Genomic DNA, 138,896 nt, shown 5'->3' on the forward strand with positions numbered 1-138,896 from the left:
AACTCAGCCAGGGAGTGTCTCCCAAGTTAAGTGCAGAAGGATCATGATCCTCCAATGTACTCTGTCCCCTTCCAAGCACCTTTCTTGTCTCCAGGGTGACCCAGGCCACTCCCTACTTGAGCTTCCGTTCAAAAGAGCAAGGATTTCAAAGTATGACATTTCCTTGGTGTCCTTTCCCACAGCAGAAGGGTTGGAATGCAATGATCTCTAAGATTCCTTCCAACTCAAACCATTCCATGATGATTCCTCATGTCATCCAGAATCCTCTCCAGGCAGGAGTTCCCCTGCTGCACACAGCACCAGGCTCACAGAGATCAAGGAGTTTTTGGACAATGCTCTCAGGCACCGGATGGGACTGTTGGGATGTCCTGTGCAGGGCCAGGAGCTGAACTCCATGATCCTTGTGGGTCCCTTCCAACTCTGGATATTATATGGATAGATTTTACAATTACTCCTTTTAGGCTGGAGAAAAGGAGTCTCAGAGGTGACCTTATCACCCTCTACAACTTCCTGAAAGCTTCTACAACTTCCTGTGCTCAGGTGGGGTTGGTCTCCTTCACCAGGCAGCACCAACAGAACCAGAGGACACAGACTCAAGCGGCACCAGGGGAAATTCAGGTTGGATATTAGGAAAAAGTTTTTTTACTAAAAGAATAAAAAAGTATTGAAATGCTTTTCCTGGGTAGGAGGTGGTGTCACCATCCCTGGATGTATTTGAAAAAAGACTGGCTGTGGCTCTTGGTGCCATTGTTTAGTTACGGCGTGGGTTGGACTTGATGATCGTGGAGGTCTCTTCCAACCAAGTTATGCTGTGATACTGTGACTCTGTTTCATGACGATCCCATTGATGATGATTGCACAGTGTTGTCCCTTCTCCCTGGCTCTGGCACATCCTCTAAAGCCCTCTGGAAGGCAACACCAACAGAGAGGGGGAATTCCTCTGCACAGCTCCCAGCCAGGAAGTCAATCAGAGGGTGGGCACTGCTGTTGGCACAGGTGAGTGGGAGAGAGGTGCTGAGGGCAAAGACAGAGAAGTCAAACGCCCTCAGCAAGAGCCAGTACCCAAAATGAGGGGAGAACAAACAGAGCTGTCCCAGCACTGAAGGCTGTCACAGAGTAGATACCAGCAGGGAAAGCCAAGAGGATGGAGACGTTCAGCCCCGCTGTCACAGCCCTGTCACGGGCCCAGCTGGTGGCAGAAGCTCTCAGGGACAGAAAATCCCCCCAGGGCAATGGGGATGGAGAGCAGGAAGGTGAAGTCAGCCATGGCCAGGGTGAGGACACAGAGGTGAGGTGATCTAATTGACCTAAAGCCTTTGCTGTGGTGATCTAATTGACCAAAAGCCTTTGCTGTGGCCACCCAGGGCAGTAAAAGGGAGGCAACTCCTCTTTTGTCTTTCTCCAATATGTGACATCATCATTGCAACTAGATTCAAAGTAATGTGTAGATCTTTTTTCTCTATTCTTTTTGCTATGGATCACTTTTATGTTGGTTGCCTCCTGAGTAAACAAACCAGTGCTGCCTCCCTTGCATTAAGTGCTTGCTCTCAGATGTGGATGCCATCAGGCATGCCACCTTGAAACCACGGCAGCAATAGAATTTCTACTCTCAGCACATGGGCAGAGCTGCGAGGACTTTGGTGACATGTGTTGTGTGAACCTTGCTGATCACAGAGACGCCATTCATCACAGCATTCAGATTCTCAAAGAAAGATTCCAGAAGCTACAAAAAGAAAATGACTGGTTCAACGGACTGTTCAGAAATTGAAACTTGTCTAGTTGGGCTCTATTTTTAATCAAAACAGTTTTAGTAATTTTTGTAATTCTTGGTATTGTGTTTCTGTTGTTACCCTGTTTGTTAAATTGTGTGTCAAGGGTTTTTCAAAATTCTTTACCAAACGCTTTTGTAATTGAGAAAAAAGGTGCAGATGTGGTAATTGAATCAGTTGAAATTGGAGACATAAACCTAAGACCCTGGCAAACCAGGCACTGTGAAGATGTTACTTATCAGATTCCAAAGGAAATTTTATTCCTAGAGTCTTAATTCTCAATTGGTTTGGGACCTTTGGCCATAAAAGATCAAATGTCCTTTGGGATTTGACCACCGCCCTCAGGTATTCCCTATATATTGTGAACTCAAACCCCTGAACCTGTGTTTGGTTCCTGCCTATCCTTGGATAACACAGCATTTGGAAAGGGCTTCAAACACTATGTGGATTAAAGGATAGCCTAGCAGACATCCCATTGTTGTTTTACAGCTATGCTGTCACCCGGCTAAATTTATCACAAGGGGCAGAATCTCCCAGAGACACCACACGGCTGCTGGAGCCAGCCCAGTGGGAAGGCATCCAAGGGGAGCTGGAATGAGGAGAACCACTCCAGCCGGACCCACTGTGACCACAGCCACTGGAGCAAAGTCCCTGTCACGCTGCTGCTGCTGTGCCTGTGTGGAATGGTGGGAACGGGGCTGTGCTCTGGCTCCTTGGCTTCCACAGCCGCAGGAACCCCATCCCCATCTGTGTCCTCACCCTGGCCATGGCTGAGTTCACCTTCCTGCTCTCCATCCCCATCGCCCTGGGGGGATTTTCTGTCCCTGAGAGCTTCTGCCACCAGCTGGGCCCGTGACAGGGCTGTGACAGCTGGGCTGAACGTCTCCATCCTCTTGGCTTTCCCTGCTGGTATCTGCTCTGTTACAGCCTTCAGTGCTGGGACAGCTCTGTTTGTTCTCCCCTCATTTTGGGTACTGGCTCTTGCTGAGGGCGTTTGACTTCTCTGCCTTTGCCCTCAGCACCTCTCTCCCACTCGCCTGTGCCCACAGCAGTGCCCACCCTCTGATTGACTTCCTGGCTGGGAGCTGTGCAGAGGAATTCACCCTCTCTGTTGGTGCTGTCTTCCAGAGGGCTTTTGAGGATATGCCGGAGTCAGGTAATAGGGACAATACAGTGGAATCATCATGAAATAGAGTCATTATAAAATCTAACCATAAAATATCCAGAGTTGGAAGCGACCCAGGAGGATCATGGGGTTCATCTCCTTGCCCTGCACAGGACATCCCAACAATCCCACCCTGTGCCTAAGAGTACTGTCCAAAATCAGCTGGATCTGTCTCTCAGGCTGGTGCTGTGTGAGCAAGGGAACTCCTGTCTGGAGAGGATTCTGGATGACAGGGGGAATCATCATGGAATGGTCTATTTGGAAGGAACCTTAGAGATCATAGCACAGCAACCCTTCTGCCATGGGAAGGGACAACCAGGAAACATCTTGGTTTGAAATCTTTTATCTTTTTTTTGAAAGAAAACTCATGTGGGGAATGGCCTGGGTCACCCTGGAGACAAGGAAGGTACTAGTAAGTAGGAAAAGTACATTGGAGGATCATGATCCTTCAGCACTTGTCCTGGGAGACACTCCCTGACGGGGTTGTCCTTTCCTGAACAAGGTTGTACCGTGGAAAGTCACTGCATTCCAAGATAATGGGGACAGGAAAACATGACAGAAAAACCCTGTCAGGTGTGGAAGTTGCTCTGCTCTGTTAATTATTAACAACTCTGTTAATAAATGCATTTTAGATATTTTATCCCACGTGTTTCTCCAAAGCCTGACTCACCACCAACGCCTTTCACTCTCCCTTCCCTTTTCAGAAGCAGTGGCACCTTGGTTTCCCCTGGATTTAAGGCAGTGGGAAAAGGAGGGACAACTTCCCCCTGGATAAGAGATGTGGTTGCTGCCCAGGTCTCTCCAGGAGGAATGAGGAGATCTTGGCACTGCCAACATCATCCCAGCCACTGCAGGTACTGCCTTAGAAAGAGCTCTGGTATGAGACAGGTACCTGCCCTCCTCAGAGACAAGCCAGGATCTTTAGAATGGGATAAAATAAGGAAATGAGGCATTTTAGACACTGTTCACAAGGGACAAGCTCTGCAGAGAAGCTGGGAAGTTGTTTATTCAACAAATTCTGAGGTCAGAGTTATCACACAGGAAACAAACCAAAAAAATAAACACAAATCTGATGTAGGGGTAGTAATAAAATGACAAAGATCAGTACAAGATGGATTTTGGGTGAAGCTGCTGTGCAGAGTCCCTGTTCAGCTCCTCCTGAGGGTGGCCAGGTTCAGGATGGAGGTGGTCAAGGGATTCCTTGGACTCTGATGCTGGGGAAGCAGAGGATGGGCCCACAGCAGCATAACCCCTAATTTTTGTGCAATTAAATGGTCCAAACATCTGGTGATGTGAATTTCCATGTTGAAAGCTTTTTTTGGTCACAGGCACCAGGGTTCAGTGCAGGGCACCTTTGAGCCTGCACTTTACTCAGAATGATTTACAGTAATTTCACTACTATAAGGCGCACCAGATTATAAGGTACACTTTTTTTTTTTGCAGAGAGGAGCTCCGCCGAACGCAACAAAGTAACAAATTAGTAACGGAATCGCACGATCGCATGGTTTACTGGCAGGTGCTCAATTTGCAAACATTTTTCACAGATTGGTGTAGCCTTTAAACGCAGCCCCGGGCACCCTCCCCGTGCCACAGGCCTCGGCAGTCCCGCCCACCCCTGGCATCGCCTGGCGAGGCGCAGCTCGGGGCAGCCACGGCTCACGGCAGTTCGGGATGGCTTAGGGCTGCCCCCCGTCCAGGGCTGCCCGGGGCTGCCTGGGGCTGCCATGGCGCGGCCACAGCTCACACTTCCGGGTTGGCGCAGGGGAGCCATGGCTTGCGGCTTCTGCGGCCACCAGCTCCCTCCATCCCCGTACAGCTCCTGCTGGGTCGGGGCTGCTGGCTCCCTCCCTCCCCGCACGGCTCTTGCCAGTCGTGGTTGCCTGCCCCCGCTCCCCCTTCAGCTCAGCGCTCCCACGGCGCAGCCCCCCACTCATGGCTCACCCTTCCAGGTTAGCACATTTTGCAATTTTGTCCATTATGTAAGGCGCACCAGACTATAAGGCGCACTTCCAGGTTCGGGCCAAAATTTTGGTCAAAAGAGGGCGCCTTATAGTCGTGAAATTACTGTAATTCTGGAATTAGAGAATGTGAGACATTCCCACTGAAAGTACAAGGGAATGTTGCTGTCCCTGTCCAGCTCTGCAGCCCTACCTGGTGTTGTTGCTATTGGGGCTGGGAGACCAGCAAAAAGAATATAGCAACATTACTATCTTCATGCAGAAGAGAAGTAAAACACCCATTATTTAAAGAAACACAACACTTTTATAGAGTAGTTCATGGTAGCAAGGATAGAAATAATTCCATTGATGCAAGGTAGGCGACACCCCTGGTAAACGTGCTTTCATGAAAACAATCATGTCTCTCATGCACTCTGCAGGTGCATAATCATTGTTATAATTCTTTTCTCTTATGTTTTCCTTGAGCAGTGTAAGAAAATCCAAGGCTGCTTCAAGGCTGCTTTTTCCCTGGCTTTCACCAGTATCCCACATGGTGTCTCTTCCCATCAGCTGGCAATGCAGGGCCAGCTCTGCCAGACAGAAGGGGAAGGAGGCTCCGTGTGATCCCAACCCCACTCCTGCCATCCAGAGGCAGCAGCCCTGCAGGCATTTGGGAAATCACTGCCACCCCATGCTGGGTGTGTCCCCAGGCCTTAATGTGTGTCGTTCTTTGGAGGCAGGAGATCCCTCAATCCACCATGAAACTCATGTGGGTAGCCAAAGGAGATGGAGTTCATTCCCTGGGGCCCAGGCAATGAGGGTCATTCCATGGGGAATAGAGCTGGGGAACAGCACTGAGCCCAGCTGCACTGCCTGGAGCCATGTGGGCAGGGCAGGGAGGAGGAAAGCCATGCTCCAATGTGCTCCATGGCAAAGCATCCCTCCCACATTGCCCCTGGCAATGCCCCTGCTCCCTTCTCCTGCAGGAGTGCACCAGCACAGGGAGGGTGATGCTGTGGATATTTATTCATCAGGTGACTCCAGGAAAGCTGTGCCGAGGTCCTTCAGCAGAGCAGTGGAAGGGATCAACAGGCTCAGAGCACAGCTTCCATGGATGGACCATTGATGCAGGCAGTGTTTTCTTTCCCATCATTAAAGACCCTGTGGAGGGAGCGCTGAAGAGACTCCACGGAGCAGGGACTTGAGCACTTCCCTGCCAAGAAGTAGATGAAGGGTTTGATGCTGCTGTGGATGCAGGTGAGCAGGAAAAAAACCTCTGAGGACACAGCGAAATATCCGAGCTGCTGCAGGAAATTGCAGAGGCCGAGAAGGATAGTGAAGAGCACAATGAGGGAGATAATGTGGTCTCGTCTCTGCGGTTGTCGCTGTTTCTTGGAGCCCCTTCTGGCCCTGATGATGTCGATTGCACTGGAAGTGAGCACAGGTGCAGCAAAGAGGAGCAGGATGACGATGTACATGGAGATAAGAGCTGCTCGGCAGTGCCCCTGCTCGTGGGATGGGCACAGGGAAATCAGCGTGGGAATCACAGTGAAGAGAGAGAAAAATGCCCAATATTGGGTGCCCCACACCAACAACCTCAGGCGGTGGTGTAGTTGACAGCAGCCGCAGAGCTTACAGAGTAAGGTCATGTCCTTTCCTAAGCTGAAGGCTGTCAGCAAGAACACCCCCCAGTAGTAGGAGAACACTGACAGCTGGAAAAGGAAGGTCACGTACATCATGGGCATGATAGGAGAACAGGACATGTCCTCCACCAGGAAGACAAGGGTGGAGGGGACTGTTAAGATTAGGAAGAGGAAGTCGGCGACAGCCAGGTCAAAGATGCCATAGTTATGCTTTTTCGGGCTGAGGAGCCAGAGGACAGCCCCGTTCCCAGCCAGCCCACAGAGGCAGATGAGCAGTGCCACACTGTGTATGGCCACGTTGGTGACGTCTATGTCACAGAGATCTTCCCCTACCATGGGTGAGGCAGGAGACGGGGACACGGTGGTCACCTCCATGGATGGACTCTGGGCAGGCAGTGGGATGTGCTCCCTGGCTGTGGTCAGAGTGGATGGGAGTCAGTGCTTGGAGAATCCAGGGATGGACCATGCAGCTCCTCAGCAGCTCCCTGCAGTGGGAAGGATTCAGTGGGGAGGAGTGAGATGTGCAGGGGAGGAGGGCAGAGGAAATTATGGTTTCAGAGAGGGAAATGGGAGGGTTGGACTGTTCAGGTGGGGATTGCAGACAGCAAGCACAGGGCAGAGAAGGGGGGACCTGGGGAGGGCACTGCGGTCGCCAGGAGAGGGTGGCAGGAACAGAGCAGCTGCTGGAGGAGAGGAAGGTGGGGCAGGGAGGAAGGAAAACATTGCACTGACCTGTTCACTGTGGGGCAGCAGCAGGCACAGGGGGTCTGAGCAGATCAGCGGTGCTTCCTGGTACCTCTGGCTCCTTTGGGATCCATGTCCTAAAGTGGATCCTCCCAGGTCAGTAACATGAAGGAGAAAGTGCCCAGATCACCAGGAGCTCCCATTCCCATCCTGGCTCCTTTCAGTGCCCTGTCCTGCTGTATTTCCCCAATGTTCAGTGGGGTCACAGGGCACGCGGAAGTCGTTTTACAACTTTAGATATGTCAGAGCTCCATTCGCTGAGAGTTCTTTATCTAGAATTTCTTTTTTTCTTTGCCAAAAAAGAATTGGCTTGTGTCTAAAGGTCCCCATTAAGTATGTAGCAAATGGATCCAAAGTCCTTCTGATTAGAAACATTTCTTCCCTGGACAATGTCCCATTCTCCAGCTTCCTTGTCTCACCAGACAGGTTTCTACCATTCCTTGTTTTGCTTCCCTGAGGGCTCATTGTCCCTCCAGCAGCAGAGGGATGCTGGTGGTGCTGGGGGCACTGGAATGCTGGAAGTGCTGGTGAAGCATGTGTCTGCTTGTCAGAAACAACTCCCATTCTGGGAAGAGCTCCAGAATCATTGCCAAATCCTCCCCTGGGCTCATGGGAGCACCTCTGGGCCATAGACTCCCATTTCCATCATTCCAGTCCAGGCTCACACAGCCCAAGGGAAGGACAGCAATCAGCTGTTTGCAGCCAGGTTATCAGCACTTGGAGCACACCTTATTTACAGCCAATCCCCTTGATGATGCAGTGGATGCTGTTGGAGATCAGGGTGCTGTGAACTCCCAGCCCTTCCCCAGAGCTCCTGCTTCTCCTCAGTCCTGGGAACACTTGTGGTTGTTTATACCTGATCCCAAACTGTCCCTTTGCCAGCAGGGACACCTTCCACTAGGCCAGGTTGCTCCAAACACCATCCAACCTTGTCACTTCCAGGGATGGGGCAGCCACAGCCTCTCTGGGCAACCTGTGCCAGGGCCTCAGCACCCTCACAGGGAAGGATTTCTTCCCAATATCCAGTCTGAACCCACCCTCTGGCAGTGGGAAGCCATTCCCCCTTGTCCTGTCACTCCATGCCCTTGTCCAAAGTCCCTCTCCAACTCTCCAGAAGCCCCTTTAGCTCATGGATCATGATGTGTTTGCACTTGCAAGGATTGTCCTGGTGAGGGGAAGTGAGATTCCATAGCTGGGGACACAAATGCGGTGTCAGCAGGGAAGAGAGGTGACAGTTCTGGTCCCAGGGCCACCACAGGTGCCAGTTTCCAGCAGGAGCATCCCAGATGCCTGAGGCATGTCAGCCAGGTTTCCAGGAATTCCTTGGAATTCACTGTAGGCTGCTGTCTGACTCCCAGGGGCGTGTAGAAGATGACTCAGATGAAACCTGCAACTTTCTAAGGGTCATAGCCAAGAGAGCAGCATTGATTCACCTCTTGCAAGAACAAACGACGTTGCTGAAATCCTAAATCATCCCTCTGCATTATGCCTGTGCTCCAGCACACACACAGAATTTTGATGCCCTGAATCCTCTTGCAATCTGTGTGGTGAACGTGAAGTACCACTGCAGTTGTGGTATACAAGTGGCAAAACTAGAATGGAACTGGAAATCAAAGTTTAGCAGCACATTTGTAATGCAGGATCTTAAGGACCGTAGGACAGAGATAGGGCAAGTTCAGGCAGTTCAAAAGACAAGATTTTGGGATTGGGGTTGCTTTAAAATGAAAGGGGATGTTTCACATGGAGACAAACTGCTTTTGCCATAGGTCTCCTTGCTGAGGCTCTGTGCTGTTCCTCATTTCCTGGAGAAAGTCAGGAGCAGATTAGAAGCAGAGCCCTGATCCCGTCACAGGCTCTGCAATAGTTCCCTGTCTGTGAGAGCCCTGGAGAACAGGAGCCAGCACGGAGAACAGGGGTTGTGGCAGGAGCTGGGACAGACCCCGCGCCGGACGCTGCTCGGGCTCACCCCGAGGGCTTTGCTCCCCTTTCCCAAGTGACCATTTCAGGGAACCTCTGAAGATCCTGACCCAGGGACAGCAGCTGGTGCGGTGAAGTTTCCCACATCCTGCTTGCCATCTCTCCTGTCCCTTACCTTTCCCTGTACTGCTCCACATGGAAGCGGTTGGGAAAAGTCACATTTGGGGGACTGAAAGTGTTTCTAGGGTGTCTCTGTTTGCAACACCTCCAGCCCCCACGGCAGCTCTGTGCCCTGCTCCTGCTGCCTGTCGTCTCCTTGCCCTTCTTCACCGCTCATTTTGGGTTCTGACTTTTGCTGAGGGCGTTTGACTTCTCTGCCTTTGCCCTCAGCACCTCTCTCCCACTCACCTGTGCCCACAGCAGAGCCCATCCTCTGATTGACTTCCTGGCTGGGAGTTGTGCAGAGGAATTCACCCTCTCTGTTGGCGTTGCCTTCCAGAGGGCTTTTGAGGATGTGCCAGAGCCAGGGAATAGGGTCAACAGCATAGAATCTTCATCAAGTGGAATCATCATGAAACAGAGTCACCATAAAATTCAACAATAAAATATCCAGAGTTGGAAGGGACTCACAAGGATCATGGAGTTCAGCTCCTGGCGCTGCACAGCACATCCCAACAATCCCACCCTGTGCTTTAGAGCATTGTCCAAAAGCTCCTTGAGCTCTGTCAGGCTGGTGCTGTGTGCAGCAGGGAACTCCTGCCTGGAGAGGATTCTGGATGACCTGAGGAATCATCATGGAATTGTTTGGGTTGGAAGGAGCCTTAGAGATCATCACATTCCAACCCTTCTGCCATGGGAAGGGACACCCAGGAAACCTCTTGCTTTGAAATCCTTGCTTTGAGTCTTTCCTGTTCAACAGGTCTGAGCTTTCTGTGTATCAGAAATGAGCTTCCCTACCCTGTGGAATATTAAAACTGAGTCACCAGGGCTGAGAGCTTTTCTCAATGGATTTTCTTGGTGTGTTTGCTTAAAAACAGCATGCAAGTGGATAAGAGATCTCGGCACAGCAGAGCAGAACAATTCCTGGGCAAATCCCTTCCATCTCCTGCAGGTCCTGACACATGGGAAGACCCTGAGGAGCCTTCAGAATGAGCTTTATTGTGCAGTGGCATGTGCAGCTATTTGGGATAGTCCCTAGAAGGCTTTGCCCAAAATGCACACTGAGGTTGGGGATGTGGGCTGGCTTGTGAGTTGGAGAAGGATGGCCTTTAACAATCCTTCCAACCCAAAACTTTCTAGGATTCCATGGGAAACAGGAAGCTCAGGTAGAGCATCACCTGGGTCACACTGGAGACAAGGAATGCGCTTGGAAGGGGAAAAAGTGCATTGCAGTATCATAATCCTTCTGCACATGCCTTGGGAGGGACTCCCTGGCTGAGTTGTTCTCTCCTTGACAAGATGTTGTGCCGTGGAAAGTTTCTGCTTTGCAAGAAAGAGGGAGACAGGAAAACAGGGGACAGGGAGAGAAAAACCCAGTCAGGTGTGGAAGTTGCTCTGCCCTGTTAATTATTAACAACCCTGCTACTAAATGCTTTGTAGATATTTTACCTCACATGTGTGTCTCCAAAGCCTGACTCACCACCAACAAGTTTCACTCTCCCTTCCCTTTCCAGAAGCAGTGGCACCTTGGTTTCCCCTGGATTTAAGGCAGTGGAAAAGGAGGGACAACTTCCCCCTGGGTAAGAGATGTGGCTGCTGCCCAGGTCTGTCCCAGGAGGAATGAGGAGATCTTGGCACTGCCAACATCATCCCAACCATTGCAGGCACTGCCTTAGGAAGAGCTCTGGTATGAGACAGGTACCTGCCCTCCTCAGAGACAAGTCAGGATCTTTAGAATGGGATAAAATAAGGAAATGAGCAATTTTGGACATTGTTCACCAGGGACAACCTATGCAGAGAAGCCTGGATGTTGTTTATTCAATAAATTCTGAGGTCAGATTTATCACAATGGAAACAAACAAAAACAATTAAACCAAATCAGAAGCAGGGGTAATAATAAAATGACAAAGATCAGTACAAGACGGATTTTGGGTGCAGCTGCTGTGCAGAGTCCCTGTTCAGCTCCTCCTGAGGGTGGCCAGGATCAGGATGGAGGTAGTCAAGGGATTTCTTGGACTTTGATGCTGGAATAACAGAGGCTGACCCCATTCTGCAGAACATCAGCTTAACCCCAAATTTCTGTGCAATTAAATGGTCCAAGCATCTGGTGATGTGAATTTCCGTGTTGAAAGCTCTTTTTGGTCACACGCACAAGGGTTCATTGGAAGTCACCTTTGACCCAGCCCTTTGATCAGAAAAATTTATTTGCAGAAATTAAGAATGTGACAGATTCCCACTGAAAGTACAAGGGAATGTTGCTGTCCCTGCCCAGCTCTGCAGCCCTACCTGGTGTCTCTTCCCATCAGCTGGGAATGCAGGGCTGGCTCTGCTGGACAGAAGGGGAAGGAGGCTCCGTGTGATCCCAACCCCTCTCCTGCCATCCACAGGCACCAGCCCTGCAGGCATTTGGGAAATCACTGCCACCCAATGCTTAGTGTCACACTGTTTGCAGCCAGGAGATCCCTCAAAACACCATGAAACTCATGTGGGTAGCCAAAGGAGATGGAGTTCATTCCCTGGGGCGCAGGCAATGAGGGTCATTCCATGGGGAATAGAGCTGGGGAACAGCACTGAGCCCAGCTGCACTGCCTGGAGCCATGTGGGCAGGGCAGGGAGGAGGAAAGCCATGCTCCAATGTGCTCCATGGCAAAGCATCCCTCCCACATTGCCCCTGGCAATGCCCCTGCTCCCTTCTCCTGCAGGAGTGCACCAGCACAGGGAGGGTGATGCTGTGGATATTTATTCATCAGGTGACTCCAGGAAAGCTGTGCCGAGGTCCTTCAGCAGAGCAGTGCAAGGGATCAACAGGCTCAGATCACTGTGTCTGTGTTGACATCATTGCTGCACACAGTTTAATCTTTTTGCTGCTCAAAAACCTTATGGAGGGAGAGCTGGAGAGACTCCACGGAGCAGGGACTTGAGCACTTCCCTGCCAAGAAGTAGATGAAGGGTTTGATTCTGCTGTGGATGCAGGTGAGCAGGAAAAAAACCTCGGAGGACACAGGGAAATATCCGAGCTGCTGTAGGAAATTGCAGAAGATGAGGAGGAGAGTGAAGAGCACAATGATGAAGATAACGATGTGTCGCCTCTTGAGTTGCTGCTTCCTGGAGCCACGTTTGGCCCTGATGATGTCGATTGTGTGGGAAATGACTGCGGGTGCAAGAAACAGGAGCAGGATGACGATGTACATGGAGATGAGAGATGCCCTGCACTGCTCCTGCTGGTATGATGGGCACAGGGAAGTCACCAAGGGAATGACAGTGAAGAGAGTAAAGAAGGTCCAGCCTTGGACACTGGCAACCACCATCAACAGACGCAGAGGAAGGTTATTGCGGCAGCAGAACTGTAATACCTTGTACAAACTGGCAACATTGCTGATGAGGATCAGCTGGAACAGCCCCCACAGGTAGGAGACCACTGACAGCTGGAAAAGGAAGCTCAGGTACATCAAAGGCACAATAGGAGAGCAGGACATGTCCTCCACCAGGAAGAGGAGAGCACAGGGGACCATGAACAGAAGGAAGAGGAAGTCGGCAACAGCCAGGTTAAAGATGCCGGTGTAACGGATTTTCAGGCTGAGGAAGTAGATGACAGTTCCGTTCCCAGCCAGCCCACAGAGGCAGAAGAGCAGTGCCACACTGCGTATGTCACATTGGTGACATCTGTCTCACAGAGATCGTCCCCTTCAGTGGGTGAGGCAGGAGATGGGGACACGGTGGTCACCTCCATGGATGGACACTGGGCAGGCAGTGGAATGTGGTCCCTGGCTGTGGTCAGAGTGGACGGGAGTCAGTGCTTGGAGAATCCACGGATGGACCATGCAGCATCTCAGCAGCTCCCTGCAGTGGGAAAGATTTAGTGGGGAGGAGTGAGATGTGCAGGGAAGTAGGGCAGTGGAAATTCCGGTGTGAGAGTGGGAAATGGGAGGGTTGGGATGTTAAGCAGGGGATGTGGAAGGCAAGCACAGGGCAGAGGAGGGGGGACCTGGGGATGGCACTGCGGTCACCAGGAGAGGGTGGCAGGAACAGAGCAGCTGCTGGAGGAGAGGAAGGTGGGGCAGGGAGGAAGGAAAACATTGCACTGACCTGTTCACTGTGGGGCAGCAGCAGGCACAGGGGGTCTGTGCAGATCAGCGGTGCTTCCTGGTACCTCTTGCTCCTTTGGGATCCATGTCCTGAAGTGGATCCTCCCAGGTCAGTAACATGAAGGAGAAAGTGCCCAGGTCACCAGGAGCTCCCCATTCCCGGCCTGCTGGTTCGTCTCCATGCCCTGTTCCGCAGTTGTTTTCCAGAGACTCAGTGGAGTAACGGGGAGTCGGAAATTGCATCTTTGGCTACGTCAGAGTTCCACTTCCTCAGAGGTATTCATCTTGGGTTTTTCTACTGCAGAGGAAGTGACTTTTGTCAAAATCTCCACATGAAATATTTTGGAAATGGTTCTCGTTTTCTTCTGATGGGAAACGTTCCTTTCCTGCACAATGTCCCATTCTCCGACTGCCTTTACTCTTCTGACAGGTTTCTAACATTCCTTAGTTCTATTCCTTGGGGGGTCATTGTCCCTCCAGCAGCAGAGGGATGCTGGTGGTGCTGGTGGCATTGGAGTGCTGGCAGTGCTGGTGAGGCAGCTGGCTGCTTGTCAGAAGTAACTCCCATTCCGGGAACACCTCTGGGATCATTGTGAAAACCTGCCCTGGGCCCAAGGAAGCACAACTGAGCAGCTCCCTCTCCCTCTCCCTCTCCCTCTCCCTCTCCCTAATCCTGACCTGCCCCTAACCCCACTCCATCCTATCACACCCCACAGGTTTCCCATATCACAGCCTCTCCCCCACTCTGAGCATGGCCTGTCAGGCTCTGCTCTCCTCTGGCTTTCCCAGCATCCAGACCCCTTCCAACCCCCTCTGACCCTCTCCTGACCCCCCAGCCTGCTCTGACACCCCAGAACCCACCCAGGGCTGCTTGTTTTCCCCTGACAGCCCCACTGCTCCCTGCTCCACCTGGGACCCCGGCAGTGTCTCTGCTCCTCCTGGCCAGGGGGTTCTGGGACACAGGAGGGAGGAGGAAAGCCCAGCTCCAGTGTGCTCACAGGATGATAAATGTGGCTGGAGCCAGGGCACAAACGCATAAGGAGGCCTGCAGGGGTTTTGGGGCAAGTTCTGTAACAAGAAGCAAGAGCACATGGCCAAAGGAAAAGATCAAGGCAGGGTCACCTTTAATATTGCAGCACTCAGTGAATATGACCACCAGAGACCCCTCTGGATGAACCTTCAGGATCATAAAAGTACAGTAATTTCACGAATACAAGCCGCACCATTTTGAGTAAGATTTTGCTCCCAAACCGGAAATGCGGCTTATACTCAGGAACGGCTAATATAGAAATAATTTTCTGACATTTACAACCTCAGAAGTACCAGCCAGGGTGCCCAGCTGAGCACCTGCCAGTAAAAGCCGGCGTTTCATGATGGTTACAAATTGTTACTGTGTTGTGCCGCGGGTGGAGCCTGGCTCCCTGCAGGCAGCACGGGGGGCGGGGAGAGAGGCGGGAGAGCTCTCTCCTTCCCTCCTGTGCTGCAGCCCGGGGTAGAGACGGAGGGGCCCCGTGCCGCCATTGCTGCGGCCCGGGGAGGCGGCGGGGGGCTCCATCCCCGCCTGCCACCTCCGCCGCCGCGGGAGCAGGGGGGGCTCCATCCCTGCCTGCCATCACAGGGCAGCGCCGGGCCAGGGTGAGTGAGCCCAGAGGCGGCAGCTGGCCCCGAGCAGCCCCACCGAGCGGCAGCGCCGACCTGGGCCACCTAGCCCAGTCGGCAGCTCCGAGCAGGCTGAGCCTGCACAGCCTGAGCCGAGCCAGTAAACCCCGCCCTGCCGCGGTTCTGTTACTAATTGGCAATTTTGTTGCACGCGGGTCCTCGCTGCGAATGACAGAGCGGCTTATACTCAGTTGCGGCTTATTTATGGACAAAGAACGAAATATTTGCCAACACCCAGAGATGTGGCTTATACTCAGTGCGGCTTCTATTAGTGAAATTACTGTACTTCCAGTAAGAGGCTGACACATGAAAATAAATTCCAGGGAAATGATGTTTATGTGTTACAGAAAAACTTTTTAATGTCGGTGTGTGGTTATAACGGATAAAACTCCTGTGGCAATGTCTCAGCACAAACAGATGGGGGAGAGATCCTTCTATGTGTCCTGTGCAGGTAAAGAATTCCTGCTTCTGAATGCTTCCCATTGTGTTAGAATGCTTATTTCAGCCAATTTCAACATCAAGATACAGACGGGAAGCACAGGGCAGAGGAGGGGGGACCTGGGGAGGGCACTGCACTCACCAGGAGAGGGTGGCAGGAACAGAGCAGCTGCTGGAGGAGAGGAAGGTGGGGCAGGGAGGAAGGAAAACATTGCACTGACCTGTTCACTGTGGGGCAGCAGCAGGCACAGGGGGTCTGTGCAGATCAGCGGTGCTTCCTGGTACCTCTTGCTCCTTTGGGATCCATGTCCTAAAGTGGATCCTCCCAGGTCAGTAACATGAAGGAGAAAGTGCCCAGATCACCAGGAGCTCCCATTCCCGTCCTGCTGGCTCCTCTTCATGCCCTTTCCTGCTGTTGCTCCTCAAGTCTCGGTGGGGTCATCGGGCAGGCAAAGGTGGTTGTATAATTTTGACTACATCAGTGCTTCACTCTGTATATATGTATATTTATTTATTTATTTATTTATTTAATGCAAAGGGAGTAGTTTTATCTTTGTGAATGATTCATGATACCCCCCTAATTGGAAACACTCCTTCCCAGTAGAGTGTCCCATTCTTCAACATCCTCCCCTCACCTGACAGGCTTTTACCATTCATCATTTCCCTTCCCTGAGGGTCACTATTCCTCCAGCAGCAGAGGGATGCTGGTGGTGCTGGTGGCACTGGAATGCTGGCACTGCTGTCAAAGCATCTGGCTGCTTGTCAGAAACAACTCCCTATCTGGCAAGAGCTCCAGAATCATTGCCAAAACCTCCCCGGGGTTCATGGGAGCACAGCTGAGCGCAGAACTGCCATTTTTGTAATTCTACTGCAGGCTCACACAGCCCATGAGAAGGACAGCAACCAGCTGTTTGCAGCCAGGTTATCAGCACTTGGAGCCCACCCTAATTACTGCCAATAACCTTAATGATGCAATGAAAGCTGTTGGAGACCAGATTTTGGGGTGCTGTGATCCTCTTTCCACCCTTTCATTATAGCTCATCCTCCTCAGTTCTGCGAACACACTTGTGGTTGTGTACTGGGTTTAATTCACCAATTTCAATAAACTTATTTCCTGCTGTGAGATAGGATTAGGACCAAAAGCAAGTCAAATTTAAAACTTAAAGGGTGTAAAGAAAACTTTTATTAACAACATAAAAGAATAATAGAATTCAGAACAAAACCTTCAGACCCCTCTTTTCTTAATGAAAAAATACAGAAACCCCTCTGTCAGTTACGAGCTTGAGAATAGTGCTTTTCAGTTCACTCTAGGGAGAGGAGTCTGCCCTTGTCAGGCTATAGGGACTTTCTCACAAGAGGAAAAAACAATTCTTTCATGGATTCACTTTTCACAAATAGCAGCCACCTGGGAATCTGCAATTGTGAAACTCCTCCCATCTTCACAGCCTGCCCAGAGCTCTGCTTATGGAACCTCATGTCAAACTCATGGGGTATTACTTTTAAGGATGAGATGTTCAAAAGCAAAGGTTCTCTTCATCAATCTCAGAACTCTCTTCTTGATCCTTCATCTCTAGGAACAGAGATCCCCTTCTTCCCTTGGGGCAAAACACAAATGCCTTCGCTCATGATCTACAAGTTGAACGCTCCAACTCTTCCATGTCTTTTTCCATGGTTTATAGGAATCTTCAGTGTATTATAGTCCATCCCTGTAGCTTAGAAAAGGATTTTCAGCCTAAATTCATGGCACCTCCTCATTCTCCTTCCGTCTCGAACCTGACTCCTGCTTCTCCGACCTTGGTGTCTTCTCTCTGTTCTTTTTCCCTCTCACTCGAGGGAGGATGAAAGGTCTGCAAGTTTTACCTGAGCATTGAGAGTTCAGATCTCACACGGGGATTGCAGAGGCCGTGCCAGGCCATGCTGGAGCTGTGCCAGGATCTCAGGACACTCAGCCCACGCTGGAGGGGCTGTCCCGGGCCAGAAACAGCAGCGTTTGCTGGCTTCAAAACGGGAATTCACAGAGGCGAAAGATATCCTCCAATTGGTTTCCCAGGTTGTCAACCAAACCAGAATCAAACCAGTCTCCGACTCGTCCCACCAAGTCACAGAGGAAGTTCTCAGGGAGGAAACTTCAGTGGATGTGTAAAACCCAAATCTTCTAAGTGCCAGTTAATGCAAAACTAGCACAGGTTCTTTTTACCTGACCCCATTCCTCTGGACAACCTGTGCCAGGGTCTCAGCACCCTCACAGGAAAGGATTTCTTCCCAATATCCAACCTGAACCCACCCTCTGGCATTGGGAAGTCACTCCATGCCCTTGTCCAAAGTCCCTCTCCAACTCTCCAGAAGCCCTTTTAGTTCATGGATCATGAAGTGTCTTGCAAATGTCAGGAAAATTAATCCACAAACACCAGAGCTTTATGTCCAAAAAGAAGACAGAGCAGTCCCTTTTGCTTTATTCAAATAAAGGGAGAGGCCATGGGGCATTCCCCTGGGGTCTCTCAGATTTTTGGAGGACGCAGTCTCCTTTTTATCCTATTTTCCTGGCCGCATTTGCCTCTCTCATTCCCCATTCACTGAGGTATTTGAGAGGCACAGACTTCCCAGACAGCCTGAGATTCCCCTCTAATGTATAACCCTCCCTTGTAATTTTTAATTCTTATGGAATTCATAATTTTCCCTGCATTTTTTCTTTAATCTTCCAATACAGAGTTTCATTTATCAGCAAACCTGCAGTTTGTTTGTAAAGGCAAATCTCATTTCCCATTCATCAATCAGTGTAATCAATCCCATTGTTTCCTTTATCTCTCAGTGCTACTCTAATCTACCAGCAGACCCACAGTTTGTTTGTAAAGACAAATCCAACATTCCTCTCAATCCCTCCTCTTTTATTCTTAATAATTGTCTTTACAAACTTTAGCTATCATTGACTTAATTTCTTGTTCCTGGGTCTTTTTTGGTTTTGCAATTATTTGCAGAGACATCAGTTTCTGTCCTCCTGCAGCCATCTCTGGATCTGTTGGCATGGCTATTACCTGCATCCCTTTGATTACATGTTGAATGAGTTGTACTAAGCAAGGGATCATGCATGGTAAAAAGATTCGAGTTGCTACAACACGTAAGAGGAAGAAAAGCAGTTGTTTAACCCACAGTCCACCAGGTAGCCATGAATACATGTCCCATTCCCATCCTTTCCATGTTGGGACTGGCACATGAGTTAACTTTCTTATTCCTTTTGCTATTTCTTTCACCACCTTTCCATTGTCATCTATTTGCAAACAGCAGTTTGAGTCATTAAATTTGCCATACACTCTCCTTTCTTCTGCTAACAAATAGGTGTTGGAATATTGCATTTCTCATCTGGGTGGATTGGTCAGCAAGAAGGTCAAGAGCTGTAGCTGTCTGGCTGCTTACTATTTCAAAGACAGCTTGTAACCTAATTATTTGATTTAAATTATAAATGGGTTCTCTGACTCCTGATATTAATTCATTAGGATTCCAAGTGGCTGGTCCATAGTGTATGATTCATTTGGGTGGCCATTCATCATCACCCCAATTTTGGGTGCTCCCTCCAGCCAGGGATACATCAATTGACCACTTTTCTCTAATTAGATCATCATATACATTGATTCCTAAGTGATTTCCCTGAACTTGTGGTAGCAGAAAGAACAGTGGTCTGATATACCCCACATAACGTATCCCTGACCAGTTTGGGGGTAACCTGCAGTAAGCATATTGGCCACAAATCCAGTAATGCACCTTTAAAGCCCAGGTCCCATTGGCAAAGGGACCATTCAGATTTTCATGATTAGTTGGGGGGTCAAAATACGGCTTGCTTCCTGGGCCTAGTGGTCCCCCAACAATATTTGCCTGTCCATGAGAATTACAGTATTTGCATTTCCATGCTCCTACATGAGGTTTCCAGCTGCAGTTACATCCCAGATATTTTTTGTTAGATTTGGACCAGAACCTACTAAATAGGGTTCGAGTTCCATTCCGGTGTTGCCACTTCCACTGATAGTCACAGACAACATGTGTCCTACTTGTGGAATTATCTCAGGGGCAGCTTAAAAATAAGTGGTCAAAAACTTATCCTTCCCCACTGCTTTATAGCCTTCAAAATCCTTCTGGTAATTATGGAAGGAACACTTTACTCAGCTACCATTAGTGAGCTTAAAATATGTTTAATTTCATCTGCCTTGATATGTGGAGCAATCATAAGGAGGGCAGTTGGAGATCCAAAAATCTAAACCCAAAGACAAAGTCCAGTCACAAACACTTTTTCCCACGTATGTGCTTCCTGTTCTATTTAGACAGTAAGTGCTACTTTCAGAAGAATGAAGCCTCCATGGACTTCCTTCTTCATCCCAAAATCCTGTTCCATTACGGACCTCATTCAGGGTGCTAACCCACCATTTAGGCTCGACTGAGCTGGCCACCCATGGCCAGTTTTCAGATCCCCCTGACCCTCCACAGACCCAACAATTGCTAAGGTTAAAGGTTTGTGCTACTTCCTCTCCTAAGGTTAAAAAGTTATTTTCCCATTTTTGGCCCCAATCTATCTGACAATATAAAGGTAAGATTATTAAGAGAAACATTCTAATGGTGTTATCTAATCTCCTAACTTAATTTTCACTTTCACGTTGTCCTCCACCCAACCCGTGGCGAGTGAAGGCACAGAAACAGCTGAGCATAAAGAAAACAATGACAATGAGGATTGGGAGATCCAAGAGGAGGGATGTCCACACAAACTATTTCAGCAGGCAGTCTGTGGGTAGGCACACGAGGCTTCCCCCGATGTCGATGCACTGGCTGCTGCTCCAGTCCACTCCTGTGGAGTGTCAGTCACAGCTTCCCATCCTTCTCCTCCAGCTGAGATGTCCAGATCTCTGGGGCTGCAGAGACCTTGACCTGAGTGTGATGGGTCCATGCGTGTTCAGCTGTCTTGATGGCTGTTTCTGTGGTCAGCAACACCTGGAAAGGTCCACACCACTTCACCACCAGTGGTGCTTCTTTCCACTCCTTGACTAGGACCCAATCTCCTGGCTGGATGTTGTGAACAGCAAAGTGCAAAGGCAGGGTCTGTGCCAGCTGAGCTTCCTGTGGAAGAGATTTCACAAGAGACAGTATCCGAGCCACAGGTTGTTTCAAATATACATCACTTATCTCTACCCCACCACTAGGCTGGGAATTACAAGGGTAAGGAATTCCAAACATCAGTTCAAAGGGAGATAACTGAATATCTCCCCTGGGTCTGGCCCTTATTCTTGCCAAAGCCAGGGGCAGGAGCCCTACCCACGGCATCTTAGTTTCTATCACCAGCCTCAGAAAGTGTTTATTTCTCCATTCATCCTTTCAGCCCAGCCTGAACTCTGGGGTGCTGGGGTTATGGAGGTTCCACTGTATTCCTAAAGCAGTCATAACTCCTTGAAGAATTTTTCCTGTAAAATGAGTTCCCCTATCTGAGTCTACTGCTGCCATAATCACGTCTTGGATTTATTTGTCCCAGAAATACTTTAACAACTGATCCTGTAGTTGTGGAAATGACTGGAAATGCCTCTGGCCAGCCTGTTAACTGACATACTATTACTAGAAGATATTTAAATCTTGCCAAGTGGGGCATTTCAGTAAAATCCACCGGGCATCTCTGGAAGGGACGTACAGCCCAAGGCCTCCCTCCCCTGGCAAATTTCTTTGTAACTCTGTTATTTGTTTCAGCACAAATCAAACAACCCTCAACAGCCCGTTTTGCCAGAGTAAAAAGACTCAAAGCAGCATACATTTCGGGAAAGGCTTCTGCTGGTCCTCAGGAGCCCCAGTGGCTTCCTTCATGAAGTTGTTTTAACAACTGTAAGGCCAGAGCTTTTGGTATCCACTGTTTACCATCCCTTGTAAACCAATTATTTCCTCTGTCCTCTGCCCCACTCTTTTTAATTATCTCAAGTTCCTCTGGTGGAAAAGACAGCTTCTCTAGCAAAGATGCAATTACTGGGAACAGGGGGAGGATCTTGGAGACTACAATGCAGCTTTCCGAGCTGCTTCATCAGCCAGTCGGTTTCCTATTGCCTCCTCCGAGCACCCTACCTGGTGCCCCTTAATGTGGATTATTGCCTCCCTTTTTGGTAAATTCATCACCTCCAATAGGTGAGAGATTAAGTTCTCATGAGCTAACATCCTTCCCCTGCAGGTTAATAAACCTCTTTCTTCCCACAGTTTCCCAAATGCAAGTATCACCCCACATGCATATTTAGAAACAGTAAAAACATTCACTGTCTTGTCCCAGTATAACTCACAGGCTCTCACAAGCGCATACAGCTCTGCTGTCTGAGCTGACCAGGCAGGCAGTAACCTCCCCCCTTCCTTCAATTGTCTCCCATTCACAATAGAGTATCCTGTAAATAATTTCCTGTCGCTGTTGGGGCGGACACGACATACGAAAGGACGTACTACATCTCAGAAGGCTAAAATCTGTTTATTACATCAGCCGGTTATCTTTTATACACTCTACGAAGTTTGCACTTTATTCATTGGTTACAACAGATAAACATAATGTTCATTGGTGCAAAACCATCTCCACCTCTGTTTTTCACAAAACTTTTCTAAAAATACTTTTCTCCAGCTGCAGGTTTTTTCTTGCTTATCTTCTCCTTCTTCTCTTCTTGGTCTCCATACCAACGGCCTTTGTAAAATTCCTTTCAGAAGTAAACCTTATCAATTAAATCTCTCTGGCTCACAGACCAGCTGTAAGCCCTCTCCACAGTTTCCCTTTTTATTTTCTCCCTCAGGCCAGGAAGTATCTCATAAATCTTCCCTAGCCCGGGTCTGGAGATCTATCACCTGAGTGCAGTCATGGGTTTCTTCCTGGCCCCCTCTTAAGGGCTGTTCAAACAGGACACTGGGTCAAACCCTTCCCCACTTTTAAATTCTAAATCCTCCTGCTCCATTAAACAAGATTCATACTGTAATAATTGAACCTTCATCATCCACCTAGAGGCTCTCTCAGTTAACAAAGCTTTAATCTGATGTGAAACTTCAACAATCAGATACCCTCCCCTTGTCAGCTTTCGGGCCTCAGCCACCGTCAGAGCTGTGGCTGCGCAGTTCTGCAGGCAATGGGGCCAGCCTCTGGGTCTAACAGCTTAGAAAAATAGGCAACAGGCCCCCATGTCCCCCCATGCTCTTGCACCAAAATTCCTTTAGCATGACCCAGTTTAACATCCACATATAGTTCAAATTCCTTTTCTGAGTCTGGAAGGGCTAAGACTGGTGCATTTAACAATTTGTCTTTTAATTTTCTAAAGCTTTGCTCTCCTTCCGGTGTCCATACCACGACATTAGGACTGTCTTGTGTTAAAAAGTCATATAAAGTTCTGGCCACAACAGAAAATCCTCAATCCATGCTCTGCAGTACCCCACAAACCCCAGAAACTGTCACAACTCTTTTTATTTTTTTTGTGTGGGGTAATGGTACTTCTAAAGTTCCTTATATTCTTTCTGGAACAATACACTGCAACCCTCCAGTCAGACTGTGTCCCAAATATTTGACCTTCCTTTCTACCAACTGTGCCTTGTTTTCGGACACTCTAAGTCCCTTTTTTTTTAAGAAAATTAAGCAGCTTTACAGTAGCCTCTTCAACCACATTTCCTGCTCCCCTGATAAGAGCAAATCATCCACATACTGCAACAACTTAACTCCTGAGGGTGGAGTAAACTCTCTTGATATTTTCTGCAAAGCTTGTGCAAACAAAACCAGCGACTCAGTATATCCCTGAGGGAGTACTGTCCATGTCAATTGTTGTTTTATCATTTTCCCTCCTTCCTCCTGTTCCCACTCAAAGGCAGAATACTGTTTACTATCTTCTGTAATCGGACTCCCCCAGAAAGCATCCTTGAAATCCAGTACAGAATAATTCTGATGTGAAGAAGGGATCTGATTCAAGATTGTATAGGGATCTGGAACTGTGGGATGCCTTGGTTTGAGAATTTCATTTATTATTCTTAAATCCTGCACCATTCTCTAGGTTCCATCTGGTTTCTTAACCAGCTGGAGAGGGGTGTTGTAGGAAGACATACACAGCTCCAAAAGATCTGCCTTTAATAGGGACTCAATAACAGGCTGTAACCCCTTCTTTCCCTCCCTTGAAAGAGGGTATTGCTTTTTAGACACCACTTGTCCTGGTTGCTTCAAAGTGACTTGGAGAGGCTCTATGTCTAATTTTCTGTATTTTCCTTGGGGCTGCCATCGCTTCCAGATTTATTTCAGCATAAGCCTTCTCAGACATTTTACACAAAGATATCACAGTGTTGGTCTCTGTGTCATTTTTTTCACTACTAATTTGCATTCCCACCTTAGCCATCAAATCCCTTCCCAGGAAATTACAATCACAATTAGAAACAAATAGGAATTCATGCATTTTAAACCTGCCCCCCACATCTACTAATAGTGATTGAATAAAATGCACTTGCTCCTCCTTTCCGCTCACTCCTTAAAATACCAGTGATCTTTTTGATAATTTCCCCCCTTTAGGTATGAAATTTAATGTGGATCAAGAGGCCCCTGTGTCTGCCAGAAAACACACCTCCTCTCAATCTGGACCCACTTTAAAAGTTATCAAGGGCTCCAGGCTCTTGGGTCCTTGATATAATGGGAGCCCCTGACATCCCTAACAATCCATTTCCAATTCTCCTCTAAATACCTGCACAAAATTCAACTCAAACAAATTCTATCTGTTCCATCAGGTGGCCATATAAACCTCTTTGGCAAATTACACACTGGCCACACAAAATAACAATATTTTACCATTATATCCATAGTTACCTCTGGATGAATGCATAATCTATGCCAAGACTTCAGCATTCTCCACAAGGCACTCTCCAGGGATATTATGGGACCATCATTCCTTTTGCCGGGGCCCCTTCCTGGCTTTACCCCTGCAACCCTCCCTGGGTGTCCTGTTTTACCTGTGCTACCCTACCTGGGTGTCCTGATTTACTTGTGCTACCCTCCATGGGTGTCCTGTTTTACCCGTGCTACCCTACCTGGGTGTCCTGATTTACTTGTGCTACCCTCCATGGGTGTCCTGATTTACCTGTGTTACCCTCCATGGGTGCCCTGTTTTACCTGTGCTACCCTCCCTGGGTGCCCTGTTTTACCTCTGCTACCCTCCCTGGGTGTCCTGTTTTACCTGTGCTACCCTCCCTGGGTGTCCTGATTTACCTGTGCTACCCTCCCTGGGTGTCCTGTTTTACCTGTGCTACCCTCCACTGGTGCTTTCTCAGGTTTGCTCTCTGAAGATCCCATTTTACTCACTGCTGAGATTTTCAGTTCTTCCTGGCAGACTCTCCACAGACCCCTCTGGTCCGCCACTCGTCTCTCTCCTGGACAGTCTCGAGAACCCAATCGATCACCCAGTACCAGCCGGCACCAAGGGGAGCTGATCACCCAAACTGGTGAGGCGCCGTCAGCTCTGCTTGCTGCCCACCGCCCCGGATGGCGGAAATATCCCAGACATGAGTTCCCAGTTGGTCAGGAAAGCCAATCCACAAACACCAGAGGTTTACGTCCAAAAAGGAGACAGTGTCATTTTATTTTACTTGAATAAAGGGAGAGGCCATGGGGCATTCCCCTGGGCTCTCTCAGATTTTTGGAGGACACAGCCTCCCTTTTTATCCTAATTTCTCAGCCACATTTCCCTCTTTCTTTCCCTATTGACTGTGGTACTTCAGAGGTACAGAATTCCCAGAACCTAATATCAGACTAATCAGATGTTCTGAACCTAATCACACTTCCCTGATACCTATGACTCTCCACTAATATATATCCCTGCCTTTTAATTCTTAATCCTTATGGAATTTATGGGTTTTCCCCATGGTTTCTTTCATCTTTCAATATCCAATTTCATTGATCAGCAAATCTACAGTTTGTTTGTAAGAGCTTTTTTTCATTCATCAATCAGTGGAATCCTTCCCACTGCTTCTTTTATATCTCAAGTGCTAGTTTTATTTACAAGCAGACCCACAGCTTGTTTTGTAAACACAAACACATTATTCTTCTCAATCCCAACCCCTATCCTGCCATCCAGAGGCACCAGCCCTGCAGGGATTTGGAAAATCATCGCCACCCCATGATGGGTGTTACATACTTTGCAGCCAGGAGATCCCTCAAATCACCATGAAACTCATCTGGGTAGCCAAAGGAGATGGAGTTCATTCCCTGGGGCCCAGGCAATGAGGGTCATTCCATGGGGAATAGAGCTGGGGAACAGCACTGAGCCCAGCTGCACTGCCTGGAGCCATGTGGGCAGGGTAGGGAGGAGGAAAGCCATGCTCCAATGTGCTCCATGGCAAAGCATCCCTCCCACATTGCCCCTGGCAATGCCCCTGCTCCCTTCTCCTGCAGGAGTGCACCAGCACAGGGAGGGTGATGCTGTGGATATTTATTCATCAGGTGACTCCAGGAAAGCTGTGCCAAGCTCCTTCAGCAGAGCAGTGGAAGGGATCAACAGGCTCAGACCCCTGTGTCCCTGGGGGCATCATTTCTGCGGGCAGCTTTTTTTTCCTTCTTCTCCTCAAAGACCCTCTGGAGGGAGAGCCGGAGGGACCGTATGGAGCAGGGACTCCAGCACCTCCCCACCAAGAAGTAGATGAAGGGTTTGATGCTACTGTGGATGCAGTTGATCAGGAAAAAAACCTGGGTGGGCACAGAGATGTAACCAAGGTCCTGCAGAAAATTGAAAAGGACGAGGAGGAGAGTGAAGAGCACAATGATGAAGATAACATTGTCTCGTGTCTCGTGTTGCTGCTGCTGGGAGCCACGTTTGGCCTTGATGAAGTCGATTGTGCGGGAAATGACCACAGGAGCAGCAAAGAGGAGCAGGATGGTGGCATATATGGAGATGAGAGCTGCCCGGCACTGCTCCTGTTCGTGTGATGGGCACAGGGAAGTCAGCGTGGGAATGAGAGTGAAGAGAGCAAAGAAGGCCCAGAATTGGACAGTGTCCAACACCCACCACAGACGCATAGGAAGTTTACAGCAGCAGTAGAGTTTGCAGAGGTCGTACATATTGACCACAATGCTGCTGTGTGTCATCCTGTACAGCCCCCAGAAGTAGGAGAGCGCTGACAGCTGGAAAAGGAAGTTCACATATGTCAGGGGCATGATAGGTGTGCAGGACACATCCTCCACCAGGAAAAGAATGGTGGAGGGCACCGTGAAGAGAAGGAAGAGGAACTCGATGAAAGCCAGGTCGAAGATGATAGCGTTACGCGCTTTCAGGCTGAGGAGGCAGATGACAGCCCCGTTCCCAAACAGCCCACAGAGGCAGATGAGCAGTGTCACACTGTGTATGGCCACGCTGGTGCCATCTGTCTCACAGAGATCGTCCCCTTCAGTGGATGAGGCAGGAGATGGGGACACGGTGGTCACCTCCATGGATGGACACTGGGCAGGCAGTGGGATGTGGTCCCTGGCTGTGGTCAGAGTGGATGGGAGTCAGTGCTTGGAGAATCCAGGGATGGACCATGCAGCTCCTCAGCAGCTCCCTGCAGTGGGAAGGATTCAGTGGGAAGGAGTGAGATGTTCAGGGAAGAAGGGCAGTGGAAATTGTGGCGTGAGAGTGGGAAATGGGAGGGCTGGGATGTTCTGCAGGGGATGTGGAAGGGAAGCACAGGGCAGAAGAGGGGAGACCTGGGGAGGGCATTTCAGTCACCAGGAGAGGGTGGCAGGAACAGAGCAGCTGCTGGAGGAGAGGAAGGTGGGGCAGGGAGGAAGGAAAACATTGCACTGACCTGTTCACTGTGGGGCAGCAGCAGGCACAGGGGGTCTGTGCAGATCAGCGGTGCTTCCTGGTACCTCTTGCTCCTTTGGGATCCATGTCCTAAAGCGGCTCCTCCCAGGTCAGTAACATGAAGGAGAAAGTGCCCAGATCACCAGGAGCTCCCCATTCCCGTCCTGCTGGCTCCTCTCTGTACCCTGTCCCGCTGTTGTTTCCCAAAGACTCAGAGTGGTCACAGGGAAGTAAGGAGTGGTTTTACAACTTCGGATCCATCAGAATTCCACAGCCTCAGTTTATTGATCTTGATTTGTTTTCCCTCTACAAACCAAGTGCTCTTTTTTTTTTACATAAGAAATGACGCCTCATTTCTAAAAATTTTTAAAAGTGTATTAAACTACAACAAGGGTCAAAATAAGGTAAAGGGAACAGCTCTGGGTGCTCACCCCCAGACAGAGGCACAGCCACGGGCACACTGCCCACACCAGTATCAATCCTTATACACTCTGGGTAAGCCAACCCCTGGTAAGCCAAGCCCCACGCTCAAACATTTTCCACTCCTCCGACACAGCTCCTCCTTCGTCCCGGAGCTTGTGCATTCCTTGTGGCTTCAGCTCCTCACAATGGTCAGAGATCAGCGTTACAACATTCAGCATGAACAAAACACTCACATTAGAAAAACTCCACATCTGAACAGAGCTGCTTTTATCATTATAACACATAATATTCATTCAACATTTGTGAGAGCCAATCACCATAGCACCTGTTTATAACATCTGTGAATGGCTCCTCATTTCCCCCTAACTAGGAACATTCCTTCCTAGGAGTGTGTCCCACACATCACTTATCTCAACCCCACCACTAGGCTGGGAATTACAAGGGTAAGGAATTCCAAACATCAATTCAAACGGAGATAACTGAATATCTCCCCTGGGTCTGGCCCTTATTCTTGCCAAGCCAGGAGCAGGAGCCCTATCCACAGCATTTTAATTTCTATCACCAGCCTCAGAAAGTGTTTCTTTATTTCTCTGTTCATCCCTTCAACCCGACCCAAAATCTGGGTGTGCCAGGGGTTATGGAGGTTCCAATGTATTCCTAAAGCAGTCATAACTCCTTGAAGAATTTTTCCTGTAAAATGAGTTCCCCTATCTGAGTCTACTGCTGCCACAATCCCACGTCTTGGATTTATTTTTCCCAGAAATACTTTAACAACTGATCCTGTAGTTGCTGAAACGGCTGGAAATGCCTCTGGCCAGCCTGTTAACTGACATACTATTACCAGAAGATATTTAAATCTTGCCAATCAGGGCATTTCAGTAAAATCCACCTGGCATCTCTGGAAGGGACGTACAGCCCAAGGCCTCCCTCCCCTGGCAAATTTCTTTGTAACTCTGTTATTTGTTTTAGCACAAATCAAACAACCCTCAACAGCCCGTTTTGCCAGTGTAAAAAGACTCAAAGCAGCATACATTTTGAGGAAGGCTTCTGCCAGTCCTCAGGAGCCCCAGTGGTTTCCTTCATGAAGTTGTTTTAACAACTAAGGCCAGAGCTTTTGGTACCCTCTGTTTACCATCCCTTGTAAACCAATTATTTCCTCTGTCCTCTGCCCCACTCTTTTTAATTATCTCAAGTTCCTCTGGTGGAAAAGACAGCTTCTCTAGCAAAGATGCAATTACTGGGAACAGAGGGAGGATCTTGGAGACTACAGTGCAGCTTTCCGAGCTGCTTCATCAGCCAGTCGGTTTCCTATTGCCTCCTCCGAGCACCCTGCCTGGTGCCCCTTAATGTGGATTATTGCCACCCTTTTTGGTAAGTTCATCACCTCCAATAGGTGAGAGATTAAGTTCTCATGAGCTAACATCCTTCCCCTGCAGGTTAATAAACCTCTTTCTTCCCACAGTTTCCCAAATGCATGTATCACCCCACATGCATATTTAGAATCAGTAAAAACATTCACTCTCTTGTCCCAGTATAACTCACAGGCTCTCACAAGCGCATACAGCTCTGCTGTCTGAGCTGACCAGGCAGGCAGTAACCTCCCTCCTTCCTTCAATTGTCTCCCATTCACAATAGAGCATCCTGTAAATAATTTCCTGTTGCTGTTGGGGCGGACACGACATACGAAAGGACGTACTACATCTCAGAAGGCTAAAATCTGTTTATTACATCAGCCGGTTATCTTTTATACACTCTACGAAGTTTGCACTTTATTCATTGGTTACAACAGATAAACATAATGTTCATTGGTGCAAAACCATCTCCACCTCTGTTTTTCACAAAACTTTTCAAAAAATACTTTTCTCCAGCTGCAGGTTTTTTCTTGCTTATCTTCTCCTTCTTCTCTTCTTGGTCTCCATACCAACGGCCTTTGTAAAATTCCTTTCAGAAGTAAACCTTATCAATTAAGTCTCTCTGGCTCACAGACCAGCTGTAAGCCCTCTCCACAGTTTCCCTTTTTATTTTCTCCCTCAGGCCAGGAAGTATCTCATAAATCTTCCCTAGCCCGGGTCTGGAGATCTATCACCTGAGTGCACTCATGGGTTCCTTCCTGGCCCCCTCTTAAGGGCTGTTCAAACAGGACGCTGGGTCAAACCCTTCCCCACTTTCAAATTCTAAATCCTCCTGCTCCATTAAACAAGATTCATACTGTAATAATTGAACCCTCATCATCCACCTAGAGGCTCTCTCAGTTAACAAAGCTTTAATCTGATGTGAAACTTCAACAATCAGATACCCTCCCCTTGTCAGCTTTCGGGCCTCAGCCACCATCAGAGCTGTGGCTGCGCAGTTCTGCAGGCAATGGGGCCAGCCTCTGGGTCTAACAGCTTAGAAAAATAGGCAACAGGTCTTGGTGTCCCCCCATGCTCTTGCACCAAAATTCCTTTAGCATGACTCTGTTTAACATCCACATATAGTTCAAATTCCTTTTCTGAGTCTGGAAGGGCTAAAACTGGTGCATTTACCAATTTGTCTTAATTTTCTAAAGCTTTGCTCTCCTTCCGGTGTCCATACCACGACATTAGGACTGTCTTGGGTTAAAAAGTCATATAAAGTTCTGGCCACAACAGAAAATCCTCAATCCATACTCTGCAGTACCCCACAAACCCTAAAAACTGTCACAACTCTTTTTTTTGTGTGTGTGTGCGGTAATGGTACTTCTAAAGTTCCTTATATTCTTTCTGGAACAATACACTGCAACCCTCCAGTCAGACTGTGTCCCAAATATTTGACCTTCCTTTCTACCAACTGTGCCTTGTTTTGGACACTCTAAGTCCTTTTTTTTTTTTTTTCAAGAAAATTAAGCAGCTTTACAGTAGCCTCTTCAACCACATTTCCTGTTCCCCTGGATAAGACCAAATCATCCACATACTGCAACAACTTAACTCCTGAGGGTGGAGTAAACTCTCTTGATATTTTCTGCAAAGCTTGCACAAACAAAACCAGCGACTCAGTATATCCCTGAGGGAGTACTGTCCATGTCAATTGTTGTTTTATCATTTTCCCTCCTTCCTCCTGTTCCCACTCAAAGGCAGAATACTGTTTACTATCTTCTGTAATCGGACACCCCCAGAACGCATCCTTGAAATCCAGTACAGAATAATTCTGATGTGAAGAAGGGATCTGATTCAAGATTGTATAGGGATCTGGAATTGTGGGATGCCTTGGTTTGAGAATTTCATTTATTATTCTTAAATCCTGCACCATTCTCTAGGTTCCATCTGGTTTCTTAACCAGCTGGAGAGGGGTGTTATAGGAAGACATACACAGCTCCAAAAGATCTGCCTTTAGTAGGGACTCAATAACAGGCTGTAACCCCTTCTTTCCCTCCCTTGAAAGAGGGTATTGCTTTTTAGACACCACTTGTCCTGGTTGCTTCAAAGTAACTTGGAGAGGCTCTATGTCTGATTTTCTGTATTTCCCTGGGGCTGCCATCGCTTCCAGATTTATTTCAGCATAAGCCTTCTCAGACATTTTACACAAAGATATCACAGTGTTGGTCTCTGTGTCATTTTTTTCACTACTAATTTGCATTCCCACCTTAGCCATCAAATCCCTTCCCAGGAAATTACAATCACAATTAGAAACAAATAGGAATTCATGCATTTTAAACCTGCCCCCCACATCTACTAATAGTGATTGAATAAAATGCACTTGCTCCTCCTTTCCGCTCACTCCTTAAAATACCAGTGATCTTTTTGATAATTTCCCCCCTTTAGGTATGAAATTTAATGTGGATCAAGAGGCCCCTGTGTCTGCCAGAAAACACACCTCCTCTCAATCTGGACCCACTTTAAAAGTTATCAAGGGCTCCAGGCTCTTGGGTCCTTGATATAATGGGAGCCCCTGACATCCCTAACAATCCATTTCCAATTCTCCTCTAAATACCTGCACAAAATTCAACTCAAACAAATTCTATCTGTTCCATCAGGTGGCCATATAAACCTCTTTGGCAAATTACACACTGGCCACACAAAATAACAATATTTTACCATTATATCCATAGTTACCTCTGGATGAATGCATAATCTATGCCAAGACTTCAGCATTCTCCACAAGGCACTCTCCAGGGATATTATGGGACCATCATTCCTTTTGCCGGGGCCCCTTCCTGGCTTTACCCCTGCAACCCTCCCTGGGTGTCCTGTTTTACCTGTGCTGCCCTCCCTGGGTGTCCTGTTTTACCCGTGCTACCCTCCCTGGGTGTCCTGTTTTACCTGTGCTACCCTACCTGGGTGTCCTGATTTACTTGTGCTACCCTCCATGGGTGTCCTGATTTACCTGTGTTACCCTCCATGGGTGCCCTGTTTTACCTGTGCTACCCTCCCTGGGTGCCCTGTTTTACCTCTGCTACCCTCCCTGGGTGTCCTGTTTTACCTGTGCTACCCTCCCTGGGTGTCCTGATTTACCTGTGCTACCCTCCCTGGGTGTCCTGTTTTACCTGTGCTACCCTCCACTGGTGCTTTCTCAGGTTTGCTCTCTGAAGATCCCATTTTACTCACTGCTGAGATTTTCAGTTCTTCCTGGCAGACTCTCCACAGACCCCTCTGGTCCGCCACTCGTCTCTCTCCTGGACAGTCTCGAGAACCCAATCGATCACCCAGTACCAGCCGGCACCAAGGGGAGCTGATCACCCAAACTGGTGAGGCGCCGTCAGCTCTGCTTGCTGCCCACCGCCCCGGATGGCGGAAATATCCCAGACATGAGTTCCCAGTTGGTCAGGAAAGCCAATCCACAAACACCAGAGGTTTACGTCCAAAAAGGAGACAGTGTCATTTTATTTTACTTGAATAAAGGGAGAGGCCATGGGGCATTCTCCTGGGCTCTCTCAGATTTTTGGAGGACACAGCCTCTCTTTTTATCCTAATTTCTCAGCCACAGTTCCCTCTCTCTTTCCCTATTGACTGTGGTACTTCAGAGGTACAGAATTCCCAGAACCTAATATCAGACTAATCAGATGTTCTGAACCTAATCAGACTTCCCTGATACCTACGACTCTCCACTAATATATATCCCTGCCTTTTAATTCTTAATCCTTATGGAATTTATGGGTTTTCCCCATGGTTTCTTTCATCTTTCAATATCCAATTTCATTGATCAGCAAATCTACAGTTTGTTTGTAAGAGCTTTTTTTCATTCATCAATCAGTGGAATCCTTCCCACTGCTTCTTTTATATCTCAAGTGCTAGTTTTATTTACAAGCAGACCCACAGCTTGTTTTGTAAACACAAACACATTATTCTTCTCAATCCCAACCCCTATCCTGCCATCCAGAGGCACCAGCCCTGCAGGGATTTGGAAAATCATCGCCACCCCATGATGGGTGTTACATACTTTGCAGCCAGGAGATCCCTCAAATCACCATGAAACTCATCTGGGTAGCCAAAGGAGATGGAGTTCATTCCCTGGGGCCCAGGCAATGAGGGTCATTCCATGGGGAATAGAGCTGGGGAACAGCACTGAGCCCAGCTGCACTGCCTGGAGCCATGTGGGCAGGGCAGGGAGGAGGAAAGCCATGCTCCAATGTGCTCCATGGCAAAGCATCCCTCCCACATTGCCCCTGGCAATGCCCCTGCTCCCTTCTCCTGCAGGAGTGCACCAGCACAGGGAGGGTGATGCTGTGGATATTTATTCATCAGGTGACTCAAGGAAAGACGTGCCAAGGTCCTTTAGCAGAGCAGTGGAAGGGATCAACAGGCTCAGACCTCCGTATCCCTGGGGGCATCATCACTGTCAGCAGTGTTTGCTTCCTTCTCCTGAAAATACTCGGGCGGGAGACCCAGAGGAACTCCCTGGACCACGGACTCCAGCACCTCCCTGCCACGAAGTAGATGAAGGGTTTGATGCTGCTGTAGATGCAGTTGAGCAGGGAAACAACCTGGGTGGGCACAAGGATGTAATCGAGTTGCTGCAGGAAATTGAAGAGGACAAGGAGGAGAGTGAAGAGCACAATGATGAAGACAACGATGTCTCGCGTCTCGAGTTGCTGCTTCCTGGAGCCACGTTTGGCCTTGATGATGTCGATTGCACGGGAAACGACCATGGGGGCAACAAAGAGGAGCAGGATGACGGCGTACATGGAGATGAGAGCTGCCCTGCAGTGTCCCTGCTCGTCTGATGGGCACAGGGAAGTCAGTGTTGGCATGAGAGTGAAGAGAGCAAAGAAGGCCCAGTATTGGACACCATCCACCAGCCACCACAGGCGATTGAAGATGCTGGACATGAAGTAGCGTTCACACAGGTCGAAAATATTGACCACATAGCTGGAGAGCATCAGCCGGAACAGCCCCCAGAAGCAGGAGAGCTGTGACAGCTGGTAAAGGAAGTTCAGGTACATCAAGGGCATGATAATGGAGCAGGACAGGTCCTCCACCAGGAAAAGGAGGGCGGAGGGGACCGTGAAAAGAAGGATGAGGAAGTCGGCAAGAGCCAGGTGTAAGATGTCGTGGTTACCAACATCCAGGCTGTAGAACCAGAGGACAGCCCCGTTCCCAGCCAGCCCACAGAGGGAGATGAGCAGTGTCACACTGTGTATGGCCACGTTGCTGACATTTATCTCACAGAGATCGTCCCCTTCAGTGGGTGAGGCAGGAGATGGGCACACGGTGGTCACCTCCATGGATGGACTCTGGGCAGGCAGTGGGATGTGGTCCCTGGCTGTGGTCAGAGTGGAAGGGAGTCAGTGCTTGGAGAATCCAGGGATGGACCATGCAGCTCCTCAGCAGCTCCCTGCAGTGGGAAGGATTCAGTGGGGAGAAGTGAGATGTGTAGGGGGAAAGGGTGGGAGTTGGGAGGGATGTGGAAGGGAAGCACAGGGCAGAGAAGGGGGGACCTGGGGAGGGCACTGCGGTCACCGGGAGAGGGTGGCAGGAACAGAGCAGCTGCTGGAGGAGAGGAAGGTGGGGCAGGGAGGAAGGAAAACATTGCACTGACCTGTTCACTGTGGGGCAGCAGCAGGCACAGGGGGTCTGTGCAGATCAGCGGTGCTTCCTGGTACCTCTTGCTCCTTTGGGATCCATGTCCTAAAGTGGATCTTCCCAGGTCAGTAACATGAAGGAGAAAGCGCCCAGATCACCAGGAGCTCCCCATTCCCGTCCTGCTGGCTCCTCTCTCTGCCCTGTTCTGCTGTTGTTTCCCAAAGAATCGGGTGGGGTCACGTAGGAGTCGGAAATTGCATTTTTGGCTACGTCAGTATTCCACTTCCTCAGAGGTATTTATCTTGGGTATTTCGGCTGCAGAGGAAGTGACTTTTGTCAAAAGTTCCAAATGAAATATTTTGCAAATGTCTCCTCATTTCCTTCTGATGAGAAACTTCCTTCCCCGCACTATGTCCCATTCTCTACTCCTTCCCTCTCCTGACAGGTTTCTAACATTCCTTGTTTCTATTCCTTCAGGGGTCACTGTCCCTCCAGCAGCAGAGGGATGCTGATGGTGCGGGTGGCACTGGAATGCTGGCACTGCTGGTCAGGCAGCTGGGAGCTTGTCAGAAGTAACTCTCGTTCTGGGAAGAGCTTTGGGATCATTGCCAAAATCTGCCCTGGGCCCAAGGACGCTCAACTGAGCTGGTCCCTCTCCCTCTTCCTGACCTAACCTCACCCCCACCCCATCCCACCCAACAGATTCCCCAGACAGCAGCTGCTCCCCCACTGTGAGTGTGGCCTGTCAGGCTCTGCTCTCCTCTGGATTTCCCAGCATCCAGACCCCTTCCAACCCCCTCTGACCCTCTCCTGACCCCCCCAGCCTGCTCTGACACCCCAGAACCCACCCAGGGCTGCTTGTTTTCCCCTGACAGCCCCACTGCTCCCTGCTCCACCTGGGACCCCAGCAGTGTCTCTGCTCCTCCTGGCCAGGGGGTTCTGGGACCCAGGAGGGAGGAGGAAAGCCCAGCTCCAGGGTGCTCACAGGATGATAAATGTGGCTGGAGCCAGTGCACAAACACATAAGGAGGCCTGCAGGGGTTTTGGGGGAAGTTCTGTAACAAGGAGCAAGGGCACATGGCCAAGGGAAAAGTTCAAGGCAAGGTCACCTTTAATATTGCAGCACTCAGTGAATATGACCACCAGAGACCCCTCTGGATGATCCTCCAGGATCATAAAAGTACTTCCAGTGGGAAGCTGATACATAAAAATAAATTCTAGGAAAAAAGATATTTATGTGATTGCTAAGAAAAACTTTTTAATGCCTATGTGTGGTTATAATGGATAAACCCCTGCTGTGAAGTCTCACCACACACAGATCAAGGAGAGATCCTGCTGTGTGTCCTGTGCAGTTAAAGAATTCCTGCTTCTGAATGCTTCCCATGGTGTTAGAAATTTTATTTCAGCCAATTTCAATGTCAAGTTACAGAAGGGAACCACAGGGCAGAGGAGGGGGGACCTGGGTCACCAGGAGAGGGTGGCAGGAACAGAGCAGCTGCTGGAGGAGAGGAAGGTGGGGCAGGGAGGAAGGAAAACATTGCACTGACCTGTTCACTGTGGGGAGCAGCAGGCACAGGGGGTCTGTGCAGATCAGCGGTGCTTCCTGGTACCTCTGGCTCCTTTGGGATCCATGTCCTAAAGCGGATCCTCCCAGGTCAGTAACATGAAGGAGAAAGTGCCCAGATCACCAGGAGCTCCCCATTCCCATCCTGCTGGCTCTCTCCGTGCCCTGGCCCGCTGTTTCCCAAATAATCGATGGAATCACAGGGCAGTCAGAAGGGGTTTTTCAACTTCGGATCGATCAGAATTCCACAGCCTCGCGCTTATTGACCGTGATTTTTTCCCCCTACAAAGCAGGGGTCTTTTTCTTTGTTGAGAGAAACGACGCCACACTTCTTAAACATTTAAAAGTTTATTAAACTACACCAACAGAGATAATAATGTAAAAGGAACAGCGTTGAGTGCTCAGCCACAGGCACACTGCCCACCCCAGTATCAGGCCTTATATACTCTGGGTAAGCCAACCCCTGGTAAGCCAAGCCCCACACTCAAACATTTTCCACTCCTCCGACACAGCTCCTCCTTCGTCCCGGAGCTTGTGCATTCCTTGTGGCTTCAGCTCCCCACAACGGTCAGAGATCAGCATTACAGCATTCAGCATGAACACAACACTCACATTAGAAAAACTCCATATCTGAAAAGAGCTTCTTTTAACATTATAACACACACAATATTCATTCAACATTTGTGAGAGCCAATCACCATAGCACCTGTTTATAACATCTGTAAATGGCTCCTCATTTTCCCCTAATTAGAAAGAATTGTGCCCAGGACAGTGTCCCATTTTTCAACTGCCTTCCCTCTCCTGACAGGCTTCAACCATTCCTTGTTTCTATTCCTTCAGGGTTCATTGTCCCTCCAGCAGCAGAGGGATGCTGGTAGTGCTGGTGGCACTGGAATGCTGGCAGTGCTGTGAAGTCTCAGGCTGCAACTTCCACCCTGGGAAGAGCTCCAGAATCATTGCCAAAAGCTCCCCTGGGCTCATGGGAGCACCCCTGGGCCATGAACTCCCATTTCCATCATTCCAGTTCAGGCTCACACAGCCCAAGGGAAGGACAGCAATCAGCTGCTTGCAGCCAGGTTATCAGCACTTGGAGCCCACCTTAATTACAGCCAATCCCCTTGGTGATGCAGTGGAAGCAGGGCTCCCCCTCAGTCCTGGGAACACTTGTGGTTGTTTTTACCTGATCCCAAACTGTCCCTTTGCCAGCAGGGACACCTTTCACTAGGCCAGGCTGCTCCAAACGTCATCCAAACTGTCCTTGTCACTTCCAGGGATGGAGTAGTCACAGCCTCTCTGGGCAACCTGTGCCAGGGCCTCAGCACCCTCACAGGGAAGGATTTCTTCCCAATATCCAATCTGAACCCACCCTCTGGCAGTGGGAAGCCATTCCCCCTTGTCCTGTCACTCCATGCCCTTGTCCAAAGTCCCTCTCCAACTCTCCAGAAGCCCCTTTAGCTCATGGATCATGGAGTGTTTGCACTTGCAAGGATTGTCCTGGTGAGGGGATGTGAGAATCCATAGCTGGGGACACAAACGCGGTGTCAGCAGGGAAGAGAGGGGACAGTTCTGGTCCCAGGGCCACCACAGGTGCCAGTTTCCAGCAGGAGCATCCCAGATCTCTGAGGCATGTCAGCCTGGTTAGGAATCATGTCACCTCAGGTTTCCAGGAATTCCTTGGAATTCTCTGTAGGCTGCAGTCTGACTCCCAGGGGAGTGTAGAAGATGACTCAGATCAAACCTGCAACTTTCTAAGGGTTGTATCCTTGAGAGCAGCTTTGATTCACCTCCTCCCAGAAGAAATGGCATTGCTGAAATCCTAAATCATCCCTCTGCTCTGTGCCTGGGCTGCACAAGTCAAACAGGTGCTGATGATGTTCTTCTCACAGGCATTCCCCAGAGGGTAAAATCACACATCTTCAGAGATCAATGTCATGGCTGGATGGCAATTAAGTAATTTTTCTTTCCTCTGAGCCTTATTCCTTTTGCTCAGACGAGGAGGTAATTGCAGACCTGTTGGTGATAAAACACTTGCATACCTTCTCCCTAGGTTAGTAAATCAGCTAGGCTTCATCACTGTACACTCAGGTAAAGATCTTCACCTAGAAACTTTTAGAAATTCCCTCTGCACTTGTAAATCTTCAAAGCAGTATCACTCTACCTGGGATTAAATTTGATTGCATTTCATTTCAAAATTCTTAGTATAAATATTGCATTATTTAAACATTCTTGAGGAGCCATATCCCCCTTCTTTTGTTTTTTAACAACATGTGTCTCTCATCATTGAATGTGAAGGCAACATAAAAAGCAAAAAAAACATGTGGCAAAACAATAAATTCACACCAAGCAACAATAAATTAGATTGTACAGGCGATTACTAATACACAAAAGATAGTATGGTGATTTAAAACTGCATTATCAATTCCCTAAATACTGTACCATCACCCAGAGTCTGCATTAATTGCAGTAACCAAGTGACACATCCAGTCTTTTTTTAAACACATCCAGGGATGGTGACTCCACCACCTTCCTGGGCAGACCATTCCTGTACTTTATCACTCCTTCTGTGAAAAACTTTTTCCTTATATCCAACCTGTATCTCCCTTGGTGCAGCTTGAGACTGTCCAGTCTGGTTCTGTCAGTGCTGCCTGGTGAAAGATCCAACCCCAGCTGAGCACAGCCACCTTTCAGGGAGCTGTAGGGAGTGATAAGGCCACCCCTGAGTCTCCTCTTCTCCAGGCTGAACAAGCCCAGCTCCCTCAGCCGTTCCTCGCAGGGTTTGTGTTCCCAGCCCCTCCCCAGCCTCGGTGCCTCCTCTGGATGTGCTCAAGTGACTCAAGGTCCTCCCTGAGCTGAGGGGCCAGAACTGGACACAGCACTCGAGGTGTGGCCTCACCAGTGCTGAGTAGAGGGGCAGAGTGACCTCCCTGCTCCGGCTGACCACACCATTCCTGACACAGGCCAGGGGCCATTGGCCTTCTTGGCCCCCAGGGCACACTGCTGGCTCATGTCCATCCTGCTGCTGACCAGCACCCCCAGGTCCCTTTCTGCCTGGGCACTGTCCAGCCACACATCCCCAGCCTGTAACACTGCAGGGGTTATTGTGGCCAAAATGCAGGACTAAGCATCATTAAACTTCATTCCACTGGACTCTGCCCATCCATCCAACCATTCCAGGTCTCTCTGCAGAGCCCTCCTACCTTCCAACAGATTGACTCTCCCAGCTTAGTGTTGTCTACAAATTTAGTAATGAAGGACTCAGTACCCTCATCCATGTCATCAATGAAAATATTGAACAGAACAGGGACCACACAGACCCCTAAGCGACACCACTGGTGACAGATTCCCAGCTGGATGCAGCACCATTCACCACCACTCTCTGGGCATCCAGCCAGTTCTTAACCCAGCACAGAGTGCTCCTGTCCAAGCCAGGGCTGCAGCTTTTCCAGGAGTTTGCTGTGGGAGACAGTGCCAAAGGCCTTGCTGAAGTCCAGGCACACAACACCCACAGCCTTTCCTGCATCCACCAGGCAGGTGAGCTGGTCATAAAAGGAGATCAGGTTGGTCACACATGACCTACCCTCCTAAAACCACACTGGCTGGGTCTGATACCCTGGCCATCCTGAAAGTGCTGTGTGATGGCACTCACTATAAACTGCTCCATAACCTTACCTGGTACTGAGGTCAGGCTCACTGGTCTATAATTACCAGGATCCTCCTTCCCACCCTTTTTACAAATGGGTGTCACACTGGCCAGCTTCCAGTCATCTGGAACTTCCCCAGTGAGCCAGGACTGCTGGTAAATGATGGAGAGGGGCTTTGCAAGCTCATCTGCCAGCTCCCTCATCAGCCTGGGGTGGATCCCATCTGGGCCCATGGATTTATGAACATCCAAGCTGCTCAGCAGTTCTCTGACTGCTTCCTCCTGGATAACAGGGGGACCATTCTGCTCCCTGACACCATCCCAGAAGGAGAGGTGTCCTGAGGACAAGCTCTCTTCCTACTAAAGACTGAGGCAAAGAAGGCATTACGCACTTCCACCTTCTCCTCACCTGCAGTTACTAAGTTCCCTCCCTCATCCAATTAAGAATAAAGGCTGGACTTACCCTTACTTTTGCCATTAATGTATTTGTAAAAATATTTTTTATTTTTTTTTACTGAACATTTTTTGGCCATTTTTTTGTTCAGAGCTTTGGCCTCCATAATTTTTATCCTACATGCTCTAGCAGCTCCCTTAAATACTTCTTGAGGGACCTGACCCTCCTTCCTAAGATGATACATCCTTTTTATTCCCAAGTTCCTCCAAAACCTCATTGCCCATCCAGGCTGGATGTTTGCCTCATTCACTCATTTTTCAGCACACAGAGACAGTCTGTTCCTGTGCCCTCAAGATCTCTGTTTTGAAGAACACCCACCTTTCCTGAACTCCTTTGTTTCTAAGGGATGCTTTCCAAGGAACTCTCTGATTAAGTCTTCTAAATAGGGCAAAGTCTGCCCTCTGGAAGTCCAATGTAAAAATCTCATTGATGTTCCTCCTGATATCCCCAGATATCAAGAACTCTATAATTTAATGATCACTGTGCCCCAAGCAGCCTCCAACCACCACATCTCCCACCAGCCCATCTCTATTTGCAAACAACAGGTCTAATAAAGGCCCTCCCTCACCAGCTGTGACAAAAAGTTGTCCTCCACACACTAAAAACTTCCTGGACTGCCGCTTTTCTGCTGAATTAAGTTCCCAGCAGATTCTGGCAGGTTGAAGTCACCTCCAAGAACAAGGGTGGCGATCCTGAAACATTCTCCAGATGCTCATAGAATAAATTGCCCACCTCTTCTTCCTGGCTGGGTGGATGGTAACAGACTCCCAGCAGGATGTCAGCCTGGTTGGCCTTGCCCTTAATTCTTACCCATTAGTATTCAACCCCATATAAAGGGCCACCCCTCCACCTCCTCTCCCTTTCCTGTCTCTTCTAAAGGGCTTGTGGCCACCCAGTGCAGTGCTCCAGCTGTGTGAGTCATCCCACCACATTTCTGTGATGGCAGCTACATCACAGCTCTGCTGTGGCCCCATGGCTTCCAGCTCTTCTTGTTTGTTACCCCTGCTGTGTGCATTGGTGTACAGGCACCTCAGCTGGGCTACTGATTTCACCCCTAACTCAGGTTTATCACCCTTGGGCCTGCTTTCAGAGAGCCCAACTGCATCCCCTTCCCCCTTCAAACCTAGTTCAAAGCCCTCTCAACAAATTCTGCCAGTTCATGAGCTAAAAACCTTCTGTCCTTGACTGAGAGATGGATCCCATCTGGTTCCAGCAGGGCAGGTGCCATAAAAGTTGCCCCATGATCAAAAAATGCTAAATTTTGCTGATGACACCAACCCTTGAGCCACTGGTTAATGATGTGAGTTCTCCCATTCCTTTCACTGTTTTTCTCAGCCACCAAAGGGACTGAGGAAAAGACTTCCTGTGCCCCTGTCCTATTGACCACTTGGCCCAGTTCCTTAAAGTCCCTTTTAATTGCCCTGACATTCCTCTTCTCAATCTCATCACTGCCAGCCTGCAGTATCAGCAGTGGACAATAATCAGAGGGCTGGATAAGTCTGGGGAGTCTCTCAGTGATATCCTGGGCCCAGGCCCAGGGAGGCAGCAGACCTCCCTGTGGGATAGATCCAGTCCACATATGGGACTCTCTGTTCCCCTCAGAAGCAGTCACCCACTATTATTGCCCTTCTTTTATTTTTAGTGTTAGAGGTGTTGATCTGTCTTACAGATGGGGAGGCTCACTGGGCAGAGAATTGTCTTCTAAATCATCTAAATCATCTGTCTGACTCTCCAGATCCAGGGCCTCACACCTATTCTGAAGTGGCACCTGGCTAGGGGGTTGGGAGGAATTTTTATTATTACCTCCCTGAGCAGGGACCCATTTCCACTCCCCTTCATCCCCCAGGTGCCCTCCTGTTGCCTGGCAGTGGGAGGCTGGGGAGTCCTCTGGCTCTTGTTGGATCTCCCTCAAGGATGGAAGGGCAGAACTCCACCAGTCTATTTCCCTTTCACTTTCCCTGATACTCCTTAGTCTTTCAATTCCTCCCTAAGCTCAGCCACCAGTGAAAGCAGATCATTCACCTGTTCACACCGCAGGGAGGCTTCCTCCACAACGTCCCCTGAAACCACTGATAACTCAAACACTCCAGGCAGGAATGGGTCAGGATAGACACATCCTTTCTGGAGGGTTCCACTCGGTTACACTTGTGCTAACCAAAGTTTTTGGTTGTGTAAAAACCATTACTAACAGACACCCCAAAGCCAACCAGCCAACAGAAACACTGCAAACAACACACAGCAAATCCTCCTAGTGAGAAAACTGCAACCCTGCCTGCAGGCCTGCCTGCAGCCCTGCCTAGCACGCCCCAGAGATGTGCCACCCCGTTTGCCCACTCCTGTTCACCACGCTCCCCAGAGGCCTCTTACAATCAGCCACTCAACAAGGAAGGAAGCCCCACCCTGTTCCTGCCTGACTCACAAAACTAATTGGTTTTGTTTTATCTCTGCAATAAAATAACTGCATAGTGTAGCTCAAATAAACAGGTACCTGCTTGCTTGCAGGCTGGCTGGGTGTTGGGATTGGGTTTTCCCTTCTCTCTGTGGAATTTTCCCCATTGTGATATTAAGAAAACTTATTTGGTACACTCTAGCACAGGTGGCTAGAGACAAAAAGGGGGAGGGGTGTGAGGGGGAACACCTCGAGACTGGGGGGGATGGAGGGAGGAAAGGAGGAGGGGGTAGCTGGGCTGTCTCTCTGTCTCACACCTGTGGTCACTGGAGGAACAAGTCTGGTGCTGCCACCACCCCCTGCCATCCCAATGCCAGGAGCCACGTTCACTGCTGGGGACAGCCACCGACCTGCTGCAGAACTCTGTTACACTTCCCCAATTTTCTCAGTTTTCCTACAGATTGTTCCATCAAATAGGACTCCAAGAGCACTCCTGCTCACTTCTGCCATCCTGATCAGCTCCATGCTCCTTGTAAACACCTGGGCAGTCCCACAGCCAAAACAAAACTGTGGATAACTCTGGCAAAAGCCATAAAAAAGGACACTCTGTGCTTGTCTTGTTTACCCTGATGACCCCTTTTCCACCTGGCTGGCAGGGCTGCCTACAGATGTATGGCAAATAACCAATAATGTCACCTGTATGAAAGATAACAATCCTAATGGCTTATGGAAGCACAGCCCTGTGGATGCCTGGGATCTCTGGAACCAGGAGCTCCCACATGCATCACTGGAACCCTGAGAGCTAGAAATTCTTGGCTCTGTAAAATGGGATTTTTGTGTAAGGTTTTCATATAAACCAAAGTGGGAAACAACAGAAAGGCCCACAATTATAAAAGAAAGAAAATTGTTAGGAAAGACATTTCCCCATACCACCCAGCTTGCAAAATCAGAGCTACTGGTGTAATTCCACCTCCCCTGTCACTTCACAGTCCAGTAATCACCCACTCCAGTTTCCACAAGTTATGTTTCTTATTTGTGGGGACAGAGCATGGCCCAGAATACCATCATATATTAAGGGTGGGCCTGGTAGCTTGGAGAGACTTCCTTTGCTGTTACCCAACATAAAAATGATCCATAGCACAAAGAAGAGAGTAAAAAAAATTTACACATTACTTTGAATCTAATTGCAATGATGATGTCACATATTGGAGTAAAGAACAAAAGAATATTGCCTCCCTTTTACTGCCCTGGGTGGCCACAGCAAAGACTTTAGGTCAATTAGATCACCTCAGCAAAGACTTTAGGTCAATTAGATCACCTTGGGTGCCTCCTGAGTAAACAAACCAGTGCCACCTCCCTTGCATTAAGTGCTTGCTCTCAGATGTGGATGCCATCACGCATGCCACCTTGAAACCAGGGCAGCAATAGACTTTCCACTCTCAGCACATGGGCAGAGCTGTGAGGACTGTGATGACATGTGTTGTATGAACCCTTCTGATCACAGTGAGTCCATTCATCACAGCATTCAGATTCTCAAAGAAAGATTCCAGAAGCTACAAAAGGAAGATGACTGGTTCAACGGACTGTTCAAGAATTGGAACTTGCCTAGTTGGGCTCTATCTGTAATCAAAACAATTTTAGTAATTTTTGTAATTCTTGTTATTGTGTTTGTGTTGTTACCCTGTTTGTTAAATTGTGTGTCAAGGGTTTTCCAAAATTTTTTACCAAATGTTTTTGCAATTGAGAAAAAAGGAGCAGATGTGGTAATTGGATCAACTGAAATTACAGACATAGACTTGAGACCCTGGCAAACCAGGCACTGTGAACATGTTAATTAGCACATTCCAAAGGCAATCTTATTCCTAGAGCCTTAATTCTCGATTGGTTTCAGACCTTTGGCCATAAAAGTTCAAATGTCCTTTGGGATTGGACCTTTGCCCTCAGGTATTCCCTATGTATTGTTAACTCAAACCCCTGGCCCTGTGTTTGGTTCCTGCCTATCCTTGGATAACAGAGCTTTTGGAAACTGCTTCACGGACCATGTGCATTAAAGGATATCTTGGCAGACCGTCACACCCAGCCCTTTACTATTTTACAGTCATGCTATCACCCAGCTAAACCGGTGAGGTTGTTGCATGGGGGTGAATTCCCCTGGGATATGACTTGCCTGCTGGACCCAACCCAGTGGGAAGGCATCCTAGGGGAGCTGGAATGAGGAGAACCACTCCAGCTGGACCCACTGTGCCCACAGCCACTGGAGCAGAGTCCCTGTCACGCTGCTGCTGCTGTGCCTGTGTGGAATGGTGGGAACAGGGCTGTGCTCTGGCTCCTCGGCTTCTGCAGCCACAGGAACCCCATCCCCATCTGTGTCCTCACCCTGGCCATGGCTGACTTCACCTTCCTGCTCTCCATGCCCATCGCCCTGGGGGGATTTTCTGTCCCTGAGAGCTTCTGCCACCAGCTGGGCCCGTGACAGGGCTGTGACAGCTGGGCTGAACGTCTCCATCCTCTTGGCTTTCCCTGCTGGTATCTACTCTGTGACAGCCTTCAGTGCTGGGACAGCTCTGTTTGCCCTCCCCTCATTTTGGGTACTGGCTCTTGCTGAGGGCGTTTGACTTCTCTGCCTTTGCCCTCAGCACCTCTCTCCCACTCACCTGTGCCAACAGCAGTGCCCACCTCTGATTGACTTCCTGGCTGGGAGCTGTGCAGAGGAATTCACTCTCTCTGTTGGTGTTGCCTTCCAGAGGGCTTTTGAGGATGTGCCAGAGCCAGGGAATAGGGACAACACTGTGGAATCATCATCAATGGAATCATCATGATATAGAGTCACAGTATCACAGTATAATTTGGTTGGAAGACACCTCCATGATCATCAAGTCTAACCCACGCCGTAACTAAACAATGGTTCCAAGAGTCACATGCAGTCTTTTTTTTCAAATACATCCAGGGATGGTGACACCACCTCCTACCCAGGCAAAGCATTTCAATACTTTTTTATTCTTTCAGTAAAAAACTTTTTCCTAATATCCAACCTGAATTTCCCCTGGTGCCGCTTGAGACTGTGTCCTCTGGATCTGTCAGTGCTGCCTGGTGCAAGAGACCAACCCCACCTGAGCACAGAAAGTTGTAGAAGCTTTCAGGAAGTTGTAGAGAGTGATAAGGTCACCTCTGAGTCTCCTTTTCTCCAGGCTAAAAGCAGTCATCGTAAAATATAGCCATAAAATATCCAGAGGTGGAAGGGACCCACAAGGATCATGGAGTTCAGCTCCTGGCCCTGCACAGGACATCCAACAATCCCACCCGGTGCCTGAGAGCATTGTCCAAAACTTCTTTGAGCTCTGTCAGGCTGGCACTGTGTGCAGTAGGGGAACTCCTGCCTGGAGAGGATTCTGGATGACACGAGGAATCATCATGGAATGGATTGGGTTGGAAGGAATCTTAGAGATCATTGCATTCCAACCCTTCTGCCATGGGAAGGGACACCCAGGAAACCCGGAACAACTCCCATTCTGCAAAGAGTTTCAGAATCATTGCCAAAACCTGCTCTGGGCTCATGGGAGCATCCCTGGGCCATGGACTCCCATTTCCATCATTGCACTGCAGGCTCACACAGCCCAAGGGAAGGACAGCAATCAGCTGCTTGCAGCCAGGTTATCAGCACTTGGAGCCCACATTAATTACAGCCAATCCCCTTGGTGATGCAGTGAAAGCTGTTGGAGACCAGGGAGCTCTGAAACGCCTTCCAGCCCTTCACCTGTTCCTCCTCAGTCCTGGGAACACTTGTGGTTGTTTTTACCTGATCCCAAAGTGTCCCTTTGCCAGCAGGGACACCTTCCACTATGTCAGGTTGCTCCAAACCCACTCTGAGCTGGCCTTGTCTCTTCCAGGGATGCAGCAGCCCCGGCCTCCCAGGGCAACCTGTTCCAGGGCCTCAGGACCCTCACAGGGAAGGATTTCTTCCCAATATCCAATCTGAACCCACCCTCTGGCAGTGGGAAGCCATTCCCCTTGTCCTGTCACTCCATGCCCGTGTCCAAAGTCCCTCTCCAACTCTCCAGAAGCCCCTTTAGCTCATGGATCATGAAGTGTTTGCACTTGCAAGGATTGGCCTGGTGAGGGGTTGTGTGATTCTGCTGGAATATTCTGAGTCTCCTCTCTGTTTCCTAGGCTAGCTCAGTACCAGGAGGAAGCTTAGAATCCTGCAAGAACAAGATGAAAGATTCAAAAGAGGCTGTTCTTTCCAGCATAATCTGAGTCTTTATTCCCAAAGAGACCAGGGAAAAGAGTGAGTGAAGCATGGGAAACTGGAGTTATTTCAAACCTTGGCAAGGGGCAGAGGAACTCTGGGACACAGCCATCATGTGTGGTCAGGGGAAAGGGGAGGGGGAAGGTTTAACTGTATAACAGACAGCAGGGAACCACAGGAGAAAGCATTTCAGTACAAAATATAAATCAAAACGGTGAATTACAACATCTCTCCATTTTTTCTTTAAAGTTAAAACAAAAGCATCGGATTCATTCTGATTCAGAATGTGGATTTACCCACCACTTGCAGTCTGTGGGCAAGTTAGACTGCTTTTGCTTTGCCAACTCTATGTGGTTGACTAATGTGGTCAAAGGGATGGGACCATTAATGTCTTTGAAAATTAAGCAATGTAGGATCCCAAATGCCATTATTACAAGGAAAAGAACAACAAAAAATGACAAAATTCTTTTAACTATGGAAGTCCACCACCCTGTCCCCAGCCTTGGAACAGTTCATTGAACCAATCCTCGGATACTTGCTACACTTGTCCGATCAAGCTGTTCATGTCTCGCAGGGCTGCATAGATGTTGGGAGCTTTCAAGATCAGGTTCATGCAACAAAGTCCTTCAAATTCCTGATGCTCATGTCCATGTAGCAGCAGGAGGAAATCTATGGCAGCACGGTGTTGGATTGTGGCCTGCCTGGTAATTTCCTCGTTTCCCAGGAGGGAGCTGGTGGCGGTAGATGTTAAGTTTGCCTGGTTGAACACCCAGCGCTCTAGGTGGCCAAATTCACCCAGAGCTTTGGGTGCTGCAACCCATGGAAAGAACAGGGACACAGCAATTCTTTTTGACTTGGCCTAATGAAAAATTTCAGAATCACAGTTTGGGTCCAAATTGTCAGCACTCCTCTTTTGGATTTTGTTGGCCGAATTGTTTTTGTGAGTCCATTCGCCAATTAAGGTTTGGTTGGGTGCCAACAGGGACAACCACCCAAAGGTGCATGGCCCTCCTAATAGCAGAGAAGGGATCCCTGCCCATGCCCAATGTCCACAAATCAAGAATAATCCCTTAGGGAGGCTTTTGGGACTTGAATGAGATGGGGAGTCTGCTGCAACATGGCTCAGAATATTACACCACCTTTTGGCGGTGAACTCCTCCTGATATTGCAGGATGTTGTGGAAGGCTTTGGTGCTAGAAGGTTTTGGGCTGAAGGTAAAGTGAATGCAGTATGACGCTGGGGAGGAACCCACTAGCTCTAATTCTTGGGGTTCCTGAGCTTCTTTGGGCAAATTTGGCAGCCCCTCCTCTACGGGGTTCTTAATCATTACAGCTCACTGCCAACAATTTTTGTGTGGTCGGATGCTGTGTGAGTCAGGAATTTGGTTGGGCATATGTGTGTCAAAGCTGGCTGGATGTTCTGCAGCCTGCAATGGGATCCCTACCTGGCAGGTGGACATAGGGTCTCTTGCTGCTGCAGTGGACAGGCATATGTTTTCCTGTTGGAGCATCTGTGCCAGGGTCACCCAGATGTTTTGGCGTGGCTGAGGGATGATCCAGGCAGTTGGCAGGCTGCTCAGTGCAAACAGGATGACAACTTTGAAGGGGTTCATTGTGAGGTTGAGTGGGTGGTAGGTTTTTTCTGAAAAGAAAAACAAACATTTTTAAAGCATATTAAAGGTTCTGTGAGTCTGCCAGAAGGTGACCAGATCTTAGGTAGGTTTTCTCTCCTCTTTCTGGCAGCATCTTTTTGAAGCCATGGCTACTTGTTTCTCATCTTCTTCTACTGGAGCTGGATTGTTGAGGATTAAAGATTTTACCCACGTTTGGGGTACCTATTGAGGGCCTGGGGTGGTGCATACACACCCTTAGCCAGGCCCCCAGGTAACAAGTTCATAAGGGCCCTTTGTTTCCCAAGTTTCTGAGTCCTTGATTTAGACAAGCAGATGCTGAGGCAACTTAAACTGATCACTGCTCTTAAAGTGATGTACCACCAGAGGACTCATATTTTCAAACGAACAATTTATAAAATTAATCGTAAACGTGGCTTTGCAGAGCTTTTGTGGTGGTGACATCCACACTGTTGAACTACTCTGTCTAGCCAGGACCTGCTTGAGCATCTGATGGGCATGCTCAATCACAGCTTGGCCTGTGGGGGAGTGGGGGATGCCAGTTTTATGTTCCACTCCCCACTGCTGGATGAACTCTAGGAATTTCTTGGCTGTATACACTGGGCTATTATCGGTCCTGATTTCCCTAGGGATCCCCAGCACTGAAAAGGCTTGCACCAGGTATTGTTTGGCGTGCACAACCCTTTCTCCTGCGTGGTCAGAGGCATAAACTGCATATCAATGCTTACATGAACATATTTGAGACGACCGAAACTGGGAATGTGTGTGATGTCTGTCTCCCATACCTCACAGCTGCCAAGGCCTCGGGGGTTGACCCCAATACCCAGCGATGGCATGGCCTGGAGCTGGCAGCTGGGACAGGTAGACAAGGCTTGAGTCTGACTCCATGTAAGCTGGAAGCGATGGATCAGACCTGGCACATTCTGATGGTATTGCTGGTGGCTCAGGTTTACCTGTTGGAAGGTGTCTGGGAGGCCTGCTTTTTTGACTGGGGAGCAAGGGAGTCTGCTTTATGATTCCCTTCTGCAATTTTGCCTTGCAAATCTCTTCCATGTGGCCCTTTGCCAATTGCTCCTCCACGAGCTCCTTGAGTACCTTAAACTTCTCCTTACTCAATGGCCATTGTCCTACCCAAACTGGGGTGTCATCCAGCCACATTAACTTGTGGGTAGGGCGCTCTGCAGTGGCTGTCTCTAAAAATCCTGGGGAGTCTTATGGATAACTAATTTGACTCCCTGTTGGGACATGGTGTCTCTCCCCCATAGGGGGCACTTGTAGTTGGTGACAAACGGATGGCCAATTTTCCATCTGCCCCTTCAATTTGCACAATGCTTTTTGAGATCTCTTCCATTTTGATCCCTCCTACACCTTGGATTTTGCCAGCCACGAGATGCAACTCCCAATGCGACGGCCACATCCTCTCGGGTATGATCGTCACATCTGCCCCCATTTCAAGCAACCCTTCCATATGGAGATAGTCTGATCCACAGGTAAGGTTGCATGCCAAAGAGGGTTTGTCCTCACCAACCACTTCTGCCCAGTAGACTTCAGGTGGTTTTCCATCTACTGGGACCTCCACTGCAATGGGAATGGTCTGGGCGAGCATTTGCCCCTTGGCTAAATTGAAGGGTGGCTGAGGGCAGCGCACCAGGAGAATGAGGTGAGTTGTGCCTCCCTTGATGGTCATGGTAACCGCCTCAATCTCCAGGGGTGTGTGTGTGGTGTCCCCAATAACAAAATACTCACTGTCCAATTCCACGTAGTTTATCATCATGTCCAGTGAGTTTTCCGGCAGGTCCACTCCAATGATTGTCCAATCAGCAGACCTGAAATAAAAGGCTTTGGTAATCACGAGCCTGAAACACCCATGAGGCTGCCAAACTTTGTTAAACATTTGTCATTTTTATTTTCCAGCTGTCCTGAACCCTGCTTCCGTTTTTCCCCCTTTTTTGTTAAGAGAGAGGCTTTCACCACTGTGGAGCCCGCTGTATTTATATCATGGCACGTATTTATGTTAGATGCAGGTGTGCACTCACATCTCAGTTTTTGTGTTTGTTGGTTGCTCCTTCTTTCTGGTTCTTCTGCTGCTGCTGCTGGCTCTGAGGACAGTCTCTGCCAAAGTGTCCTGGCTTCTTGCACTGATGCAGATGAGCTGTTGAAGCTGCTCTGGTGACATCAGTTGCCTGTTCACTCCTGATGTTACAGCTGCCACAGTCTCTGGGTTTGGCAGTCCCAGATTCCTCTCTGGTGCACAGAACAGCTCTGCTTTCTTGGCACAGGCCTCTGTCATCTGTGCTAGTGTAGGTGCAGGGTCAATGGGCAATCCTAGGATTACACTGCGGCAGGCTTCATTGGCATTCCTCTGAACCATTTCCTTAATTAACACTGCCTGTGCCACTGGATCTTTGACTTGCCTCTCAATATGCCTTCAAAGATGGTCAACAAACTGCAAGAAATTCTCTGAGGCATACTGTTTAATATTAATATAACTACCCTTGATTTTGACTATTGGTAACTGGTTAAAAGTCTCTTCTGCAACTCTACAGATCGTCTTTAGAACAAATTTTGTTAGCACCTGAGTTTGGTTCTCGGGACTAGTAATGTCCCCTTCACCACATAAATGTTCAAAGTGATATCATTCCCATCAGCATCATCCTCTCCCTTGGAGCTTTGCTGAAGCTCCACTAGGAGTCCCTTCAGAGATCTTTTCCACGTGCTTTCCCACAGATCACATTCTGAGGGGGTTAAGAGACACCAGAAAAAGTCTCAGAGGTCGGCTAGGACCAACTCACATGAATTTAAGGCAGCTGCATCATCCCTTTGAAGATCTCACTGTCTCAGCCAAATTCCATTTGTGTCTTATAAATTTCCTTTTTATTTTGGTATGAGAAAGGCTGATCACTCCTGTTTCATTTCTCCTACCAGAATATATGACAGGAGCAACTGAGGGTAAGGCTTCTTGTTCCTGGTTCTGACACCTGTGTTCCTGATCCCCAGGGACCTCCATGGGGGCTGGGAGGTGGGCTGCCCCTTCCCATGCAGGGGCTGGCAGTGGGGACACCCCCCTTGTCACCTGCCCCATGGGAACCAGTGGGCAACCACCCCTCCCACCCCCACACCCGTGGGAACTGGTGACCACTCTCCCCCCCCTGGGGACCTGGAAGGGCTTCATCTCTTCCCACCATGGGGACCAGCAGGGGAGGCATCGCCCCCCTGGTCCCACAACAACTTAGAGGGGATTCACTTGCCCCTCCCATCCCCACAGCCGTGGCAACCCAGAGGGAAGCCACCTTCCCTCCCGTGTCACAATCTGCTCAACCTGAGCGGGACTCGTGAAGGTTTGTTTGACCTCAGGGTGCAAAAGACAAACAGCAAGGGACTCAGATTTTATTCATCAGCAAAGAGCAATGCACTTTATTGAGTGCCAGCTTCCCAGTTTTTGCTATAGAGGGGAGAGATATAAAGGAAACAAAGTAAAGAGAGAGAGAGAGAGAGAAAGAGAGGGATGGAGAATAGCTACCAACAGATAGGACGACATCCTTGTGGTCTTCAGCCAGTAGGTGTGTCTTCCATCCATGAGGAGATCTCAAAAGTCTCTTCAGAAAGTCGTCTGTTTATAGTCTTTTTCCAAGGCGAGGGCCTCTGGCCAAAAGGTGAGAAGATTTATGGACTGTTGTGTGCAGAGTCCCGTTGCTCTGAGGAGCAGGTGCAGAAACACGGCGCTCCCAGCTACGGCCTGTTCGACAGCCGCGTACCATGGCAGGCACAGCTGTGACCAGTCCCTTGGCGAGCATCCACCTCGGCCAGGCCAGGACTCCTGCCCAATGTGGGATGCTCAGGGTCATAGTCTCTGATCTTGGACGGTTGTGAGACAAATCAGGGAAACTTCGGACCAACCCTTACACCACCCTGTGACTCACGATTGTTGTCAGGAGCGCTCCTTCGTAGTGCTGTTGCAAAGTCTTCAGGACTCGTCCGAGTTGGTAGCATAATCCGGAAAACAGAAAGTCAAACAGAATAGAAAAGTAGGAAAATAATTTTCAATTAAAATATACATTCAATTTCTGGTTTCAAAGAAAATAAACAATTTCAATTCAAAATATAACACAACTAAAGCAATTTTAATTAATACCATGTTTTATCTTATTTCAAATCACATGACTCGTCTTGTCTCAATAACCTTAGAGGTGTCAACAGTGACCGATTTGTGTATATTCAATATAGATGTCAAATGTGTTAACCACTTCATCATTCTCCAGTCCATGATGTAGAGGATTGTTGATAAAACAAAGCCAATCAAAACCAAAGTGAAGAGAACAATGATGGGATGACACAATTTGTCCAGGACACCTGTAGCAGTAAGTGACCACCTATAAAGAGTATCCCACCACCTGTGTTTGGCATCTCTTTACTCTTTCCAGAGCATGATGTATTTCTTTCACATTGTGATGAACATTTATTAAGGTTTCTTCGTCCATTTTTCTTGATCTTTTCCAAAATTTCAATTAAGTCTTGGTGAAGCAACAATTGCTTTACCAGAGTGAGGTTCATCCCAATGGGAGCAGTCAATAGATGGGGGATCAGTGTGTAATTGGACTGTAGAAGGTGATGAGAGGTAACTGGGGCTTCAAAAGAAAAATCACACCCTGCAATTTTAGTAAAGCTACAGACACAAAGATTTGAATGATTTTTAGTACTCACTACTAAATCTTCTATGAGAACACTATCACAGGCAGTTCTTAAGCAGGCACACTGATTGCCTATATACACCAGTACTGTTTCAAGAATCTCATTTGGATGAATTTCAAAGTTACAAACATTTTATTCTGTGTCTAAACAAATATCTTGAGCTCTGATTGCATTACTTTCACAGATAAACCCTTGTTATTCCCGGACAATACAAATTTCCAAATTAACAATTTGCTCACCAATTTGATGGGTCCATTCTCTATGCTTGAAAGGACAGAGAACAGCTCCATCGTGATTCAGACCTAAAGCAATGACAGGGAATACTGAATGCACTGAAGCATTGCCTATCGTCAGTACAAAGGCTGTGGCTGAGTTTGTGCTGGGGTCGTAGGTGAAGTTTACTGAGTTCCACCAGGATTGGAATTCTATTTCAAAATCAGTGGCACTATCCCAGATTATTCTCTGAATTTTAGCAGGAAAAGTGCCTTCCTCGCCTTCTCTTATAACTGAGGCAGCAACTGACTGCATCCACAATTGAGCCTGGATACAGCTGAGAGCTAAAGAGATGTTATTTTATGTAGCGCTGAGTGCACCAACATCAATTTGTGGTCATTTACATTTACCTTTTCCCAATTTGGTAATATGTTTGATAACAACCACTGCTGGGTTCCCAAGGCTGTTAAGGATGACTGCAGTGGTTGCTGTAATTTGGTTAAATCTGCAGTTGTGGTAGCCAATTTATTCATTAATACTTCTGAATCAATACTACTCAAAATTCCCAATCCTGTTCCCACAACACCGGTTATGTGTCTTGCTGTTCATTTCTTAAAAGGATCCTGCTTTCACAACCAGGTTGTCCACCCCTCAAAAGAGGTTTGCAGAAAAGGTGAACAAGCTGGCTGAACTTCTGAGACATTGTTTTGCAATGACAATTTCACTTGTTTAAGAGACCATGCCAGATTAAACAATATTTGTTGTTGGCCAGTTTTCCTAATTATGTATGGTCCAACTTCAAAAATTTTTGGTTGTGAGGCAGATCAGGGAAACTTTGGACTGTCTCTCACAGGAACGTGTCATAAAGTACCACATTCCTGATCATGCACCAGCAGCTGGGAAAGTTGAACGGTGCAATGGCCTGCTTAAAACCACCTTGAAGGCACTGGGCAGGGGGACAATCAAAAACCGGGAGATTAATTTACCAAAGGCCACATGAACAGTGAACACCCGAGGTTCCACTAACCCAGTAGGCCTTACCCAATCTAGCCCCTTAGAAACACCAAATACAAATAAAGTTCCAATAGTATGACATAAACATAAAGCATATGATATGACATAAAAAGAATGCTAAAAACCTGTTTGAATTAATGCTGCCTCCATTAAAGACAATCCCACCTTGGGGTTGTCTTCACTCAGGGACCAGGTTGTACCTGATGGGTGATGCAAAAGAATTTTAAAAACCAATACATACCTCATAGAAACCTTGTTTTAGGGTAAACTACCCATGACTGTATCTGTATCAGTAGATATTTGCATGTATATATGTATATAATTAAGGTACTGCATGTATGTATATGATTTAAAAGTTTAAACTGAATGTAACCTGTTAGTATTGGAAAAAATTTGGGTGGATAATGTTGGGGGTTAGTTTTTCCATTCCTCTTTGCCTATGGAATTTTTTCCCATTGACATGCTAAAAAGTACAGATGGCAAGGTCCTTGAGACAGGGAGAGGGGAACATCCCTGGTTTCTTGGCAGTTTCTCTTAGAGGGAGGGGGAACTGGGGGGACATCGAGAGACTAGAAGCAGGTAAAGGAAGGTAGAGGGCATTTGCTGTCTCTCACTCGCTCTTGGCTTTGGAGGAGGAAGGTTGGTGCTAACATCACCATCCCAACGCTAGGAGCTGCTCCTCTGCTGTTAAACACTGCACCTGTGCCCTTCTAGGATGCCCTCCCACTTTCAGATTGCTGTTTTAAGGTGTCCTGCCTCTCCTCCATCCCTTCCCATCTGGGACACAGCCACCACCACCCCAGTGCCCCTGCAGCCCCAGGGATCATTGCACCTGCCCATCAGGAGCCTGACAGTGCTCACTGCCAGCTGTGACAGTAACTGCACCAAAGGGGAAATGTGCCCGTGGCCAAGAGGACTGGAACTGGGTTCCAGTTCTGTTTGTTGTTAACTCCATAGTTGTTTTGTTGCCCTTGTTATATATTCTAGCTGTTATTCCTATCCCCATGTCTCTGCCTGAAAGGCATCTTAATTTCCAAACTGTACAAATTCAGAGGGATAGGATTTGTTTCCTCCATTTCAAGGGCAAGTTCTGCTTTCCCTAACAGACACCTGTACTTCAAACTGGCTGAGTTATTCTTTCCTCAACAAGATGTTGTACTGTGGGACATTTCTGCTTTCCAGTGAACAGGAACACAGCAGACAGGAAGAAAAAACCCTCTAACATGCCAAAGTCTCTCTCTTCTGTTAATTATAAACAACTCTGTTAATAAATGCTATCTGCATGTTTACTGCAATGTGTATCTTGGGTTTCCAAAGCCTGACTCACCACCCACAGCTTTCACTCTCCCTTCCTTTTCCAGGAGCAGTGGCACCTTGGTTTCCCCTGGATTTAAGGCAATGAGAAAAGGAGGGACAACTTCCCCCTGGGTAAGGGATGTTGCTGCTGCCCAGGTCTGTCCCAGGAGGAATGAGGAGATCTTGGCACTGTCAACATCATCCCAACCATTGCAGGCACGTGCCTTAGGAAGAGTTCTGGTATGAGACAGGTACCTGCCCTCCTCACAGACCAGAAAGAATCTTTAGAATGGAATAAAATAAGGAAATGAGGCATTTTGGACACTGTTCACAAGAGACAACCTCTGCAGAGGAGCCTGGATGTTGTTTATTCAAATTCTGAGGTCACAGTTATCACATTGGAAACAAACAAAAAAAACCCCAAATCTAATGGACTGGTAATAACAAAATGACAAAGATCAAAGATGGATTTTGGGTGCAGCTGCTGTGCAGACTCCCTGTTCAGCTCCTCCTGAGGATGGCCAGGTTCAGGATGGAGGTGGTCAAGGGATTCCTTGGACACTGATGCTGGGGAACCAGAGGACGGCCCCATTCTGCACAACAGCAGTATAACCCCTAATTTCTGTGCAATTAAAGGGTCTAAGCACCTGGTGATGTGAATTTCCATGTTGAAAGCTGTTTTGGTTAGTAGGCACAAGGGTTCAGTGGAGGTCACTTTGACCCTGCACTTTACTCAGGACGATTTATTTCTGGAATTAGAGAATGTGACAAATTCCCACTGAAAGTACAAGGGAATGTTGCTGTCCCTGCCCAGCTCTGCAGCCCTACCTGGTGTCTCTTCCCATCAGCTGGGAATGCAGGGCTGGCTCTGCTGGACAGAAGGGAAAGGAGGCTCCGTGTGATCCCAACCCCTCTCCTGCCATCCACAGACACCAGCCCCTCAGGGATTTGGGAAATCACTCCCTTGTGCTGGGTGTGTCCCCAGGCCGTCAGATGTCTCATTCTTTGCAGGCAGGAGATCCCTCAAAACACCAAGAAACTCTTCTGGGTAGCCAAAGGAGATGGAGTTCATTCCCTGGGGCCCAGGCAATGAGGGTCATTCCATGGGGAATAGAGCTGGGGAACAGCACTGAGCCCAGCTGCAGTGCCTGGAGCCATGTGGGCAGGGCAGGCAGGAGGAAAGCCATGCTCCAATGTGCTCCATGGCAAAGCATCCCTCCCACATTGCCCCTGGCAATGCCCCTGCTCCCTTCTCCTGCAGGAGTGCACCAGCACAGGGAGGGTGATGCTGTGGATATTTATTCATCTGGTGACTCCAGGAAAGCTGTGCCGAGGTCCTTCAGCAGAGCAGTGGAAGGGATCAGCAGGCTCAGAGCACTGAGTCTGTGTTTGCACCATTGCTGACGGCAGGGTTTTCTTTCTTCTCCACAAAGACCCTCTGGAGGGAGAGCCGGAGGGACTCCATCGAGCAGGGACTCCAGCACCTCCCTGCCAAGAAGTAGATGAAGGGTTTGATGCTGTTGTGGATGCAGTTGAGCAGGAAAACGACCTCGGTGGACACAAGAATGTAATCGAGCTGCTGCAGGAAATTGCAGATGCCAAGTAGGAGAATGAAGAGCACAGTGATGAAGACAACTATGTGTCGCCTCTGGGGTTGCTGGTTCTTGGAGCCACACTTGGCCTTGATGATGTTGATTGTGCTGGAAATGGCCACGGGTGCAGCAAAGAGGAGCAGCAAGATGGTGTACACGGAGATGAGAGCTGACCTGCACTGCCCCTGCTCGTGGGATTGGCAGAGGGAATTCAGCGTGGGAATGACAGTGAAGACAGCAAAGAAGGCCCAGTACTGGACACCATTCACCACCCACCACAGGCGCAGAGGAACGTTGCAGCCGAAGCAGAGTTCGCAGAGGTCGACCATATTCGCCGCACCTCTGCTGCGTGTCAGCTGGTACAGCCCCCAGTAGTAGGAGAGCTCTGACAGCTGGAAAAGGAAGCTCATGTACATAAAGGGCAAGACAGGAGAGCAGGACAGGTCCTCCACCAGGAAGAGGAGGGCAGAGGGGACTGTGAAGAGAAGGACGAGGAAGTCGGAGACACCCAGGTAAAAGATGCCAGAGTTATGGTTGTTTAGCCTGAGGAACCAAAGGACAGCCCCGTTCCCAGCCAGCCCACAGAGGCAGATGAGCAGTGTCACACTGTGTATGGCCACGTTGGTGACATCTGTCTCACAGAGATCGTGCCCTTCAGTGGGTGAGGCAGGAGATGGGGACACGGTGGTCACCTCCATGGATGGACTCTGGGCAGGCAGTGGGATGTGGTCCCTGGCTGTGGTCAGAGTGGATGGGAGTCAGTGCTTGGAGAATCCAGGGATGGACCATGCAGCTCCTCAGCAGCTCCCTGCAGTGGGGAGGATTCAGTGGGGAGGAGTGAGATGTGCAGGGCCGGAAGGCGATGGAAATTGTGGGGTGAGAGGGAAATGGGATGGACTGGATGTTCAGCAGGCAATGCAAAAGGAAAGCACAGGGTAGAGGAGGGGGGGCCTGGGGAGGGCACTGGGGTCACCAGGAGAGGGTGGCAGGAACAGAGCAGCTGCTGGAGGAGAGGAAGGTGGGGCAGGGAGGAAGGAAAACATTGCACTGACCTGTTCACTGTGGGGCAGCAGCAGGCACAGGGGGTCTGTGCAGATCAGCGGTGCTTCCTGGTACCTCTTGCTCCTTTGGGATCCATGTCCTAAAGCGGCTCCTCCCAGGTCAGTAACATGAAGGAGAAAGTGCCCAGATCACCAGGAGCTCCCATTCCCGTCCTGCTGGCTCTCTCTGTGCCCTGTCACACTGTTGTTTCCCAAGGCTGAGGGTGGTCACAGGGAAGTAAGGAGTGGTTTTAGAACTGTGGATCTATCAGAGTTCCACAGCCTCAGGGTTAATGACCTTGATTTTTTTCTTCTCTAGAAAGCAAGTGGTCAATTTCTTTGTTGTGAAAAACAACGCCGCACTTCTTAAAATTTAAAAAATTTTACTCAACTACAGCACGGGAGTTAATAATGTAAAAGGCACAGCACTGGGTGCCCACATGCTGACAGAGGCAGAGCCACAGGCACACTGCCTACCCTGTATCTCTGGGTAAGCCAACCCCTGGTAAGCCAAGCCCCACACTCAAACATTTTCCACTCCTCCGACACAGCTCCTCCTTCGTCCCGGAGCTTGTGCATTCCTTGTGGCTTCAGCTCCTCACAATGGTCAGAGATCAGCATTACAGCATTCAGCATGAACACAACACTCACATTAGGGAAACTCCACATCTGAACAGAGCTTCTGTTAATATTGTAACACACACAATATTCATTCAACATTTGCGAGAGTCAGTCACCATAGCACCTGTTTATACAATCTGTGAATGGCTCCTCATTTCCCCCTAATTAGAAATGCTCCTGCTCAGGAGAGTGTCCCATTCTTCAGTTGTCTTCCCTCACCAGACAGGTTTCTACCATTCCTTGTTTCCCTTCCCTGAGGGCTCATTGTCCCTCCTGCAGCAGAGGGATGCTGGTGGTGCTGGTGGCACTGATGGTCCATGCAGCACTGTTGAAGCATCTGGCTCTTGTCAGAAACAATTCCCATTCCGTGAAGAGCTCCAGAATCATTGCCAAAACCTCCCCATGGCTCACGGCGGCACCCATGAACTCCCATTTCCATCATTCCAGTGCAGGCTCACACAGCCCAAGGGAAGGACAGCAATCAGCTGCTTGCAGACAGGTTATCAGCACTTGGAGCCCACATTAATTACAGCCAATTCCCTTGGTGATGCAATGAAAGCTATTAGAGACCAGGGAGCTCTGATCCCCCTTCCAGGCCTTCACCAGAGCTCCTGCTCCTCCTCAGTCCTGGGAACGCTTGTGGTTGTTTATACCAGATCCCAAACTGTCCCTTTGCCCGCAGGGACACCTTACACTAGGCCAGGTTTCTGCAAACCCTCTCCATCTTCCAGGGATGGGGCAGCCACAGTCTCTCTGGGCAACCTGTGCCAGGGCCTCAGCACCCTCACAGGGAAGGATTTCTTCCCAATATCCAATCTGAACCCACCCTCTGGCAGTGGGAAGCCATTCCCCCTTGTCCTGTTACTCCATGCCCTTGTCCAAAGTCCCTCTCCAACTCTCCAGAAGCCCCTTTAGCTCATGGATCATGAAGTGTTTGCACTTGCAAGGATTGTCCTGGTGAGGGGATGTGAGATTCCATAGCTGGGGACACAAACGCGGTGTCAGCAGGGAAGAGAGGGGACAGTTCTGGTCCCAGGGCCACCACAGGTGCCAGTTTCCAGCAGGAGCATCCCAGATGCCTGAGGCATGTCAGCCGGGTAGCAATCATATCACAGACTTCCAGGAATTCTTTGGGATTCTCCATAGGCTGCTGTCTGAGTTCCAAGGGAGTGTAGAAGATGAAGGCATCTGGAAAACCCCCGGACTGGAGGAACACCCAACTCCTGCCCCCCACTCCTGCTGGCACTGTGGTATCAGAGCCCAAGAACCCCGGGGCTGGTATCGAGACTCGAGAGTAACTGGATAAAAGTGGTGTTGTGCTTTAGCACCTAAGTTAGGTATTTTAAAGGATCTCCTGTAATTTTGTTTAGTGTGGAAGGGCCCCAGGGGCCCAGGCAGAGTTGCTGGTGCTCTCGTGTCCCCGCTGGTTTTAGGAGAGGCCGCTCTCTGAAATGCAGGGTCAGATTCCAGTGCTGCTGGCCTGAGCCCAGCAATGGTGTGCTGGGGAAATTCCCTTGCTGTGGCTGTGAAGGGAGGGAGTTTGAATCCTGCCTGCTGCTTGTTCTGCTCTCCCTTCCTGCTTTATTGATCTCCACGCACTATCTTACTTGTAACTGTTAAGAGATGGGGTGTATATTCTCTTGTGAGTGTTGCAATAATAATATTCCCAGAGACAGCCCTTTGGGGTTAGTATTGAAAAACTGGGGGCACCTAAGAGGGGGGAATTGTTGTTTTTTAAATCCAAACTTATCAAACTCTCAGAAAAGATATTGTCTGCTTATGAACTTAATAACGATGAGGCATGGCCAAGGGGAGAGAGGGCAGCGAGGGGCTCGCCCCGGCAGGTCCCAGCACTGAAGGAGCACAAAACCCTTGGCACCCATTCCCCTCAGGGCAGGGGCGGCGGGCACGGGCAGAGCCGCCCTGTGCAGCCCCGGCACCGCCCCTGAGGAGGGGCCGGCACGGGGCTCCTCCGGTGCCGGCCGCGGGGCTCCTCCGGTGCCGGCCGCGGGGCTCCTCCGGTGCCGGCCGCGGGGCTCCTCCGGTGCCGGCCGCGGGGCTCCTCCGGTGCCGGCCGCGGGGCTCCTCCGGTGCCGGCCGCGGGGCTCCTCCGGTGCCGGCCGCGGGGCTCCTCCGGTGCCGGCCGCGGGGCTCCTCCGGTGCCGGCCGCGGGGCTCCTCCGGTGCCGGCCGCGGGGCTCCTCCGGTGCCGGCCGCGGGGCTCCTCCGGTGCCGGGAGGGCCGAGCGGGGCCCTGCACGGGGAGCGGCGGCTTTTCCGCTCGCCGGGGAGACGCCGTGGGTACCTGAAGGGCAGGGAGCTGCCTCAGGAGATGGTGTCAGCAAAGTGAGCCGGGACACAGAGCGGCTTCCAAACCGGTGTAAATCTTGCCTGGTGCTTCCTAGAATTGGGATTCGTGGAAGCAGATCTAATACTCCAGCAGAGTGTGCAGAGTCGGACAGCTCTTGCTTGAGTGGTTCTGGGGAAGCGATCAAAAGTGCAAAAAGAACCAGTTTTACAAGCCCCATTACAACAAGCAGTTGGCAACCAGGAGCCACACCAGTGAGGCAAAAACAATACCCTTTGAAATTAAAGAACCATAAGGGAATGACATCTATAATTGAAATATTCCTACAACAGGTTTATTAGTGCAGTGTGAGTCCAAATTCAACACCCCCATTTTAGCTGTTAAGAAAGCAGATGGTAAGAGTTACCTATTAGTAGAGGATTTAGGAGCAATTAACAAAATTACAGAGGACATACACCCTGTAGTAACCAATCCCTACACACTTTTGACCACACTGACAGATGAATTAGGGTGGTTTAGTGTTGTAGACTTGAAGGATGCCTTTTTCTGTATTCCTATACACAAAAACAGCCAGGAGCTTTTTGCTTTTGAGTGGGAAAATCCCGAGACAGGGAGGAAAAGTCAGCTTACTTGGACAGTTTTACCCCAAGGTTTCAAGAATAGTCCAACAATATTCTGAAAGCAGCTAGCAAAGGAATTGGAGGACTGGAAAAGACAGGAGCCAGAAGGAGTTATTCTTCAATATGTGGATGACATCCTGATCGTGGCTAGAACCAGAGATGACTGCTTACAATTTACTGTAAGTTTACTAAACTTCTTGGGATTGAGTTTCTAAAGACAAAGCACAGATTGCTAAAGAAGCAGTAGTTTGCCTGGGGCTTGAGATCTTCCGTGGACACCGACAGCTCAGCAAAGAAGGGAGAGAAGCCATCTGTCAACTCCCAGAGCCCCATAGAGTGAGAGAGATGCAAGCCTTCCTGGGAATGGTAGGTTGTGCTGTTTGTGGATAGCAAATTATGGACTGTTGGTAAAACCCCTACATGAAGCATTAAAAGCAGCTGGTAAAGGAATTATAACATGGATGAACACAGTAGAGCAGCTTTTATACAGCTGGAATGCTCACTGATGTCAGCTCCAGCACTGGGACTGCCAGACTTGACTAAGCCTTTTGAACTTTTTACATATGAGAAACTGAACATGGCTTTGGGGGTACCAGCACAGCGCCTCAGAAAGCAGCAGAGAGCTGTGGCCCACTTTTCTAAACAGCTACACAGTGTTACCAAGCCTGGGCAGGGTGCCTGAAGGCCGTGGTGTCTGCAGACAATTGAAGAAATCTGTTCCAGCCGACCGTGCCCCTGGAAAATCCAGATTGGAAGCTTTTTTCAGATGGAAGCAGCTTCATGGAAAATGGTAAAAGGATGTCAGGTAATGCAGTAACCACGCAAGACAAGGTGATTGAGGCACAGACTCTGCCAGCAGATGTCATCACAGAAAGCTGAATTGATTGCTCTGATGAGAGCCCTAGACCTGAGCAGAGAAGGTAAATATATGGACTGACTCTAAAGATTAATTTAGTGTTGTCCATACCCATGGAGCTATCTGGAAGGAGAGAAGACTTCTGAATGCTCAAGTCAAAAATGCTGAACAAATACTCGCCCTCTTAGAGAGTATTAAAAACCTGCAGAAGTAGCTATCATGTGTTGTAGAGGTCACCAAAAAGGGAAAACCACTCCAGAACTGGGAAACTGTTTTGCTGATACAGCAGCAAGAGGAATTGCAGAAAAAGGTATTCTTGCAGTAATTCCACAAAAAGAGATTGATTTGTCAGGGTTCACCCCAAAATATGACCAAGCAGACAAACTAATTAAGTTCCTTAAAGCTGAAATCACAGAAAGAGGATGGGCTGTTAGACCAGCAAATCAGGTTATAGTCCCACCCCTGATCCTTTGGGAGCTGGCTCAGAGAGAACATGAAAACACACATTTTGGGGTGGAAAATCTTTTGAAACATCTAAAAAAGGTAGTAATAGGAGAAGGAATGACTGACATTGTACAATCAATAGTGAGCAAATGTGAAATCTGCTATAAAAACAACCCTGACACAAGGAGAAGAGTTCTGTCAGGAGTGACAAAGGCAGGGGATCCCCCTGGAGATTACTGGCAATTGGATTTTGCACAGTTACCATGCACAGAGGGATACTGGTACATCCTGGTATTGGTTCACACCTTCAGTGGATGGCTGGAGGCTCAGCCCTGTCGCACTAACACAGCCAAGGAAGTGGTGAAAGTTAATCATATAATTCTGAGGTTCAGGGTTCCTTTGGGGATATCATCAAATAGGAGACCACATTTTGTTGCAATAGTGGTTAAACAGGCTAGCCAGGTTTTGGGAATTACTTGGGATCTGCATACACCTTACAGATCCCAGGGGCAAGTGGTAAAGTTGAATGTATGAGTGGGACTCTCAAAACACAAATTAGTAAAATTTGTCAGGAAATGTCCATGACGTGGGTTCAGGCCTTACCTATGGCTTTACTGTGAATTGGCATACAACCTGATGGAGGAATAACATCAGTCCCTATGGAATACTGTATGGCAGACCATATCAAATCCCACATATTTCAGGTGAAATTCACATGAAGGAGAAATGTGATTTGCAGAGTTATTTAATGGCTTTAAGTTCCACTTTGCAGAAGCTCCAGAGTTCCATTGTGCTATTCAGACCTGTAGGACTGGACACACCTGCACATCCATTCCAGCTGGAGATTGGGTCTATGTGAAGTGGTGGGACAGTGATCCTCTGCAAGCCAAGTGGAAAGGACCATTTAAAGTCCTGCTGACTACCTTCACTGCAGTCAAAGTTATTCTGTTCTGCTTTGGTGTGCAGCTTTTTGTTTTATATGAAGGGTTACTAGGATATTTTCACAGGATGGTGAAGGCAAAGCAGTCCTGTTCCAGCTGGGGACTCAAGGACAATCTCTTCAAACTTCAGGCCCTAAGCATAAACAATGTGAAAAGAGGAGAACAAGCAAGCAAGCAAGGAGGATGAAACTTCATGATTTGAGGCCATTAACTGGACAGTTGATTTCTGTATGCAAATGGGCTAAAACCTACAAAAATGTGAGATCTCGTGACCAAGCTCTCATTTGCTTCCATCTTGGTGCCATCTGGGCAGGGCCATGACTGTGGCACTGGTACTGCCAGGGTGTGGCCTTTGAAGGCCCCTCAGTAAATATCCACTTTATTGCTCTTAACTATGCCTAGCCTCTGTTCCAGCTCCTCTAGGTGTCAGTGCTGGTGATGTTGGGGGCACTGAAATGGTGCCAGCACTACCAGTGCTGGTGAGGGAGCTGGGTGCTTCTCAGGGACAACTCCCTTTCTGGGAAGAGGTCTGGGATCATTGCCAAAACCTGCCCTGGGCCCAAGTACTCACCAGACTCAGCACAGCTTCCATAGCAGGATCATTGATGCAGGCAGGGTTTTCTTCTGGCTCCTCAAAGATCCTCTGGAGGGAGAGCCAGAGGAACCCCACAGAGCAGGGCCTCCAGGACCTTCTTGCCAAGAAGCAGATGAAGGGTTTGATGCTGCTGTGGATGCAGGTGAGCAGGAAAGCCATGTGGGAGGACAAAATGGTATAGCTCAGCAGCTGCAGTAAATTCCTGAGGCTAAGAGGGAGTGCGAATAGCACAGAGAGGCAGATAACAATGTCGAGCTTCTTGGGTTGCTGCTGTTGGGAGCCAGACTGGACCTTAATGAAGATGATTGTGCTAGAAATGAGCATGAAGAGACCACAGAGGAGGAGGCTGGAGACAAACATGGAGATGACAGACACCTAGCAGTACCCAGGTAGCTGAGATGGTAAGGGAAATTACTGTGGTAAGAACAGTGATGAGTGTGATGGAGAATGCACAGAGCAGGGCACACACCACCTTCAGCAGGTGGTGGGGATGGTGGCAGCAGTGCCAGAGCAGGCAGAGAATGGAGCTGCACCTCCAGATGCTGATGAATGTCAGCACGTACAGACCCAGACTGCAGGAGACAAGTGACAACCAGAAAACCAACCACACATACGGCAAGGGCATGAGGGCAGAGCAGGACAGGTCCTCAAACAGGAAAAGCAGATTGGAGGGGACCAGAAAGAGGAGGAAATCAAAAAAAGTCAGGTGAGGATGTAACAGGTGGTGCTGTTTCTACACAAACAGCGGGAGCAGAGGAGCCTGAGGACAGCGCCGTTCCCAGCCAGCCCACAGAGGGAGATGAGCAGTGCCACACTGTGTATGGCCACATTGGTAACATCTGTCTCACAGAGATCATCTTCAGTGGATGAGGCAGGAGATGGGGACATGGTGGTCACCTTTATGCATTGACACTGGCCAGGCAGTGGGATGTGGTCCCTGGCTGTGGTTGTCAGCGTGGATGGGAGTCAATGGTTGGAGAATCCAGGGATGTACGACACGTCTCCTCAGCAGTCCCCTGCAGTGGGAAGCAGTTAGTGGGAGGGAGTACAGTAATTTCACGACTATAAGGCGCACCTTTTTGACTAAATTTTTTCCCTGAACCCGGAAGTGCGCCTTATAGTCCGGTGCGCCTTATCTGAGGGACAAAGTTGCGAAATTTGCCAAACCGGAAGTGCAAGCCGCAATGGGGGGGCGGTGCCGCGGGAGCACCGTGTCGCAAGCGGGGGCGGGAGCGGGCGGCCACAGCCGGCAGGAGCCAAGAGGGGAGGGAGGGAACCAACGCCAGTCCTGGCCTGGGCGGAACAAGGAGCTGGGTGGCGCCACCATGGGCGCTGGGGGAACGAGAAGCCGGGCGGCGCCGGCCCTGGCCCGGGCGAGGGGGAAACGAGAACCCGGGTGGCCCTGGCCCGGGCGCGGAGGGAACAAGAAGTGCGAGCCCGCAACAGCCCTGAGCAGAGCCCGCCCGGCGGCGGCATCGGAGCAGCGGCAGTGAAGCCCCTGCGGCCGCCAAAAGGCGACGCCGGCCGAGCCGCTGCGGCCGCCATAAAGCGGCGGCGGCGAAGCCCCAGCGGCCGGTGGATCGCGGCATCGGGGAAGCCCCCGCGGTCACCAAATCGCGGCGCCGCCGGAGCCCCCGCGGCCGCCGAGAAGCGGCGGCGGCCGAGCCCCCGCGGCCGCCGAGAAGCGGCGGCGGGGAAACCCCTTGCGGCCGCCGAATCGCGGTGCCGCCGGAGCCCCCGCGGCCGCCGAGAAGCGGCGGCGGCCGAGCCCCCGCGGCCGCCGAGAAGCGGTGATGGCCGAGCCCCCGCGGCCGCCGAGAAGCGGCGGCGGGGAAATCCCTTGCGGCCGCCGAGAAGCGGCGCCGCCAGAGCCCCCACGGCCGCCAAGAAGCGGCGGCGGCCGAGCCCCCACGGCCGCCGAGAAGCGGCGGCAGGGAAACCCCTTGCGGCCGCCGAATCGCGGTGCCGACGGAGCCCCCGCGGCCGCCGAGAAGCAGCGATGGCCGAGCCCTCGCGGCCGCCGAGAAGCGGCGGCGGGGAAATCCCTTGCGGCCGCCGAGAAGCGGCGCCGCCGGAGCCCCTTGCGGCCGCCGAGAAGCGGCGCCGCCGGAGCCCCTTGCGGCCGCCGAGAAGCGGCGGCGGCCGAGCCCCCGCGGCCGCCGAGAAGCGGCGATGGCCGAGCCCCCGCGGCCGCCGAGAAGCGGCGGCGGGGAAATCCCTTGCGGCCGCCGAGAAGCGGCGCCGCCGGAGCCCCCACGGCCGCCAAGAAGCGGCGGCGGCCGAGCCCCCGCGGCCGCCGAGAAGCGGCGGCAGGGAAACCCCTTGCGGCCGCCAAGAAGCGGCGCCGCCGGAGCCCCTTGCGGCCGCCGAGAAGCGGCGCTGCCAGAGCCCCCGCGGCCGCCGAGAAGTGGCGGCGGCCGAGCCCCCGCGGCCGCTGAGAAGCAGCGGCGGGGAAGCCCCTTGCGGCCGCCGAATCGCGGTGCCGCCGGAGGCCCCGCGGCCGCCGAGAAGCGGCGGCGGCCGAGCCCCCGCGGCCGCCGAGAAGACAGACGCCATGGCGCCCACGCCACCGTGCCCTGAGAGGACGGGCGCTGGTGCGGCTGCACCACCGAGCCGAGCGGGGACGGGCGCTGGGGCGGTTGCACCGCCGAGACGAGCGGGGAATGGCGAAAGGGTGGACGCGCCGCCTTGCCGAGCGGGGACAGGCGCCGGGGCAGCTGCACCGCCGTGCTGAGCAGGGGACAGGCGCTGGGGTGGCCGCACTGCCGTGCCCGGAGAGGACAGACGCCATGGCGCCCACGCCACCGTGCCCCGAGAGGACGGGCTCCAGGGAGGCTGTGCCGGCGAGCCGAGCGGGGACGGGCACTGGGGCGGCTGTGATGCCTTGCTGAACGGGGACAGGCGCCGGGGTGGTCGCGCAGCTGTGCCGAACGGGGACAGGCACCGAGACAGCTGCGCCGCCTTTCCGAGCAGGGACAGGCGGCCGGGCGGCTGCACCGCCGTGCCCGGAGAGGACAGACGCCATGGCGCCCACATCACCGTGCCCAGAGAGGACGGGCTCCAGGGAGGCTGCGCGGCCGAGCCGAGCGGGGACGGGCGCTGGGGCGGTTGTACCGCCGAGCCGAGCGGGGAAGGGCGAAAGGGTGGACGCGCCGCCTTGCCGAGTGGGGACAGGCGCCGGGGTAGCTGCACCGCTGTGCTGAGCAGGGGACAGGCGCTGGGGCGGCCGCACTGCCGTGCCCGGAGAGGACAGACGCCATGGCGCCCACGCCACCGTGCCCCGAGAGGACGGGCGCCAGGGAGGCTGTGCCGCCGAGCCAAGCGGGGACGGGCGCTGGGGCGGCTGCGCTGCCTTGCCGAGCGGGGACGGGCGCGGGGGTGGCTCCGCGGAGCCTCGAGGGGGAACAGCACGGCAGGAGCGTCAAGCCGAGCGAAGGAACGGCACGACAGGAGCACCGAGCCGAGCGAGGGAACGGCACAGTGGCTCCGCAGAGCTGCGAGGGGAAACAGCATCGCGGCAGCACGGAGCCGTGAGGAAGAGGCGGCCCCGCGGCTGCGCCAAGCCACGCCTGCCGGCACCAGGGGCAGGCGGGAGTGCCAGGGCCCACTGCACGAGGAGGGCGCCTGGGGCTGCCTTTGAAAGCCTACACTCTGTGAAAAATGTTTCTAAATTGTGCTCCTTCCAGTAAACTCCACGATCTCGGGTTTCCGTTACTAATTCGTTACTTTGTTGCGCATGGCTCGTATCTTTGCAGCAAAAAAAAAGTGCGCCTTATAGTCCGGTGCGCCTTATCTGATCTACAAAGTTGCAAATTTTGCCGACTCCCGGGGGGTGCGCCTTATAGTCCGGTGCGCCTTATGGTCGTGAAATTACTGTAAGTTTTGCAGTGGAGAAGGACAGTGTGACTTGTGGGTTGGGAGAGGGAGTTGGAAGGGCTGGGTTGTTCAGCAGCAAGGGCAGAAGGGAAGCTTAGGGAGAGCAGGGAGCATCTGGGGATGGCACTGCAGTCACCCAGGGGAGGGTGGCAGGAACAGAGCAGCTGCTGGAGGAGAGGAAGGTGGGGCAGGGAGGAAGGAAAACATTGCACTGACCTGTTCACTGTGGGGCAGCAGCAAGCACAGGGGGTCTGTGCAGATCAGCGGTGCTTCCTGGTACCTCTTGCTCCTTTGGGAGCCATGTCCTGAAGTGGATCCTCCCAGGTCAGTAACATGAAGGAGAAAGTGCCCAGATCACCAGGAGCTCCCATTCCCATCCTGCTGGGTCTCTCTGTGCCCTGTCCCGCTGTTACTCCCCCAGACTCAGTGGAGCCAAATGGCAGTCAGAAGTTGCATCTTTGGCTATATCAGAATTTCACTTCTTCAGAGTTACAGTAATTTCACAACTATAAGGCGCACCCTTTTGACTAAAATTTTCCCCAGAACCCGGAAGTGCGCCTTATAGTCCAGTGCGCCTTATCTGATGTACAAAGTTGTGACATTTGCCACCCCGGAAGTGTGAGCCCGCAACAGTCCCCAGCAGAGCCCGCCCGGTGGTGGCATCAGGCCAGCGCTGGGCCAGGGCGAGCCCGGCAGCATCGGGGCGGTGGCCGCGTGGGGGGGGAAGGGCGGCGGTGCAGCCCGGGCGGGAGGGCGAAAGCCGCCGGCATCGGGGCAGCCCCTGCGCGAAGCGGGCTTGCCGGCATCGGGGTGGCCGCCGCACAGGGAGGGGGAAAGCTGCCGGAATCGGGGCGGCCGCCACACGGGGGGTGGGAAAGCCGCCGGAATCGGGGCAGCAGCGGCACGGGGTGAGCCTGCCGGAATCGGGTCACTCAGAGCGCCAGGGAACTCCCAGAGCGCACCGGCAGCGCGGGGTTCCCAGTGCGCAAGGGGGGCGCGTGACACCCGGAGCGCCAGGGAATTCCCGGAGCAACGGGGTCCCTGGGACGTTCCACGGAGCAGCGGCGAGTATGCCTTGGCCCCGGGGATGCTCCACGGAACGGCGGCAGACATAGCCCGGCCCCAGGGACACTCCACGGAGCAGCAGCAGACATAGCCCAGCCCCGGGGAGGCAGGCCGAGTGGCCGCGGGCATGTCCCAGCCCTGCCGGGGACAGGCGGGCCTGGAGGCCCATGGCTGCCGAGTGGAGGCAGGGCCTCGGCCAGCAACCGTGCAGGGGGAGCTGGGGGCGGATCCGTGCTGCAAAAAAAAAGTGCGCCTTATAGTCCGGTGCGCCTTATCTGATCTACAAAGTTGCGAAATTTGCTGACTCTGGGTGGGGCGGGGCGCCTTATAGTCCGGTGCGCCTTATGGTCGTGAAATTACTGTATTTATCTTGGGATTTATTTTTTTTTCTATGCTATAGAGGGCATGACTTTTGTCAAAAGCTCCAAAGAAAATATTTTGCAAAATGGCTCATTCCTTCCTCCAAATGCAAAAAATCCCTTCCCTGCACATTGTCTCATTCTTCCTTCCCTCACCTGACAGGTTTTACCATTCCTCATTTTTTTCCCTGAGGGGTCCTTGTCCCTCCAGCAGCAGAAGGATGCTGGTGGTGCTGGTGGCACTGGAATGCTGTCACTGTTAATGAAGCATCTGGCTGCTTGTGAGAAACAACTTCCATTCTGGGAATATCTCCAGAATCATTTCCAAATCCTCCCCTGGGCTCAAGAAATCACAGGTCAGTCAAGAACTTCAATTTTTGTAATTCTACTGCAGGTGCACACAGCCCAAGGGAAGACAGTCATTAGCTGCTTACAGCCAGGTTATCAGCATGTAGAGCCCACCCTAATTACTGCCAATTCCGGCAATGATGCAATGAAAGCTGTTGGAGACCAGATTTTGGGGTGCTGTGATCCTCTTTCTAGCTCTGCATTAGAGCTCATCCTCCTCAGACCTCGGAGCACTCGTAGTTTTTTATTCCGGACCCCATCGCTCTGGGTAACCTGTTCCAGGGCCTCAGCACCCTCACAGGGAAGGATTTCTTCCCAATATCCAATCTGAACCCACTCTCTCTCCGTGGTAAACCCATCCCCCTTGTCCTTGTCCAGAGGCCCTCACCAACTCGCCAGAAGTCCCTTTAGCCCATGGATCATGAAGTGTTTGCACTTGCAAGGATTGTCCTGGTGAGGGGATGTGAGATTCCATAGCTGGGGACACAAACGCGGTGTCAGCAGGGAAGAGAGGTGACATTTCTGGTCCCAGGGCCACCACAGGTGCCAGTTTCCAGCAGGAGCATCCCAGATCCCTGAGGCATGTCAGCCTGGATAGGAATCATGTCACCTCAGGTTTCCAGGAATTCTTTGGAATTCACTGTAGGCTGCTGTCTAACTCCCACAGGAGTGTAGAAGATGACTCAGATAAAACCTGCAACTTTCTAAGGGTTGTAGCCTTGAGAGCAGCATTGATTCACCTCCTCCCAGAAGAAATTACATTGCTGAAATCCTAAATCATCCCTCTGCATTGTGTCTGTGCTGCAGCTCACATACAGAATTATTATTCCTTGAATCCTCCTGGAAACTGTGTGGTGAATGTCGCTGCCACTGAAATTGTGGCATACCAGTGTCAAAAGTGTCAACAGTAATTTCACGATTATAAGCTGCACCATTTTGGCTAAAGTTTTGGTCTGAACCCAGAAGTGTGGCTTGTAATCCAGAGCGGCCAATATATGAAAAAAAGTTCTGAAATTTGCCAACCCGGAAATATGAGCCCGCAGCAACCCCAAGCCGAGTTGAGCCCACCCGGCCCCGGCAGGCAGGGCTGGCTCCAGGCCGGGGGGAGCAAATGCGGCGGCGAGGTCAGCAGCGCTGGGCCAGGGCCAGCCCGCCTGGGGCTGGCAGTGCAGGTGGGGGCGAGCGAACCCGCCAGCGGAGGCAGCGCCGGCCGGCCAGCCCTCAGTGGCCCTGCTGAGCGGCAGCGATGAGGTGGCTCACTTGGCTCCCGTCGGCAGCCCCGCGCTGCTGCTGCTGTGCCTGTGTGGAATGGTGGGAACGGGGCTGTGCTCTGGCTCCTCGGCTTCCACAGCCACAGGAACCCCATCCCCATCTGTGTCCTCACCCTGGCCATGGCTGACTTCACCTTCCTGCTCTCCATCCCCATCGCCCTGGGGGGATTTTCTGTCCCTGAGAGCTTCTGACACCAGCTGGGCCCGTGACAGGGCTGTGACAGCGGGGCTGAACGTCTCCATCCTCTTGGCTTTCCCTGCTGGTATCTACTCTGTGACAGCCTTCAGTGCTGTGACAGCTCTGTTTGTCCTCTCCGTGTCCTGCTGGCCCTGCCACCGCTCCCAGCGCTTCCCAGTGCTCCTGTGTGCCCTGTTCTGGCTCCTCTCCTTCCTGCTCACTGTCACCCTCTATTTCCACCCTTCAGCTCTCACGGCCTTGGTCCTGAGCTGCCTCTGCTCAGTGCTCACCCTGACCTGTTCTGGTCTCTCCCTGCTGCCCAGGCTCCTGTGCTGCTCATGGAAACAGCCCCCACGGCAGCTCTGTGCCCTGCTCCTGCTGTCTGTCGTCTCCTTGCCCTTCTTCACCGCTCATTTTGGGTACTGGCCCTTGCTGAGGGCGTTTGACTTCTCTGTCTTTGCCCTCAGCACCTCTCTCCCACTCACCTGTGCCAACAGCAGTGCCCACCTCTGATTGACTTCCTGGCTGGGAGCTGTGCAGAGGAATTCCCCTTCTCTGTTGGTGTTGCCTTCCAGAGGGCTTTTGAGGATATGCCAGAGTCAGGGAATAGGGACAACAGTGTGGAATCACCATCAATGGGATCATCATGAAATAGCGTCATCATAAAATCTAACCACAGAATATACAGAGCTGGGAGGGACTCAAAAGGATCATGGAGTTCAGTTCCTGACCCTGCTCAAGACATGTCAACATTCCCACCCATTGTCTGAGAGCATTGTCCAAAAGCTCCTTGAACCCTGTCAGGCTGGTGCTGTGTGCAGCAGGGGAACTCCTGCCTGGGGTGGCTGCTGAATGACATGAGGAATCATCATGGAATGGTTTGGGTTGGAAGGAACCTTGTAGATCATTGCATGCGAACCATTCTACCATGGGAAGGGACATCCAGGAAGCCTATTGCTTTGAAATCTTTGCTTTGAGTCTTTCCAGTACAACAGGTATGAATTGGAATTGCTTTCTCTGTCTCAGAAATGAGCTTCCCTTACCTGTGGAATATTAAAATTGAGTCATCAAGGCTGAGAGCCTTTCCCAGTGGATTTTCATGGTGTGTTTGCTTAAAAACAGCATGCAGGTGGATAAGAGATCTCGGCACAGCAGAGCAGAACAACTCCTGGACAAATCCCTTCCATCTCCAGCAGGTCCTGATGCATGGGAAGACCCAGAGGAGGCTTCACACTGAGCTGTGTTGTGCAGGTGGGTGTGCAGCTGTTTGGGATGGCCCCTGGATAGCTTCCCCAAAAATGCAGATGGAGTTTGGGGATGTGGGCTGGCATGTGAGTTGCAGCAGGATGGTCTTTAATGATCCTACCAACCCAAATCATTATAGGATTCCATGGGAAACAGGAAGCTCACATAGAGAGTGGCCTGGGTCACCCTGGAGACAAGGAAGGTGCCTGGAAGGAGAGAAAGTACATTGGGGGATCAGATCCTTCTGCACTTGTCTTGGGAGGGACTCCCTGTCTGAGTTGTCCTATCCTTGACAAATCTTTTATCGTGGAAAGTTTCTGCTTTCCAATGAACAAGAAAACAGGAGTCAGGCATAAAATACCTTCTCAGATGTCCAAGTCTCTCTCTTCTGGTAATTATAAACAATACGTTAATAAATGCTTTCTAGATGTTTACTCTAATATGTTTCTTGTGTCTCTAAAGCCTGACACACCACCAACAGCTTTCACGCTCCCTTTCCCTTTCCAGAAGCAGCAGCACCTTGGTTTCCCCTGTATTTAAGGCAATGAGAAAAGGAGGGACAACTTCCCCCTGGGTAAGAGATGTGGCTGCTGCCCAGGTCTCTCCCAGGAGAAATGAGGAGATCTTGGCACTGCCAACATCATCCCAACCACTGCAGACACTGCCTTAGGAAGAGCTCTGGTATGAGACAGGTACCTGCCCTCTCACAGACAAGCCAGGATCTTCAGAACGGGATAAAATAAGGAAATGAGCTATTCTGGACACTGTTCACCAGGGACAAGCTCTGCAGAGAAGCCTGGATGTTGTTTATTCAACAAATTCGGAGGTTGGAGTTATCACATTAGGAACAAACCAAAAATATAAACCCAAATCTAATGTTCCGGTACTAACTAAATGACAAAGATTACTATAAAATGGATTTTGGATGAAGCTGCTGTGCAGAGTCCCTGTTCAGCTCCTCCTGAGGATGGCCAGGTTCAGGATGGAGATGGTCAAGGGATTCCTTGGACTTTGATGCTGGAGAACCAGAGGATGGCCCCATTCTGCACAACAGCAGCATAACCCCTAACTTCTGTGCAATTAATTGGTCCAAGCAACAGGTGATGTGAATTTCCATGTTGAAAGCTTTTTTTGGTCACAGGCACAAGGGTTCAGTGGAGGCCACCTTAGACCCTGCACTTTACTCAGAACGATTTAATTCTGGAATTAAAGGATGTGACAAATTCCTACTGAAAGTACAAGGGAATGTTGCTGTCCCTGCCCAGCTCTGCAGCCCTACTGGGGTCTCTTCCCATCAGCTGGGAATGCAGGGCTGGCTCTGCTGGACAGAAGGGGAATGAGGCTCCATGTGATCCCAACCCCTCTCCTGCCATCCAGAGGCACCAGCCCCTCAGGGATTTGGGAAATCGCTGCCACCCTGTGCTGGGTGTGTCCCCAGGCCTTAAGGTGTTACATACTTTGCAGACAGGTGATCCCTCAAAACACCAGAAACTCATCTGGGTAGCCAAAGGAGATGGAGTTCATTCCCTGGGGCCCAGGCAATGAGGGTCATTCCATGGGGAATAGAGCTGGGGAACAGCACTGAGCCCAGCTGCACTGCCTGGAGCCATGTGGGCAGGGCAGGGAGGAGGAAAGCCATGCTCCAATGTGCTCCATGGCAAAGCATCCCTCCCACATTGCCCCTGGCAATGCCCCTGCTCCCTTCTCCTGCAGGAGTGCACCAGCACAGGGAGGGTGATGCTGTGGATATCCATTCATCAAGTGAGTCCAGGAAAGCTGTGCCAAGGTCCTTCAGCAGAGCAGTGGAAGGGATCAACAGGCTCAGATCACTGTGTCTGTGTTGGGATCATCGCTGTCGGCAGTGTTTGCTTCCTTCTCCACAAAGACCCTGTGGAGGGAGAGCCGGAGGGACCGTATGGAGCAGGGACTCCAGCACCTCCCTGCCAAGAAGTAGATGAAGGGTTTGATGCTGCTGTGGATGCAAGTGAACAGGAAAACAACCTGGGTGGACACACGGAAATATCCGAGCTGCTGCAGGAAATTGCAGAGGCTGAAGAGGACAGTGAAGAGCACAATGATGAAGACAATGATGTGTCGCCTCTTGAGTTTCTGCTTCCTGGAGCCCTTTTTGGCCTTGATGATGTTGATTGTGCGGGAAATGACCACGGGTGCAGCAAAGAGGAGCAGGATAATGGCATACATGGAGATGAGAGCTGCCTGACAGTGCTCCTGCCTGTGGGATGGGCATAGGAATGTCATCATGGGAATGACAGTGAAGAGAACAAAGAAGGCCCAGCCTTGGACACCAGCAACCACTAACCACAGGCGCATAGGAAGGATGTTGCGGCAGCAGAGCTGGAAGAGCTTGTACAAACTGACTACATCGCTGCTGAGGGTGAGCCGGTACAGCCCCCAGAAGTAGGAGATAATTGACAGCTGGAAAAGGAAGCTCAGGTACATCAAAGGCAATATAGGAGAGCAGGACAGGTCCTCCACCAGGAGGAGGAGGGCAGAGGGAACCGTGAAGACAAGGAATAGGAAGTCAGTGACAGCCAGGTGAAAGAAGTCATAGGTACGGCTTTGCATGCTGTAGAGGCAGATGACAATCCCATTCCCAGCCAGCCCACAGAGGCAGATGAGCAGTGTCACGCTGTGTATGGCCACGTTGGTGACATCTGTGTCACAGAGATCGTCCCCTTGAGTGGGTGAGGCAGGAAATGGGGACACGGTGGTCACCTCCATGGATGGACACTGGGCAGGCAGTGGGATGTGGTCCCTGGCTGTGGTCAGAGTGGATGGGAGTCAGTGCTTGGAGAATCCAGGGATGGACCATGCAGCTCCTCAGGAAGACCCTGCAGTGGGAAGGATTCAGTGGGGATGAGTGAGATGTTCAGGGAAGAAGGGTAGTGCAAATTGTGGCATGAGAGTGGGAAATGGGAGGGTTGGGATATTCTGCAGGGGATGTGGAAAGGAAGCACAGGGCAGAAGAGGGAGGACCTGGGGAGGGCACTGCGGTCACCAGGAGAGTGTGGCAGGAACAGAGCAGCTGCTGGAGGAGAGGAAGGTGGGGCAGGGAGGAAGGAAAACATTGCACTGACCTGTTCACTGTGGGGCAGCAGCAGGCACAGGGGGTCTGTGCAGATCAGCGGTGCTTCCTGGTACCTCTTGCTCCTTTGGGATCCATGTCCTAAAGTGGATCCTCCCAGGTCAGAAACACGAAGGAGAAAGTGCCCAGATCACCAGAAGCTCCCATTCCCGTCCTGCTGGGTCTCTCTGTGTCCTATTCCACCGTTATTTCTCAAAGACTCGGTGGGGTCACAGGGCAGGCAGAAGTGGTTTTACAGCTTTGGATCCATCAGAATTCCACAGCCTCTGGCTTACTGATCTTGAATTTTTTTTCTCTACAAAGCAAGTGGTCATTTTCTTAGTTGTGAAAAACAATGCTGCACGTCTTACAATTTTAAAATATTTACTAAACTACACCAAGGGAGTTAATAATGTAAAAGGCACAGCACTGGGTGCTCACCCACAGCCAGAGGCACAGGCACACTGCTCACACCAGTAACAGGCCTTATATACTCTGGCTAAGCCAACCCCTGGTAAGCCAAGCCCCACACTCAAACATTTTCCACTCCTCCGACACAGCTCCTCCTTCGTCCCGGAGCTTGTGCATTCCTTGTGGCTTCAGCTCCCCACAATGGTCAGAGATCAGCATTACAGCATTCAGCATGAACACAACACTCACAGTAGAAAAACTCCACATCTGAACAGAGCTTCTTTTAACATTATAACACACATAATAATCATTCAACATTTGTGAGAGCCAATCACCATAGCACCTGTTTATAACATCTGTGAATGGCTCCTCATTTTCCCCTAATTAGAAACATTCCTGCCCAGGAAAGTGTTCCAGTCTTCAACTTTGTTCCCCCACCTGGCAGGTTTCTACCATTCCTCATTTCCCTTCCCTGGGGGCTCATTGGCTCATCAGAGGGATGCTGGTGGTGCTGGTGGCACTGGAATGCTGGCAGTGCTGGTGAAACATCTGGCTGCTTATCAGAAACAACTCCCATTCTGGGAAGAGCTCCAGAATCATTGCCAAATCCTCCCCATGGCTCATGGGGGCACACCTGGCCCATTTCTATCATTGCAATGCAGGCTCACACAGCCCAAGGGAAGGACAGCAATCAGCTGCTTGCAGCCAGGTTATCAGCACTTGGAGCACACATTAATTACTGCCAATCTCCTTGATAATGCAGTGAAAGCTGTTGGAGACCAGGGTGCTGTGAACCCCCTTCCAAGCCTTCACCAGAGCTCCTGTTCCTCCTCAGTCCTGGGAACACTTGTGGTTGTTTTCACCTGATCCCAAACTGTCCCTTTGCCAGCAGGGACACCTTCCACTAGGCCAGGTTGCTCCAGGCACCATCCAACCTCGTTATTTCCAGGGATGGGGCAGCCACAGCCTCTCTGGACAACCTGTGCCAGGGCCTCAGCACCCTCACAGGGAAGGATTTCTTCCCAATATCCAATCTGAACCCACTCTCTGGCAGTGGGAAGCCATTCCCCCTTGTCCTGTCACTCCATGCCCTTGTCCAAAGTCCCTCTCCAACTCTCCAGAAGCCCCTTTAGCTCATGGATCATGGAGTGTTTGCACTTGCAAGGATTGTCCTGGTGAGGGGATGTGAGATTCCATAGCTGGGGACACAAACCCGGTGTCAGCAGGGAAGAGAGGGGACAGTTCTGGTCCCAGGGCCTCCACAGGTGCCAGTTTCCAGCAGGAGCATCCCAGATCCCTGAGGCATGTCAGACTGGGTAGGAATCATCTCACCACAGGTTTTCAGGAATTCCTTGGAATTCACTGTAGGCTGCTGTCTGAGTACCAAGGGAGCGTAGAACATGACTCAGATCAAACCTGCAACTTTCTAAGGGTTGTAGCCCAGAGAGCTGCTGTTGGGATTTTGTTTTCTTTCAGTCAATGGATTTTTTTCCCATGGCCTTGCTATGAAGCAGCGATGGCAAGGTCCTTGTTGAGTGAAGGGGGGACAAGTGAGGGAGAACCTCCTGGTTTTTTTGGGAGTTTCTCTCTCTGGGTGGGGGCGTTGGGGAACACTGTGAGATTAGAAGCAGGAAAAGGAGGGTGGGGGGCTGTTGCTCGCTGTCACTTGCTCTTGGCTTCACAGGAGAAAGGTCACTGCTTCTTGCACCGCTGTCCCAATGGTGGGAGCAGCCACCTCTTCTGCTACTTCTGATTTTTTTTGACAAGTTTTGTTGGTCTTTTTTGCCTTGTTATATATATTAATAAAGTGTAGGTTGTCTTGTAGGTTAATTCACCGGTACCCAGATCACCATTTGTCAGGTTGTGGTTGTTTTCTTTCAAGAGCCAAGCAGCGATTAGTTGCTATAAACTTTGTTGTAAAGGCACATCAGAGTCACAAGTATTAAAGTCCATGCTGATATTTCTGGCAAAAAGTTCTAAATTGAATTAAAGTCCCAATTAGAAGTAGAAGGTGCTCCTGCCAAGGTCCCAGGAAGCTGATGTTGCTGCCACAGCTCCTATCTTCTTCTGGGCGGGGATGATAGTGGTGAGAGAAGAGAAGAAAGAGTGAGCAAAAGTAAAAAGGAAAAGTCAAAAGTCAAAATGGGAATCTCTCCCCAGTTCACAGACTCTTATATACAATCATCCCAACAAGCAAAGACACAAACTCAAACCATTTCTTCTTAACCTATTAGAATTCTAGTTTCTTAGCACACCAGGTAATGTACAAACTATGCATATGCTCTGTCTTGTTCTATCTAAAAAATGTAACTAAAATTCTTACTATAGTTTTAGTATGTCTAAATGTATTTTCCTGGAACCTGCATGGAATCCCTAGTATCTAGGACTATGTTGTTTAACCTTCACTAGATCTTGTGCTTCTACTCTTGTATCTGAGACCTTTGCTCTCTAAAAGCACTTAAAACTTACTTTACTTACTTGCTTGCTTATTCTAAAACTTAAAGTTACATCTCTACTTTATGTGTGAGTGCCATTAACTACTTCAATCCATGCAAAGGTTTTAATTCAATCCCTGCATTCTGATTTGTCTCTGAAGAATTCAGAGAAACTCTTGACTTACAGACTCCAACATCAAAGAACTGTTATTCCTATCCCCATATCTTTGCCTGAGAGCCCCTTAATTTCAAAATTATACTAATTCAGAGGGAGGGATTTATTTTCTCCATTTCATGGGAAGGCTCTGCTTTCCCTTGCAGACACCTGTCTTTCAATCCAGGAGAGATTTTAGCACTCAGGACTCAGTTCTGAATCAGATATTTGTAAGGGAGCCAAGCCTTCTTTTCCTCTGGGAGCGTCTTTCAATGAGTGAAAGAGAAAAGTTTGTCCACAGAGAGAGAATGCAGGAACACCACCATAGAATGTGCTGGAAGACCCTTGAGGAAGGGATCCAACAGCTGAGGGAAGTGGCAGTACTGGAGGTACTCTTTGGGAGGGATGGACATCATGACAATGACCCTGACAAGGTCAGGTGCACAGGGCAGATGCTGTGGAACCTGGCAAACCTGGGGCCATCTCACTACACCACCTTCATTGAAACAATTAATGCTAATAACCGCTGAGAGACAGTGGATTCTGTTGCCAACAATCTCAGGAATTATGAGAGTATGATCAGTGGCCCAATGCAGGCTGATGTCTCTGCTGTAATTAAGAGCCTCCAAGAGGAGATGAGGGAGATGAGGGAGGAGATGAGGAGGAACAGCTCCCATAAGGCACCTGTGCAAATCACAGGCCCCAAAGTCAAAGCCCAACATTCCCCAGCTAGGGAAAAAGGATACACCCCACGAGCTGATATGTAGTTTTTCTGTGTGACCATGGAGAAGACATGAGAAGGTGGGATGGGAAACCCACTTCTGTCCTGGCAGCACAGGTACATCAGCTCAAGGAGGGAAACACTAACCAAGGGAGCTACACTAAAGTGAAGGTAGCCTCAACCTCCCACATCCAAGCTTCCAGGTATTACAGAAGGGAGGATGATCTGTAGGATCCCCTTGAAGGAATCTCTAGTATATATGCCCAGGAAGGAAATAATAACCACAGCTAGAGAGGCTCTGCCTCTTGCCAGGTAGAGGAACAGGAAGTTCAGGTCTTTTAGACAGTGTGGATCCGATGGCTTAGCATATCAAAGCCACAGAAATATAGGACATTAGTTGATACTGGCTCACAATGTACCCTAATGCCATTGGGACATGTGGGGGCAGAACCTGTTTCCATAGCCAAAGTGAAAGGGGTACTGTAGGAATTACAGTAATTTCACGAATACAAGCCGCACCAATTTGACCAAAATTTTGGTGGAAACCCGGAAGTGCGGCTAATATTCCGGGGCGGCTAATACATTAACAAAATTCTAAAAGCTGCCAACACGGAAGTGAGAGCCCGCGGCAGCCCCAAGCCAAGCTGGAGCCCGGCCGGCCCTGGCAGAGGTGGGAAAGCCTGGCAGAGGCGGGGCCAGCAGTGTGGGGGGCGGGCGGCAGAGCCTGAGCCAGCAGGGCGGGGGAGCCCGGGAGAACTGGGGCTAGCAGTGCAGGGGAGCATGGCAGAAGCAGGAAGGCCGGCGGGTGGGGCTGCCTGGCAGCGGGGGAAGCCCAGCAGAATCGGGGCCAGCAGCGTGGGGGTGCCCGGCGGTGCGGGGGCCTGCAGTACCGGCCAGGGCGAGGAAACGCGGCGGGGGTGCAGACGGGAGGGGGCGGCCGGCGAGCCTCGCGGCGGTGGCAGCCCGCCGGCCGGGCGAGCGAACGCGGCGCGGGGCAGGCGGCGAGCCCGGCGGCGGCAGCCCTGCCGGCCGGGCAAGCGAACGCGGCGCGGGGCGAGCGAACGCGGCACGGGGCAGGCGGCGAGCCCGGCGGCGGCGGCGGCGGCAGCCCGCCGGCCGGGCGAGCGAACGCGGCAGCGGGGCGGTGCTGACGGGAGAGGGGGGCCAGCGAGCCCGGCGGCGGCGGCAGCCCTGCCGGCAGGGCGAGCGAACGCGGCGCGGGGCGGTGCTGACGGGAGAGGGGGGCCAGCGAGCCCGGTGGCGGCGGCAGCACCACCCGGCCAGCCCCGCCGAGCCATGGCGCCGAGCTGGGCCACCCGGCCCCGTAGACAACCATGAGCGGGCCGAGCCTGCCTGGCCCCGCCCCGAGCCAGTAAACCCCGCTATGCTGCGATCCTGTTACTAATTGGCCAATTTGTGAAAGCTGCGCACGGATTCTCGCAACGAACGAAAGTGCGGCTAATATTCGGGGTGCGGCTTATCTATTGACAAAGACAGCAACATTGTCGAGGCACCGGAAGTGCGGCTTATAATCCGTGCGGCTTGTATTCGTGAAACTACTGTAACTCTGTTAAAAGCTGAGGTGAATGTATCCAGGAAGAAGTGGCAAAAACATCCAATTCTGACCAGCCCAGAGGCACTGTGTATTTTGGGCATAGACTTCCTCCAGAACAGCTATTACAAAGACCCAAAGGGATTCAGGTGGGCTTTTGGAATAGCTGCTGTAAAGGCAGAAATCATTAAGGAGTTGAACACCTTGCCTGGACTATCAAAACCCCACCCACAGTAGGACTCCTGAAGGTGGAAGAGCAACGAGTGCCAATTGCCACCTCAACAGTTCACCGCCGGCAGTACCGGACGAATCGAGATGCCGTGATCCCCATCCACAAGATGATCCGTGAACTGGAGAGCCAAGGGGTGGTCAGCAAAACCCACTCACCCTTCAACAGCCCCATCTGGCCTGTGCACAAGTCTGATGGAGAATGGAGATTGACTGTGGACTATCGTGCGTTGAACGAAGTGACTCCACCGCTGAGCGCTGCCGTGCCGGACATGCTGGAGCTCCAGTACGAGCTGGAGTCCAAGGCAGCAAGGTGGTGTGCCACCACTGACATTGCCAACACATTTTTCTCCATTCCCCTGGCAGCAGAATGCAGGCCTCAGTTTGCTTTCACCTGGAGGGGTGTGCAGTACACGTGGAATCGTCTGCCCCAGGGGTGGAAACACAGCCCCACCATCTGTCATGGACTGATCCAGGCTGCACTGGAAAAGGGTGAAACTCCAGAACACCTTCAATACATCGATGACATCATTGTGTGGGGGAACACAGCAATGGAAGTATTTGAGAAAGGAGACACAATCATCCAGATTCTGCTGGGAGGCGGTTTTGCCATCAAGAAGAGCAGAGTCAAGGATCCTGCCCAAGAAAATTCCAATTTCTGGGGATATAGCAGCCAGATGGATGATGTCAGATTCCCACTGAAGTCATCAACAAGATCACTGCAATGTCTCCACCAACCAGCAAGAAGGAAACACAAGCTTTCCTAGGTGCCATAGGTTTTTGGAGAATGCACATTTCCAAGTACAGTCAGATTGTGAGCCCTCTCTACCTGGTCACCCACAAGAAGAACAATTTCCACTGGGGCCCTGAACAGCAGCAAATCAAGCCCAAATGAATCAGGAAATCGCTCATGCCATACCCATAGGACCTAAACCAAAAGTAAAGAATGTGCCTGACTCTGAAACCAAAACCAGTCATTTGTTCTGCAGCCTTTGGCAAAAAGTGCCCAAAAGAACTCGAAACCAACTACTAGGATTCTGAAGCCAAAGTTACAAAGAGTCCAAAGCCAACTACACTCGGAAAAAAAAAAAAAAAATCTTAGCTGCCTATGAAAAATTCAAACTGCCACAAAGGTAATCGGCACTGAAACACAATTCCTCTTGGCACTCTGACTACCAGTGCTTGGATGGATGTTCGAAGTGAAAGTTCCCTCTACCCACCACAGCACAAATACCTCATGAATCCTGGCAGATTGATTACATCACACTGCCTCAAACCCACCAAGGCAAGTGCTACGTGCTGACCATAGTAAAAGGCACCACTAGATGGTTAGAAATGGGCATGGTGCCTTGTGCCACTGCTCAAAACACCATTTTGGGCCTTGAAAAACAAATCCTTTTTGCTGGTTTTCCATTGAAGCCACCTAGGAGGAGGGCACACTCAGTGTGTTTTCTCTATAGGAACTTTTTCTGTGAATTGGTGGGATCAATTGGAGGCTGGTTTGGTTGTTGTCAGCCTGAAAAAGCTACAGTAATTTCACGACTATAAGGCGCACCCTTTTGACTAAAATTTTCCCTTGAACCCAGAAGGGCGCCTTATAGTCCGGTGCGCCTTATCTGATGGACAAAGTTGTGACATTTGCCACCCCAGAAGTGCGAGCTGCGAGCTGAGCCAGGACCTGCAGGAGACGCGGCCGCCGCGCGGGGAGAGAATCAGGACCCGCGGGAGCCGCGGCCGCCGCGTGGGAGCCGAGACCCGCTGGGAACTGCAGCCGAGGCGGGGAGCCGGGCTACAGCTGGGACCTGCAGCCGCGGGGAGGGATCCGGACTGCCCATGGTTCGGGATTGCCTTGGTTCAGGGCTGCTCGCTCTCAGCTGGGCATCTGATGTGGTTGCCCTTCTCAGCATGTCCTCTGGTATTGGTCTGTCTCTGTAGTCTCCTGGGAACTGCTTTTTGTTTACTCAACAGAAGACGTGCTAACGAGTATTGCACTCAGCATCTCTAAGCACCTAATTAGCAGGATTACATAACAAAGGACGTTTCGTTACACGAACAGATCCGGTTGTTCCCCTCAGGCATTGCAGCCGCTGGAGCAACGAAGCCAGATAGCACCGCCAGGGCTGTCGTCCCAGGTTAGAAAGAGTGAAGGGAAAAAAACTTCCCTCAGCGCTTGTACCCCGGGTGTCAGCGCTGATCTCAGAACCAGGATGCTTCACCAGCGTCGCAGTGCAGGGCAGATCCCTCTGCAGAGAAGAAACCTCTCTCCTCTGCTTTCGGGTCGGTGAAAGAGTCCCCTGGAATGACAAAACAACCCACAAGCATTCACCCCCCACCGCTTTCTTTTGTCTTGAGCAATTAAAAGGGTAATGAAGTCGTCCGTCCAGGATAATGTGAAAAAAACACCAAGGGAAAGAGTAAAAAACTCCCCCAACTCCCAACACGCGGGTTTACAGGAAAGGTGCTGATTTTGTAGACCTTTGCAACATGTCAGAATAGCCTTTAAATGCAGCCTAAAAGAATCAAAGCACTAACAAAATACAGAGAAAAATCACTCACTTTTATGAAACTTTCAAACAGCTTTATTTTTAAACAAATTAATCTTTAAACAGGGTCATCTTTAAACAGGGTCATCTTTAAACAGGGTCACTTTTTAGTCGCCTCTATTAATCTTCAGCCAAACCTTAGAAACCTTCAAAGTCTTCTTCCTCCGTATCAGAAACCATCAATTGGGCGGTGGCGGCATCCAGCAAACCCGAAGCTGTATCGCCTGTATCTTCATCCTCAGAGTCGTCAGGTTCGGCACTCTCGATGTTGTTGCTGGTATTAAATTCTGGAATGATGTCAGCCCTCGCAAACCCTTGGATGATAGTAGCGGGTGTTACTTTACTCCAGGCATCCAGTATCCACTTGCACACAGTGGCATAACTTGCCCTGCGCAGCCTGCCGGTGGTCGTGTAGGAATGCTCGCCTTCTACCATCCAGTTTTCCCACAGAACTTGCAGTTTAGCCTTAAAAGAACGAATAACGCTTATGTCCAGTGGTTGCACTTCTTTAGTTAAACCACCCGGTATTACAGCCAGCTCCGAGTTCATCTTTTTTACTAGGGCTTTCACGCTGTTTTGTGGGCATACATGGAATCGAGAACCAGCAATCCCGGCACTTTAAGATTAAAGAACCTCTGTGGTGCATGAGCATAAACTTCCTTTAGCCAAGTCTTCATCACCTCTTCGTCCATCCACCCTTTTGGGTTCACGGCAACAACTATTCCATCTGGAAATTTTTCTTTAGGGAACGTTTTTCTTTTAAAAATTACCATTGGGGATAATTTCTGCCCATCCGACAAAACACCGAGAACTACAGTAAACGATGTCTTTTCATTCCCTGTGGTGCGAACTGGTACTGTGGGTGTTCCGGTTTTCTCGACAGTTCGGGTGAGCGGCATATCAAAGGTGAGGGGGACTTTGTCCATATAGGTGATGTGTTTGGCTTGTATATTTTTTTCAGCGATCTTGCTTTTGCAATAACTCCTGAACGTCGCTACCTTTTCCTCGTAATCCGCCGGCAGCCTCTGAGAAACCGCCGTACTGGTACGGATGGAAAGCTGCCATCTTTTCATGAAGCAGAAGCACCAAGATGGCCCTGCTTTAAAGTCCTCTATACCCATTTCATTCGCAATTGCTTTTGCTTGTATCGGAATGGCAGCAGTGGAGAAACTTCTGCCAGCTGCTCTTTGTTCGGAAATCCATCGCTCCAGTCTGTCTCCTAGTCACGGCCATCTTGCTTTATGCCTGCGAAAACTCTTCTTTGTCTTCTTTGCAAGTCGTAAGTCATCCTCTTGCTGTCGCCACTTGCGCACCATGGATTCATTGATGTTGAATTCCCTATCTGCATCTCTATTTCCATGCTGTTTTGCATGGTCGATTGCTTTTAATTTAAAATCTGCGTTGTAAGCTAGTCTCCTCTGTGGAGCCATGCTGAACTCACGCTCGCCGTTTACGCGCACCCTCAGTAACGCTTTCACCACTGTGTAGGCAAGAAGCTTGTCCTGGTTTAAAGGGACAGTATTACCAGGAAAAGGGAATTCAGGAACTCGCAGGCACAAAAAAGGTATAGGTTGGGAATAACAGTTCTTTACTGAAATATTTATAAGACAAACAAAAACAGCATCAGCTATACGAAAGAAAAAAAACAGTGACAGAACAGAACGGAATTCAGTCCCAGTCCCTTTTTCAGTCACCGATGGCTCTCCGATGGATCAGGGCGGGCGGCGTCTCAGTCGCGGCTGCTGCAGGGGCAGGGGAGGGGGCCAGGTGGCCTCCCCGCCCCAGGTGCAAGAAAAGGGTGAGGAAGGAAACTCTGCTCACCGTGGGCATCCCAGTTCCCAGTTGTTCAGAGGAAGCAGGAAGCTTTAGCAGTCCAAATCCAAGAAGCCTGATCCCAACAGGAGAAAAAGAACCTCTCTCCTCGAGTTCGGCCGGTGAGCTGTGTAGTTCTCCTACCCCCAGTGTCCTCTTACTTGCCGAAAACAAAAGCAGGACTCCACCTTTCCCTAATGGGCCATCAGCTTGCTTCAGCTAGTCATTTGTCTCCAGCTCTTAACGGCTAATAGGAGAGCCATCCCGGCTAGCTTAACATAATAATGGGAAAAATTTCTAAACCTCACCAACCCACAACAAAGCTTTTCTCTGATTGGTTTATCGTGGTAAACTACCCATGACTCTGTGTCTATAACTGTATCTGCATGTATATATGTATATAATTAAGGTACTGTATGCATGTATAAAATTAAAATTTTTAAATTTAATGTAATGTGTTAGTATGGGAAAAAATATGGGATGGATAATGTTGGGGGTTAGTTTTTCCTTCCCTCTTTGCCTTGGGAATTTTTTCCCATTGACATGATAAAAAGCACTGATGGCAAGGTCCTTGAAAAAGGGAGAGGAGGAACATCCCTGGTTTCTTAGGAGTTTCTCTTGGAGGAGGGGGGGAAGTGGGGGGACACGGAGAGATTAGGAGCAGGTAAAGGAACGAAGAGGGCAGTTTCTACAGAGAAGCGTGGATATTGTTTATTCAACAAATTTTGAGGACAGAACTATTGCATTGGAACCAAACAAAAAACCCAAAAAAACCCAAAAGCAAGCACAAATCTGATGCAGGGGTAATATAGGGCTAAAAACAAAAAGACAAAAATCAATACTAGATGGATTTTGGCTGAAGCTGCTGTGCAGAATCCCTGTTCAGCTCCAGAGAATGGCGAGGTTCACGATGGAGGTGGTCAAGGGCTTCCTTGAACTTTGATGTTGGGGAACCAGAGGATGGCCCCATTCTGCACAACAGCAGCATAGCCTCTAATTTCTGTGCAATTAATTGGTCCAAGCATCTGGTGATGTGAATTTCCATGTTGAAAGATCTTTTTGTGGTCACAGGCACCAGGATTCAATACAGGGCACTGTTGACTTTGCACTTTACTCAGGACGATGTAATTCTGGAATTAAAGAATGTGACAAATTCCCACTGAAAGTACAAGGGAATGTTGCTGTCCCTGCCCAGCTCTGCAGCCCTACCTGGTGTCTCTTCCCATCAGCTGGGAATGCAGGGCTGGCTCTGCTGGACAGAAGGGGAATGAGGCTCCGTGTGATCCCAACCCCTCTCCTGCCATCCAGAGGCACCAGCCCCTCAGGGATTGGGGAAATCACTGCCACCCTGTGCTGGGTGTGTCCCCAGGCCTTAAGGTGTCACGTTCTTTGCAGGCAGGAGATCCCTCAACACCATGCAACTCATGTGGGTAGCCAAAGGAGATGGAGTTCATTCCCTGGGGCCCAGGCAATGAGGGTCATTCCATGGGGAATAGAGCTGGGGAACAGCACTGAGCCCAGCTGCACTGCCTGGAGCCATGTGGGCAGGGCAGGGAGGAGGAAAGCCATGCTCCAATGTGCTCCATGGCAAAGCATCCCTCCCACATTGCCCCTGGCAATGCCCCTGCTCCCTTCTCCTGCAGGAGTGCACCAGCACAGGGAGGGTGATGCTGTGGATATTTATTCATCAGGTGACTCAAGGAAACCTGTGCCAAGGTCCTTCAGCAGAGCAGCGGAAGGGATCAACAGGCTCAGACCCCTGTGTCTGTGTTGGCATCATCGCTGCTGGCAGTGTTTCCTTTCTTTTCCTCAAAGACCCTCTGGAGGGAGTCCCTGAGGGACGCCACGGAGCAGGGACTCCAGCACCTCCCTGCCACGAAGTAGATGACGGGTTTGATGGTGCTGTGGATGCAGGTGAGCAGGAAAATAATCTGGGTGGGCACAGAGATGTAACCAACCTGCTGCAGAAAATTGCAGAGGCCGAGGAGGAGAGTGAAGAGCACAATGATGAAGATAACATTGTCTTGTGTGTCGTGTTGCTGCTGCAGGGAGCCACGCTTGGCATTGATGATGTCGATTGTGCGGGAAATGACCACGGGTGCAGCAAAGAGGAGCAGGATGATGGTGTACATGGAGACGACAGCTGCCCTGCAGTGCCCCTGCTCATGTGACGGACACAGGAAAGTCACCACAGGAATGACGGTGAAGAGAGAGAAAAAGGCCCAGTGTTGGGCACTTTCCACCACCCACCACAGGCGCTCAGGAAGGTCACAGCGGCAGCAGAGCTGGAAGAGCCAGATCATGTCCTTCCTGAAATTGAGGAATGTCAGTTGGAATAGTGCCCAGTAGAAGGAGACCATTGACAGTTGGGAAAGTAATCTCAAATACCTCATGGATATGATAGCAGAGCAGGACACATCCTCCAGCAGGAAGAGAAGGGTGGAGGGGAGCATGAAGAGAAGGAAGAGGAAGTCGGCGAAAGCCAGGTCGAAGATGCCAGAGTTACGGATTTTCAGGCTGAGGATCCGGAGGACAGCCCCGTTCCCAGCCAGCCCACAGAGGCAGATGAGCAGTGTCACACTGTGTATGGCCACGTTGGTGACATCTGTCTCACAGAGATCGTCCCCTTCAGTGGGTGAGGCTGGAGATGGGAACACGGTGGTCACCTCCATGGATGGACTCTGGGCAGGCAGTGGGATGTGGTCCCTGGCTGTGGTCAGAGTGGTTGGGAGTCAGTGGTTGGAGAATCCAGGGATGGACCATGCAGCTCCTCAGCAGCTCCCTGCAATGGGAAGGATTCAGTGGAGCAAAGTGAGATGTGCAGGCGAGGAGGGTGATGGAAATATTGGGGTGGGAAATGGGAGGTGGGACAGTTGGGCTGGGTGGCAAGGGATTGATAAATAACTGGGAAGAAACATTTTCAACGCCTCTCAAGTTGCATAAGGACTAATTGGGCAAAAAGATAAAAGGACGTAAAGATGTGTTCACTGGATGATAAACGTGGCTGGAACCGGTTTAGAAAGTGATAAGGACGCATACAATATTTTTGGGGTGAGTTCTGTAACAAGAAGGAAGAGCACATGCGCAAAGGAAGAGTTCAAGGCAAGGTCACCTTTGATATCACAGCATTCAGTGAATATAACCACCAGAGATCCCCATGAATGATCCTGTAGGACCATGTAAATAGTCCCAATAAGGAAGTGGATGTATGGAAATTAGTTTTAGGTAAATGGTGTTTATGTAGTAGATAAGAAAAACATTTTAATGTCTATGTATGTTTATACATAGATTATAATGTATAAAGACAACACTGTAAAGCCTCACGGCACACACAGAAATAAGGAGAGATGTTTCTGTGTGTCCTGCTGCCTAATACTTCACTTGGTAAACACCATTACTTGGTGTTAGGAACTTCATTCTGTCTGATTTTGGGATCACTCCTCATCCCATCCCATCCCCATCCGCATCCCCATCCCCATCCCCATCCCCATCCCCATCCCATCCAAACTCCATCCCATCCCATCCCATCCCATCCCATCCCATCCCCATCCCCATCCCCATCCCATCCCATCCCATCCCATCCCATCCCATCCCGCTGGTTTCCCAGTCCAAGGCCACTCCCTGGCGGCCAGTGTGGCCTGTTGGGCTCTGCAGCCATCCAGTGGGGAATTTGGGATTGGGGGCACCCAGACCCCTCCAACACCCTCCATTCCCTGTCTGCCTGATGCCTTGGAGTGGCTGCCTAGAACAGAGGCCAGACAAGGTTCAGAGAATCAAAGCAGGTATTTATTAAAGGCCTTCCAAAGGTGCACCTTGGGCAGTCACAGCCTGTGAGAGGGCCTGAGCCAAAATGGACAATGGCCATGAGATTTTCAGACAGACAGAAGTTTTGTGCATTTACATATCAGGGCTTAATCCTCCAATTACAGCTTCAGGTAATAAAGTCACACACCCCCAGTTTGCCCACATCCCCAAATCACTTTTGTTTGTACTTTTCCTGGCCTGAGGCAGAAGAGTGTCCTTGAATTCCAGGCCTAGAGGAATTGTTTTTTCTGACCAAACTGTCAAGACAGTTAACCAACACTCTAGATGGAGTTCAGAGCTATGCACTAATGCTGTACAGGATTGGAAAAATATGAATGCTCAAATCCTAAGGCATCCTGCTCCCCTCTGACATCCTCTGGAAATTCCCCCCAGGCCGCCTTCCCCTGCAGACAGCCCCGCTCCTCTCCTGCTCCACACGGGACCCCCAGCAGTGTTTCCGCTCCTCCTGGCCATTCCATGCCTCTCCACCCCATGGAACACCAGTGGACCCATCCCTCTGGTGCCTGTTGTTTGTCTCCAGAGGAGGTTGTGGGGCTGGACACCAGGGATCAGCTCGGGAGGGCGTCTCCAAGAGAAACATTCCCTGAAGGCCTGACGGGGCAGCCTGGGGTGAGCAGCCATGGGGAGGGACTGGAGCCTCAGGCACGGGGCTGGGAGGGATGGGAAGGACGGGAGGTGGGTGGGCTGCAAGGGGAGAGGGATGGGAGGTTGGTGTGGGAGCTGTGGGACATGATGGAGCTGGTGGGAAGGTGTGGGATGTGGTGGGGCTGGAGAAAAGGTTGGGATGTGGTGGGGCTGGAGAAAAGGTTGGGATGTGGTGGGGCTGGAGAAAAGGTTGGGATGTGGTGGGGCTGGAGAAAAGGTTGGGATGTGGTGGGGCTGGAGGAAAGGTTGGGATGTGGTGGGACTGGTCCCCTCAGGGAAGGCACAGGGAGGCGGGTGATGCCCTGCAGAGCCCGTGGTGACAAACACAGATGTCACCCTGCCCCTGGAAGGGGGTGGCCGTGCTCAGGACCACGGCCTCCTCCTCTCCTTGCTGCTGCACCATCCGAGCCCGCTGCGGGAGCAGCTGAAGGCAGCGGAGAGTGAGAATTCCTGAAGGCAGAGAGTCCTTTGCACCTGGCTCACAAAATGAAAAATGGAAGCCCTTTGGGGAGATGTCAGCTGTGACACTCTAGGAGTAGCCAGGGGGGAATGCTGAGCCCCTGGGCCATCCTGTCCGTGCCGGCCGTGCCGGTGCCAGCTCTGGGCACTCGGGATCGTGGTTGCTCCAGGGAGCACAAGCCATGGCAGTGTCCCCTCTCTCCAGCCACATTCCCGGCTGGCAGCAGGAGCCGGAGGGATCCGGGAAGCGCTGGTAGAGGGGGCAAAGCCAGCTCAGGGTTCACGATGCTCTTTATTGGTATCAGCCCACAGTGGGATGCAGGCACCAGGAGCCACGGGGAATTTAGGAATCACAGCCATGTTACGAAGGATCCATTTAGGGGAACAGTGCTTTAGGACTTGTGAGGGAGGAGGAAAGCCATTCTCCAATGTGCTCCCTGCAGACCATCCCTCCCACATGTCCCTTGGCACTGCCCTTGCTCCCTCCTCCTACAGGAATAAATGAGGGAAGGTGATCCTGTGGATATTTATTAACCCTGTGGCTCAGGGAGCGTCCATCCACTGTCCCATGGTCCTACATTGGTGCAGTTGAAGGGTTAAACAGGCTCAGACCACACCATCGTTGGGCGTGATGTTTTCTTCTGACTCCTCAAAGATGCTCTGTAGGCCGTCCCTGAGGGACTCCATGGAGCGGAGCCTCCAACACTTTGTTCCTGAGAAGTAGATGAAGGGGTTGATGCTGCTGTGCATGCAGGCAAACAGGAGAACCACCGGGGGGGACAGAGTGATGTAGCCGAGCTGCTGCAGGAAATTCCAGACACTGACAGGGAGAGTGATGAGCACAAGAATGAAGACAATGATGTCGAGCCTCTTGAATTGGTGGTGCTGGGAGTTACACTTGAAATGAATTAAAAAGATTGTGCTGGAAATGACCACGGATGGAGCAAAGATGAGGAAGTTGAGTGTGTACAGGGAGATGAGAGCCCCCTGGCAGTGCTTGTGTTCCTGTGACTGGCACAGGGAAGTCACTGTAGAAATGGCAGCAATGACAGTGATGGAAAGGGCCCAGAGCACAGCACTCACCACCACCCATGTCAGGTTCAGGGGACAGAGGACAGACCTGCACCTCTCAATGCTGATGGCTGTCAGCCAGTACAGCCCTACGCTGTAGAACATCAGGAAGAGGAGGAAAATGAAGCTTATGTATGCTGGGAGGATGATGGAAGAGCAGGTCAAATCCTCCAGCAGGAAGAGCAGAGTAGAGGGGAGCATGATGATGAGGAAGAGGAAGTTGAGGACGGCCAGGTCAAGGACATAGGCAGTGAGGGGTTTCACGGTGTCCTTCTTCAGGTGGAACCCAAGGACCCAGATGACAGCTGCGTTCCCAGCCAGCCCACAGAGGCAGATGAGCAGTGTCACACTGTGTATGGCCACTCTGGGGACATCTGTCTCACAGAGATCGTCCCCTTCAGTGGGTGAGGCAGGAGATGGGGACACGGTGGTCACCTCCATGGATGCACGCTGGGCAGGCAGTGGGATGTGATCCCTGGCTGTGGTCAGAGTGGATGGGAGTCAGTGCTTGGAGAATCCAGGGATGGACCATGCAGCTCCTCAGCAGCTCCCTGCAGTGGGAAGGATTCAGTGGGGAGGAGTGAGATGTGCAGGGGAGAAGGGAGGTGGAAATTGTGGGTTCAGAGAGTAAGGGGTGAGGGTTGGGTTGTTCAGCAGGAAGGGCAGAAGGGAAGCTTAGAATGAGGACGCAGCACCTGAGGAGGGCACTGCAGTCACCATGAGAGGGTGGCAGGAGCAGAGCAGCTGCTGGAGGAGAGGAAGGTGGGGCAGGGAGGAAGGAAAACATTGCACTGACCTGTTCACTGTGGGGCAGCAGCAGGCACAGGGGGTCTGTGCAGATCAGCGGTGCTTCCTGGTACCTCTTGCTCCTTTGGGATCCATGTCCTGAAGTGGATTCTCCCTGGCCCGTAACATGAAGGAGAAAGTGCCCAGACCACCAGGAGCTCCCATTCCCATCCTGCTGGATCCTCTCTGTGCCCTGTCCCGCTGTTGTTTCCAAAATAGTCGATGGGATCACGGGGCTGTCAGAAGCAGTTTTAGAACTTCGGATCATCAATATTCCACAACCTCGGGTTTATTGACATTGATTTTTTTCCCCCTACAAAGCAAGTGCTCTTTGTTGTGAGAAACAACACCACACTTGTTAAAAATTTTAAAGTTTACTAAACTACACCAAGGGAGTTAATAATGTAAAATGCACAGCACTGGCTGCCCACATGCAGACAGAGCCACAGCCACAGGCACACTGCCCACACCAGTAACAGCCTTAAACACTCTGGGTAAGCCAACCCCTGGTAAGCCAAGCCCCACACTCAAACATTTTCCACTCCTCCGACACAGCTCCTCCTTCGTCCCGGAGCTTGTGCATTCCTTGTGGCTTCAGCTCCCCACAATGGTCAGAGATCAGCATTACAGCATTCAGCATGAACACAACACTCACATTAGAAAAACTCCACATCTGAACAGGGCTTCTTTAACATTATAACACACACAATATTCATTCCACATTTGTGAGAGACAATCACCATACCCCCTGTTTATAATATCTGTGAATGGCTCCTCATTTCCCCCTAATTAGAAACGCTCCTGCCCAGGAAAGTGTTCCAGTTTCCAACTTTGTTCCCCCACCTGACAGATTTCTACCATTCCTCATTTCCCTTCCCTGAGGGCTCATTGGCTCATCAGAGGGATGCTGGTGGTGCTGGTGGCACTGGAATGCTGGCGCTGCTGGTGAAACATCTGGCTGCTTGTCAGAAACAACTCCCATTCTGGGAAGAGCTCCAGGATCATTGCCAAAACCTCCCCATGGCTCTTGGGGACACACCTGCCCCATTTCTATCATTCCAGCGCAGGCTCACACAGCCCAAGGGAAGGACAGCAATCAGCTCCTTGCAGCCAGGTTATCAGCACTTGGAGCCCACATTATTTACTGCCAATCCCCCTGACAATGCAGTGAAAGCTGTTTGAGACCAGAGTGCTGTGAACCCCCTTCCAGGCCTTCGCCAGATCTCCTGCTCCTCCTCAGTCCTGGGAACACTTGTGGTTGTTTTTACCTGATCCCAAACTGTCCCTTTGCCAGCAGGGACACCTTCCACTAGGCCAGGTTGCTCCAGGCACCATCCAACCTCGTTATTTCCAGGGATGGGGCAGCCACAGCCTCTCTGGGCAACCTGTGCCAGGGCCTCAGCACCCTCACAGGGAAGGATTTCTTCCCAATATCCAGTCTGAACCCACCCTCTGGCAGTGGGAAGCCATTCCCCCTTGTCCTGTCACTCCATGCCCTTGTCCAAAGTCCCTCTCCAACTCTCCAGAAGCCCCTTTAGCTCATGGATCATGAAGTGTTTGCACTTGTAAGGATTGTCCTGGTGAGGGGATGCGAGATTCCATGGCTGGGGACACAAACCCGGTGTCAGCAGGGAAGAGAGGTGACAGTTCTGGTCCCAGGGCCACCACAGGTGCCAGTTTGCAGCAGGAGCATCCCAGATCCCTGAGGCATGTCAGACTGGGTAGGAATCATGTCACCTCAGCCTTCCAGGAATTCCTTGGAATTCACTGTAGGCTGCTGTCTGAGTACCAAGGGAGCGTAGAACATGACTCAGATCAAACCTGCAACTTTCTAAGGGTTGTAGCCCAGAGAGCTGCTGTTGGGATTTTGTTTTCTTTCAGTCAATGGATTTTTTTCCCATGGCCATGCTATGAAGCACTGATGGCGAGGTCCTTGTGGAGTGAGGGGGGGACAAGTGAGGGAGAACCTCCTGGTTTTTTTGGGAGTTTCTCTCTCAGAGTGGGGGCGAAGGGGAGCACTGCAAGATTAGAAGCAGGAAAAGGAGGGTGGGGGGCTGTTGCTCGCTGTCACTTGCTCTTGGCTTCAGAGGAGAAAGGTCACTGCTTATTGCACCGCTGTCCCAATGGTGGGAGCAGCCACCTCTTCTGCTACTTCTGATTTTTTTTGACAAGTTTTGTTGGTCTTTTTTGCCTTGTTATATATATTAATAAAGTGTAGATTATCTTGTAGGTTAATTCACTGGCACCCAGATCACCATTTGTCAGGTTGTGGTTGTTTTCTTTCAAGAGCCAAGCAGCTATTAGTTGCTATAAATCTGTTTGTTGTAAAGGCACATCAGAGTCACAAGTATTAAAGTCCATGCTGATATTTCTGGCAAAAAGTTCTAAACAGAATTAAAGTCCCAATTAGAAGTAGAAGCTGCTCCTGTCAAGGTCCCAGGAAGCTGATGTTGCTGCTGCAGCTCCTATCTTCTTCTGGGCAAGGATGATAGTGGTGAGAGAAGAGAAGAAAGAGTGAGCAAAAGTAAAAAGGAAAAGGCAAAAGTCAGAATGTGAATCTCTCCCCAGTTCATAGACTCTTATATACAATCATCCCAACAAGCAAAGACACAAACTCAAACCATTTCTTCTTAACCTATTAGAATTCTAGTTTCTTAGCACACCAGGTAATGTACAAACTATGCATATGCTCTGTCTTGTTCTGTCTAAAAAATGTAAGTAAAATTCTTACTATAGTTTTATTATGTCTAAATGTATTTTCCTGGAACCTGCATGGAATCCCTAGTATCTAGGACTATGTTGTTTAACCTTCACTAGATCTTGTGCTTCTACTCTTGTATCTGAGACCTTTGCTCTCTAAAAGCACTTAAAACTTACTTTACTTACTGGCTTGCTTATTCTAAAACTTAAACTTACATCTTTACTTTATGTGTGAGTGCCATTAACTACTTCAACCCATCCAAAGGTTTTAATTCAATCCCTGCATTCTGATTTGTCTCTGAAGAATTCAGAGAAACTCTTGACTTACAGACTCCAACATCAAAGAACTGTTATTCCTATCCCCATATCTTTGCCTGAGAGCCCCTTAATTTCAAAATTATACTAATTCAGAGGGAGGGATATATTTTCTCCATTTCATGGGAAGGCTCTGCTTTCCCTTGCAGACACCTGTCTTTCAATCCAGGAGAGAATTTAGCACTCAGGACTCAGCTCTGAATCAGATATTTGTAAGGGAGCCAAGCCTTCTTTTCCTCTGGGAGCGTCTTTCAATGAGTGAAAGAGAAAAGTTTGTCCCCAGAGAGAGAATGCAGGAGCACCACCATAGAATGTGCTGGAAGAGCCTTGAGGAGGGGATCCCACAACTGAGGGAAGTGGCAGTACTGGAGGTACTCTTTGGGAGGGATGGACAGCATGACAATGACCCTGACAAAGTCAGGTGCACAGGGCACATGCTGTGCCATCTGGCAAACCTGGGGCCATCTCACTACACCACCTTCATTGAAACAATTAATGCTAATAACAACTGAGACACAGTGGATTCTGTTGACAACAATCTCAGGAATTATGAGAATATGATCAGTGGCCCAATACAGGCTGATGTCTCTGCTGTAATTAAGAGCCTCCAAGAGGAGATGAGGGAGCTGAGGGAGGAGATGAGGAGGAACAGCTCCCATATGGCACCTGTGGAAGTCACAGGCCCCAAAGTCAAAGCCCAACATTGCCCAGCTAGGGAAAAAGGATACACCCCACGAGCTGATATGTAGTTTTTTCTGTGTGACCATGGGGAAGACATGAGAAGGTGGGATGGGAAACCCACTTCTGTCCTGGTAGCACAGGTACATCAGCTCAAGGAGGGAAACACTAACCAAGGGAGCTACAATAAAGTGAAGGTAGCCTCAACCTCCCACATCCAAGCTTCCAGGTATTACAGAAGGGAGGATGATCTGTAGGATCCCCTTGAAGGAATCTCTAGCATGTATGCCCAGGGAGGAAATAATAACGAGGGCTAGAGAGGCTCTGCCTCTTGCCAGGGAGAGGCACAGGAAAACCAGGTCTTTTGGATGGTGTGGATCCGATGGCTTGGCACTTCAAAGTCAAAGAAATATAGGATATTAGCTGATACTGGCTCACAATGTACCCTAATGCCATTGGGATATGTGGGGGCAGAACCTGTTTCTATAGTCAAAGTAACAGGCGTATTGTTGGAATTAACTCTGTTAAAAGCTGAGGTGAACGTAACTAGGAAGAAGTGACAAAAACATCCAATTGTGACCGTCCCAGAGGCTCCGTACATTCTAGGCATAGACTTCCTCCTGGACAACTATTACAAAGACCCAAAGGGATTCAGGTGGGCTTTTGGAATAGCTGCTGTAAAGGCAGAAAGCATTAAGGAGTTGAACACCTTGCCTGGACTATCAAAAACCCACCCACATTAGGACTCCTGAAGGTGGAAGAGCAACGAGTGCCAATTGCCACCTCAACAGTTCACCGCCGGCAGTACCGGACGAATCGAGATGCCGTGATCCCCATCCACAAGATGATCCGTGAGCTAGAGAGCCAAGGGGTGGTCAGCAAAACCCACTCACCCTTCAACAGCCCCATCTGGCCTGTGCACAAGTCTGATGGAGAATGGAGATTGACTGTGGACTATCGTGCGTTGAACGAAGTGACTCCACCACTGAGCGCTGCTGTGCCGGACATGCTGGAGCTCCAGTACGAGCTGGAGTCCAAGGCAGCAAGGTGGTGTGCCACCATTGACATTGCCAACGCATTTTTCTCCATTCCTCTGGCAGCAGAGTGCAGCCTCAGTTTGCTTTCACCTGGAGGTGTGTGCAGTACACCTGGAATTGTCTGCCCCAGGGGTGGAAACACAGCCCCACCATCTGCCATGGACTGATCCAGGCTGCACTGGAAAAGGGTGAGGCTCCAGATCACCTGCAATACATCGATGACATCATTGTGTGGGGGAACACAGCAATGGAAGTATTTGAGAAAGGAGAGATCATCCAGATTCTGCTGGGAGGCAGTTTTGCCATCAAGAAGAGCAGAGTCAAGGATCCTGCCCAAGAAATCCAATTCCTGGGGATATAGCAGCCAGATGGATGATGTCAGATTCCCACTGAAGTCATCAACAAGATCACTGCAATGTCTCCACCAACCAGCAAGAAGGAAACACAATCTTTCCTAGGTGCCATAGGTTTTTGGAGAATGCACATTCTTGAGTACAGCCAGATTGTGAGCTCTCTCTACCCGGTCACCCGCAAGAAGAACGATTTCCACTGGGGCCCTGAACAGCAGCAAATCAAGCCCAAATGAATCAGGAAATTGCTCATGCAATAGCCCTTGGCTCAGTCAGGACACAAACCAAACATAAAGAATGCGCTTTACTCTGCAGCCAAAACCAGTATTTTGTCCTCGAGGCTTTGGCAAAAAGTGCCCAAAATAACTCAAAACCAACCACTAGGATTCTGAAGCCAATGTTACAAAGAGTCCAAAGCCAACTACACTCCTGCAAAAAAAAAAATCTTAGCCACATATGAAAAAGTCAAACTGCCCCAAAGGTAATCGGCACTGAAACACAATTCCTCTTGGCACTCTGAATACCAGTGATGGGGTGGATGTTCAAAGTGAAAGCTGCCTCTACCCACTGTAAATGCCTCATGAAGCAAGTGGATTGCTCACATCACACCCGTATTGAAAAGCCAAATTGCCCTGGGATTTTGGAAATAATTACAAATGGACTAAAAAGTAAAAATTTTAATCTCACTGATATAAAAAAAGCAGGAACAAGTGACCCAGGCTGAAAAAGCCACACCATACAACCAACTGCCAACAGACGAAACACGCTACATTCTTTTCCCCATTGGTTCCTGACGCATCATGAAAATAAACCAGAAGTAAAAAGCAGTTGTATGGAGCTCCACACAGCAAGTTGTAATAGCTACTGAAAGAGAAAATGAATCAAGTCAGTTTGCTGGACTCAAAGCTGTTCAGCTGGCCCTGGACATTGCTGAAAGAAAGAAGTAGCCAAAGCTCTACCTTTATAGTGATTCCTGGATGGTAGCCAATACTCTGTAAGGTGAGAAAAATAGAAAAAGTAGAGACGGTACCTGTAAAAGTCCATCATGTAGATACCCATATCCCCAAGAGTTAGGCTAATAAGAAACACTGAAACCATGAGCAAGAAAATCAGGCTGCAAAGATAAAGGTATCACAAATAAATTTTTAAGATTGTTTTTAATACATTTTTAGGATTAACAACACAAGGTAGAGTTGTTCCTAACTAAATGTATCCATGAGGCCTCAGGTTATCATGGCAAAAATGCCACTTACAAGTAGGCACAAAAGCAAATGATGGCTTTAACCATAGACAGTATTTCTCAGATTATCCATGACTATAAAACGTGTGCTGCAATCAAGCAAGCCAAGCGAGTGAAGTTCCTCTGGTATGGGGGGCAATGGTCCAAATATCAGTACGGGGAGGCCTGGCAGATTGACTACGTCACACTGCCTCAGACCCGCCAAGGCAAGCGCTATGTGCTGACCATAGTAAAAGGCACCACTAGATGGTTAGAAATGTGCACAGTGCCTTGTGCCACTGCTCAAAACACCATCTTGGGCCTTGAAAAACAAATCCTTTTTGCTGGTTTTGCATTGAAACCACATAGGAGGAGGGTTCACTCAGTGGTTTTTCTCTATAAGAAATTTTACTGTGAATTGGTGGGATCAGTTGGAGGCTGGTTTGGTTGTTGACAGCCTGAAAAAACTAATTGGAAAAGTTAGTTTGATCCGTGGTTTACATTCTGAAGCAAGCAAACTCCAGGACAAAACTCTTTCATTTCGGGCATTTCACAAGGTAACATCGGCCTGGCCTGGCCCCCCCATCCATGCAGCCCGGGCCCGGCAGGGGTGGGCTCGGGAAGTCACCGGGTGGGACCCCTGTTCTCAACCAGGGCCCCAATTTCCTGGGGGAGGAGAGGTGTGTTGCTAAAACCCTAAAACCTCCCTCCACCCCAGTGTAACCTTGGCTCTGTGGGGCCCTGCCAGCGGCTCGTAGCAGCCGTGGGGTGGTCAGAGCCTGCCCAGCCGCCCACGTGGAGCAGGGGTGCCGTATTCCTACCATGCACCAGCAGCTGGGAAGTTACACGGTTCAACAGCCTGCTAAAACCACCTGGAAAGCACTGGGTGGGGGGACGTTCAAAAACTGGGGAATTAATTTACCAAAAACCACATGGATAGTGAAAACTCAGAGTTCCACTAACCAAGCAACCCCTACCCAGTTTAAACCCTTAGAAACACCAAGTAGAAATAAAGTTCCAATAGTACACATAAAAAGTATGCTAAAAAAACCTGTTTGAATTAAATCTGCCTCCAGTAAATAGAATCCCATCCTTGGGGCTGTCTTCGCTCAGGGACCAGGTTGCACGTGGTGGTTGATGCAAAAGAATGGAGAAACCCAATGCACACCTCAGAGAAAGCTTGTTTTAGGGTAAACTACCCATGACTCTGTGTCTGTATATTCATGTATATATGTATATAATTAAAATAGTGCATGCATGTATAAAATTAAAAAGTTTAAATTTAATGTAATGTGTTAGTATGGGAAAAAAATATGGGGTGGATAATGTTGGGGGTTGGTTTTTCCTTCCCTCTTTGCCTTGGGAATTTTTTCCCATTGACATGATAAAAGCAGTGATGGCAAGGTCCTTGAGAAAGGGAGAGGGGGAACATCCCTGGTTTCTTAGGAGTTTCTCTTGGAGGAGGGGGGGAAGTGGGGGGACACGGAGAGATTAGAAGCAGGTAAAGGAACGAAGATGGCAGTTTCTACAGAGAAGTGTGGATGTTGTTTATTCAACAAATTTTGAGGACAGAACTATTGCATTGGAACCAAACAAAAAAACCATAAAAAACCCCAAAACCAAGCACAAATCTGATGTAGGGGTAATGCAGGGGTAATAACAAAATGACAAAGATCAGTACAAGATGGATTTTGGCTGAAGTTGCTGAGCAGAGTCCCTCCTGAGCTCCAGAGAGTGGCCAGGTTCAGGATGGAGGTGGTCAAGGGATTCCTTGGACTTTGATGTTGGGGAACCAGAGGATGGCCCCATTCTGCATAACAGCAGCACAACCCCTAATTTCTATGCAATTAATTGGGCCAAGTATCTGGTGATGTGAATTTCCATGTTGAAAGATCTTTTTGTCACAGGCACCAGGATTCAATACAGGGCACTGTTGACTTTGCACTTTACTCAGGACGATGTAATTGCGAAATTAAAGAATGTGACAAATTCCCACTGGAAGTACAAGGGAATGTTGCTGTCCCTGCCCAGCTCTGCAGCCCTACTGGTGTCTCTTCCCATCAGCTGGGAATGCAGGGCTGGCTCTCTGGACAGAAGGGGAAGGAGGCTCCGTGTGATCCCAACCCCTCTCCTGCCATCCAGAGGCACCAGCCCCTCAGGGATTTGGGAAATCACTGCCATCCCGTGCTGGGTGTGTCCCCAGGCCTTAAGGTGTGACATTCTTTGCAGGCAGGAGATCCCTCAAAACACCAAGAAACTCATCTGGGTAGCCAAAGGAGATGGAGTTCATTCCCTGGGGCCCAGGCAATGAGGGTCATTCCATGGGGAATAGAGCTGGGGAACAGCACTGAGCCCAGCTGCACTGCCTGGAGCCATGTGGGCAGGGCAGGGAGGAGGAAAGCCATGCTCCAAAGTGCTCCATGGCAAAGCATCCCTCCCACATTGCCCCTGGCAATGCCCCTGCTCCCTTCTCCTGCAGGAGTGCACCAGCACAGGGAGGGTGATGCTGTGGATATTTATTCATCAGGTGACTCCAGGAAAGCTGTGCCGAGGTCCTTCAGCAGAGCAGTGGAAGGGATCAACAGGCTCAGATCACTGTGTCTGGGTTGTCATCATTGCTGCAGGCAGTGTTTTCTTCATTCTCCTCAAAGACCCTCTGGAGGGAGAGCCGGAGGGACCGTATGGAGCAGGGACTCCAGCACCTTCCTGCCAAGAAGTAGATGAAGGGTTTGATGCTGCTGTGGATGCAGATGAGCAAGAAAAAAACCTCGGAGGACACAAGGATGTAACCGAGCTGCTGCAGGAAATTCCAGAGGCCAAGGAGGAGATTGAAGAGCACCAAGAGGGAGATAATGACCTCTCGCCTCTCAGGCTTCTGATTTTTGGAGCCACACCTGGCCTTGATGATGTTGATTGTGCAGGAAATGAGCACGGGTGCAGCAAAGAGGACCAGGATGATGGTGTACACGGAGATGAGAGCTGCCCTGCACTGCCCCTGCTCATGGGATGGGCACAGGGAAGTCACCACAGGAATGACAGTGAAGAGAGCAAATAAGGCCCAGTCTTGGACACCACCCACCAGCCACCACAGGCGCAGAGGAATGTTGAAGCCGCAGCAGACTTCACACAGGTCCATAATATTGAACAAATCGTTGTTGTACATCAACCAGAACAGCCCCCAGATGTAGGAGACCATTGAGAGCTGGAAAAGGAAGCTCAGGTACAACAAAGGTACAATAGGAGAGCAGGACACGTCCTCCACCAGGAGGAGGAGGGCAGAGGGGACTGTGAAGAGAAGGAAGAGGAAGTCGGTGACAGCCAGGTCAAAGATACCAGAGTTACGGCTTTTCAGGCTGAGGAACCAAAGGACAGCCCCGTTCCCAGCCAGCCCACAGAGGCAGATGAGCAGTGTCACACTGTGTATGGCCACATTGGTGACATCTATCTCACAGAGATCGTCCCCTTCAGTGGGTGAGGCAGGAGATGGGGACACAGCGGTCACCTCCATGGATGGACTCTGGGCAGGCAGTGGGATGTGGTCCCTGGCTGTGGTCAGAGTGGATGGGAGTCAGTGCTTGGAGAATCCAGGGATGGACCATGCAGCTCCTCAGCAGCTCCCTGCAGTGGGAAGGATTCAGTGGAGAGGAGTGAGATGTGCAGGGAAGAAGGGCAGTGGAAATGGTGAGAGTGGGAAATGGGAGGGTTGGGATGTTCTGCAGGGGATGTGGAAGGGAAGCACAGGGCAGAGGAAGGGGGACCTGGGGAGGGCACTGGGGTCACCAGGAGAGGGTGGCAGGAACAGAGCAGCTGCTGGAGGAGAGGAAGGTGGGGCAGGAAGGAAGGAAAACATTGCACTGACCTGTTCACTGTGGGGCAGCAGCAGGCACAGGGGGTCTGTGCAGATCAGCGGTGCTTCCTGGTACCTCTTGCTCCTTTGGGATCCATGTCCTAAAGCGGATCCTCCCAGGTCAGTAAGATGAAGGAGAAAGTGCCCAGATCACCAGGAGCTCCCCATTTCTGTCCTGCTGTTTTGCCCTCAGACTCAGTGGAGTCACGGGGGAGGCGGAAATTGTATCGTCAGCTACGTCGGAGTTTCACTTCCTCAGAAGTATTTTTCTTGTGTGTTTTCCCCCGCCTCTTTTATTTATTTATTTATTTACTTACTTACTTATTTATTTATTTTTAACTGAGGAAATGGCTTTTGTCAAAAGCTCCAAATTAACTGTTTAGTAAGTGGCTCCTCCTGTTTAGAAACAACCTTTCCTACTTTCTCTTCCCTGAGGGTTTGTTGTCCCTCCAGCAGCAGAGGGATGCTGGTGGTGCTGGTGGCACTGGAATGTTGCCAGCACTCGTGCAGCACTTGGCTGCTTGTCACAATCAACTCCCATTCCTGGAATAGCTCCGGGATCCTTTCCAAAATATGCCCGGGATCTAAGGAAGTATATTTGAGCTGCTCCCTATCGTATCCCATTCCATCCGCCTCCCTGCACGTCATCCCCTTCCCTACCCCTCTGGCCATCCTCACCCCATTCTATCCCATCCCACAGGTTTCCCAGGAGGCAGCCACTCCATCACTCCAAGCATGGTCGGTCAGGCTCTGCTGTCCTCCAGTGAGGAGATTTGGGATTGCCGGGATCCAGACCCTACAGCCCCCTTCCGACCATCTCCTGACCCCTCTGAGACCATGGCCAACACCCCACACTATCCCTGGGGCACCCTTTTACCCCCCAGAAGCCCCGATCCTGCCCTGCTCCACCTGGGACCCTGGCAGTGTCTCTGCTCCTCCTGGCTGTAGAGTTGTAGGACCCAGGAGGGAGGAGAAAAGCCCAGCTCCAATGTGCTCTGCAGGAGAACACAGGATGGTAAACGTGGCTGGAGCCAGTGGAGAAACAGATTGAGAGCATGTAATGGTTTTGGGGCGAGTTCTATAGCAAGGAGAAAGAGCACATGGCCAAAGGGAAAATTCAAGGCAGGGTCACCTTTAATATTGCAGCACTCAGTGACCACCAGAGACCCCTCTGGATGATCCTCCAGGATCATAAAATAATTCCAGTAGGAGGTTGGCACATGAAAATAAATTCTAGGAAAATCATGTTTATGTGTTAAATAAGGAAAACTTTTTAACATCTGTGTGTGGTTATAATGTATAAAGCCCCTGCTGTAAAGTCTCATCACACACAGACCAGGGTGACATCCTTCCATGTGTCCTGTGCAGGTAAATAATTCCTGCTTCTGGATGCTTCCCATTGAGTTAGAAAGTTTATTTCAGCCAATTTCAATGTCAGGATACAGACAGGAAGCACAGGGCAGAGGAGGGGGGACCTGGGGAGGGCACTGCAGTCACCGGGAGAGGGTGGCAGGAACAGAGCAGCTGCTGGAGGAGAGGAAGGTGGGGCAGGGAGGAAGGAAAACATTGCACTGACCTGTTCACTGTGGGGCAGCAGCAGGCACAGGGGGTCTGTGCAGATCAGCGGTGCTTCCTGGTACCTCTTGCTCCTTTGGGATCCATGTCCTAAAGCGGCTCCTCCCAGGTCAGTAACATGAAGGAGAAATTTCCCAGATCAACAGGAGCTTGGTTTGTTTTCCCTATAAAGCAAGTGGTCTTTTCCTTTGTTGTGAGATACGACATCTCATTTCCTAAAATTTTAAAAAGTTTATTAAACTACACCAAGGGACAAAACAAGGTCAAGGAAACAGTGCTGGGTGCTCCCCCACAGCCAGAGGCACAGCCACACGCACACTGCCCACCCCAGTATCAAGCCTTATATACTCTGGGTAAGCCACCCCTGGTAAGCCAAGCCCCACACTCAAACATTTTCCACTCCTCCGACACAGCTCCTCCTTCGTCCCGGAGCTTGTGCATTCCTTGTGGCTTCAGCTCCTCACAATGGTCAGAGATCAGCATTACAGCATTCAGCATGAACACAACACTCACATTAGAAAAACTCCACATCTGAACAGAGCTTCTTTTAACATTATAACACACACAATATTCATTCAACATTTGCGAGAGCCAATCACCATAGCACCTGTTTATAACATCTGTGAATGGCTCCTCATTTTCCCCTAATTAGAAACACTCCTTCACACGAGAGTGTTCCATTCATCAACTTCCTTCCCTCTCCTGACAGGTTTCTACCATTCCTCATTTCCCTTCCCTGAGGGCTCATTGTCCCTCCAGCAGCAGAGGGATGCTGGTGGTGCTGGTGGCACTGGAATGCTGGCAGTGCTGGTGAAGTGTCTGGCTGCTTGTCAGAAACAACTCTCACTCTGGGAAGAGCTCCAGAATCATTGCCAAAACCTCCCCTGGATTCACGGGAACACCCCTGGCCCATGAACTCCCATTTCCATCATTCCAGCGCAGGCTCACACAGCCCAAGGGAAGGACAGCAATCAGCTGCTTGCAGCCAGGTTATCAGCACTTAGAGCCCACATTAATTACTGCCAATCCCATTGATGATGCAGTGAAAGCTGTTGGAGACCAGGGAGCTCTGAACCCCCTTCCAGGCCTTCACCAGAGCTCCTGCTCCTCCTCAGTCCTGGGAACACTTGTGGTTGTTTTTACCTGATCCCAAACTGTCCCTTTGCCAGCAGGGACACCTTCCACTAGGCCAGGTTGCTCCAAACACCATCCCACCTTGTTATTTCCAGGGCTCGAGTAGCCACAGCCTCTCTGGCCAACCTGTGCCGGGGCCTCAGCATCCTCACAGGGAAGGATTTCTTCCCAATATCCAATCTGAACCCACCCTCTGGCAGTGGGAAGCCATTCCTCCTTGTCCTGTCACTCCATGCCATTGTCCAAAGTCCCTCTCCAACTCTCCAGAAGCCCCTTTAGCTCATGGATCATGGAGTGTTTGCACTTGCAAGGATTGTCCTGGTGAGGGGATGTGAGATTCCATGGCTGGGGACACAAACGCAGTGTCAGCAGGGAAGAGAGGTGACAGTTCTGGTCCCAGGGCCACCACAGGTGCCAGTTTCCAGCAGGAGCATCCCAGATCCCTGAGGCATGTCAGCTTAGGTAGGAATCACCTCACCACAGGTTTTCAGGAATTCCTTGGAATTCACTGTAGGCTGCTGTCTGACTCCCAGGGAGTGTAGAAGATGACTCAGATGAAAGCTGGAACTTTCTAAGGGCTGTAGCCAACAGAGCAGCATTAATTCACCTCTTCCTATATGAAATGACATTGCTGAAATCCTAAATCATCCCTTTGCTCTGTGTCTGTGCTGCACCTCATACACAGAATTTATTATTCCATTAATCCTCTTGGAAACTGCCTGGTAAAATTGATGTAGCGCTGAAATTGTGCCATACAAGTGGCAAAACTGGACTAGAACTGGAAATCAGAGTTTAGCAGCAAATTTCTAGGGCAGGGTTGTAAGGCTCCACCCTAGGAAAGAAAGGGGGCAAGTTCAGGCAGTTCAAATGACAAGATTTTTTATTGACTATTGAGATGGAGATGGGGATTACTGACTTGTGATCAGAATCCAGATTTACTGTGAGCTACATATGCTTATATAACATTTTTAAGAAGGCTAGTTATTTTTTACTACATTCATTGGGTTAAACATCACACAGATAAACTTAACATTTCTACTTGAGTCAGTCTTCATTCCCGTCAGCACACAGGGACAGTTTGTTCCTGTGCCCTCAAGATCTCTGTTTTGAAGAACACCCACCTTTCCTGAACTCCTTTGTTTTTAAGGGCTGCTTTTCAAGGAACTCTCTGAATAAGTCTCCTAAATAGGCCAAAGTCTGCCCTCCAGAAGTCCAGTGTAAAAATCTTACTGATGTTCCTCCTGATATCTCCAGATATCAAGAACTCTATAATTTCATGATCACTGTGCCCCAAGCAGCTCCAACCACCACATCTCCCACCAGCCCATCTCTATTTGCAAACAACAGGTCTAACAAAGGCCCTCCCTCACCAGCTGTGACAAAAAGTTGTCCTCCACACACTAAAAACTTCCTGGACTGTTGCTTTTCTGCTGAATTAAGTTCCCAGCTGATGTCTGGCAGGTTGAAGTCACCTCCAAGAACAAGGGTGGTGATCCTGAAACATTCTCCAGATGCTCATAGAATAAATTGCCCACCTCTTCTCCCTGGTTGGGTGGATGGTAACAGACTCCCAGCAGGATGTCAGCCTGGTTGGCCTTGCCCTTAATTCTTACCCATTAGTATTCAACCCCATATAAAGGGCCACCCCTCCACTTCCTCTCCCTTGCCTGTCTCTTCTAAAGGGCTTGTGGCCACCCAGTGCAGTGCTCCAGCTGTGTGAGTCATCCCACCACATTTCTGTGATGGCAGCTACATCACAGCTCTGCTGTGGCCCCATGGCTTCCAGCTTTTCTTGTTTGTTACCCCTGCTGTGTGCACTGGTGTACAGGCACCTCAGCTGGGCTACTGATTTCACCCCTAACTCAGGTTTATCACCCTTGGGCCTGCTTTCAGAGAGCCCAGCTGCATCCCCTTCACCCTTCAAAACTAGTTTAAAGCCCTCTAAACAAGTTTTGCCAGTTCATGAGTTAAAACCTTCTGCCCTTAACTGAGACATGGATCCCATCAGGATCCAGTAGGACAGGTGCCATAAAAGTTGCCCCATGATCAAAAAATCTGAAATTTTGCTGATGACACCAACCCTTGAGCCACTGGTTAATGATGTGAGCTCTCTCATTCCTTTCACCGTTTTTTCTCTGCCACCAAAGGGACTGAGCAGAACACTATTTGTGCCCCTGTCCTATCGACCACTTGACTCAGTTCCCTAAAGTCCCTTTTAATTGCCCTGACATTCCTCTTCTCAATCTCATCACTGCCAGCCTGGAGTATCAGCAGTGGACAATAATCAGATGGCTGGATAAGTCTGGGGAGTCTCAGTGATATCCTGTACCCAGGCCCTAGGAAGGCAGCAGACGTCCCTGTGGGATAGATCCAGTCCACATATGGGACCCTCTGTTCCCCTCAGAAACAGTCACCCACTATGATTACCCTTCTTTTATTTTTAGTGTTAGAGGTGTTGATCTCTCTGACAGATGGACCATAATGGGGAGGCTCACTGGGCAGATAATTTTCTTCTAAATAATCTAAATCATCTGTCTGACTCTCCAGATCCAGGGCCTCACACCTATTCTGAAGTGGCACCTGGCTAGGGGGTGGGGAGGAATTTTTATTATTACCTCCCTGAGCAGGGACCCATTTCCACTCCCCTTCATCCCCCAGGTGCCCTCCTGTTGCCTGGCAGTGGGAGGCTGGGGAGTCCTCTGGCTCTTGTTGGATCTCCCTCAAGGATGGAAGGGCTGAACCCCACCAGTCTATTTCCCTTTCACTTTCCCTGATACTCCTTAGTCTTTCAATTCCTCCCTAAGCTCAGCCACCAGTGAAAGGAGATCATTCACCTGTTCACACCTCAGGCAGGCTTCCTCCACAACGTCCCCTGAAACCACTGATAACTCAAACACTCCAGGCAGGAATGGGTCAGGACAGACACATCCTTTCTGAAGGGTTCCACTTGGTTACACTTGTGCTAACCAAAGTTTTTGGTTGTGTAAAAACCATTACTAACAGACACCCCAAAGCCTACTAGCCAACAGAAACACTGCAAACAACACACAGGAAATCCTCCTAGTGAGAAAACTGCAGCCCTGCCTGCAGCCCTGCCTGCTTGCCCTGCCTAGCACACCCCAGAGATGTGCCACCCCGTTTGCCCACTCCTGTTCACCACGCTCCCCAGAGGCCTCTTACAATCAGCCACTCAACAAGGAAGGAAGCCCCACCCTGTTCCTGCCTGACTCCCAAAACTAATTGGTTTTGTTTTATCTCTGCAATAAAATAACTGCATCGTGTAGTTCAAATAAACAGGTACCTGCTTGCTTGCAGGCTGGCTGGGTGTTGGGATTGGGTTTTCCCTTCTCTCTGTGGAATTTTCCCCATTGTGATATTAAGAAAACTTATTTGGTACACTCTAGCACAGGTGGCTAGAGACAAAAAGGGCGAGGGGTGTGAGGGGGAACACCTCGAGACTGGGGGGGATGGAGGGAGGAAAGGAGGAGGGGGTAGCTGGGCTGTCTCTCTGTCTCACACCTGTGGTCACTGGAGGAACAAGTCTGGTGCTGCCACCACCCCCTGCCATCCCAATGCCAGGAGCCACGTTCACTGCTGGGGACAGCCACCGACCTGCTGCAGAACTCTGTTACCCTTCCCCAATTTTCTCAGTTTTCCTACAGATTGTTCCATCAAATAGGACTCCAAGAGCACTCCTGCTCACTTCTGCCATCCTGATCAGCTCCATGCTCCTTGTAAACACCTGGGCAGTCCCACAGCCAAAACAAAACTGTGGATAACTCTGGCAAAAGCCATAAAAAAGGACACTCTGTGCTTGTCTTGTTTACCCTGATGACCCCTTTTCCACCTGGCTGGCAGGGCTGCCTACAGATGTATGGCAAATAACCAATAATGTCACCTGTATGAAAGATAACAATCCTAATGGCTTATGGAAGCACAGCCCTGTGGATGCCTGGGATCTCTGGAACCAGGAGCTCCCACATGCATCACTGGAACCCTGAGAGCTAGAAATTCTTGGCTCTGTAAAATGGGATTTTTGTGTAAGGTTTTCATATAAACCAAAGTGGGAAACAACAGAAAGGCCCACAATTATAAAAGAAAGAAAATTGTTAGGAAAGACATTTCCCCATACCACCCAGCTTGCAAAATCAGAGCTACTGGTGTAATTCCACCTCCCCTGTCACTTCACAGTCCAGTAATCACCCACTCCAGTTTCCACAAGTTATGTTTCTTATTTGTGGGGACAGAGCATGGCCCAGAATACCATCATATATTAAGGGTGGGCCTGGTAGCTTGGAGAGACTTCCTTTGCTGTTACCCAACATAAAAATGATCCATAGCACAAAGAAGAGAGTAAAAAAAATTTACACATTACTTTGAATCTAATTGCAATGATGATGTCACATATTGGAGTAAAGAACAAAAGAATATTGCCTCCCTTTTACTGCCCTGGGTGGCCACAGCAAAGACTTTAGGTCAATTAGATCACCTCAGCAAAGGCTTTAGGTCAATTAGATCACCTTGGGTGCCTCCTGAGTAAACAAACCAGTGCCACCTCCCTTGCATTAAGTGCTTGCTCTCAGATGTGGATGCCATCACGCATGCCACCTTGAAACCAGGGCAGCAATAGAATTTCCACTCTCAGCACATGGGCAGAGCTGTGAGGACTGTGATGACATGTGTTGTGTGAACCCTTCTGATCACAGTGAGTCCATTCATCACAGCATTCAGATTCTCAAAGAAAGATTCCAGAAGCTACAAAAGGAAGATGACTGGTTCAACGGACTGTTCAAGAATTGGAACTTGCCTAGTTGGGCTCTATCTGTAATCAAAACAATTTTAGTAATTTTTGTAATTCTTGTTATTGTGTTTGTGTTGTTACCCTGTTTGTTAAATTGTGTGTCAAGGGTTTTCCAAAATTTTTTACCAAATGTTTTTGCAATTGAGAAAAAAGGAGCAGATGTGGTAATTGGATCAACTGAAATTACAGACATAGACTTGAGACCCTGGCAAACCAGGCACTGTGAACATGTTAATTAGCACATTCCAAAGGCAATCTTATTCCTAGAGCCTTAATTCTCGATTGGTTTCAGACCTTTGGCCATAAAAGTTCAAATGTCCCTTGGGATTGGACCTTTGCCCTCAGGTATTCCCTATATATTGTGAACTCAAACCCCTGGCCCTGTGTTTGGTTCCTGCCTATCCTTGGATAACAGAGCTTTTGGAAACTGCTTCACGGACCATGTGCATTAAAGGATATCTTGGCAGACCGTCACACCCAGCCCTTTACTATTTTACAGTCATGCTATCACCCAGCTAAACCGGTGAGGTTGTTGCATGGGGGTGAATTCCCCTGGGATATGACTTGCCTGCTGGACCCAACCCAGTGGGAAGGCATCCTAGGGGAGCTGGAATGAGGAGAACCACTCCAGCTGGACCCACTGTGCCCACAGCCACTGGAGCAGAGTCCCTGTCACGCTGCTGCTGCTGTGCCTGTGTGGAATGGTGGGAATGGGGCTGTGCTCTGGCTCCTCGGCTTCTGCAGCCACAGGAACCCCATCCCCATCTGTGTCCTCACCCTGGCCATGGCTGACTTCACCTTCCTGCTCTCCATGCCCATCGCCCTGGGGGGATTTTCTGTCCCTGAGAGCTTCTGCCACCAGCTGGGCCCGTGACAGGGCTGTGACAGCTGGGCTGAACGTCTCCATCCTCTTGGCTTTCCCTGCTGGTATCTACTCTGTGACAGCCTTCAGTGCTGGGACAGCTCTGTTTGCCCTCCCCTCATTTTGGGTACTGGCTCTTGCTGAGGGCGTTTGACTTCTCTGCCTTTGCCCTCAGCACCTCTCTCCCACTCACCTGTGCCCACAGCAGTGCCCACCTCTGATTGACTTCCTGGCTGGGAGCTGTGCAGAGGAATTCACCCTCTCTGTTGGTGTTGCCTTCCAGAGGGCTTTTGAGGATGTGCCAGAGCCAGGGAATAGGGACAACACTGTGGAATCATCATCAATGGAATCATCATGATATAGAGTCACAGTATCACAGTATAATTTGGTTGGAAGACACCTCCATGATCATCAAGTCCAACCCACGCCGTAACTAAACAATGGTTCCAAGAGTCACATGCAGTCTTTTTTTTCAAATACATCCAGGGATGGTGACACCACCTCCTACCCAGGCAAAGCATTTCAATACTTTTTTATTCTTTCAGTAAAAAACTTTTTCCTAATATCCAACCTGAATTTCCCCTGGTGCCGCTTGAGACTGTGTCCTCTGGATCTGTCAGTGCTGCCTGGTGCAAGAGACCAACCCCACCTGAGCACAGAAAGTTGTAGAAGCTTTCAGGAAGTTGTAGAGAGTGATAAGGTCACCTCTGAGTCTCCTTTTCTCCAGGCTAAAAGCAGTCATCGTAAAATATAGCCATAAAATATCCAGAGGTGGAAGGGACCCACAAGGATCATGGAGTTCAGCTCCTGGCCCTGCACAGGACATCCAACAATCCCACCCGGTGCCTGAGAGCATTGTCCAAAACTTCTTTGAGCTCTGTCAGGCTGGCACTGTGTGCAGTAGGGGAACTCCTGCCTGGAGAGGATTCTGGATGACACGAGGAATCATCATGGAATGGATTGGGTTGGAAGGAATCTTAGAGATCATTGCATTCCAACCCTTCTGCCATGGGAAGGGACACCCAGGAAACCCGGAACAACTCCCATTCTGCAAAGAGTTTCAGAATCATTGCCAAAACCTGCTCTGGGCTCATGGGAGCATCCCTGGGCCATGGACTCCCATTTCCATCATTCCATTGCAGGCTCACACAGCCCAAGGGAAGGACAGCAATCAGCTGCTTGCAGCCAGGTTATCAGCACTTGGAGCCCACATTAATTACAGCAAATCCCCATGGTGATGCAGTGAAAGCTGTTGGAGACCAGGGAGCTCTGAAACGCCTTCCAGCCCTTCACCTGTTCCTCCTCAGTCCTGGGAACACTTGTGGTTGTTTTTACCTGATCCCAAAGTGTCCCTTTGCCAGCAGGGACACCTTCCACTATGTCAGGTTGCTCCAAACCCACTCTGAGCTGGCCTTGTCTCTTCCAGGGATGCAGCAGCCCCGGCCTCCCAGGGCAACCTGTTCCAGGGCCTCAGGACCCTCACAGGGAAGGATTTCTTCCCAATATCCAATCTGAACCCACCCTCTGGCAGTGGGAAGCCATTCCCCTTGTCCTGTCACTCCATGCCCGTGTCCAAAGTCCCTCTCCAACTCTCCAGAAGCCCCTTTAGCTCATGGATCATGAAGTGTTTGCACTTGCAAGGATTGGCCTGGTGAGGGGTTGTGTGATTCTGCTGGAATATTCTGAGTCTCCTCTCTGTTTCCTAGGCTAGCTCAGTACCAGGAGGAAGCTTAGAATCCTGCAAGAACAAGATGAAAGATTCAAAAGAGGCTGTTCTTTCCAGCATAATCTGAGTCTTTATTCCCAAAGAGACCAGGGAAAAGAGTGAGTGAAGCATGGGAAACTGGAGTTATTTCAAACCTTGGCAAGGGGCAGAGGAACTCTGGGACACAGCCATCATGTGTGGTCAGGGGAAAGGGGAGGGGGAAGGTTTAACTGTATAACAGACAGCAGGGAACCACAGGAGAAAGCATTTCAGTACAAAATATAAATCAAAACGGTGAATTACAACATCTCTCCATTTTTTCTTTAAAGTTAAAACAAAAGCATCGGATTCATTCTGATTCAGAATGTGGATTTACCCACCACTTGCAGTCTGTGGGCAAGTTAGACTGCTTTCGCTTTGCCAACTCTATGTGGTTGACTAATGTGGTCGAAGGGATGGGACCATTAATGTCTTTGAAAATTAAGCAATGTAGGATCCCAAATGCCATTATTACAAGGAAAAGAACAACAAAAAATGACAAAATTCTTTTAACTATGGAAGTCCACCACCCTGTCCCCAGCCTTGGAACAGTTCATTGAACCAATCCTCGGATACTTGCTACACTTGTCCGATCAAGCTGTTCATGTCTCGCAGGGCTGCATAGATGTTGGGAGCTTTCAAGATCAGGTTCATGCAACAAAGTCCTTCAAATTCCTGATGCTCATGTCCATGTAGCAGCAGGAGGAAATCTATGGCAGCACGGTGTTGGATTGTGGCCTGCCTGGTAATTTCCTCGTTTCCCAGGAGGGAGCTGGTGGCGGTAGATGTTAAGTTTGCCTGGTTGAACACCCAGCGCTCTAGGTGGCCAAATTCACCCAGAGCTTTGGGTGCTGCAACCCATGGAAAGAACAGGGACACAGCAATTCTTTTTGACTTGGCCTAATGAAAAATTTCAGAATCACAGTTTGGGTCCAAATTGTCAGCACTCCTCTTTTGGATTTTGTTGGCCGAATTGTTTTTGTGAGTCCATTCGCCAATTAAGGTTTGGTTGGGTGCCAACAGGGACAGCTGCCCGAAGGTGCATGGCCCTCCTAATAGCAGAGAAGGGATCCCTGCCCATGCCCAATGTCCACAAATCAAGAATAATCCCTTAGGGAGGCTTTTGGGACTTGAATGAGATGGGGAGTCTGCTGCAACATGGCTCAGAATATTACACCACCTTTTGGCGGTGAACTCCTCCTGATATTGCAGGATGTTGTGGAAGGCTTTGGTGCTAGAAGGTTTTGGGCTGAAGGTAAAGTGAATGCAGTATGACGCTGGGGAGGAACCCACTAGCTCTAATTCTTGGGGTTCCTGAGCTGCTTTGGGCAAATTTGGCAGCCTCTCCTCTACGGGGTTCTTAATCATTACAGCTCACTGCCAACAATTTTTGTGTGGTCGGATGCTGTGTGAGTCGGGAATTTGGTTGGGCATATGTGTGTCAAAGCTGGCTGGATGTTCTGCAGCCTGCAATGGGATCCCTACCTGGCAGGTGGACATAGGGTCTCTTGCTGCTGCAGTGGACAGGCATATGTTTTCCTGTTGGAGCATCTGTGCCAGGGTCACCCAGATGTTTTGGCGTGGCTGAGGGATGATCCAGGCAGTTGGCAGGCTGCTCAGTGCAAACAGGATGACAACTTTGAAGGGGTTCATTGTGAGGTTGAGTGGGTGGTAGGTTTTTTCTGAAAAGAAAAACAAACATTTTTAAAGCATATTAAAGGTTCTGTGAGTCTGCCAGAAGGTGACCAGATCTTAGGTAGGTTTTCTCTCCTCTTTCTGGCAGCATCTTTTTGAAGCCATGGCTACTTGTTTCTCATCTTCTTCTGCTGGAGCTGGATTGTTGAGGATTAAAGATTTTACCCACGTTTGGGGTACCTATTGAGGGCCTGGGGGGGTGCATACACACCCTTAGCCAGGCCCCCAGGTAACAAGTTCATAAGGGCCCTTTGTTTCCCAAGTTTCTGGGTCCTTGATTTAGACAAGCAGATGCTGAGGCAACTTAAACTGATCACTGCTCTTAAAGTGATGTACCACCAGAGGACTCATATTTTCAAACGAACAATTTATAAAATTAATCGTAAACGTGGCTTTGCAGAGCTTTTGTGGTGGTGACATCCACACTGTTGAACTACTCTGTCTAGCCAGGACCTGTTTGAGCATGTGATGGGCATGCTCAATCACAGCTTGGCCTGTGGGGGAGTGGGGGAGGCCAGTTTTATGTTCCACTCCCCACTGCTGGATGAACTCTAGGAATTTCTTGGCTGTATACACTGGGCTATTATCGGTCCTGATTTCCCTAGGGATCCCCAGCACTGAAAAGGCTTGCACCAGGTATTGTTTGGCGTGCACAACCCTTTCTCCTGCGTGGTCAGAGGCATAAACTGCATATCAATGCTTACATGAACATATTTGAGACGACCAAAACTGGGAATGTGTGTGATGACTGTCTGCCATAGCTCACAGCTGCCAAGGCCTTGGAGGTTAACCCCAATACCCAGCGATGGCATGGCGTGGAGCTGGCAGCTGGGACAGGTAGACAAGGCTTGAGTCTGACTCCATGTAAGCTGGAAGTGATGGATCAGACCTGGCACATTCTGATGGTATTGCTGGTGGCTCAGGTTTGCCTGTTGGAAGGTGTCTGGGGGGCCTGCTTTTTTGACTGGGGAGCAAGGGAGTCTGCTTTATGATTCCCTTCTGCAATTTTGCCTAGCAAATCTCTTCTATGTGGCCCTTTGCAATTGCTCCTCCACAAGCTCCTTGAGCGCCTTAAGCTTCTCCTTACTCAATGGCCATTGTCCTACCCAAACTGGGGTGTCATCCAGCCACATTAACTTGTGGGTAGGGCGCTCTACAGTGGCTGTCTCTAAAAATCCTGGGGAGTTTCATGGATAACTAATTCGACTCCCCGCTGGGACATGGTGTCTCTCCCCCATAGGGGGCACTTGTAGTTGGTGACAAACGGATGGCCAATTTTCCATCCAGCCCTTCCATTTGCACAATGCTTTTTGAGATCTCTTCCATTTTGATCCCTCCTACACCTTGGATTTTGCCAGCCACGAGATGCAACTCCCAATGCAACGGCCACATCCTCTTGGGTATGATCGTCACATCTGCCCCCATTTCAAGCAACCCTTCCACGTGGAGATGATCTGATCCACGGGTGAGGTTGCATGCCAAAGAGAGTTTGTCCTCACCAACCACTTCTGCCCAGTAGACTTCAGGTGATTTTCCATCTACTGGGACCTCCACTGCAATGGGAATGGTCTGGGCGAGGATTTGCCCCTTGGCCAAATTGAAGGGTGGCTGAGGGCAGCGCACCAGGAGAATGAGGTGAGTTGTGCCTCCCTTGATGGTCATGGGAGCCACCTCAATATCCAGGGGTGTGTGTGCGGTGTCCCAAATAACAAAATACTCACTGTCCAATTCCGTGTAGTTTATTGTCATGTCCAGTGAGTTTTCTGGCAGGTCAATTCCAAGGATTGTTCAATCAGCAGACCTGAAATGAAAGGCTTTGGTAATCACGAGCCTGAAACACCCATGAGGCTGCCAAACTTTGTTAAACATTTGTCATTTTTATTTTCCAGCTGTCCCGAACCCTGCTTCCCTTTGTCCCTCTTTTCTGTTAAGAGGGAGGCTTTCACCACTGCAGAGTCCGCTGTATTTATATCATGGCACGTATTTATGTTAGATGCAGGTGTGCACTCTGGTTTCAGTTTTTGTGTTTGTTGGTTGCTCCTTCTTTCTGTTTTTTCTTCTGCTGCTGCTGGCTCTGAGGACAGTCTCTGGCAAACTGTCCTGGCTTCTTGCACTGATGCAGATGACCTGTTGAAGCTGCTCTGGTGACATCAGTTCCTGTTCACTCCTGATGTTACAGCTGCCACAGTCTCTGGGTTTGGCAGTCCCAGATTCTTCTCTGGTGCACAGAACAGCTCTGCTTTCTTGGCCTCTGTCATCTGTGCTAGTGTAGGTGCAGGGTCAATGGGCAATCCTGGGATTACCCTGCAGCAGGCTTTGCTGGCATTCCTCTGAGCCACTTCCTTAATTAACACTGCCTGTGCCACTGGATCTTTGACTTGCCTCTCAATATGCCTTCAAAGATGGTCAACAAACTGCAAGAAATTCTCTGAGGCATACTGTTTAATATTAATAAAACTACCCTTGGTTTTGACTATTGGTAACTGGTTAAAAGTCTTTTCTGCAACTCTACAGATCGTCTTTAGAACAAATTTTGTTAGCACCTGAGTTTGGTTCTCGGGACTAGTAATGTCCCCTTCACCACATAAATGTTCAAAGTGATATCATTCCCATCAGCATCATCCTCTCCCTCGGAGCTTTTTGAAGCTCCACTGGGAGTCCCTTCAGAGATCTTTTCCACGTGCTTTCCCACAGAACAAATTCTGAGGGAGTTAAGAGACACCAGAAAAGGTCTTGGAGGTTGTCCAGGACCAACTCATGTGAGTTTAAGGTAGCTGCATCATCCCTTTAAAGATCTCACTGTCTCAGCCAAATTCCATTTGGGTCTTACAAATTTCCTTTTTATTTTGGTATGAGAAAGGCTGATCACTTCTGTTTCATTTCTCCTACCAGAATATATGACAGGAACAATTGAGAGTAAGGCTTCTGGTACCTGGTTCTGACCCCTGGGTTCCTGATCCCCAGGGACCCCCATGGGGGCTGGGAGGTGGGCTGCCCCTTCCCATGCAGGGGCTGGCAGTGGGGACACCCCCCTTGTCACCTGCCCCATGGGAACCAGTGGGCAACCACCCCTCCCACCCCCACACCCGTGGGAACTGGTGACCACTCTCCCCCGCCTGGGGACCTGGAAGGGCTTCATCTCTTCCCACCATGGGGACCAGCAGGGGAGGCATCGTCCCCCTGGTCCCACAACAACCTGGAGGGGAGGCACTTGCCCCTCCCCTCCCCACAGCCACGGCAATCCGGAGGGAAGTCACCTTCCCTCCCGTGTCACAATCCGCTCAACCTGAGCAGGACTCGTGATGGTTTGTTTGACCTCAGGGTGCAAAAGACAAACAGCAAGGGACTCAAATTTTATTTAGCACCAAACAGCAATGCACTTTATTGAGTGCCCACTTCCCAGTTTTTGCTATAGAGGGGAGAGATATAAAGGAAACAAAGTAAAGAGAGAGAGAAAGAGGGGGATGGAGAATAGCTACCAACAGATGGGACCACATCTTGAGGTCTTCAGCCCGTAGATGTGTCTTCCATCCATGGGGAGATCTCAAAAGTCTCTTCAGAAAGTCATCTGTTTATAGTCTTTTTCCTAGGCGAGGGCCTTTGTCCAAAAGGTGAGGAGATTTATGGACTGTTGTGTGCAGAGTCCCGTTGCTCTGAGGAGCAGGTGCAGAAACACGGCGCTCCCAGCTACGGCCTGTTCGACAGCCGCGTACCATGGCAGGCACAGCTGTGACCAGTCCCTTGGCGAGCATCCACCTCGGCCAGGCCAGGACTCCTGCCCAATGTGGGGTCCTTGGGGTCTTAGTCTCTGATCTTGGACAGTCGTGAGGTACATCAGGGAAAGTTTGGACCAACCCTTACACCACCCTGTGACTCACGATTGTTGTCAGGAGCGCTCCTTCGTAGTGCTGTTGCAAAGTCTTCAGGACTCGTCCGAGTTGGTAGCATATGCTGGAAAAGAGAGACAGAAAGTCAAACAGAATAGAAAAGTAGGAAAATAATTTTCAATTAAAATATACATTCAATTTCTGGTTGCAAAGAAAATAAACAATTTCAATTCAAAATACAGCACAATTAAAATAAGCAATTTTAATCAATACCATGTTTTATCTTATTTCAAATCACATGACTCGTCTTGTGTCAATAACCTTAGAGGTGTCAACAGTGACCGATTTGTGTATATTCAATATAGATGTCAAATGTGTTAACTGTTTAATCATTCTCCAATTCATGATGTAGAGGATTGCTGATAAAACAAAGCCAATCAAAACCAAAGTGAAGAGAACAATGATGGGATGACACAATTTGTTCAGGACACCTGTAGCAGTGGGTGACCACCTAAAAAGAGTATCCCACCACCTGTGTTTGGCATCTCTTTACTCTTTCCAGAACATGATGTATTTCTTTCACATTGTGATGAACAGTTATTAAGGTTTCTTTGTCCATTTTTCTTGATCTTTTCCAAAATTTCAAATAATTCTTGGTGAAGGAACAATTGCTTTACCAGAGAGAGGCTCATCCCAATGGGAGCGGTCAATAGCGGGGGGATCAGTGTGTAATTGGACTGTAGAAGGTGATGAGAGGTAACTGGGGCTTCAAAAGAAAAATCACATTCTGCAATTTTAGTAAAGTTACAGACACAAAGATTTGAATGATTTTTAGTACTCACTACTAAATCTTCTATGAAAACTATCACAAGCAGTTCTTAAGCAGGCACACCCATTGCCTATATACACCAGTACTGTTTCAGGAATCTCATTTGGATGAATTTCAAAGTTACAATCATTCTGTTCTGTGTCTAAACAAATACCTTGAGCTCTGATTGCATTACTTTCACAGATAAACCCTTGTTGTTCCCAGACAATGCAAGTTTCCAAATTAAGAGTTTGCCACTTCTCACCAATTTGACAGGCCCATTCTCTATGATCTAAAGGACAGAGAACAGCTCCACTATGATTCAGCCCTAATGCAATAAGAGAGAATATTGAATGCACTGAAGCATTGCATATCAATGGTACAAAGGCCAAGTTTGTGCTGGGGTTGTGGGTGAAGTTTACTAAGTTCTGCCAGGATTGGAATTCTCTTTCAAAATCAGTGGCACTATCCCAGATTATTCTCTGAATTTTAGCAGGAAAAGTGCCGTCCTTGCCTTCTCTTATAATTGAGGCAGCAACTGACTGCATCCACAATTGAGCCTGGATACAGCTGAGAGCTAAAGAGATGTTATTTTATGTAGCACTGAGTGCACCAACTATCAATTTGTGGTCATTTCCCAATTTCCCAATTTGGTAATATGTTTGATAACAACCACTGTTGGGTTCCCAAGGCTGTTAAGGATGACTGCAGTGGTTGCTGTAATTTGGTTAAATCTGCAGTTGTGGTAGCCAATTTATTCATTAATACTCTGAATCAATACTACTCAAAATTCCCAATCCTGTTCCCACAACACCGGTTATGTGTCTTGCTGTTCATTTCTTAAAAGGATCCTGCTTTCACAACCAGCTTGTCCACCCCTCAAAAGAGGCTTGCAGAAAAGGTGAACAAGCTGGCTGAACTTCTGAGACATTGTTTTGCAATGACAATTTGACTTGTTTAAGAGACCATGCCAGATTAAGCAATATTTGTTGTTGGCCAGTTTTCCTAATTAAGTATGGTCCAACTTCAAAAATTTTCGGTTGTGAGGCAGATCAGGGAAACTTTGGATTGTCTCTTACAGGAACATGTCATAAAGTATCACATTCCTGATCATGCACCAGCAGCTGGGAAAGTTGAACGGTGCAATGGCCTGCTTAAAACCACCTTGAAGGCACTGGGCAGGGGGACAATCAAAAACTGGGAGATTAATTTACCAAAGACCACGTGAACAGTGAACACCTGAGGTTCCACTAACCAAGTAGGCCTTACCCAATCTAGCCCCTTAGAAACACCAAATACAAATAAAGTTCCAATAGTATGATATAAATATAAAGCATATGATATGACATAAAAAGAATGCTAAAAACGTGTTTGAATTAAATCTGCCTCCAGCAAAGACAATCCCACCTTGTGGTTGTCTTCACTCTGGGACCAGGTTGTACCTGGTGGGTGATGCAAAAGAATTTAAAAAACCAATACATACTTCAGAGAAACCTTGTTTTGGGGTAAACTACCCATGACTGTATCTGTATCAGTATCTGCATGTATATATGTATATAATTAAGGTATTGCATGTATGTATATGATTTTAAAGTTTAAATTTAATGTAACATGTTAGTATTGGAAAAAAATTGGGGTTAGTTTTTCCTTCCCTCTTTGCCTATGGAGTTTTTTCCCATTGACATGCTAAAAACTACAGATGGCGAGGTCCTTGAGACAGGTGGAGGGGGAACATCCCTGGTTTCTTGGGAGTTTCTCTCAGAGGGAGGGGGAAGTGGGGGGAAATCCAGAGATTAGAAGCAGGTATAGGAAGGTAGAGGGCAGTTGCTGTCTCTCAGGGATCATCACACCTCCCATCAGGAGCCTGACAGTGCTCACTGCCAGCTGTGACAGTAACTGCACCACGGGAAAGCGCCCGTGGCCGAGAGGACTGGAACTAGGTTCCAGTTCTGTTTGTTGTTAACTCCATAGTTGTTTTGTTGCCCTTGTTATATATTCTAGCTGTTATTCCTATCCCCATGTCTCTGCCTGAAAGGCATCTTAATTTCCAAACTGTACAAATTCAGAGGGATAGGATTTGTTTTCTCCATTTCAAGGGCAGGTCCTGCTTTCCCTGACAGACACCTGTATTTCAAACTCCCTGGGTGAGTTATTCTTTCCTCAACAAGATGTTGTACTGTGGAACATTTCTGCTTTCCGGTGGACAGGAAAACAGGACACAGGAAGAAAAAACCCTCTCAGATGTCAAAGTCTTCCTCTTCTGCTAACTATAAACAACACTGTTAATAAATGTTTTCAACATGTTTGCTCTAATGTGTCTCTTGTGTCTCCAAAGCCTGACTCACCACCCACGGCTTTCACTCTCCCTTCCCTTTCCAGAAGCTGTGGCACCTTGGTTTCCCCTGGATTTAAGGCAGTGGAAAAGGAGGGACAACTTCCCCCTGGGTAAGAGATGTGGCTGCTGCCCAGGTCTGTCCCAGGAGGAATGAGGAGATCGTGGCACTGCCAACATCATCCCAACCATTGCAGGCACTGCTGTAGGAAGAGCTCTGGTATGAGACAGGTACCTGCCCTCCTCAGAGACAAGCCAGGATCTTTAGAATGGGATAAAATAAGGAAATGAGCCATTTTGGACATTGTTCACCAGGGACAAACTCTGCAGAGAAGCTTGGATGTTGTTTATTCAACAAATTCTTAGGTCAGATTTATCACATTGGAAACAAACAGAAAAGAAATAAACCAAATTCTGATGTAGGGGTAGCATCAGCTCCTCCTGAGGGTGGCCAGGTTCAGGACGGAGGTGGTCAAGGGCTTTCTTGGACAAGAGAGGATGGCCCCATTCTGCAAAACAGTAGCATAACCCCCCAATATCTGTGCCATTAAATGGTCCAAGCATCTGGTGATGTGAATTTCCATAGTGAAATCTCTTTTTGGTCACTGGCACAAGGGTGCATCGACCCTGCACTTTACTCAGAAGGATTTAATTGCAGAATTAAAAAATGTGACAAATTCCCATTGAAAGTACAAGGGAATGTTGCTGTCCCTGCCCAGCTCTGCAGCCCTACCTGGTGTCTCTTCCCATCAGCTGGGAATGCAGGGCTGGCTCTGCTGGACAGAAGGGGAAGGAGGCTCCGTGTGATCCCAGCCCCTCTCCTGCCATCCAGAGGCACCAGCCCTGCAGGGATTTGGGAAATCACTGCCATCCCGTGCTGGGTGTGTCCCCAGGCCTTAAGGTGTCTCATTCTTTGCAGGCAGGAGATCCCTCAAAACACCAAGAAACTCATCTGGGTAGCCAAAGGAGATGGAGTTCATTCCCTGGGGCCCAGGCAATGAGGGTCATTCCATGGGGAATAGAGCTGGGGAACAGCACTGAGCCCAGCTGCACTGCCTGGAGCCATGTGGACAGGGCAGGGAGGAGGAAAGCCATGCTCCAATGTGCTCCATGGCAAAGCATCCCTCCTACATTGCCCCTGGCAATGCCCCTGCTCCCTTCTCCTGCAGGAGTGCACCAGCACAGGGAGGGTGATGCTGTGGATATTTATTCATCAGGTGACTCAAGGAAAGCTGTGCCAAGGTCCTTCAGCAGAGCAGTGGAAGGGATCAACAGGCTCAGATCAGTGTGTCTGTGTTGGCATCATCGCTGTCAGCAGGGTTTTCTTCCTCCTCCTCAAAGACCCTGTGGAGGGAGAGCCGGAGGGACTCCATGGAGCAGGGACTCCAGCACCTCCCTGCCACGAAGTAGATGAAGGGTTTGATGCTGCTGTTGATGCAGTTGAGCAGGAAAACAACCTGGGTGGGCACAGGGATGTAACCGAGCTGCTGCAGGAAATTGCAGAGCACGAGGAGGAGAGTGAAGAGCACAATGATGAAGATAACATTGTCTCGTGTCTTGTGTTGCTGCTGCTGGGAGCCACACTTGGCATTGATGATGTTGATTGTGATGGAAATGACCACGGGAGCAACAAAGAGGAGCAGGATGACGGCGCACACGGAGATGAGAGCTGCCCAGCAGTGCTCCTGCTGGTGTGATGGGCACAGGGAAGTCAGCGTGGGAATGAGAGTGAAGAGAGCAAAGAAGGCCCAGAATTGGACACTGTCCACTGCCCACCACAGACGCAGAGGAAGTTTAAAGCCGCAGTAGAGTTTGCAGAATTTGTACATATTGACCACAATGCTGCTGCGTGTCATCCTGTACAGCCCCCAGAAGTAGGAGAGCGCTGACAGCTGGAAAAGGAAGTTCATATATGTCAGGGGCATGATAGGTGTGCAGGACACGTCCTCCACCAGGAAAAGAACGGTGGAGGGCACCGTGAAGAGAAGGAAGAGGAACTCGATGAAAGCCAGGCCAAAGATGATAGCGTTACGCGCTTTCAGGCTGTAGAGGCAGATGACAGCCCCGTTCCCAAACAGCCCACAGAGGCAGATGAGCAGTGTCACACTGTGTATGGCCACGTTGGTGACATCTGTCTCACAGAGATCGTCCCCTTCAGTGGGTGAGGCAGGAGATGGGGACACGGTGGTCACCTCCATGGTTGCACACTGGGCAGGCAGTGGGATGTGGTCCCTGGCTGTGGTCAGAGTGGATGGGAGTCAATGCTTGGAGAATCCAGGGATGGACCATGCAGCTCCTCAGCAGCTCCCTGCAGTGGGAAGGATTCAGTGGGGAGGAGTGAGATGTGCAGGAGAGGAGGGTGGTGGAAATTGTGGGGTGAGAGTGGGAAATGGGAGGGTTGGGATGTTCTTCAGGGGATGTGGAAGGGAAGCACAGGGCACAGGGGGGAACTGGGGAGGGCACTGCGGTCACCAGAAGAGGGTGGCAGGAACAGAGCAGCTGCTGGAGGAGAGGAAGGTGGGGCAGGGAGGAAGGAAAACATTGCACTGACCTGTTCACTGTGGGGCAGCAGCAGGCACAGGGGGTCTGTGCAGATCAGCGGTGCTTCCTGGTACCTCTTGCTCCTTTGGGATCCATGTCCTAAAGCGGCTCCTCCCAGGTCAGTAACATGAAGGAGAAAGTTCCCAGATCACCAGGAGTTCCCCATTGCTTTCCCGCTGTCTATCTCTGTGCCCTGTCCCGCTGTTACGCCCTCAGACTCAGTGGAGTCATGGGAGACTTGGAAATTGCATCTTTGGCGACGTCAGAGTTCCACTTCCTCAGAGATACTTATGTTGGTTTGGTTTTTTTTTTTGCTACAGAGGAAGTGACTTTTGTCTAAAGCTCCAAATGAAATATTTTGCAAATGGCTCCTCATTTCCTTCTGATGAGAAATATTCCTTCCCTGCAGAATGTCCCATTCTCCTACTCCTTCCCTCTCCTGACAGGTTTCTACCATTCCTTGTTTCTCTTACCTTAAGGGTCATCATCCCTACAGCAGCAGAGGGATGCTGGTGGTGCTGGTGGCACTGGAATGCTGGCAGCGCTGGCAGTTCTGGTCAGGCAGCTGGGTGCTCAACAGAAGTAACTCCCATTCTGGGAAGTGCTCCAGGATCATTGCCAAAACCTGCCCTGGGCCCAAGTAAGCACAACTGAGATGCTCCCTATCCTATCCTATCCTATCCTATCCTATCCTATCCTACCCATCCCCATCCCCATCCCCATCCCCATCCCCATCCTCATCCTTGCTCCCCATCCCCATCCCGCTGCCCATCCTCACCCCATCCCATCATATCCCACGGGTTTCCCAGAAAGCAGCCACGTCTCCACTCCAAGTGTGGTTGGTCAGGCTCTGCTGAGCCTTTCCTCCAGTGGGAAGATTTGGGATTGCTGTCATCCAGATCCCCTACAGCTCCCTTCTGACCATCTTCTGACCCCTCCAAAAGTGCCCCCAACACCCCAGACTGTCCCTGGAGCCCTCTTTCCCACACCAACAGTCCTGATCCTGCCCCGCTCCACCTGAGACCACAACAGTGTCTCCACTGAGCTTCCTTTTCCACCTGTCAGTGTCTCCAACGTGCTATGCAGGACAACACAGGATGGTAAACATGGCTGGAGCCAGTGGAGAAAAAGATTAAGAGGCCTGCAGTGGTTTTGGGGGAAGTTCTGTAGTAAGAACCAAGAGCACATGGCCAAAGGGAAAGTTCAAGGCCGGGTCACCTTTAATATCACAGCACTCAGTGAAAATCACCACCAGAGACCCCTCTGGATGATCCTCCAAGATCATAAAAGTACTTCCAGCAGGAGACTGACACATGAAAATAAATTCTAGGAAAATGATGTTTATATGTTAGATAATAACTTTTTAACATCGGCGTGTGGTTATAATTCTTATAAATCCCCTGTTGTAAAGCCTCACCACCCACAGAGATCAGGGAGAGATCCTCCTCTGTGTTCTGTGCTGGTAAAAAATTCCTATTTGCAAATGCTTCCCATGATGTTACATAGTTTATTTCAGCCAATTTCAATGTCAAGATACAGACAGGATGCACAGGGCAGAGGAGGAGGGACCTGGGGAGGGCACTGCGGTCACCAGGAGAGGGTGGCAGGAACAGAGCAGCTGCTGGAGGAGAGGAAGGTGGGGCAGGGAGGAAGGAAAACATTGCACTGACCTGTTCACTGTGGGGCAGCAGCAGGCACAGGGGGTCTGTGCAGATCAGCGGTGCTTCCTGGTACCTCTTGCTGCTTTGGGATCCATGTCCTAAAGTGGATCCTCCCAGGTCAGTAACATGAAGGAGAAAGTGCCCAGATCACCAAGAGCTCCCATTCCAATCCTGCTGACTCCTCTCCATGCCCTGTCCTGCTGTTGTTCCCAAAGGCTCGATGGGGTCACTGGGCAGTCACCAGTGGTTTTACAATTTTGGGTACTCAGAGCTCCACCCCCTCAGCATAGATCTTGATTTTTTTTTTCCTACAAAGCAAGTAGTTTTATCTTTGTGAATGGCTCCTCATTTTCTCCTGATTAGAAACACACCTACCCAGGAGACTATCACACTCTTCAACTTCCTTCCCTCTCCTGACAGGTTTCTCCCATTCCTAGTTTCTCTTTCCTGAGGACTCATTGTCCCTCCAGCAGCAGAGGGATACTGATGGTGCTGGTGGCTCTGAAATGCTGGCAGTGCTAATGAAGTATCTGACTGCTTGTCAGACACAGCTCCCATTCTGGGAAGAGCTCCAGAATCATTGCCAAAGCCTCCCCTGGGCTCAGAAAAGCATGGCTCAGTCAAGAACTCCCATTTTTGTAATTCTACTGTAGGCTTGATTTACCAAAACATGAGCATTGGTCTAATACCGATACTCAACTGTGAGGGACAAAAGACTCTCTGACAATTTAAGGTTATAAAGTGTATGTTTATTCAGCACTGGGCAGCAGCCCCCTAATACACACTGCAGAATTACAGGTGGTTACAGAGTCTATTTATTGACAAAAGGTTCAAACAAATACATATTCATAATACCAGTCCCTCCCATCTCCTGCTTTCTGTGGTAATTAGCTTGAATGGTTATTAAGCAGGCATGGTTGGTTTCTGGAATTAAGTCTGGGGTCGTTTTTGTGGGGAGGGGTCCTAAAAGGAGGAAGTAAGGCAAGCCTTGCTTGCCCTGAACTCTCGACTTTTCTGTTAATGACAATACAAATGGCTTTTGGGGCAACTCCAGTTTTGCAAAGAATGAGTTTCTGGTTGCAATTGTTTATGTTCTTTGGACCTAACTACTACTTTCATCTTTTCCCATTGGAAGCACAGCTAAGCAAACATAAATTGACAGACAATCAATTATTTAAGTTTCAGGTAACTATCTCAGGCCCAGTTTCTTCTAACTTTTAACTAAAATCCTAATTTCTCTAAGATTAGTGTTTGAGGCTCACACAGCCCAAGGGAAGGACAGCAATCAGCTGCTTGCAGCCAGGTTATCAGCACTTAGAGCCCACATTAATTACAGCAATTCCCTTAATGACGCAATGAAAGCTATTGGAGACCGTTTTGGGATGCTGTGATCCTCTTTCCAGCCCTTATTAGCCCTCCTCCTCAGACTTGGTAGTACTTGTGTTTTTTTTATTCCTGACCCCATCCCTCTGGGACAGCTGTGCCAGGGCCTCAGCACCCTCACAGGGAAGGATTTCTTCCCAATATCCAATCTGAACCCACCCTCTGGCAGTGGGAAGCCATTCCCCCTTGTCCTGTCACTCCATGCCCTTGTCCAAAGTCCCTCTCCAACTCTCCAGAAGCCCCTTTAGTTCATGGATCATGGAGTGTTTGCACTTGCAAGGATTGTCCTGGTGAGGGGATGTGAGATTCCATAGCTGGGGACACAAACGCGGTGTCAGCAGGGAAGAGAGGTGACATTTCTGGTCCCAGGGCCACACATGTGCCAGTTTCCAGCAGGAGCATCCCAGATCCCTGAGGCATGTAAGCCTGGATAGGAATCATGTCAGCTCAGCTTTCCAAGAATTCCTTGGAATTCACTGTAGGCTGCTGTCTGAGTACCAAGGGAGTGTAGAAGATGACTCAGATCAAACCTCCAACTTTCTAAGGGTCATAGCCAAGAGAGCAGCATTGATTCACCTCTTCCCAGAAGACACGACATTGCTGAAATCCTAAATCATCCCTCTGCTGTGTGCCTGGGCTCCAGCACATGCACAGAATGTATCCCCTTGGAAACTGCTTTGTGAGGGTGAAGTACCACTCAAATAAATAGTGCTATACAAATGGGAAAATTAAATTTTAAACAGAAATCATAGGTGGAATTAGATGGCGCAATTTGAGCCCATTCAAAGGCAAGATTTCAGGATTAAGGTTACTAAGAGGAACCTGACACAGAGACACTCTTCCCAGAAGGAATGAGGAGATCTTTGAACTGCCAACAGATGGCTCATTCCAGCCACTGTAGGCACCAACCTTAGGAAGAGCTCTGGTATGAGACAGGTACCTGCCATCCCCACAGAAAAGCCAGAGGCTTTAGAACAGGAAAAATTAAGGAAATGAACCATTTTTAGACACTGTTTACCAGGGACAAGCGCTGCAGTAAAGCCCGGATGTCGTTTATTCAACAAAACCTGCGGCCAGAGTGATCACGTTGAAAAGAAACAAAAGGAATAAATCCAAATCTGATTTAGGGGTAGCAACAAAAGAGTTTATCAGAGTTTATTCATTGGGGCCAAGGCAATGAGGGTCGTTCCAGGGGGAACACAGGAACACGACTGATCTCAGTGCCACGTGCTCCCGTACTTCTGGCTGTCTCTGAGGTGCCACATGTCCAGAAGTGCCTCAGAGAGATGTCACCTCCACCACAGTGTCCCCAGGGCCGTGGCTCCCCTCCTCACTCCCAGCTTTCTCCTCAAACACCCTCCGCAGAGCCACTCTGATGGAGCGCTGGAAGCGGCGCCGCCGGCAGCTCCCCACCAGCACGTAAATCACCGGGTTGAGGGTGCAATTCAGCAATGCCAGCAAAAAAGAGGGGTCTTCTGGGAATAATTCACCTGAATCAGGGAGATTGAGGAAAACCTCCACGCAGAAAGGGATGCCAAAGGCAAAGAACAGCAGGACATTGAGCAGGATGGCCACAAAGAGCTTCCCTGGCTGCCGCCTCCGGGAGCCACAGCGCAACTTGAGGAACAGCAACAGGTTGGAAATCAACATCATCAGGGAAAAAACCATGGAGATAGTGAGGGCTACACCAGCAAGGACAATCTCAGAGTCTTCAGTATAGGTGTAGGTGATGTAGAGGGAAGAAACAAAAACCCCGGCGAGGGCCCAGAGGGCCCCACTGACGATACCCGAGAGGTGCCGGGGGCGGTGGCAGCGGTACCAGATGGGGCACAGCACAGAGAGGCAGCGCTCCGTGCTCAGGGCTGCCAGCAGCCCCAGGCTGCTCAGGTCAAACAGGTGGCACAGGAGTCCCACTGCAAACACAAAATAACTATAGTGATGAATGAAAGGAAACAAAGATGTGCAAAATGCTGCTTCGACCAGAAAAGCCAAAATAAGCAGGAGAAACAGGAGGAGCAGGGAGAAGTCAGCAACAGCCAGATTTAGGATGTAGACAGTGAAAGGGCTCTGCTTTGTGTGGAAGCCCAGGAACCACATGACCACCCCATTCCCTGCCAGCCCACAGAGGGAAATCCCCAGGCACATCCCTGCAAAGGCAATCAGGCTGTAGGGAATGCTCGGGCATTCAGATGTGATGAATTCCTCCCCATCCTGAGATCCATGTAGTGTATCATTCATGGTGGAGTTTGTTGTGCTGTTCTCCTCCATGGTGAATGATCCTGCTCGCGGCAGCTGCCTTCTCCCTTTCCCACCACCTCCTAGGGAGAGATGGGGAACCAGAGGGAAATTAGGGACATCAGCATTCCCAGCACTTCCCATCTGTCCACACAGCCTCATGCCAGCCCCAGGAAGAGCCCCACCCCTGCAATGCCCAGGACAGCCTCCCACCCCTCCAGCCCTGACCCTGGACAGGAGGCATCTCCCACCAGTCCATGACTGGACTCCTACCTCCACTCAGGAGGAGCAGCGCTGTCACAGCAGCACCAGGAGAAAGGATTTGGGGATGGCTGCAGGAACCACTGGCTGTGCTTCAGCCTCGTCCTTCGTGCCTGAGTGCAGCCCTTGGCCCAGAGATCACATCCCATGGTCAGAGCCTCCTCTCACAATCTCCCCACATCGGTGACAGCTTCCCCTCACATGTCCCAGGGACAGTGATCTTGTCAGGAGGAGGTGGCCATGTCACCCCTTCCTCTGTCATTCTCCAGTGTCATCCCGCCATGCAGGGGCTTCTGGCTTTCACTTTTCACAGGTGGTCCATCCATCAATGCAGAAGGGGATATAAATCACTCCCAGGGATGGAGGATGGCAGAGGGGTAAGGGATGAGCCAGAGACCTTCAGGAGTGAGAAATCACCAATGTGCAGACATGCAACAGCACAAGCTGCTCATTGCATCTAGTGACATGTAACTCATGCTCAAGGACTTCTTCCAACTTCCTTCTGGGAGAAACTTCCAGCAGATGCACCTTTCTCCATCTCCCTCTCATGGATGGATGTTAATCCTAAATTGTCTCCTTGTTTCAAGTCTTCCTCTAGCTCCAAAGCCTGAAGCTGCAGGCTGGACACCCTGGAGAGCACACAGACCTTGTGTGTTAACATATCCATCAGTCCTGGGGATGACAACCACAGGATACAACTCCAAAGGAGAGGGAAAACACATGAAAGAGGGGCAGACAATAACCAATAAAATTCCAGTCCCCGTGCTGTGAAAGGCTGAGGTTTTGTGGCAGGAACCACTTGGAGATAAGAGCACTTTGGCAGCACCATGTACCCCACAAAGCTAATCTCTGAGGAGACACATGCCCAGCAGGGGTGATTAAGCTGATGATTTGGATTAGACAGGATGGGATTAGAGGCTGTGGGTAAAGCCCTCGTGCAGTCCCATGTCTGGGCACCGGTGATTTCCCACAGCAAGTGGACACAAGGACAGTGCTCATCCCCATGGCTGCTGCTCAGGGGCTCTGTTGGCACCTGATGAGGTCTGGAATTCTGAGGGGTCCAGAAGACCCTGTAATAGCTGAACAGATCATAGTGGAGTACCCCTTCCATGGAGAGGATCTGCCCTCACCAGAAAAGGGTTTTGACCCAGGATTCCCTGCACCTGAAGGGACATCATATTATCTGTGCTGTCCTCTCATTTTCGTTGTTTTAGATCCAGTAAATGATGTTTAAAATTCTGAGGTCTGAGTGCCTGTATTAATGAGATCAAAACAGATCAGCAACTCGTCATGAAGAACTGGGGGGGAGGAGAGGAAGGGGTGACATGGCCACCTCCTCCTGACAAGATCACTGTCCCTGGGACATGTGAGGGGAAGCTGTCACCGATGTGGGGAGATTGTGAGAGGAGGCTCTGACCATGGGATGTGATCTCTGGGCCAAGGGCTGCACTCAGGCACGAAGGACGAGGCTGAAGCACAGCCAGTGCTTCCAGCAGCCATCCCCAAATCCTTTCTCCTGGTGCTGCTGTGACAGCGCTGCTCCTCCTGAGTGGAGGTAGGAGTCCAGTCATGGACTGGTGGGAGATGCCTCCTGTCTAGGGGCAGGGCTGGAGGGGTGGGAGGCTGTCCTGGGCACTGCAAGGGTGGGGGCTCTTCCTGGGGCTGGTGTGAGGCTATGTGGACAGATGGGAAGCGCTGGGAATGCTGATGTCCCTAATTTCCCTCTGGTTCCCCATCTCTCCCTAGGAGGTGGTGGGAAAGGGAGAAGGCAGCTGCCGCGAGCAGGATCATTCACCATGGAGGAGAACAGCACAACAAACTCCACCATGAATGATACACTTCATGGATCTCAGGATGGGGAGGAATTCATCACATCTCAATGCTCGAGCATTCCCTACAGCCTGATTGCCTTTGCAGGGGTGTGCCTGGGGATTTCCCTCTGTGGGCTGGCAGGGAATGGGGTGGTCATGTGGTTCCTGGGCTTCCACACAAAGCAGAGCCCTTTCACTGTCTACATCCTAAATCTGGCTGTTGCTGACTTCTCCCTGCTCCTCCTGTTTCTCCTGCTTATTTTGGCTTTTCTGGTCGAAGCAGCATTTTGCACATCTTTGTTTCCTTCCATTCATCACTATAGTTATTTTAGGTTTGCAGTGGAACTCCTGTGCCACCTGTTTGACCTGAGCAGCCTGGGGCTGCTGGCAGCCCTGAGCGTGGAGCGCTGCCTCTCTGTCCTGTGTCCCATCTGGTACCGCTGCCACCGCCCCCGGCACCTCTCGGGTATCGTCAGTGGGGCCCTCTGGGCCCTCGCCGGGGTTTTTGTTTCTTCCCTCTACCTCACTTTTACTGAAGACTCTGAGACTGTCCTTGCAGATGTAGTCCTTGTGATTTCCCTGATTTTGTCCTTCCTGATGTTGGTTTCCAACCTGTTGCTGTTCCTCAGGCTGCGCTGTGGCTCCCGGAGGCGGCAGCCAGGGAGGCTCTTTGTGGCCATCCTGCTCAATGTCCTGCTGTTCTTCTTCACCTTCAGCATCCCTTTCTTTGTAGACATTTTCCTCACCCTTCCTGATTCCATTGAGTTATTCCCAGAAGACACCTCCTTGCTGCTGGCATTGCTGGACTGCACCCTCAACCCGGTGATTTACGTGCTGGTGGGGAGCTGCCGGCGTTGCCGCTTCCAGCGCTCCATCAGAGTGGCTCTGCGGAGGGTGTTTGAGGAGAAAGCTGGGAGTGAGGAGGGGAGCCACGGCCCTGGGGACACTGTGGTGGAGGTGACAGCTCTCTGAGGCACTTCTGGACATGTGGAACTCAGAGATGTGGCACCTCAGAGACAGCCAGAAGGATGGAGACATGGGCATTCCAAGCTGTGCGGTTCCATGACTGTATTCCCCCTGGAACGACCCTCATTGCCCCTTTCATATGGAATAAACTCTGCTGATGAAGCAAAAATTGAAAAAATGGGCAGAGCGAGGGGTGCTGGGTTGGTGATGGTGGTATTTGGGCTGTAGGAGGTAAGAGATGGCTGAAAACTACAGTTTGAGGAAAAGGGAGAGGAAAAAAGAGAGAGAGAAAGAAAGGGGAAAATGGAGAAAGGCAGAGAGAGAGAGAAAAAATAAATAGAAAGAAAGGGAAAATTCAAGAAAGTAAAAAGGAAGCTAAACAAGAAAATGAATGGGAGAAAAACAGAGAACGAATGAATGAATATAAGAAAGCAAGGGGGAGAGCAAAAAATAAAGATTGAGAATGACAAAGGATTTGCTTGGACAGGACATGTGAAGAAGGATATCCCTAGTGTGCTAAATCCCCATAAATAGCTGGGCCAGTCACACAGGAGCTGGTCCTGCTCCCTCTGGAATCACTGGAGGAAATGTTTTTCACCTTAGTACAGCAGTGTTATACCAAAACCCACCTGGAATTAGCTGTTATAAAATAAACTTGGCTTTCCTCTCATTTTAAGTAGACACTGACAGGAAGGCTCTTCCTGTGCCTTAAATAAAAAAATTATTTATCTGAATTTATATTCTGAGTGTTTTTATCAGTTGATAAAACAGATAAAAACAACAACAAGAACTTTAAATATGATTTTTTTATGCCTTTGGGAAAAAAACCCAAACCAACACCAAAAAAGTGACCTCTGGTCTTTTTAATGACACAAAAATGTTTTGTTTTCCCAATGATAAAATCATTTGAGATATCAAAAAGAGAACATTTTGAACATGAATTAATGAGATTTTTCAAAGAAAATTACCCACACTGACTTCTTCTAAACATTTTGGTTAAAAGAATAAATGTTACGCAGTCTGATAGCACAAATAATCCCATTTTTCCTCTCAAAGGATTTGGGTTAGAGAATAATTTGTTGCAAATCATGCTATTTATTTACCCTGTTCTTTTCCTGTATTTTTCCCACCATCCTTTGATTTATTTCTATTGATGAAGGAGATTTAAAAGCCATGGATTCTGATCTCTCCTTTTAAAAGAAGAAATAACAACGTAGTGCATGATGTAGATAAATGCAGAGACTCTGCCAAGGACTGAAGGAAATTAAAATAACATGCAGCAATATAATAATATAAAATAATAATCTCCAGTCATGTATTTATTTGAAATACAAGACAAGGGAGGTTGAAACTCAGTGAATAAATTTTTAAGAAAGTTGGAGGGAAGTGGAGTCCTTTTCTGCTCTGTGGTGTGGAAACCTCCCTGGTTCATACAAGTAATGGTCTTGGTGTGTGTGAATCTTTTCAGTCTTTGAAATGGTCACATTAGGAAGCCCAGAATGGCTCTGTGAGCAACAAAGGCTGTGTGCGTGCTGAGACTTGGGAATTCTAAATTAAGAGGACTTCTCCGTCCAGGAATTTTATGTCTGCTTCCAACAGGAGGATTGTTGGTACGATCTCATTTTCAGAGATCTGAGTGAAAAGCAACACTGAGACTTTATCAGTTTATGAATGACAAGGATTTATCCTCAGCAGGATTTCTTTGATGAAATACAGTCACCAAGATGTTTTATCCTTTCCACCTTCACAAGCCAGGAGAGGCATCAAAATCTCCCTCTGGACACACTTTGGAAATCAGGCTCTAGATTGGTACCTTGGAATTCAAATGTGTCTTTTAAAAGGCATCCAGGGTTTGGAATTGCACACAGGCTGATCTCCATCCTTAGGCATCTGTCCACACAGCTACATTTAGATTCCATCACCTCTGGAAAGAGGAGTGTTCTTCAGTCCTGTAGGGAGAAGGCACCCAGGGCCCTTCATCAATAAAATGAATATTATTTAAAAGTCACTGGAAAGAAACAGGAACTTTTAATGTGTCCTAAATACAGGTCAGGTAAATACAGTTGCTTATGTGCCACAGATGGGGACATAAAATAATGAGCTAAAATATCTACAGAGAGGGTACTGAGGGTCAGGTGAGATGAACCTTCCCCAGGACCTTGGAGTTCTTCCGTTCTGCCAGGACATTCCAGGCAGGATTTCAGGAGGACATGGTTATCGTGTCCCGGGTTTCCCGCTCATCTCTGTCATCCGCTGAGTCTTGGAAGGCCCTCTGGAATGCCAGCCTGAGGGTGAGCCTGAATTTCCGATCCCTGTAGCTTCCCACCAGGAAGTAAATGACGGGGTTGAGGGTGCTGTTGACACACGAGAGCACAAAGCCAATCTCTGGGGAATACAGGAACTTGTGGCCCAGGAAATCCAGGAGGATGAGGACACTGAGGGGCACGGCAAAAATGAGGAAGAGGAGGATGGTGAGCATGATGACGATGAAGAGCCGGCCTGTTTGGAAGGGCTGGGAACTGCACCTGACCCTTAGGAAGAGGGTGAGGCTGAAGAGCAGCATGAGGGGCGCGCAGATGAGGAAATCCAAGGCCCCGATGGCGATGAGCAGGCGCCGGCAGACCCTGGGAGAGGGACGAACGGTGCACAAAACATATCCCAGAGTGTTCAGGAGCAGGGACAGCGCCCAGAGCAGGCCGGACACCACGGCAGACAGGTGCTTGGGGCGGTGTGTCCGGCACCAGATGGGGGACAGCACGGACAGGCAGCGCTCAATGCTGATGGCCGTCAGCAGGTACAGGCCCGTGCCATACATGAAGAGATCCAGGAAGAGGAATATCCCGAACTGCACCCCCACGTTGAACTGCATCAGGTACTGCACGGTCTCCACGGCGATGCACAGCAGGTACCCGAAGTCGGCGGCCGCCAGGTTCAGGATGTAGACGCTGAAGTGGTTCCTGCGGATGCGCAAGCCCAGGAACCACAGCACCAGCCCGTTCCCCACCATCCCACAGGCAGCACTCAGCAGGCAGAAGCTCTCCATGAACTTGAGGACAGCGTAGGACGGCTCTGGTAGTCCCACAGTCCCGCTCTGGTTGGTCCCAGGAGCCTGGGTGGCTGTGGTTGGAGGGAGGATTGCTGTGGCTGAGGGTCTCATAATGGGTGATTCAGACCTGGGAGCAGAGAGGGGAGAGGGGGTAACTCCAGGATGACTTTTCTAGAGGGGTTCCTTGCTTTGGCCAAGGCTTTGTAGCTAGAACTTGATTTAATGGAACTGCAAATAATATGGTTTGGAAGGGACCAAGATCCTGGAGTAAAGGGACAAAGGGCAAAGGCTTCACACTGACAGGGTGTGGGTTTAGATGGCATATTGGGAATAAAGTCTTCCCTGGGAGGGTGGTGAGGCTCTGGCACAGATTGCCCAGAGAAACTGTGGCCGCCCCATCCCTGGAGGTGTCCAAAGCCAGGCTGGAGCAAACTGGGATAGTGCAAGGTGTCCCTGCCCATTGCAGGGGGTTAGGCAGAACTGGATGATCTTTAAGGTCTCTTCCAGCCCAAACCACTCTGGAATTCTGTGATTCCAAGAGAACAACTGGTAGGTTTCTTATATTGATGAGCTATTTATGTTTTAATGAAGTGCCTTTTGATGTGATTCTCCTGGGTCCCATGTACAGTAACAAATAAACATTTTGGTCTGGCAGAGCCCTCAGCTTCTCCCTCAGAAACTGCAAGAACCACATGTAAGAAACCACAGGTTATCTTGTCCTCACAGGCCATGGGACTTGTGGCTCTGATAACTTTTCCACACCATTCCTTTGAGTTAGGTCACTGTTTCCTTCCCCATGGTACTGAGATCTGATTGAGAATCTTGGGGGGGTGGGGGTGAAAAAAAATGGGTTTAACATGTTTTTTTGGTCTGATAAGAACAAATACAGTGGTTCTTCTGCTGTCCCCCAACCAGCTGTGAATTTGGACATGGAAGGCAGAGAAGGTAAAAAGAGGAGAGGAACAAAAATATTGGGTTTTTGGGAAGATGTGAATCACTGAACCATGCAGCCAGCATGAATCCTCTGTTCTCTCTTTGTGGTGCAGCAGCACACATGGAGTCAGACTTCCAAAAGCCCCAGAACGTGACAGACTGAATCACTGCTGTTCCACCCCAGCACCCCAAGCCCACAGACAGAGGGAAAAGAAGGGTGTGGTGCAGGGAATTTCAAGGCCAGGTTGGATGGGGCTTGGATCAACCTGGGCTAGTGGAAGGTGTCCCTGCCCATAGCAGGGGATGGGACTGGAGCAGCTTTAAGGTCCATTTCAACCCAAATTATTTGAGGATTTTATGATTTCCTTTAGGGTTGATTGAAACCAGGGACCTGCTGGCACTGCAGAGCTGGATGATCCCATCCTCAGCTCTTACGGCACCTTGAGCACTTCTAACGTGGAGACTCTGGAGAGCAGCCCTGTGACTGTTCCTCCCTCACAATCTGCTCCAGGGGTGACCACAAATTATCATTTTTGCAGAAATTTGCAGGAACAGCCTCAAGTTCTGTGCTGCTTTTCTGCTGCAAGAGCACAGGAAGACCCAGTGGTTAAGTGGCTTCCTGGTTTGTGTGCAACTAAATTTCCACTCGATGTGAAGAGTGTGTGAACATTTGCAGCTGTCTCAGCCCACTGCAGCCTCCACAGGTGCATCTCTCTCTGTGGGGATTCAGGGAATGACAGGTGATTATTTCCCACGTTAAATGGCTTTGTGCCACTGATCATGTCATAGAATCATGGAATGGATTGGGTTGGGAGGGATCTTAAAGCTCATCTTGTTCCAATCTCCTGCCACAGCCAGGGACACCTTTCACAGACCTGGTTGCTCCAAATCCCCGCCAACCTGGCCTTGGACACCTGCAGGGATAAGGCAGCCACATCTCCTCTGGACAACCTGTGCCTCACCACCCTCACAGGGAAGAATTTCCTCCCAAGATCTAATTCGAATCCACCGTCTTCCAGTTTAAAACAATTCCCTGTCACTCCAGGTCCTTCTCCTAAGTCCCTCTCCAGCTGTCTTGGAGCACCTTTAGGCACTGGAAGGTGCTGTATGTGCATCAAGACTGCCAGAACAGGAATGGCTGCAACGGGAAAATGACAAAACATCGATAGTTTTGCCTTCTGCTCTAACCAAAGTGACAAAATCCCTCTCTTACTTCTGCAGACCGTGGAGAAGAACACTGCAGAAGTCACTCATTGTTCTCATCTATTTATTATATTCCCTTGGAAAGACTGAATTCCTGTCTCCAAGATACATCCAGGACTTGATTCTACTTCCTTGTGTAACTAATAAGGGAAAGCTCTCCTCAAACAGCAGCAGCCTGAGTCCAGGTGGTCTTTTTCTCCCTTCAGATTAAACATTCTCCCAGTGGTTCTGCCTGCAAATCCTGCCTGTAGTTCCTGAGGCAGAACAACCCTGACCCCACAAAGATGTCTCAGAACACAGACAGAAAGTTATGTAATGCCAGGTCTCTGAGTAATGACTTTTTATATTGCAGAGGTGCATTTAGAGAAGTTCAAGAGCACTTGTACAGGGAAAAGCATCCCCGGAATGAAGCTTTCCTTATATTGAAAATTATTATCATCAATTTCCTACAGAAATTTCTGTCCAGCAAAGGAAGTAAATTTTTGATCTTTTTTCCTCCATTGTTTTTGTTTGTCCTCCTTTTCTCAAAGCCTGGCAGAAACCATCAGAGTGCTGTAAGAGCCTAAATGAGGGATGCAGAACTCCAGACGGGCTCTTTAAAATGCTGTTTATTCTATCCAAATGATGCAGTCATTTATGGGTGACAAAAGCCCAGCCTTTTTAACCACAGCTGTGGGTTTGCCTGAAAGCTTCCTCTAGTTCTGGTTATAAAGCATGATATACTTTTCATTGTAGATCATCTTAACACATGACAACCAATCAGTACCTTTACTATTACCTGTAGCCTATCACAACTACTAACATTTTCATATTCGTGTTGCTATTTTCCAATCACAAAAGGTGAGTATGTTACAGTTTAAGCTAGAAGTTGTTTTTCAGTTTTCTTGCAGTGGAAAATTCTGACATTTTTTTCTCTACTTGCAACATGGCATTTTTGTTTGTTTGTGAAAATCCTTTTGCTTGGTAAAAATAGCTTTTGTTTGAGGTGGATTTATCCTTTGCTCAGAGTCATAA

The 138,896-nt window shown here is 49.8% G+C and overlaps 12 protein-coding genes and 1 pseudogene across 22 annotated transcripts in view; 1 reads left to right on the forward strand and 12 right to left on the reverse strand.

Moving 5' to 3' along the window:
- Nucleotides 1–5,965: 5,965 nt before the first annotated feature.
- On the reverse strand, nt 5,966–6,904 carry LOC116997727 (mas-related G-protein coupled receptor member D-like). The gene has a single exon (XM_033062806.1). It carries the CDS (start codon nt 6,887–6,889, stop codon nt 5,966–5,968), a length of 924 nt encoding a protein of 307 aa, XP_032918697.1. The 5' UTR covers nt 6,890–6,904.
- Nucleotides 6,905–11,787: 4,883 nt separating this feature from the next.
- LOC116997666 (mas-related G-protein coupled receptor member A2-like) lies at nt 11,788–15,920 on the reverse strand. The gene is given in 4 exon segments (XM_033062729.1): nt 11,788–12,983; nt 12,986–13,174; nt 13,421–13,509; nt 15,738–15,920. Coding segments are annotated over 2 exon segments (876 nt in total). The 5' UTR covers nt 13,065–13,174; nt 13,421–13,509; nt 15,738–15,920; the 3' UTR covers nt 11,788–12,186.
- An 8,815-nt stretch (nt 15,921–24,735) lies between these two features.
- LOC116997665 (mas-related G-protein coupled receptor member H-like) lies at nt 24,736–58,661 on the reverse strand. 6 transcript variants are annotated; one of them, XR_006163005.1, is made up of 5 exons: nt 58,479–58,661; nt 36,247–36,334; nt 34,716–35,014; nt 31,936–34,511; nt 24,736–24,762 (listed from the first exon to the last, which is right to left on the reverse strand). XR_006163005.1 is itself a non-coding variant. In XM_033062728.1 (5 exons), the coding sequence occupies exon 5, from the start codon at nt 26,942–26,944 to the stop codon at nt 26,021–26,023; it is 924 nt and encodes a 307-aa protein (XP_032918619.1). In that variant the 5' UTR covers nt 26,945–26,982; nt 27,301–27,389; nt 34,716–35,014; nt 36,247–36,334; nt 58,479–58,661; the 3' UTR covers nt 25,147–26,020. The 6 variants fall into 6 exon arrangements, 5 of the variants coding, with proteins under 5 accessions (XP_032918619.1, XP_032918618.1, XP_032918616.1 ...); XM_033062728.1 differs by lacking the exons at nt 24,736–24,762; nt 31,936–34,511 and adding exons at nt 25,147–26,982; nt 27,301–27,389; XM_033062727.1 differs by lacking the exons at nt 24,736–24,762; nt 31,936–34,511 and adding exons at nt 25,147–27,054; nt 27,301–27,389.
- Nucleotides 57,204–69,130, reverse strand: LOC116997728 (mas-related G-protein coupled receptor member H-like). The gene is made up of 2 exons (XM_033062807.1): nt 68,942–69,130; nt 57,204–58,234 (listed from the first exon to the last, which is right to left on the reverse strand). The coding sequence occupies exon 2, from the start codon at nt 58,122–58,124 to the stop codon at nt 57,204–57,206; it is 921 nt and encodes a 306-aa protein (XP_032918698.1). The 5' UTR covers nt 58,125–58,234; nt 68,942–69,130.
- LOC116997729 lies at nt 60,845–67,874 on the reverse strand (annotated as a pseudogene).
- Nucleotides 69,131–74,958: 5,828 nt separating the features above from the next.
- On the reverse strand, nt 74,959–77,222 carry LOC116998220 (mas-related G-protein coupled receptor member F-like). Of its 2 annotated transcripts, XM_033063702.1 has the most exons (3): nt 77,126–77,222; nt 76,290–76,592; nt 74,959–76,043 (listed from the first exon to the last, which is right to left on the reverse strand). In XM_033063702.1, the coding sequence occupies exon 3, from the start codon at nt 75,931–75,933 to the stop codon at nt 75,013–75,015; it is 921 nt and encodes a 306-aa protein (XP_032919593.1). In that variant the 5' UTR covers nt 75,934–76,043; nt 76,290–76,592; nt 77,126–77,222; the 3' UTR covers nt 74,959–75,012. The 2 variants fall into 2 exon arrangements, with proteins under 2 accessions (XP_032919593.1, XP_032919592.1); XM_033063701.1 differs by lacking the exon at nt 77,126–77,222 and having other exon boundaries at nt 76,290–76,721.
- Nucleotides 77,223–87,883: 10,661 nt separating this feature from the next.
- Nucleotides 87,884–88,804, reverse strand: LOC116997730 (mas-related G-protein coupled receptor member H-like). Its single transcript, XM_033062808.1, has one exon. It carries the CDS (start codon nt 88,802–88,804, stop codon nt 87,884–87,886), a length of 921 nt encoding a protein of 306 aa, XP_032918699.1.
- A 2,595-nt stretch (nt 88,805–91,399) lies between these two features.
- LOC116998222 (mas-related G-protein coupled receptor member H-like) lies at nt 91,400–93,022 on the reverse strand. The gene is made up of 2 exons (XM_033063703.1): nt 92,929–93,022; nt 91,400–92,683 (listed from the first exon to the last, which is right to left on the reverse strand). The coding sequence occupies exon 2, from the start codon at nt 92,571–92,573 to the stop codon at nt 91,668–91,670; it is 906 nt and encodes a 301-aa protein (XP_032919594.1). The 5' UTR covers nt 92,574–92,683; nt 92,929–93,022; the 3' UTR covers nt 91,400–91,667.
- An 8,278-nt stretch (nt 93,023–101,300) lies between these two features.
- LOC116998219 (mas-related G-protein coupled receptor member H-like) lies at nt 101,301–104,762 on the reverse strand. Of its 3 annotated transcripts, none has more exons than XM_033063699.1 (3): nt 104,641–104,762; nt 103,077–103,165; nt 101,301–102,835 (listed from the first exon to the last, which is right to left on the reverse strand). In XM_033063699.1, the coding sequence occupies exon 3, from the start codon at nt 102,723–102,725 to the stop codon at nt 101,805–101,807; it is 921 nt and encodes a 306-aa protein (XP_032919590.1). In that variant the 5' UTR covers nt 102,726–102,835; nt 103,077–103,165; nt 104,641–104,762; the 3' UTR covers nt 101,301–101,804. The 3 variants fall into 3 exon arrangements, with proteins under 3 accessions (XP_032919590.1, XP_032919589.1, XP_032919591.1); XM_033063698.1 differs by having other exon boundaries at nt 103,077–103,239; XM_033063700.1 differs by lacking the exon at nt 103,077–103,165.
- Nucleotides 104,763–122,975: 18,213 nt separating this feature from the next.
- LOC116997832 (mas-related G-protein coupled receptor member H-like) lies at nt 122,976–126,286 on the reverse strand. Of its 3 annotated transcripts, XM_033062957.1 has the most exons (3): nt 126,054–126,286; nt 124,394–124,482; nt 122,976–124,078 (listed from the first exon to the last, which is right to left on the reverse strand). In XM_033062957.1, the coding sequence occupies exon 3, from the start codon at nt 124,038–124,040 to the stop codon at nt 123,120–123,122; it is 921 nt and encodes a 306-aa protein (XP_032918848.1). In that variant the 5' UTR covers nt 124,041–124,078; nt 124,394–124,482; nt 126,054–126,286; the 3' UTR covers nt 122,976–123,119. The 3 variants fall into 3 exon arrangements, 1 of the variants encoding a protein (XP_032918848.1); XR_004418251.1 differs by lacking the exon at nt 126,054–126,286 and having other exon boundaries at nt 123,190–123,238; nt 124,394–124,521; XR_004418250.1 differs by lacking the exons at nt 122,976–124,078; nt 126,054–126,286 and adding an exon at nt 124,101–124,150 and having other exon boundaries at nt 124,394–124,521.
- A 2,419-nt stretch (nt 126,287–128,705) lies between these two features.
- On the reverse strand, nt 128,706–129,695 carry LOC116997732 (mas-related G-protein coupled receptor member H-like). Its single transcript, XM_042779409.1, has one exon. It carries the CDS (start codon nt 129,693–129,695, stop codon nt 128,706–128,708), a length of 990 nt encoding a protein of 329 aa, XP_042635343.1.
- A 2,024-nt stretch (nt 129,696–131,719) lies between these two features.
- On the forward strand, nt 131,720–132,706 carry LOC116997733 (mas-related G-protein coupled receptor member H-like). The gene has a single exon (XM_042779410.1). The coding sequence runs from the start codon at nt 131,720–131,722 to the stop codon at nt 132,704–132,706; it is 987 nt and encodes a 328-aa protein (XP_042635344.1).
- A 2,162-nt stretch (nt 132,707–134,868) lies between these two features.
- Nucleotides 134,869–138,896, reverse strand: part of LOC116998146 (proto-oncogene Mas-like) — a 4,331-nt gene continuing 303 nt past the window's right edge. The window contains exon 2 of the mRNA XM_033063591.1: nt 134,869–135,873. Coding sequence (XP_032919482.1) covers nt 134,901–135,857 — 957 coding nt within the window. The 5' untranslated portion in view covers nt 135,858–135,873 and the 3' untranslated portion in view covers nt 134,869–134,900. The remainder of the gene's footprint in view (nt 135,874–138,896) is intronic.

The sequence above is a fragment of the Catharus ustulatus genome, chromosome 6, assembly GCF_009819885.2.
Source record: "Catharus ustulatus isolate bCatUst1 chromosome 6, bCatUst1.pri.v2, whole genome shotgun sequence".
NCBI classification, from domain to species: domain Eukaryota; kingdom Metazoa; phylum Chordata; class Aves; order Passeriformes; family Turdidae; genus Catharus; species Catharus ustulatus.

What these genes read in the sequence shown, in the direction of transcription:
- LOC116997727 (XM_033062806.1), bottom strand. Translation starts at nt 6,889, where the DNA reads ATGGAGGTGACCACCGTGTCCCCGTCTCCTGCCTCACCCATGGTAGGG.
- LOC116997665 (XM_033062724.1), bottom strand. Translation starts at nt 34,401, where the DNA reads ATGGAGGTGACCACCGTGTGCCCATCTCCTGCCTCACCCACTGAAGGG.
- LOC116997728 (XM_033062807.1), bottom strand. Translation starts at nt 58,124, where the DNA reads ATGGAGGTGACCACCGTGTCCCCATCTCCTGCCTCACCCACTGAAGGG.
- LOC116998220 (XM_033063702.1), bottom strand. Translation starts at nt 75,933, where the DNA reads ATGGAGGTGACCACCGTGTCCCCATTTCCTGCCTCACCCACTCAAGGG.
- LOC116997730 (XM_033062808.1), bottom strand. Translation starts at nt 88,804, where the DNA reads ATGGAGGTGACCACCGTGTTCCCATCTCCAGCCTCACCCACTGAAGGG.
- LOC116998222 (XM_033063703.1), bottom strand. Translation starts at nt 92,573, where the DNA reads ATGGAGGTGACCACCGTGTCCCCATCTCCTGCCTCACCCACTGAAGGG.
- LOC116998219 (XM_033063700.1), bottom strand. Translation starts at nt 102,725, where the DNA reads ATGGAGGTGACCGCTGTGTCCCCATCTCCTGCCTCACCCACTGAAGGG.
- LOC116997832 (XM_033062957.1), bottom strand. Translation starts at nt 124,040, where the DNA reads ATGGAGGTGACCACCGTGTCCCCATCTCCTGCCTCACCCACTGAAGGG.
- LOC116997732 (XM_042779409.1), bottom strand. Translation starts at nt 129,695, where the DNA reads ATGGAGGAGAACAGCACAACAAACTCCACCATGAATGATACACTACAT.
- LOC116997733 (XM_042779410.1), top strand. Translation starts at nt 131,720, where the DNA reads ATGGAGGAGAACAGCACAACAAACTCCACCATGAATGATACACTTCAT.